The sequence below is a fragment of the Arvicanthis niloticus genome, chromosome 8 (genome assembly GCF_011762505.2).
Source record: "Arvicanthis niloticus isolate mArvNil1 chromosome 8, mArvNil1.pat.X, whole genome shotgun sequence".
Lineage (NCBI taxonomy): Eukaryota > Metazoa > Chordata > Mammalia > Rodentia > Muridae > Arvicanthis > Arvicanthis niloticus.
This window is the reverse complement of record NC_047665.1, coordinates 49,469,455-49,587,575: the sequence shown is the minus strand read 5'-3', so window position 1 is coordinate 49,587,575 and position 118,121 is coordinate 49,469,455. Positions and strand designations below refer to the sequence as shown.

General features: G+C 38.9%; 1 long non-coding RNA gene across 2 annotated transcripts; it reads right to left on the bottom strand.

The window, feature by feature from the left end:
• Positions 1 to 14,108: 14,108 nt before the first annotated feature.
• On the bottom strand, positions 14,109 to 116,144 carry LOC143443203 (uncharacterized). Of its 2 annotated transcripts, none has more exons than XR_013111968.1 (3): positions 115,917 to 116,144; positions 114,873 to 114,975; positions 14,109 to 14,434 (listed from the first exon to the last, which is right to left on the bottom strand). It is a non-coding gene; the product is annotated as an uncharacterized LOC143443203 (long non-coding RNA). The 2 variants fall into 2 exon arrangements; XR_013111969.1 differs by lacking the exon at positions 14,109 to 14,434 and adding an exon at positions 67,929 to 68,024.
• Between the last annotated feature and the right edge of the window lie 1,977 nt (positions 116,145 to 118,121).

Sequence of the window (118,121 nt, the reverse complement as noted above, 5' to 3'; positions counted from 1 at the left end):
AAACAATGCTTTGGCTATGATTTAGATTATTCTAGAAGCTGTTGTGTTACCAACTGCATGGGAAATATTGGTAGCCATTGATATAAATTCTATGTCAGAAGATAAATCAAACAACGCCCCCCCCCCATATTTTTACACTCTAATTCATCAAAGGACAAGGCCAAGATGTTATTTGTATCATCTCTAAGCCCTACATGCTATTTTCTATGAGCAATAGTATCAATAGTATCTGATGGGATGCTTGTCCCACTGCGGGAGCCCAGATGTTAATTTTTAATAAACATCAAACACATTTTATTATTAATGATATTTTACTTGACTTTTTAGACCCTTTACCTAAACCACATAAACATCATATGGTTTACAAAAACAAAATAGAGGACCATTTTAATGTCTGAAGGATTTAGACAGTATGGACAATGTTCTCTTTTCTCTCAGTCTGGAAAGATAGTGTGTTAAGAATCTCTCAGCGATCTTGCTCTGAGGATCAGGGGCCCAATAGCAATATGGCTCTTGATAATCAATTATGGCAGGTGCTAAGTCAGGCAATTCTCCCAGAACTTCTGAGGGCTCCACACCTACAGAGAGATATGAGGAAGGAGATTTTCAAGGAAGTTTATTTGAGTGCAGGTTACAGTGTGTAAATAAACACCTTTCTGTGTTATTACCTGGTGTAATCATTAACATGTAGACAGAAGCCTGCTGGTCTTCACACCTCGCTCTCACTATTTGGGAGTGTTGGCTTTCTCTTTTACCTACCAAGCTCTGCCAGAGTGATACCTGCTCTCTTGTGGTCCATGGTATTTGAATCTTCTTCTTCCTGGACTGTTTTCAGACAATAACAATGGTTCAACCACTTCCACCAATTGAAATTCAATTCAATCAAACATTCTGACAAATCTCTCTGTACTGTTGCTGCCTCGTCTGGCTTTCCTCTTCCTCTCTTCTTTCTTCCCCTCAAAAATTATTAACAAGAAGAGAACATATTCTTAACCCGGGGAATCCAGTCTCAACTTACCCCCTCATACTTTTGTTTCCAAGAACTAATTCTGATGTCTATTTCCCAGGCTTCACCTTTTAAAAGCTTCTTCTCTAGTGCATGACAAAGTGGTCTCTATCACTGGGGAGCAGATTGTGAGCAAAATGGCACTGATGGCTCATGTTTCTCTCCCCTCTGACATTCCTGGAAGCTCCTAGGTATTTTCTAGAGCTGGACCAATGCAGAGCCAGGAGATATTTGAAAGGGTTTGCTAAGGCAAGTTTGCTCTCTACTGCACTTTATAATATGAAATATAAACACAAAAATAAACCAAAATGCAAAGAAGCACATAGCTCCTTGAGCAATCATAGACCCTGTGAGCAAAGTGGGAGAGCTGGAAACACTCTGTCCCCATAGAGGGCATGACTGGGTACCGGCATTCCTTCTCAGCACAGCCTAGTGGCAACGGCCTACACACAGAGACTCATTACCAAATAAGTGGCTGTTACTTTAAAATCATTAAGTTTGGGGACAGTTTTTCTCTCTCAGATGAGATCACATCAGTTCCCTGGAGACACAATTTCCTTAGATTCTGTTCTCTGTCACCACATGTGCCTAGTTTGTGCCATTAGAAGTCCCTCTTTCTACCGGTGATTTAATGTTACCTTAGGTTACTATGGCAACAAATCAACTGTTGAGGTGGTGAGATGGCTCAGAAGGTAAAAGCCCCTACATCCAATCCTGACAAACCCAGTTCCATTCCCAGGACCCACATGGCACAAGGAGAGAACTGACTTCACAAAATTGTGCACTGACCTTCATAGGAATAGCATGGCATGTGTGCATTAGTACCCTCACATGAACACACTAAGTAAATAAATAAATAAATAAATAAATAAAATTTAAAATGCAATAACATTTTAAAAATTAAAAATGGGGGACCTAGAGGGAGTGCTCAGTGGTTTTAGGGTACTGACTGCCTGGCATTGTTGCACATAGGTTTAAAGTCAGCACTTAGGAGTTTGAGACAGGTAAATCAATATGAGTTCAAGGCCAGCCTGGTCTTCATAGCAAGCTCTAGGCTACCCAAGATTACAAAGTGAGACTTTGCTTCAACAGACAGACAGACTGTCTGACTGACAGACAGACTGACAGACATACAAATAGCACTAGCTGCTCTTTTAGAGATTTACTTTCCAGTACCCACCCACCTGGTGGCCCACACTGGGTGTAACTCTAGTCCCATGTGAACCAATGCCCACTTCGGAACTCTGTGTACCAGGCATGCATGTGGCACACAGACATACATTCAGACAAAACACCCACACATATAACATTTTTTTAAAGTTTTAAAAGTAAAAGAAATGGATCATTTAGCTGGGAAATTCCAGAGAACGGTCCTGACAAAAGTCCATGTCCTGGTCAATATTTATTATTGAATAAAACTTGCTTTGAATTTGCACCCCCACACACAATAAAGTAGGATATATTAATTTTATTGACACATCACTGATGTTAAAGGTCATAATGCTGGAATAAACTAAGAGGAACAGTTTCTTTTCTTTCTCATCTCTGCCACCTCTGTGGAGAAGTCTGAAGGATCTGTGCCCTTTAGATATTGAGAAACAATGGTACTTTGAATCCTGAGCCTGTGGTGAGAAGTGCTTGTCCTTACCATCATCCCTGTGTGAACTTTAGACTTTTTGTGCTCTCATGTGCAAGAAATCCAAAGGTTTCAATGTGTTGTCTGTGTAAATTATTGACAGTTCATGCATCCAGAAGGATATTTGGATTCTGATTTCTCACTTCTGCTTTGCATCGTCAGTTGCTAGTAAAGTGAGAAATGTAATCTAATCAAAGGTTATTTATGAAGCTGTGGTGAATCACTATGAAGCACATTGCATTTGTTACATGATTTTCTTTATGATTATTTAAGTGCAACAGTAAAGATCAGGGCTTTGAACATTGAATTATGATTTTGGGCCAACGTATACATGACCTGAAGAATATTTAATTAAATGAATTGCTTCAGTCCACTGAGAGTGTTGGGATACCTTTCTGGCTTTGCGAAAGTCAGGCTGCAGAATCAACTGCCATGTTAGTCAGCTTCCCTTTGCTATAGCAAAATACTTGTAGAAAATTATACAGATTTTTAAATCTATGCATGTATAATCTGTGTGTATGTTTTATATATGTAGTGTGTGTGTGTGCGTGTGCATGTGTGTGTGTATGTGTGTGTGTGTGTGTGTGTGCAGGTGTACATGTGCCAGACATCTGGGTATTGATCCTAACTTCCCACATATTTGAGATGAGATTTCATCCCCTTGGAATAGCTCAGTCCACCCAGCAGCTTCTGTGAGGCTTTTTTCTCTTCATTTCCCATCTTGCTGTAGAAGCACTGAGATTGCGGAAAGGCAATACCTGGTCTGGGTTTAACTGGGTTCTGAGGATCTGAATCCCACTGCTCAGGTTTGTGTGGCAAGAGCTTTTACCAACCGAATCATCTCCCCAGCCCTAAAGGTTCATTTTATTTTATAGTTCTTGAGGTTCCAGGGGATCAGAAAACCCACTGTTTGGGATTTCTAGCAAGGGCAGCATAGTGAAAGAGAATCATCAGAACTTGCATCAGAATACAGGAAACAATTGTCCGAGAAGGGTCCTGGATTTCCCAACCTTCTTTGAGGACAGACACTCAGTGACCTAAGGGCCTCCCATAAGGTCTCATTTTCTGAAATTCCACAGCTCTTTTCTGAGCTTGCCACCCTGATGACCAAGCCTCTTACATGAGCTGTTTGAGCACACTGTCTAAAGAAATTATTCTTGCATATCTTTAGCAATGCAGGTAAATGCCTTTATAAATACCAATTAGTATTTATTGCTGACAGTATTTTGTAGTTACTTTAGGATGCAGGAGCTCCACTCTTGGGCTTATCCACATGAAATATTCTGTGGTTCTTCTAAATATATCTTACTAAATACATCATGGTACTACTCCAATCATGTGCATTCTTAGTTCATCAAGCAATGCCAGAGTCCCTGAGATATCCCTCCAATAAGCATGGCAGAAGAATTATTTGCCAAATTACAGAACATAAAAACTCTAAGATTAGTAAGACTGATACTCATTCTGTTTTTTTTATTCTCTAATCTCTACCCACATGAATGGCAACAGAGACATTCAAATGAGAAATGTATTCAATTTTCCATGCTTTTTGTGTATTATGAGGGGCAGGGAAGCGTTTAAGGTAATTTTAAATGACTTGAATATGAACTTGTTGAGAGAGTGCTAGCTTGAGAATGTTCACAGTAAGTCAGGAATAATGCAAATGTGATCTGGTGTAAAGCATCTCCCAGCCAGCATTGGCAGGTGGGGACTACATCTCCTTACTACTTCTCTAGAATTTAACTTTCAAAGGCTTTTGCTGTTATTTACTAACAAAAGCAATCAAGAAGCAATTGAAACTTACCAACGACAAGATTTGAACTACTCACCCAAACAGGTTTACAACATCAGACATGACAAACGCAAGCTACTCCCCTCTTCAATCAGATTCTTAGTTGTCATGGTTGTGATTTTCTTCACTCTACAATTTTAATAAATAAATTAATTTCTACAACATTCTTTTTTGTAGATCTTTTTACTTTATCTGCTTGTTTGCTTAATTCAGTTTCGACTCAGAAAGAGTTGTAATTGACACTAGACATGAAGCTTGAATTAGATTATTTTATTTTTTTCTCTGTCTTTATATTTGTCATGGCTGAAATAACAGATAAAAACTGAACAAACAGTGTAAACTATGGTAGAAGTTTAATGTGAAACTCTGAATTGTAGAAGACACATGTGAAAAATTCCTATATTGGCTATGACATGAACCTATGTTAGAAACGACATCCAGCATTCTGATAAAAGCAAAGAGGGCTGAGTTAGTTAAAACTGTTTTATATCTCAAGATAAAGATGCCACCATACTGATATTATTAGGAAAGCCACAGAAACAGAATCTGAGTGATTGTGGATAAAAGTTCTCACATTTATATGTTTTAAAATTATTTTAAAATTAATGTTCTAATTTTAAAGTATGCATGGAAAGTATATCAAATTCCTAATATCACTTCTTTGTGTGTGTATGTGTGTGCTACAGGTGTGTGTGTGTGTGTGTGTGTGTGTGTGTGAATATGAACTTATGTGTATATTTTTCCCTGTGTGTGCATATGTTCAGGTGTGTGTGCATATGGAGGCTAGAGGTAAATTAAGATGTCTTTTTCCATGTTGATTTATTATTATTCTGTGTCTAGGGTATTTTGCTTGCAGGTATGTCTGTGTGCCATGTGCATGCAGGTGCTTCCAGAGGGCATAAGAGTGAATCTGATTCTCTAGAACTAGAGTTACAAACTATTATTAACCTCCATGTGGGTGCTGGGAATCAAACCTAGCTCATGTGGAAGAGCACAAGTGCGTATGCTTAGGTGTATATAGTATGTGTATGCTCGTGCACATGAAATGAGCTATCTCTTCAGTCCCTCCGGGTCTCTCCTTTCCCCTCACAAAACAATAAAAGCAAACATATTCATCTCCTAAAAATGTTTATTACCTGTTTGTTTCATCTTCAGCTGAGAATCCCAGCATGAAAGTTAGTTACAATACTGGGAAACTGGAAAGCAAGTTGAGAGCCTGAGATGCTGACACTTGCCTGGAGTTTCGCACTTCAGTCTAAACAGTGGTCATTCTAGAATTTAGATAAAGGTACATGGGTTGACCCCTTTGCTCTACCTTGCAGTGGTATAACACTGCTTATCTCCTATGTTTCTTAACTATTCAAAGAGTTGTGAGACACAAATGAGTCAACACGAAGGGGGTATGGACCAGTGCCTGCAGGGCAGGACCTCCTTCACTCCCTATCCTGTGAATCTGACTAGCTTTCTAGTGGTTTGAGATTAACTATTTTAAGTGACGCATTAGAAACAGCAGCTTATCAACAGCTGGTGTTAGAAATCTTCTTTCTTGAGGGAAAAACAGAAGTGGAGGGCTGCATGGCTGATGGGACCTCTGTTGGTTTCCATCAGACCACGCGGGGCTAAAATAGAATTACACCTCTATTAAATTGAAAAATGGCATTTCCTTGTGGGATCACAGGAAGGCTGAAAGCTTCAGCAACAGTTACACAGAGTACAGAAAGGAAGCCAACTTCTATAAACCAAACCTTGCACTACAAAGGACATGCTGCCTGCTTTTCCCCTTTGTCATTGGTGTGAGAGCAGAGAATGGTGTCAACTATGTATCTTGCTCTGTTACATAAAAGTCACTGGCTAGTTCAGCAGTTATGGAATGAGGCAGGCTTTCCATTAATTACAGGCCAAGGAGATCACTCTTCTAATTCAATTCTCACATGTAATTAAAGTGATATTATGACAGTTTGTAGCAGAAAGAACCTAGGCGAAGTTCTCATGAGAAAGCAGTATCTTTCCAACGTAAGAATGCCGCAGAAAACTAATCACTCTCTACCTTACTCCTGGGCCTTTCATTCCCACACATACACAGTACATTTGTTCTATATGGGAGTGAAGCATGTGGATCTGGTTGGCATTTAGACACATACACTGCGTTGTCAACGCTGACTGTAGAAATAGCTTCTGTCATCCAAGTGTGGAAGAAAGTGTCTCAGATTTAGTAAAATTCAGGTCAGCACTTTAGCTGAGTGAACAGGCATCAGCCATGATGTCCTGTTGCTCTGTCTTCCTCTTAACCACTGGGAGACATGTAGAATGCCCTCTAGCAGATCTACCAGAGCAGACTTACAGATCTTGCCAAGGCTCTGACAACCTGGTCTTTAGTGAAGCCATGAATCCTTGGTGTTTTCACCATGATCAAGAACTTAGCACTAAGTTTTCTTACTAGCTGTTGTTCTCAATTTCATTTCTGCATATGATTTTGGCTATGATCATTATGGAAGATATTTTTCATTGAACATTTTCTGTATCAATTTTCCTTAAAAATGTCTTAAAATGGCCCAAAGGGTATGGATTTTCTTCTCTGAGGCCACCTTTGAAATAACCACAGTTTTACCAACAAGAAATATTCCACCCATGTCCATGAGATGTCAGTCCTATTTTCAAACAGCAAAATTACGTTTTGAAATTTTTCATTTCCCATTGAGTTATACTTAGCTAGAGTGATAGATTTACACTTTGGGAAGAAATTTTTGACTCATAATTTTATCAATTGCAAATTGTTTTATAATAGATTATGGATTGTAGTGAATAATTCATTAGATTTTTTCCCCCTATGCTGTCAGTTATATTATGTGTTTTAAGGAACAGCATTTAGAACTGAGAGGAATAAATTTTCTCAGAAAACCCACTGAAACTAACCTTAGGAAAAATACATGTGGTATGGAGAGACGGTTCAGCGCTGAAGAGTGCATACTGCTTTTACAGAAGATCCCCGTTCAGTCCCATCACCCATTTTAGGAAGCTATTGGCTACCTATCATTGAAAGAGATGCAACACTTTGTTTTGTTCTCCATAGCCTTCTGCACTTATGCGCATTAAATACCCAACCCCCATCCCAATACACACCTTCACTTACATGCACTAAACACCTACACACACTATCCTGCACTTATGTGCACTAAATGCACACACACACACACACACACACACACACACACACACACACACACACATACACACACACAGAAGCACACAACATTATGAAAGTTTATAAAAACATTTAAGACTGCCTATCTCACAGGAAAAGTGAAATGTAAGCTATTTTTTTATATTAAAGCTTTATTTTATTATAATCTTATGGACAACCTTGGTATTAGTAGTCATAAGATTAGTATAATATGTTTCTCTTGACACTGCATGATTTGATAAAAAAAAAACTTATAGTTAATATTAAGGATAGAAATAGATTAACTTTTAGTTGTTTTCCTTTCTTCCATTTTACTGTGAGTTTTACTAGGGCTAAGCTTTCCAAAGCATAGCATGGTTGCCCAGATAAGGAAAAATAATTTGTGAGTATATTTATTCAGGAAAAGTCTTAAGCATATCATTTCTGTGTTGAGATAAATTATAGCCACAGAGAATTCTCTGAGTCCTGATGACTGAATTTTCATTGCATGTTGTTCTGATATCAACTATGTTGTTGGCAAGAAGCTTTAAGGCCTCTGATAACGCTATGCTGGTGACACGTCAACTACATAAAATGTACTTGAGCCCTGCAGTGCCTCTCCCACTCACCAGGGAGTCTGAGCACTGTTTATGCACTGTTAATGTCTGTGTCACAAGCCAGCATCTAAAGCATGGGACCAAAAGGCAGGAATCTGCGAGGTTTGTGTTCTGGTCTTATATCTGACCTTCAGACTGAGTAGTTTTTGGTTTTGGACTTCATAATTAAGGAGTCATTAATATCAAGACATCTACTGCCCTGTCATAAAACTCATTTGTGGAGCAAATATTTATTCTCAGCTTGAATTTTTCTTCTGTGTGGCCATTTCCCCACAGTTTGTATCCTTATCTGAGCTGAAATGCCAACTTCTGCTCTACTCAACCTGAGGGTGGGCAGCCCCAGTTGTGTGAGAATATCAAAGAGGTTTTATTGTTTCCTCTGCGTAGAAGTAAAGATGGTCTGCTCAACTCCTTATGTGTTCAGTTGTAAGCAAGTCATATTTTAAATATTTGGCAAAAATACTTAATGAAGTGTGAAACTTTACTTAATGAAAAAGACTTGTGAGCTCTTCATCTGGAAAAGTAATTTGTTCTAAATATCATGAAGTTTTAGGATAAGAAAATTAATATTTTTTCATTACTCCAAGGTCTGAAAAGATGCAGTGTAGAATATCAATTCTCTTTCTCTCCCCTTACCCCTTTCTGTATAACTCTGCCATGAGGTATTATATTATTTTAGCTAGAAGGAAACTGTCATACAAAGTGAAGAAATATTATTATAGTCTTGACTCTTATTACTGACAGCCTTGATATTTTACATCAGTCTTCTAATAATTAATTCTAATTCTACACTTCATCATAATTTCTAAGAACCTTAAAACTATTTTGTTGCATATGTATATGTGTGATGTACATATATACATATATATATGTATGTGTGTGTGTGGTGTACATGCATGTATATACATATATATGTATATATATATATATGTATGTGTGTGTGGTGTACATGCATGTATATACATATATATGTATATATATATATGTATGTATGTGTGTGTGGTGTACATGCATGTGTATATATATATGTGTATATATATACATATACATATATATATATGTTCACATGTAAGTAGGTTCATGTGTGTGTAGTTGTATGTGTGTATGGTGGTCTGAAGTTGACACTGGGTATTTTCCATAGTTACTCTCCACTCTATGCATTGAGGTAGGGTCTCTTACTAAATATGGAGCTATGGAGTTCATCTTTTCTACTAGTATAACTGGCCAATTTGCCTAGGGGATTCTGTCTTTTTACAATTGACTGGATTCTGAGTAGCTACCACAGCCACCTGGCTTTTAAGTGGTCTCTCATGCTCTGAACTCCAGAAAGTACTTTAATGGCTGAGCCTCAGAACAATATTTTGGTTCCTTTGATAATTACTCAAACACAATTTCTCCAGGGAATATTACATTACATTCCTTCTAAAGTTATAATAAACACTACTAATATAATATTATTGAGTGTGCTCAGCTTTACCTCTGTATAAACGTTTACAGTGTAAGTCTCAGTGTCCAAGGCATTAGGTACCTAACCATGTCAGTTCTTAGAAGATGAGCTATGAGCACTTTGGGTCTGACATACTGAGCTTGGCACTGTGCTGATGCTAACTGTATGGGAAGCCATTCTGTAGTCCATAGACAACTACGAACATGTCAGTCAGCTCTTGTTAGCATCCTTCATCCTGAGAAATGGTCAATTCAAATCCTAGCTTTTCTGGAATCTTCTCACTGTTGAGGCTCTCGTATTTTTTTGTTGTGTTGTCTCCATAGAACATATAACTCTGTCACCTATGGTTTAATTACTCATCTAACTTGTGAAATCCTAGAGGGCAAGGTTCAGTCTGGCTACATCCATAGCATGAAATGCAGGGTTTGCCATGGAATGAGCCTGCAATGATTGTTTATGGAAATGAGTAAACAGATCATTTTTATATTATGGCTTGTTTCTTAGGGAAGTAAAGGTGACAGTCCTTGAGCTGAAATTCACTTTAATTTTCTTTATTTCTACAGAGTCATTAGTTACATAACTTGTGTTGTCTGGTTTAAAAAATGATGTATGTGATCACTTTGAGTGAGGATATACTGAACGCTGGCTTGTAGGTACCCAAGTTAGGGCTTAGCTAGATAGTGGTGTGCCCCTTCCTATATTTATTCTTTGTTTGTTTGTTTGTTTGTTTTTCGAGACAGGGTTTCTCTGTGTAGTCCTGGCTATCCTGGAACTCACTCTGTAGACCAGGCTGGCCTCGAACTCAGAAATCCGCCTGCCTCTGCCTCCCAAATGCTGGGATTAAAGGCATGTGCCACCACTGCCTGGCCCTATCTTTATTCTTATAGAGACCAGTATGTAATGAGTAATTGCCAGACTCCATGGCTTCACTACACCCTTCATTAATATAGTCAAGTACATAAAAAATTCTTTTATTCAAAATCAAATAATTTATTAAGTAGTTATCTTGGGCTCTAACATATAAAAAACAATGGGCACACAATGGTTTTATACCAAACTTAGTGTCGTAGCCAGTGTTCTATTGCTGTGAGAGATACTGTGACTGCAGCAACTCTTCTGAAACAAAGCATTTGATTGGAGTTGCTCTAAGCTTCAGAGGCTCAGACTATTTTCACTATGGTGGGGAGCATGGTGGCACATAGGCAGCCATGATGCTGGAGAAATAGCTGAGAGTTTTACATTTAGATCTGCAGACAGAGGTAAGAAAGAGCCACTGGGCCTGGCTGGGGCTTTTGACATCTCAAAGTCCACCCCTAGTGACATACTTCCTCCAAGGCCAGACCAAGTCTAAGGCCATACCTCCTAATCCCTCTCTAACAGCCCCACTCCTTAATGGCTAAGCACTTAAATATATGAGCCTATGAGAGCCATTCTTATTCAAACCACCACACTCAGGAGGAATCAAAAATGAAGGTATATGCCAAAAATGAACATCTGACTTAAAAATAATGGCTTAGCTACTGATTTACCTGTGCATATTATACGCAGACACGGGAACACACACATGATTTTTAACTGCAAACTTAAATTGTATCCCAATAATTTCAACTGTAGTTTCACTAGGCTTGGAAGAGAGGAGGATAGACTTTTTCTCACAACTTAAAAGTTTACCAGATTTGTGTATCTAAGATTTCTAAGCCCTAGGCTGGAAAGATGGCTCAGTGGGTAAGAACACTTGATGTTCTATCATGAGGATCAAAGTTTCACTCTAAGTACTGATGCCAGGTATCACAAATACCTATAATTCCAGCCCTGAGCTCTCTGCTAGCCTGTCTGGATACCTGCACATATATGTATGTATACATTCAGATTGTTGCGCGCGCACACACACACACACACACACACACACACACACACCAAAAATATACTAAAAAAATCTTCAAAAGGTTAATTTTACTCAGTGTATATGGTAATTCCAAACAACTACCAAATTGTCTAACAAATCTCGGACAAATACAGAACTGACTTGTCATCCTGCACTATTGAGTAGCAATAGGCTTTATTGTGGACCTGATTTAAGCTTGATCTGTAAGAAAAAGTAATTTTAAATACCTTGTTATGTTGGGAGTGTAAAGTGTCCCCAACAGGCTCTGATGTTTGAATACTTGTTCTCCAGTTGGTGGTACTATTTGAGAAAGCTGTGGAATCTTTAGGAGTTGGAGCCTTGGTGGAGAATGTACATCACTACAGGTGAATCTTGAGGTTTTATAGCCTCATTGCTCTCCCTGATTCCTGATCGTGGATATAAATAATGTGATCCACAGACTCATGATTCTGCTGTCGCACTTGCTGCTTGCCCTGATGTGCTATATGAGCCACAATAACCCCTTTATGCCTGTGGTTTCTTTTTGTCAGTTGTTTTGATTACATTAACAAGAAAAGTGATCCATGCACACCCCAACTGAATCTAGGCTCTTCTTTGCTTCCTATCAAAGTGTGCAGAAGTCAGGTGACAACTTTGTGTGCCAGTTCTCAGGTACCTTCCTCTTTTTGTTTGAGATGAGGTCTCTCCTTGGCTTGGGACTTTACCAAGTGGGCTCAGCTGATTGGCCAGTGAGTCCTAGGATTTGCCTGTACTGGAATAACAAACATGTACCAGGACACCTAGCTTTTCTGCACAGGCTCTGGGAATCCAAACTCAGATCTTCACACTTGCAAGGTAAGTACTTTACCTCTAGGCCATCCTCTAGCATTTAACCTAATATTGCAGAGTTAAATAGTACCTTAAATATAATATCCTAAGACTGGAGATGTAGTGCAAAAGCAGAGTGCATGCCCTCTATGTAGTAGCCTTGAGTTCAATCGTTAACATAGCAGCAACAACAGCCAGCACCAAAGTAGAGCAAAAACAAAAATAAACCAAGGTTCTGTATGGCCAAATAAGTAAGTATTCTGAGAAGCTGGGAAGGCAGCCCTGGGAATTGGGTTCAGAATTTGGTCTTGGCTCCCTGTCTAGTTGTATTTTTATCAAGCTGATATCCTGACAGTCGAGATGAATGAAAGATCCCCAAAGTAAACATCATAGAAAGAAGAAGGCAGGAGGCTTGGCTTTGTGGAATACAGATACTTTGAGAGAGAAAAGTAAGTCAGAGGCAAATAATAAAAGCGCTATCCAGGGAGCTGCAAATGGAAGCTCTGAGTTACAGCTCATGGTCACTGAGGGACCAGGGCATCTATGATACTAGACAGAGCTCACGGGAAGGGTGGCAAGCAGGAGTCACTGGATTGGATAATGACAAACACTAGTTAATTGGAAAGCCAAGCATGAGTTCTAGAATCTGATATCTAATTGAAAGAGATCACTCTTGATCTCTTGCTCTTGCTCTCTTGATCCCTCTGTTCCCGACCCCTTCCCTTTCTCTCCACATGCTCATGGCCAGCCTCAACTCCTCTGCCTCTCTAGTCTGTCTCTCTACTCTCTTTCTCTCTTTCTGCCTCCACTACCCTCCTGGATCCCCTCCCCACACCCTGAATAAACTCTATTCTATACTGTAAAAAAAAATGATCATAAAGAATGAGAAAATAAAGTCACTATTTAAGATTTATTTGAAAGCCAGAAAGGCATTCATTAATTTATCCTTTGCAGAATAATCCAGTCATGGGGAGAAAGGAGCTTAGCTAGTGAGGGAATTCACATTAGCTAAATGTGGAGAATCCTAGAAACGGGTATGTCCAATCCTAGTGGGGAGGGACCTAACAAAGCACAAGTTAGTTTTAAATCAAGAGATAATTTAATTACTGACTATAGTGAGAATTTTGTTTTCTTTAAAAATAAACCCCAGTTATGTGATTATGTTTTTGTTTTAATCTTAGGTGTGGGATATGAGGCTACTTCAGACTGTCCACAGCCATTGTGACTTGTCTCATGCTTTAGGAGGGGTGTGATTTTTGCCAGCTGCAGATAGTTTACTCTTGGAATTCTGGAGACTCTTGAGATGTATAGAAGGGAGAATCCCAAGAGCCTGTGGCATTTGCTTTCCCTATGCTTCCCCCACCCCCACTGCTGCTGTTAGTCTCTGTTGCTGCTGGTTCCTGCTTTTGTATTTGCTGTTTTGCTGCTTTTGCTGAATATTTCATTTGCTAGATTGCTGGTTGGAGATATCCTGACAATAATTAAACTTACCTGTAGGAGATCGATGTCCCTAAACAGAAGGAGGTAATCTAAAGAGATCTATGCCCTCTTTTCACTCTAACCTTCTATCTTGCCTGTTGGGACGTTGAAAGGTATTGTGGTGGAGATGGGTGGTATATATAAGAACCCAATAAAGCATCCCCAAAAGTATAGCTACATTTGACCAAAGGAAAAGTGTCATATGTAAATGCTAAACTGGAAACGAAGCTAAGGAATGCTTCTTTAAAATGTTTATTGATTTCTTGGTGTGCTTGTATTACATAATGCCACCTGTAGAAAATGAGGTCATTTCAAGTTTTAATCCTTTGGAAAAGGGAGATTGTTTTTAGAAAGTGATGTCAATAGATGAGAATTAAAGAAACTGAGAGATACTATATTAGATAGAAAAGTGTTAGGTTGAAACCAACAGGATGGCTGACTCGGAGTCTTAGGCCATTTTGATTCCTCCAGTCACAAGTAGTGCAGAGCAAGATGTTCTAACACTAGATCAGTGCCTTGGTCACTTCTAAGTCCTGGCTCCATCTCTTTATTTTTTTTCTCCCACAGCATCCAGTGACCTCACTTCCATAGGGCAGGTACAGGAGCTGGAAGAGAGCAGCAGTACACAGAGATCACTTCATGTTGTTCCAAGTCATACCACCCCTCACCCCTGGCCATCTTTGCTTTCTAGCACAGTTATGTAAAACTGGGACACCAAATTTAGGACATAAGATTCAAGGCATTTCTGCCTCATGCCATAACGGAATGGTTGTTCTAGCAAAAGAGCAATGAGATATTTCAGGAGTAGCAAAGGTCTATGTGGCACCCATGTAATCAAAAACTAGCCATAGGCTAAAGTGCTGAATATACCACCATGTGCTCCAAGATGTCTGCAGAGAGAGTGGAGAAAAATGAGGTTGTGTAGAAGTCAGAAGAAATAAACCTATTTCATGTTAGCCTACTTGAAGGGAACACAGAAAGTTTTGATGTGACAAAACTTGAGGACAGACTTGAGGACAAGTATGGGGGTTTCTCTCATTTTTGTGATTTCCCTGGAATGAGTTATAGGGCCTGGTAAGAACACATTCTGGGAGCATGTGTTTTAAGTACAACTTAGATACCTTATACACAAACAAAGTAGAACTGTCTTGTATGACCTATGCCCATGAGGAGAACACGTTCAGTAAAGGGCAAACAAGATAAAGTATGGATGGAAGCTTATGTCACACAGAGATGAGAACAACCAAGGCATGATGCGGAATGTCCAAGAGAATATGTGTAGGCAGTCTCTGTGTGTGCATAGGACTAGAAATACATTCTGGATAACCCCCCTCACCCCCTCACACTAAAGAGATGGGTAACATAAGAAACATGAGGGAGAGAAATAATGTGAGGAAGAATGACCAACCTAGGGTATTCACATGGCTGGAGAGTGGGAGGCAGGAAAAGATCACATTTCTGATCAACACAGACTCGAAGGCTTGCTAGACCCACTCTGTGGATTACCCGGTGTTAAGTTCACTGGTCTCTACAGGTCTCAGCACTGATCCCTGGCCAGAAAGGATCCAGAAAAAGTTCATGCTGACTCTGCAGTCAACTCTCTGCTTCTGTCAATGTAGATCATTATCTTCATCAAGAATTTAGATCTAGGTCAGTTCACAAGGTTGGAGCAATGTCTAAACGAAGTGTAGGAGGGGTCGGGAAATATCCCATAGGGGAAAGTTCTGGCCAAACAGCTACAAATATATTTGGTAAATATGAAGTCACAGGAGAAAACAGTGGTTCTCACTTGCTGACATTACATTTTAGAATATTTAGCATACAAGGCATCTTGAGGAGAGATAAAAGTTTTTCAGCATACGGATTTAAAACCCCTTGTAAGGACAAAAATATACTGGAGAAAAGAGAACACAGGAATAAATTCACGAGCTGTTCATGTAAATATGAGCTTAAATTGATACCAGAATACACAGTGTGCTGTCCTCATCATAAGAGACGACAATAATGAAAACATTTTCGGGAATTAGAACTTACAGTTCAAAAGGTCCATGAATACCCTTTCTCTGGCAATGTCAGTGTAGTTGTGGCACACAGAATAATCAACAGTCTGGGTGTCTAATACTAGTTCATTGAGGCTTGTGAAGCAAGGGAAGGCACTGTAAGAAGGAGCAAGTGATCCAGGTTTTCAACAAAGTCAATCAGAAGCAGCAGAAAATTCCAGAAGGAATTAGAGCTTAGTGCAGCATTAATGGTTCATAATGCAATTCCTTGGCCATCAGAGTATAAATAGATGGACAGATAATCTAAACAACCTGGAACCTGTTTGTTTACTATGACCAGGAGATAGGTTAACTCTTGGAGAAAGGAAGACTTAGATTACTAGACAGCCAGGGGACAGAGAAAGACATAGTTCTGTGGACTTACTAGCATGTAAGAAAGCATATTACAGAACGAATTCACCCAAGAGGAATACAAGAACTTAAATGGTTGAGAGGGCTCTGCCATGCCTAAGTCAAGCTTGAAGCCATGTTGATTTGAGGACAAATAGGAGGAGGAGGTCAAATCACATTAATTAAACAGATTATATAATATTGTAATAAGAAATTTTATGAATCACTCAAACAATCCTGTGAAGTCAATTGGGTGAAAATTGTGCTTTTATTTTATTTTTAATCAGGTGTTTTCGCATTGGTTATACATACTTCATCTTAGAGTGACCAAAACTTGAGGATAATTAGAAATCAATGGAATATATTACCTTAAACTTTTAAAGTTAATTTTATGTCTACGTATGTAAGCATGCATGAATTTGTGTCTACCACATGCATGTAGTGCCCAGGGAGGCCAGAAGAAACCATTGGGTCCCCTGGAATCAGAGTCACAGGTAGTTGTGAGTTACTATGTAGATGCGGAGAAGCAAGCCTGCAAGAGCAGAGCTGCTGACTGCTGAGTTATCTCTCCACCCCTCAAATCTTATTATAACACAGTGGTTAGGTTTGATTCTCTCGTTGTTAAGTATTACCATTTACTTGTGCATTACATTATTGTCAGTGTTAATTGTCAGCTTGGCAGAGTCTAGAATCACCTGTGAGATGGGCCTCTGACCTGCCTGGGAGGGAGCCTCCTGACATGGAAAGACATACTGTGATTGTGAGGGGAGGGGGATTCCCTGAGTTCCTGGACTGTATAAACGGGCAGAATAAGCTAAGCACTAGGATAAACCTACTCACTGGTCTCTGTTCCTAATTATAGGGGCAATGAGAGCAGCTACCCCAGCCCCCCTGTGGCTGTGACTTCCCCACCATGGTGGACTATGACCTGGAAATGTGAGCTGAAATACCCCTTTCCCAACTTTAGTTGCTCTTGTTGGGACATTTTTTCACAGCAGCAGACTATTAACTAAGACACACCCCTTTATAAACTGTCTAATTTTCATGTTATATATATATATATATATATATATATATATATATATATATATATCAGAAAGAATCATAAACTATGACAAGAACTTATCAAAATTATGTAGACTGTGTGTCATATTCCCCAGTATACTACTCTGTTCCTGAGTCCAACATTGCATAAAATAGGCCAAAGAAAAAGCCCTTGAAAAGATGTCTTCAATCCTTCTCACAGACCCTGCAAATGGCTTATTTAGAAAATGATCTTCATGAGGCTAGCCTGGTCTACAGAGTGAGTTCCAGGACAGTCAGGGCTATACAGAGAAACCCTGTCTCAAAAAAGAAAGAAAGAAAGAAAAAGAAAAAAGAAAATGATCATTAGATTGAGTATTTGGGAAGAACATTCTGTCCAAGATTCTCTAGATAGGTCCTATATCAAATGACAGCTGTGTTAAGAGGAGACACAGAGAATGAACAACACAGAGTGACATAGAGGAAAGGTTCATGGCATCTAAGTGTGGTGCCTCATGCCTGTCATTACAATACTAGGAAATGGAGACAGAAGGAACATGAGTGTGACAACAGGAAGTCATTCTGTCCTAGTAAATGAAAACCAACCAGGTATTAACAGCAAAAGAGTGAGCAAAGAAAAAAATGATGGGAAATTAAGGAAGGAAGGGAGAAAGGGGAAGGGAGAAAGAGAAAGAGAGAGAGAGAGAGAGAGAGAGAGAGAGAGAGAGAGAGAGAGAGAGAGAGAGAGGAATACAAGCAAAACCGAAAGAATGTCCTTACAAGCACAGGCAGGCAGCTAGCAGCAAAGGGCTGATTCCCCCTGGAGTCTCTGGAGAGAGCATAGCCCACTCAATGCCTTGATATTGGACTTCTAATCTTCATTAACTGTGAAAGGATGAGTTTCTGCTGTCCTATGTGGTGTGGTTTATAATAATTTAGTCCATCACATCCTGGGAAATTGACATGTCTGTGACCTGAGTTGTGGAAAGACTAGTAGGTTGGAATCAAAGAATGAAAACAGCCAGTTAGAGGCCTGGAGGAAATGATCTAATTCCAACAGAATAAAGAATTGATAAAGACTGATAAACTAGCCCCAGTTTCAAATAAGAAGAAATTAAAATTGCTCACTCAGCACCAAGTGGAATATTTCCATATGTTCTTACTTTAATTTTAGAGCAACAATACAGGATCTGTGGCCTAGATCTCATTTTGCAGAAGCAGAAACTGAGGCTCAAGGAAGGGTTTACTAATGAGTAACGGACAGGGAATTCAAGCTTAATCTGTCTGCCTGTCTGCAAGAACTGTTCTTTTTACTATTCTGCACCCTGTCCTACAAAGGCCAAATAGAAGTTAGAGACTGGGGTGATGATATTTACCTGATGATGCTTGTAGTACAGTGTGTCTTACTTTTCCATTGCTGTGTTAAAAACACCTGACAGCAGCAAATTAAGGGAAGGGCAATTTATTTTGGCTCAATATTTGAAGGTAGATACATCACAGTCTGAAAATCATGATGGTATGGGTCTGAGGCAGTCCATCATGAGGGATCAGGGAGATATAAATGCTGATTCTCAGTCTGCTTTCTCCACATTCAGTTAAAGACTACAGCCCATGGGATCATGCTGCTCATAGGTAAGGCGGGACTTCTCACCTCAATTAACACTATGTAGGTAATCGATTATAGGCAGGATTGAAAGTTAACCTGATCTGTATTATACCTTAAAGAAATGCCTGGAATCTTGTCTTTCAGGTGATTCTAGACCTTGGCAAGTTAATAATAATATTAGCCATCACACCATACAATAATAAGGGTTGGGATCTAATATGTAGAACACATGCCATATATGTATGTGTATATGTATATACCATATCCTCATATATTCATGTAATATGTATACACACACATATATATCCTAATATATAAATAATAAAAGAAACATGAATTTGAGAATAAGCATGGGGATGGACAAAGTTTGGAAGAGAGACATGATGGTATGCACTTGTAGTCTTGGAGCTGGTGAGGAGAGACACCTAGCCTACATGGTGAGTTCAGGTCAGTGGTGGACTCTGTCAATCAAAACAAAACAAAATCAAGGTGAAAATTGTGGAATGACATGCAAGGATGACTTCTGATGAATACACATGTGCTTGTATGTATGCCTGCATATGTACACACAAACACACACACATACACACAGACTCACAGGCACACATACTGACAGGACTAAATCTGTATGAGCTCCACACAGTGTAGGTTTCAGGGGACTCTGCTAATTACGAAGGTAAATTGCTGCTGTCACAAATACCTACACATTAACTCTTATTCTCCCCTCACTTCTGCCTCTCTCTGTTCTACATTTCTTTTCCTCATCCTCTTCTTTCCACTCTCCTATCTTCCTCCTCAGCTGTTACACTATTCAAAGGAAACCCTAAACAATAACCATGTGCCACTTTAGTAGTTTCAATGCTGTTTGATAGAAGCCTACTTTATGGGTGCAGGCACAAAGAATTAGGCAGCAAGGTTCCTGGTTTACTTACTTCCCAAATACTCAAACGTGAGATGCTCAGATTCAGTTACATTTTAGGAACTGATGTCCAAGGAAGGTATGTAATTAGTCACATTTTATTGCTGTGATAAAACACCATGACTTTTGGATGATAGAGTTTAGTTTGGATTGTGACTTCCGAGGGAGATTCCATGATGAAGTCCATGAAGGCATAGAAGGAACCAAATAAGAAGCTAAGATCACAGCTTCATTCATAAGCAGGAGGCATAGAGAGTAAAGCAGGATTGAGGATAAGTTATAAACTCTTGATCTACTTTTCCAGTAAGACCCCTATCCTGAGCCTCATAACCTCCTAAACAGTATCACCAACTGGGGGCCAAGTGTTCAAATACAGGATCTTTCTCCTTTAAATCATAGAATGTAAACTACCTACGGAAAAATTGGCCTGATAATTACCTTTAGCCTCTTTAGTCAAACACTAAGAATTAACCCATCCACTCGATGTCAAAATATTTTATTTAAAAATGTTAAAACCTTTTCAACTTGAATCCCTTTCTTCTGGCTAAGAACCATGTGCCAGATTTCACCTATGGAGCTATGTCAGCCGCAAAGCATAGTATGACTTGCTGATTTTGCCAACTGAACCAAGGTGGGGGGGGGGAGAACATGACGGTAATCCTCAGCCCTATTTAGAGTGGAGGGAAGCTAAGATGTAGTTTCTCATGTGTTAAAATAAAACAATGATTGGTTGATTATAATGAAAAATATAGCAGCTATACATATTTACCAACTCAGCTAAAATTCTTCCAACATTTAATAATTAGATTTTGTCTAGAGGGTGCAATTTACATAAAGTCTTTGGAAAATAGACATTTTTTTTTGATTCCAAAGTGCTGCTCAATGGTCTATATAACAATCCCACAATAATAAATAGTCTTTAGGATATCTAGTGTACAAAAAAAAAAAAAATCTCCATGAGCTGAGGAAATGGCTCAGCAATTAAGAACCTGTACTGTCCTTGTGGAGATATGGAGACCTGTGTTTAGTGTCCAGGACTCATGTTGGAAAGGAATGGGCAGTCATCTTTTCCATCTCTATAGCCACTGCTGAGCTCCTCAGAAGCCAGTGCACTTACCACCCATGCTTACACAACCAACTCCAATTACACTCATTTACACACACACACACACACACACACACACACACACACACACAGAGAGAGAGAGAGAGAGAGAGAGAGAGAGAGAGAGAGAGAGAGAGAGAGAGAGAATTCATTGAGACCAGAATGGGAAGAAGAAAGAATGGCGGCACGGGGTGGATATAGTCAAAATACATTACATCAAAACTGAAAATTCTAAAGCATAAATTTAAAAATATTAAAATAGTTCTTCAAATAAATTTTTCAAATGGCCAAAAAATTAATTAAAAGACAAGGAAATAGGCTTCAGATATGAAAATGACTTTGGGCTAGGATAGGGAAGTAGGCTCAGATATTTTGGTCATCCTGATAAGCCCTTAGAAACAGTGATCATGGGAGTGTTCATGGAACTTTGTTTATTGCCTTGCTTGTTCTTTGACTATTTGTGTTTATTGTCTCGATTGTTCCTTGACTGTTTGCATCTATTGTGTTGCTAGAACCTCAACCTAGAACTGACCTTAATACTTGCATGTGATTAAAATGGTATAAAAGCAAAAAGGAGGAGGGGGGATGGGATGGGGGTTCTAGGGAGGGGAAATGGAGAAAGGTAAAGAAATGAAATGTAAATAAATAAATAAAAAAAGAAAGAAGAAAAGACATCAATAAGCAAAGAAGCATCCAAAAAGTCTTCCATGTATTCACACATGTGGGAAAAGGTTGTTCTACTCAGTCAATGGTTGTGGCACAGTTTAAGGTAGACCTGTTTAAGGTAGAGCCAGCCAGCAACAGGCCTCGATACCATCTGTGTGTTTGCCATCTTCAGTGACTACTTCATTTCCTCATGGTTTCTCTGGTGTCCCTTTCCTGCCAGCCCCCTATTGCCATCAAAAACACTGTTCTTGTTTCTCTCACTACATATTACTTTCACTTGTTCTAAATAAACATGAAAGTTGTCTCACAGTGTATGTTCTTTATTGTTTAACTTTCTCCACTCAACATTAAAATGAAGAATTTTGTACATACCTGTGATCTATTTAATTTTAAATAATTGTCCAAGTGATTTTAAAAGTCTTTAATCTACCAAAGGACTGTAAGAATAATTCAAAAATCCCGTGGCCTCTCCATGCTGCTTGGTAGAACTCAGCATTTTCTATTTGCGTTCTTTCTCTTATTGATCCTCTGAGGTGAGCTGTGGGCTTTGTGTTCAATGCTTAAAAAATGTCCTAGGTCATCGCTCCACCATATGCAGTCTCAGAAAGCACTGTGATTATGGCTCACTGTAGACCAAAGCATCTCAACACCTCACTGAAATCTCACCAGATGTCCCAATACTGCCCTTCATAGAATTTTTTCTTTTCTTCTTCTTTTTTTTTTTTTATGATGATGATAGAGGACTTTATTTTTTTATTTAATATTTTATTTACATTTAAGATGCCTTCCCCTTTCCCCATTTTTCCTCCCTAGAAAACCCCTGTCTCATGCCCCCCTTTCCTTTTTGCTTATATATATATATATATATATATATATATATATATATATATATATATATATTTAAATGTTAATCAAAGGATTTATAAGTTTGGTAATGCTCAATCAGAAGCATAACCCAATACCACCCAACCTAGATATAAAAACTATCTTTGACTGGTGGAGACCTGTGAACATGTGCCTCCATGCCTCCTCTCTCTTTCTCTCTCTCACCACCTAGCTTCTCCTCTCCTTCATCTTCTCTCCTTACTCCATCTCTTCCTCTCAATACTCCTTCCCACTTAGCTCCTCCTACATATCACTCTTCCTGTTAAAGTAAAACTTTTCTCTCAAAATACAGTTAGAGCATACTTATTCCTAATTGTACCAGTGAGGTACAAGATAGTCCTAATACCCAGTCCATCATTTAAATTTGATGGACCTTAAATTTGAAATCAAAGTAAGTTTTGTACCATTTAAGAAATTATAACTTCATCTTGATAATAATGATATAGATTTCTACAAATAGGTTATGGCTATGCAATAAGTCCTAGCTAATCCTCCCTGTTCCAACAAGACCACTACTTTTCCCTAGAAAGACAGACCATTATTAACCACATTAGTCCCCAAGCCCAGGGAATAGGGGCGCTGATTCTTCTTTAACTTCTTCAAGCTGACTATGGGCGTTGAGATATTAGAAGAGGGGTGGGGGGGAAGAGTAAATTGATAAGTCTCTGATGCTTTGTCTTCACTGAATCCAGATGGAATTCCAGGACATTAGAGGTTTGGGCAGGTCTGCTCAGTATGCTTGATGAGTAGATACACCAAGGCTGTGTATTCTGCAATATACAATTCTCAGAACAAGTTTTAGTATCAAGAAAAAAAAATTCCCCCCCCAGGGGGCTGACATTCTTTTTAAAGATGTTGGTTCTAACAACCTTTCTTTTTTTCCCCCTTTTGAAAATTGGTTGTAATATTTACACTTCAGATTTTATCCCCTAACCCCACTTCCTCCCATCACCCAGAAACCTCCCATCCCATCCCCCTCCTCATGTTTCTATGAGGCAGTGACCGCACCTACCCCCCCCCACTATCCCTTCCCCCCTCACATTTCCCCCCCCCCCCCACTCTGTGTTTATTTTTTATGGGACCAAGAAACTCCTCTTCCACCTATGCCCGACAAGGCCATCCTCCCCTCCATATACCGCTGGAGTCTTGGGTCCCTCCCTATGTGTTCCCTGGTTGGTGGTTTAGACCCTGGGGGACTCTGGTTGTTTGGTATTGTTGCTTTCCTCCTGGGGTCGAAAACCCTTTCTGCTCCTTCAGTCCTCTCTCTAAGTTCTCCATTGGGAAACCCTTGATCATATCAGTGGTTAACTGTGAGCATTGTCCTCTGAGTGTGTTAGTCTTTGACAGACCTCTAAGGAGACAGCTATATCATGTTCCTCAGATTATGTACTTCCAGCCATCCACAACAGTGTTTAGCCTAGGTGGCTGTACATGGGATGAATACCGAGGTGGAGTGGTCTCCTGATGGCCCCTCCTTCAGTTTCTGTCCAATGTTTTGTTTCCATATTTGCTCCTTTGAGCATTTTTGTTACTTGTTCTAAGTAGAACTGAGGCATCCCCTCTTGGTCTTCCTTCTTCATGAGATTCTTGTGGTCTGCTGGTTGAGTCTTCCCTAATCCTAGCTTTGGGGCTAACATCCGCTTAACAGTGAGTAAGTACCCTGTGTGTTCTTTTGGGATTGGGTTAACTCACTCAAGATGATAATTTCTAGATCCATCCATTTTCCTAAAAATTTCTCGAATTCATTATTTTTAATAACTGAGTAATACTCCATTGTGTAGATGTACCACATTTTTTGTATCCATTCCTCTGTTGAGGGACTTCTTGGTTCTTTCCAGCTTCTGGCTATTATGAATAAGGCTGCTATGAACATAGTGGAGCATATGTCTTTATTATATGTTGGAGCATCTTCTGGGTATATGCCCAAGAGTGCTATAGCTGGATCCTCAGGTAATGCTATGTCCAGTTTTCTGAGGACCCGCCAGACTGATTTCCAGAGTGGTTGTACCAGCTTGCAATCCCACCAACAATGGAGGAGTGTTCCTCTTTCTCCGCATCCTCGCCAGCATCTACTATCACCTGAGTTTTTGATCTTATCCATTCTGATTGGTGTGAGGTGGTATCTCAGTGTTGTTTTGATTTGCATTTCCCTGATGACTAAGGATGTGGACCATTTCTTAAGGTGTTTCTCAGTCATTCGAGTTTCCTCTGTTGAGAATTCTTTGTTTAGCTCTGTACCCCATTTTTAATAGGGTTATATGGTTGTCTGGAGTATAATTTCTTGAGTTCTTTGTATATCTTGGATATTAGCCCTCTATCGGATGTAGGATTGGTTAGGATCTTTTCCCAATCTGTTGGTTGCCGATTTGTCTTATTGACTATGTCCTTTGCCTTACAGAAGCTTTGCAATTTTATGAGGTCCCATTTGTCTCTTGTTGATCTTAGAGCATAAGCCATTGATGTTCTATTCAGGCACTTTCCCCCTGTGCCTAGGTATTCGAGGGTCTTCCCCACCTTCTCTTCTATTAGTTTCAGTGTATCTGGTTTTATGTGAAGGTCCTTTATCCACTTGGAGTTGAGCTTTGTACAAGGGGATAAGAATAGATTGATTTGCATTCTTCTACATGCTGACCTCCAATTGAACCAGCACCATTTGCTGAAAATGCTGTCTGTTTTCCACTGGATGGTTTTAGCTCCTTTGTCAAAATCAAGTGACCATAGGTATGTGGGCTCATTTCTGGATCTTCAGTTCTATTCCATTGATCTTCATGCCTATCTCTGTACCAATACCATGCAGTTTTTATTACTATTGCCCTGTAGTATAGGTTGAGGTCAGGGATGGTGATTCCCCCAGAAGTTCTTTTGTTGGTGAGAATAGTTCTCGCTATCCTGGATTTTTTGTTGTTCCAAATAAATTTGCAAATTGTTCTTTCTATCTCTATGAAGAATTGATTTGGAATTTTGATGGGGATTGCATTGAATCTATAGATTGCTTTTGGCAAGATGGCCATTTTTACTATATTAATCTTGCCAATCTAGGAGCATGGGAGATTTTTCCATCTTCTGAGATCTTCTTCGATTTCTTTCTTCAGTGACTTGAAGTTCTTGTCATACAGATCCTTCACTTGCTTAGTTAGATTCACTCCAAGATATTTTATTTTATTTGTAACTATTGTGAAGGGTGTCATTCCATAATTTCTTTCTCAGCCTGTTTATCTTTTGAGTATAGGAAGGCTACTGATTTGTTTGAGTTGATTTTATATCCAGCCACTTTACTGAAGTTGTTTATCAGGTTTAGGAGTTCTCTGGTGGAAGTTTTAGGGTCACTTAAGTATACAATCATATCATCTGCAAATAGTGAAATTTTGACTTCTTCCTTTCCAATTTGTATGCCTTTGACTTCCTTTTGTTGTCTAATTGCTCTAGCTAGGACTTCCAGTACTATATTGAATAGGTAGGGTGAGAGTGGGCAGCCTTGTCTGGTCCCTGATCTTAGTGGGATTGCTTCAAGTTTCTCTCCATTTAGTTTGATGTTGGCTACTGGCTTGCTGTATATTGCTTTTACTATGTTTAGGTATGGACCTTGAATTCCTAATCTTTCCAAGACTTTTAACATGAAGGGATGTTGTATTTTGTCAAATGCTTTCTCAGCATCTAGTGAGATGATCATGTGTTTTTTTTTTTTTTTTTAGTTTATTTATGTAGTGGATTACATTGATGGATTTCCAAATATTGAACCATCCCTGCATTCCTGGGATAAAGCCTACTTGATCATGATGGATGATTGCTTTGATGTGTTGTTGGATTCGGTTTGTGAGAATTTTATTGAGTATTTTTGCATCAATATTCATAAGAGAGATTGGTCTGTAGTTCTCCTTCTTTGTTGGGTCTTTGTGAGGCTTAGGTATGAGCGTAATTGTAGCTTCATAGAATGAATTGGGTAGTGTTCCTTCTGTTTCTATTCTGTGGAATAGTTTGAAGAGAATTGGTATTAGGTCTTCCTGGAAGGTCTGATAGAATTCTGCACTAAAACCATTTGGTCCCGGACTTTTTTTGGTGGGGAGGTTTTTAATGACTGCTTCTATTTCTTTAGGGGTTATGCGACTGTTTAGATGATTTATCTGCTCCTTGTTTAACTTTGGTACCTGGTATCTATCTAGAAAAATGTCCATTTCATCCAGATTTTCCAATTTTGTTGAGTATAGGCCTTTGTAGTAGGATCTGATGATTTTTTAAAATTTCCTCTGTTTCTGTTGTTATGTCTCCCTTTTCAGTTCTGATTTTATTAATTTGAGTACTGTCTCTGCGCCCTTTGGTTAGTCTGGCTAAGGGTTTGTCTATCTTGTTGATTTTCTCAAAGAACCAGCTCCTGGTTTTGTTGATATTTTGTATAGTTCTTTTTGTTTCAACTTGGTTGATTTCAGCCCTGAGTTTAATTATTTCCTGCCGTCTACTCCTCTTGGGTATATTAGCTTCTTTTTGTTCTAACTCTTTCAGGTGTGCTGTCAATTTATTAATGTACGTTCTTTCCATTTTCTTTTTGAAGGAACTTAGAGCTATGATTTTTCCACTTAGTACTGCTTTCATCGAGTCCCACAAATTTTGATATGATGTGTCCTCATTTTCATTTAAATCTAAAAAGTCTTTCATTTCTTTTTTTATTTCTTCCTTGACCAAGTTATCATTGAGTAGAGCATTGTTCAGTTTCCACGTGTATGTGGGCTTTCTGTTGTTTTTGTCCAAGTCAAAGACAAGTCTAAGTCCATGGTGGTCTGATAGGGTACAAGGGATTATTTCAATCTTTTTGTATCTGTTGAGGCCTGTTTTGTGACCAATTATATGGTCTATTTTGGAGAAGGTACCATGAGGTGCTGAGAAAAAGGTATATTCTTTTGTTTTAGGATGAAATGTTCTATAGATGTCAGTTAAGTCCAATTGGTCCATAACTTCTGTTAGTTTCATTGTGTCTCGGTTTAGTTTCTGTTTCCAAGATCTGTCCATAGCTGAGAGTGGGGTGTTGAAATCTCCCACTATTATTGAGTGAGGTGCAATGTATGCTTTAAGCTTTAGTAAAGTTTCTTTTATGTATGTGGGTGCCCTTGCATTTGGAGCATAGATGTTCAGAATTGCAAGTTCCTCTTGGTGCACTTTTCCTTTGATAAATATGAAGTGTCCTTCTTTATCTTTTTTGATTACTTTTGGTTGAAAAACTAGTTTATTTGATACTAGAATTGCTACTCCAGCTTGTTTCTTGGGGCCATTTGCTTGGAAGATTGTTTTCCAACCTTTTACTCTGAGGTAGTGTCTGTCTTTTTCAGAAAGGTGCATTTCCTGTATGCAGCAAAATGTTGGGTCCTGTTTATGTATCCAATCTGATAGTCTATGTCTTTTTATTGGAGAATTGAGTCCATTGATATTAAGAGATATTAAGGAAAATGAATGTTGTTTCCTGTTATTTTTGTTATTGGCGGTTGTGTTATGTTTGTATAGCTACCTTCTTTTAGGGTTGTTAGAAGATTACTTTCTTGCTTTTTCTAGGTTGTAGTTTCCCTCCTTGTTTTGGAGTTTTCCACCAATTATCCTTTGAAGGGCTGGATTTGTGGTAAGATATTGTGTAAATTTTGATTTGTCATGGAATATTTTGGTTTCTCCATCAATATTGATTGAGAGTTTTGATGGGTAAAGTAGTCTGGGCTGGCATTTGTGTTCTCTTAGGGCCTGTATGATATCAGTCCAGGATCTTCTGGCTTTTATAGTCTCTTGTGAGAAGTCTGGTGTAATTCTTATAGGTCTGCCTTTATATGTTACTTCACCTTTTTCCCTTACTGCTTTTAGTATTTTTTCTTTGTTTTGCATATTTGATGTTTTGATTATTATGTGACGAGAGGTATTTCTTTTCTGGTCTAGTCTATTTGGAGTTCTGTAGTCTTCTTGTATATTTATGGACATCTCTTTCTTTAGGTTAGGGAAGTTTTCCTCTATAATTTTGTTGAAGATATTTACTGGCCCTTTAAGTTGGGAGTCTTCACCCTCATCAATACCTATTATCCTTAGGTTTGGTCTTCTCATTGTGTCCTGGATATCTTGGATGTTTTGGGTTAGGAGCTTTTTGCATTTTGCATTTTCTTTGACAGTTGTGTCAATGTTTTCCATGGTGTCTTCTGCACATGAGATTCTCTCTTCTATCTCTAGTATTCTGTTGGTAATGCTTGCATCTATGACCTCTGGTCTTTTTCTTAGGTTTTCTATCTCCAGAGTAGTCTCCTTTTGAGATTTCTTTATTGCTTCTACTTCCATTTTTAGATCCTGGACAGTTTTGTTTAATTCCTTCATCTGTTTGGTTGAGTTTTCTTGCATTTCTTTAAGGGCTTCTACCTGTTTACCTGTGTTCTCCTCAAATTCTTTGAGAGTGTTATTTATGACCTTTTTAAAGTCCTCTAACATCATCATGAGAAGTGATTTTAATTCTGGGTCCTGCTTTTCTGGTGTGATGTGGTGATCAGGACTTGTTATGGTGGGGGAACTGGGTTCTGGTGATGCCAAGTAGCTTTGGTTTCTGTTGTTTACATTCCCGCGCTTGCCTTTTGCCATTTGGTTAGCTGTAGTTCTACTCGCACTCACTGGTTCTGACTGGAGTCTGCCTTTTCAGTTATCTTGGTTGTATCAGAACTCCTCAGGGTATGGATGACTCTATGATCCTGAGCTCCAGCTGCTCTGGGTTCAGTGGCTCTTCTAGGATATTTCAGGATATGGAGTCTCCACAGTGGTAGACCAGCTAGGTGTTTGCTATTCTGAATGTAGTTGCTCCTCTATGATGCTTCGAGATATGGTGTTCCCTGCTCTATTGCTCTGAGGGCCGTGTCCTCACTAGGATACCTGCAGCTCTAGGGTCTTTGACCTCTCTTGGGTGTCTCTGCAGCTCTGAGGTCTGTGCCTTCCCTAGGGTGCCTCTGAACTCAGTTTCCAGAGGGGAGCAGATTGGCTGGGAGACTGCTTGATCTGGGCCAGAGGCGGAAGGGGAGTGGTTCTCTGCAGGGGCAGGGTTTGGCTGCCAGGTGCCCTCTGGGGGGCTCTCAACTGCCAGATGTGCTTCTAAGGCCTAGGGCTGTGGGCGGGTTCTCCTACCTTCTGCTCTGCGATCCGTGCCCTCCCTAGGGTACCTCCGAACTCAGTTTCCAGAGGGGAGCAGATCAGCTGGGAGACTGCTTGAGCCACTGGTATCAAGGCCAGAGCGAATTTTTTCTTTTTAATTAAATTTTCTAAGTTTAATTATTGCCTTTAAGTTTATTATATATATTGAGAGATCACATAATCAGAAACAATTAGTCTTCCTCCTTTGTTTTGAAGACTACAGGCACCTTCTTATGTTCTTTATTTTGAGTTTATTTGCTATTTCATCAGTATCAGATTCAGAAAATGCATTTGGGAAAATAAAGAAAAAAACCTAAGGGAATTGAAAAACAAAACAGTTACATACATAATATTTATTGATACCACTAAACAAATACATTTATTGGTATCATTAAATAAATGTCTTGATAACCTTTTATGCTTTCATAGATGGTATGTAGAGGGTATTAAAGAGAGGGATTGTTAGAGAAGATGAGGAGAACCATGAGAATGGGAAGAGGAATAGAAACACCCTGTGATGTGATTATAGTCAAAGTACAGTATATACATGTATGAAAATATTATAGTATATAATGATCAAGTGAATATATACAGTTGCATTGGATATCTTTGTAGTAATAGCTACCATACTCATTACTGTTTTCTATTAATTACTTCTGTTATTTATTTAGACACTTCCCCATCGTGTGTATGTTTTAGGTTTATGCATGCTCATGTGTGTGAAGTGTGCATGCTTGTGTGTAGGTGTGTGCTCATATGTGTGTATGCACAGGGAGACCAGAGATCAACCACCTCAAATGTATTTCTTCAGGAACTACATTTGCATTGTTCCTATTCTTTACTTTTATTCTTTATCTTCTCCATTGTGTGTGTGTTTGTTTGTTTGTAGGTGTGTGTCTCTGTGTGTGTGTAGCTGTATTGGAGTTTCTGTCAGTGGCCTAGAGCTGGGCAATTAGACTAGACTAGCTGGCAAGCAAGCCCCAGGGATCCAGCCTCCTGGACTGAGCAGCAATCAGTTTCACAGCCTCTCCAGTGTGAGACAGCTATTGTTGGACTACATAGACAGCATTGGTTAAGTCTATCTAACAAACTGCTTCCTAACATGAATTCCCAGAATTGGTCCTATTACTCTGAGAACACTGACTAATGCAGCCTCTTCTGAGCTGTCCCTGGGCTCAGAATGTCACTTGCAGGTTTGTCTTTACTCTTGGGTGGATTAGAGTAACAGAGGGGAGTTTGACTCTTGTCTCCATAAGGAAAGCTGCATCTGGCTGGAGATGTATAATTCCTTTTCCTAGCTCAGGCAAATACCGATAAAGTACCGCTGAGGAGATCTGGTTAACTTTTTTTCCTGAGGGTAAATGTAGTTCGAGAACACTGCATTCTGGTGTCACTAATGAACCCTTTTCCCTTCACCTACTGGAGGTAGGAGGGGGTTCCCCTCCCCTTCTCCCTTATTCACTGTATGAACCAGTCTGAGCTGCTGGACCTAAAATTCTTTACAGTACAGTCCAAGACTCTCTAGTGTAGCCATGACTGAGGCCTCCCTCCTCCAAACTCTCAAGCTGGCTCTTGAGGATTTTATCCATCAGTTATAATTCAAATCCTCTTGATGCTGTCTCCTGTCTCTCAGAGGTTCAGCTCAGGTGTTCTAACAGGAAGATGAGACTCTGTGTAGTCTCCCTTTTCTCTGATTTCCAGAATGGTGGTTTTGCTCCTTATGTCTGTAATGAATCTACGAAGAGGCATTTGATTGCTTTGATTTTGCTCAACTCTTCCCCTTGCCATGAAGGCATCTAAGCTTCTTTCATGTTGACATTTTTAGATGAAGGGTTTTATTTTTTCTATTAATGTTTAAATACTTTGATGATTAAATAGAGACTATGTATATTGTACCTGATGAACTTCTTGAGTATAGTAGGCACTAAAAATGATCATAGTTCTTACTCACTTTCCCTGTCAATCAACATCTCTGTGATTACTCTGTGTCCTCTTGTAACAAACACAAAATACCTTGTGGTCACACAAAATATTCCCATGATCTTTTGGCAGTCTGGGCTTCTCATCACCACCCCAACCAGACAGCACATGCTGTAATTTTGATTGACTTTCAAAATCCTACTTGCTTTTAGATGTATTCCTAATCTTGCCAATAGACAGGAGAGCAACTCCCTGACTTTAAGGACCATGTTTTCACTTTTTTCTTTTTGAAGTGAGGATTTTTTGAAGTCTTTATTTCAATAATTTATATATAGTACATAGTAAGTCTTTGATGTGTCATTTCACTATTTGGTATGACAATAAAAGACAACCCCAAACACCCTGCTCTGATCATCAAAGTGTTTGTATTTGAATGGGTAACTTGCACAGGTAAACTTCAAACATGTACTAATTATAACAGTAGACACATGGCCAGAGTTCACAATGGGCATTATGGAGCCAACAGAGGGTATTGGTAAGATTTCTTGAACTGCTGTGTAGTGTCTTCCAGAGTGTCTGCTAGGAGCTGAGCCAGAAAAGGCAGGCTAGCAACAACAGAGAGTCAATGAAATACCCAAGCAATGAGTACAGGACTGAGTAGGAGGTAGACTGGCAGTAAAGAAGCAACAAACATCTAGACATTCTAGATATCCTAGAGATGTTTGTGTGTCTATGATTGCTTTAAGCATGCCCCTAAGGTATCTCATGGCCAAGCTCAAAACACATGAACCTCTGGGAAGTTTTGCATAGTTGATATTAAATACGTTTAATTTTAGAATGGCTAAGTTTAAAGAAGACAATTCTATAACAGTATCAGAAACTCTTAATTTGAACAATTGTGAATAAGGCATAGTTACTCATTTCTATTTGATTATAGTCGAAGATAGAAAAGGCAAACTAGCTAGGGAAGAGGTAAAGACAAACAGTTGAAAATGGAATTTTATTGGCATCTTTGATGGAAGATGCTTTTTAGATGTATCTCTTTAGACACTGAAGTTACTGATATCATTGACTAATAAAGGCAATATTATGGCTATAGGGTGCTAGAGTATAGTGATATTTGTTTACCAGAAAAACCTACATACAGAAAAATGAAGTTGTATAGAACTGTTGACAGGACAAAATTTGGAGCAGAATATAACTTCATGCGAGATACAGGACAATTCCCAGAGTTGTGGTTGGCCTGGAATTGACTTATAGGACTTCAGTGAGCACAAGTAATTGACGTAAGACCTGTAAGAGAGGATCATCTTTTTGCATTTATTGAGTACTTTTCATTTCAGAAAAGGGTTTCTGCAACAGGAGGATGCTGGGAAATGCCTCCATAGAGGATTTTGATGGATACAGGTTTGCTTGTCTAACTCGGGCACAGCCACACACATAGATTCAACTTTGATGCTGAGCTCTGGGACTCAGCTGGACCTTGCCTGCAGAGACAATAGATGAGGAAGACAAAGAAACCATACCAAGATCCACAGCATCACTCCTTATGACAGGACCATCACAAAAGCTCCAATCCCATTCTTTACTTATCCCTACAGTGGGAAGGATTCAACGGCGACCATGCAAGAAGGAAAGAACAGGAGGTAAAGATGTTCAGGCAGAAGGGAAGCACAGTGCTATGGATGGGGATGGAACCAGTCCTCTGCTTTGACACATATTTACTCAAAGGAAGCTAACTTTTAAACTAAAAGTGAGAATAATACCTGGAAATGTTAGCATTTTAGAATTCTTGGCCCAAGGAAGCCAAGTTCGTTTCCAATCAAAGTTTTGTTTTTAAACTCTTCTTTCTGAAAATAAAAATTGATTCATTATCTAATACCATAGCTGTTAGCAGCTAACAGTTAACAGCTGAGCAGTGCACTGATATTAAGGATGCTCCCCAGGGGAGCAGAGTGTATTTATTCCTGTGACTGAGGAATAAAAATAGCTATACATAAAGATTAGCATTAGACATTATTTTGCCATTGCCAACTGCCGTATAGCCAAATGAAGGTGGACTGTGTGCATGGTTCCTGTCTGAGTAAACTATTTGGAAATAATGTGACTTGTGAAGCCCAGATCCATGATTATTCTGTTTCCTCATGCTACCTACTAAAGTAATTTCTTCTGTATCATAGCTCTCAAGGCATAGTTCAGAGACTTTCTGTATCAGAGTCACTTGGAATATTTTATTAAACAATTAGACATTGCCTTGCCTCTGATTTACTGGATCAAAGCACTTGGGAGTAAAGCCTAGGAGAATATCATTCTCACCATGTCTCATGGTAATAGTCTCTGAAATAGGAGTGCTACTTTAAATCATGTTGCCTGTATGGTGCTAATGCGGCAAAGAGTTGCGTTTAAACAGCTTAAGTGGCAGCAAATCCGAGTTTTGATTTTGCTAATTAAAGACATATTTGGGAATTGTTCCCTTCCTTAAATATGTACTGCTATGGGTGAAGTTTGAATGTTGGTACCAGATCAAAGCATCATAATCTTGGAGATTCTTGTGGTATTAATATGAATTGTACCAACAAGGTTGTGTGCTTAAACATTTAGTTCTCCTGCTGGTGGTAGTGGTATTTGGAAAGATTATAGGGCCTTTATGAAGTGGACTCTTACTGGAAAGAGTTGGCTATTGCGGGGAGGGCCTGGTCCCACTTCTTGTTCAATTTATGCTTCCTGATTGTGGAAACAACATGACCAAATTTCTCCTGCTGACATGTCTCCTCTGCTGTGATAGACTGTACCCCATGGAACTGTAAGTTCAAATAAGCCCTTCCTTACTTTTCCTCTCTCTCTCTCTTTCTCTCTCTCTTTCTCTATCCCTCTCTTTCTCTCTCTCTCTCTCCCTTCTTTCCATCCCTTCTTTTGTAGCATATGCACATGTTTATGTTTGTGTAGGTGTATGCACCTGTGCTTATACATGTAAGAGTTTCTGTGTGCCTTCTTCTGAAAGTCAGAGATTAATGTCAGGACTCTTTCTCAATCACTCACTACCTTGCTTTTTGGAGACAGGGTCTCTTACTGAACCTGGAGCTCAATAATTTGGTTACACTTGACTAGCCAATGAACTCCAGGAATCTATTTTATTCACCTAATGTTGAGATTACAGACAACATCTCAAGTACCTAGAGATTCAAACTCAGGTCTTCATACATGGACAGAAGACACTTGTGCAGAAGGTGCCTCTCCCCAGCCCCTGAAATTGCTTTCTGTCAGATATTTTGGACACAACAATGAGGAAAGTGGCTAACACACATATGTAGAAACAAAAACTTGTTTCTGAAATTTTTCAGAAAATCTCCTTTAAAAGAGTACAAGAGTGTCTTATGTACTGCCTTAGTTAAGGTTTTACTGCTGTGAACAGTCACCATGACGAAGGCAACTCTTGTAAGGACAATATTTAATTGGGGCTGGCTAACAGGTTCAGAGGTTCAGTCCAGTATCATCAGTGTGGGAACATGGCAGCGTCTAGGCAGCCATAGTGCAGGAGGAGCTGAGAGTTCTACATCTTCATCTGAAGGCTGCTACCAGAATACTGACTTCCTGGCAGCTAGGATGAGGGTCTTATAGCCCACAACCATAGTGATACACCCACTCTCACAGGGCCACACCTTCTAATGGTGCCACTCCCTGAGTGGAGCATATACAAACCATCACATTCCACTCCCTGGCCCCTATAGGCTTCTGCAAACATATGAGTCTATGGGGACCATACCTAAACATAGTATAATGCAAAATACAGTTAGCCCAACTTCAAAAGTCCCATTACTTTATAGCAGTCTTAACAATGTTAAAAGTCCAAAGTTCTTAGAGGCGAGTATATTTAGTAGAAGTTCTGGGCTAAGAGACAAATAAGAAGAAAGGGTTACAGGTAAAACAGGAGAAAATCTCAAAACTAGACTGTTAGGACCCTACCCATGAGATACAAGAAAGGGGCTTTAAAAACACATCCATATCACTTATCTTACTGTAACCATAAGGGCAAATAGAGAGGAGAAACATTCTGTGTGAAAACTCAAAAAAAAAAAAAAAAAAAAAGTCCAAAGTTCAAAGTCTCTTCTGAGATTCATCCAATTACTTAACAATCCCCAAAGCAAGACAAGAAACCAGCTGGGCAAACTCCAAGCTCTGCATCTCCAAAGCTGATGTCAAAACAGTCTTTAGATCTCCAACTCCTTTTTAATCTTTGTTGGCAGTAACAAACTTCTTTTTCCTGGGCTGGTTCCACTCCATGTTAGCAGCTTTCCTCATCAGATAGCCTAAGGCATCTTGAACACCTTGGAGTCTTGAAGACAACTTCAATGTTACAGCTTCTTGTTTCAATGTCAGATCCACACATGATCTTCTGGGCTCCTCCAATGGGCAGGAGTCCACCCTCTGTAGCACTAAGTTCAGGTTGATACACTTCACTTCTGCTGCTGCTCTTGGTGATCATCCCATGGCACTGGCATCTCCAATACACTGGGGTCTTCTGCTGCAACTGAACTTCATCAATGGCTTCTCATAGGCTCCCTTCATGGTGCCAAGCCTCCACTCCTTTGTATAACCTCTGCAATCCTGGACCATCAATTGCTACTGATGTTGCACCTTCACCAATGCCTTCCATGGTGATACCTAGTATGAACATCTTAGGGAGTTGAGGGTGTACCCTTGAAGGTGATTGTGGGTCCCTGGTCCCCCTTTCCTCGTTTTTAGCTTCTGGTTACAAGGCAAGCAGATTACTCTCCTTGCAGTCCTATATACGGCTGTCTCACATGCTAACAGAGGTAAAAGCCATGGGTCTTCTTGAGGTAGATAGAAACTGTTAAAACTGTGAGCTAAAATAAAACTGTTCTGTTTATAAGTCAGTTAACTAACTTGGTAGAGTAATTAAAAACTAATATATAAGCATTAAAAAACACCAGAGAACAACTTTCAGGGTTGTTGGACTTTTTCCTATTGTAAAATGCTTATAGTATGAATTTGACCATATAGGCTGAACTCTTCATAACACAGAATACTCTGGATCTCTCTTCCTCCATTAGACAATGAAAACTATGTTGCTTCTCCTTAGTTTCTTTTTCTACTGATCATCTGTAATGCTGAAAAAAGAAAAAAAATTTTCATGGTTGACTTGAATCAATTTTTAAATGTCTTTTCATTTGTTACATAAGCAAAAAGCCTAAATGCCTTAAGAAAATAAAAGAAAGGGGTGCTATAAGCTACAAAACATTACTAATAAGAAAAATAACATAGTGATTTTTCAGACTTGCATAAGGTGAGGTATTCTCCAGTGTTTGAAAAGAGGTAAATCTAAAAAATGAATGCTGAGAGAGACAAAGACTTAGTTCTTGAAACATATGGACTCCTTATATTTTCCTTAAACTCTTTATTGATTTTATGGATCTGGATTCTATAAAGCTATCCCCAAGTTTAGCTACCTGCAGAGATACCCCAGATAAAAATTTCCTGAGATTCTGAGGAAGCAGCTGGAGACTGAATGCTTCTATCTGCTCAGCTTCTTCTACTAACTTTGCCTCAAGGCACCTGGGTGCCTTCCTGAGAAGTAGGTTAGTTGTCATTTCCATCCATATGTGCATTTCCACTTTTCCCATTTGTCTGCTCCCATGGCATTTCAATGTTGCCCCTCTCCATCATTATCTCACTACTTTATGAAAAACCTCGGGTGTACCTCTCCTGATCTGAGAGTTTCTAAACCTAGTCCAACTAAAACATCCAAAGCCTATGCTGGTGTCAAGATATGATAGCCAAGGCATTTTTCTTAAGAGGCCTCAGAATGGTTTTCTTTCATTTAATCTCATAGGGATAAGATGATGGTGATGATGATGATGATGATGAGGATGATCATGATGGTAATAATAATAATAATAATAATAATAATAATAATAATAGTGTTCATTGCCAATATGCATTCTGCCAAATTAACCTAAGCAAAAATTACCTGAAAATAACAAGAGAAGAAAATAACAGAATAAGAGAAGCATCTTCTACTTCAAGTCCTTGATTAAACATCTTCCTCTCAGCAAGACCTGCGACTTCTGTATTCCAAAACACAATTCCTCTTTAACCTAGCTTCATCCTTTCATCCTTCCCTGCTCTGATTTCTCCATAGCATAAATCCCCCTAACATATTATGTGATGCTTGTGCTTGTTCTGTTTATTGCTTGTCTCTTCTCATTATGGTGAGAGTTCTAACTTAGACATTTCTAGTGGGGATGTAAATTGGTTTACCCACTATGAAAATCAGTATGGAGGTTTCTCCTCATCATCATCATCAACAACAACAATGACAAACTAAAACTAAAGATATGGTATAATTTAGCTGTGGCAGTTTTGGGTGTGCACCCAACAAACTCCAAGTTAGCATGTACTAATGATACCTGTGATGCCTGCACGGTCATCTTTGCCACAATAGTTTTCATAGGAGTGAGTTCATAAAACCATCCTAGCAGCCCACAACAAATAAGTGGAGACATGTGGTATATAGACACATGAAGTTTTGGCTTTTTTCATAAAGCAGAATGAAATTATGTCACCTTGTTGAAACAAAGGGATGAAACTTTAAGAACATTATTTTAAGTAAAATAAGTCAGAAGCAGGAAGACAATTATTGTATGTTTTTCTATCATTTGTAGGTCCTGGAATTCTTTATTTTATATATTGTATATGTATATACTCACAACAATATGATATGAATGAAGAAAGAATACTAGCAAGGGAGGAAAGAAAAAGTGGGCAGGGTGTGAGTGTAAACAGAATCAAAATTCATAATATTAATGAAGAAGATTTTGTATATGAATCCCAATACTAAGTACAATGAATACATGCCAGGGAAAATAGACAGGAGGTTACACTACTGAAAGCCTGAATGCATTTCATGAGATTGTTTCATCCTTAGTGCTCTGAAAAGCATCTAACCAGACTCACAATAATAGACACACAATAGCTGTATGCTTATTAAATATTAGTGAACAATAAGCAAGTGAACGTGTGTTTTGTTCCCTGAGAGTTGATAACAGCCTCAGAGTTTGCTCAGCACTTATCAGTCAACATATCCTACTGTGTGAACTATATTTGGTAGAGTTTATCTTTCATGTCTTTTGTTGCTAACATGAAAGAGATATTCATTTGTTCCCCAGACTGAGTGGTAGGCTGATGTAGATTTCTTCACTTCTTAGATTGGGTGAGTTGTAGCTTAGTATGTGTTTTCTTTTATACCACAATCACAAGATTACAGTGATTTCTTCTGATTGTAGCATATATTTCCTATTGGTCAGCCCTCTGCCAGTGCTCATTCAAAACCTTTTTTACAACATGTTTGGAATTTTGGGTGCACTTGGTTTTGTGAAATACTATGCAGCCTGTCTAGAATCTTCCCCAGCTTTCTGCACCATACAATTGCATTCAGAATCCAGTTAGTTATCATATGGGAGATTGCTGTGCATAAACTGTTGGGGTCAGAAATTCTTGGCAAGCTTCAGAACTTTCTAATCTAATGTCCATAGAGTCAGCCTTCAGTTGGGGCATTGTATTGATCCAACTGAAAGTGAAAAAGAAGGACGTATATCTGCAAGCTGCAATTGAGCAAAAACTGCTTAGGCAAGACCAGAATTGTGTCAGAAGCTCTGCTCTCCTCTGTTTGATGTTAACTAGAAATCCAGGAGTGGAGGGTGTGTCATTTTTCACTCCTCATAAGTCAGACCCATGATTACCTCCCTCCAGATAGTCTGATGAGAATAAATAAGGGCACCTGAGTGAGTTCTTATGCCCTGTGTTTTCTTTACTTCATTCATGCTTCTTGCCTGGAATACCAAGCTCTAATGTCATTGGTGTAAGTCCTTGCCTTCTTCTTGTTAAGAATCACACTCTGGGTGGGTGTTTTTCATGTCATCCAATCAGAAGTTATTTTCCCCTGTCTTGTCCCTCTACATTCATATTGTATAATACTTTTAGGATCTGAAGACACAGTATTTATGCATAAAACTTAGTTTCCATAACATATGTGAAGACCTTGAGGTCTGGAATTATGTTTATAATTGTGTCTTACTGTCTGAGAGTGGATATCTTATACACAACGCACACTTCAAAATAATCAAATATAGAGAACAATGAAAAAGAAAGGCCACAGTTCAAAAGTAGCATCAACAAAGCCCACAAAGGAAAGATTCATTGTAGACATAAGACACGAAATCCAACTTTATATTTACTTCTGCCAGATGTTCACATGCCACTTATAGCAGAAGAATTGGAGAAGAGAAAGTGAGTTTCATTAACAAGAATTAATTAATTATTATCATTTGGCTTTGGTGAAATATTGGGCTTTTTATGGGATAACTTTTATCACTAGAATAGCTTAGGGAATAGATATATGCTATAATGGATGGTCAATAAGTATATATAGTGACTGTATCTCCAAGATAAACTACCCATCTTACAAAAGAAATTATTCAAAAAATATGAAAAGGCTTCATCTGGTAGAAATTAACATCTAAAAAAAGATTATTCTCAAAAAATTTCTCTTTTTGTCATTCTCGAGAAAGTAAAAAGACAACTTAAAATAAATAAAATGTCATCCAATTTCCCCTCCAGCAGGCAGAGCAGTTAAAAAAAATAATCTAAGGACAAATATATGTCTTGCTGGAGCCAAGCAGAATGCTGTCTTCCCACTAGACCTCTTGGGATGGTTTCACAATAGAATGTTGGCACAGTCTTTGGCATAGCAAAAGTCTAGAAGGTATTATGCAAACCAGCAGTACATGCAGGGGTTAGAAGATGCTTTTACATTATTGTCACCAAACACCTAATAGAAACAGGGAGGGAGGTATCCTTTATATCAGAGTTTCAGACATGCCAATATAGCAGGATGAGGAGAAGGTGGCAAAGCAGAGTGGTATACACATTGTGGGCAGAAGGAAATAGAAAGCATGGGCATGACTCAGTTTCTCTCCATCCCCACTTATTATTGTGAGGATCCTGCCATGAGACACTGCCACCTACACTCAGACTAAATCCCTTCTTATTGGTTAATCCTCTGGAAACACATTTACAGACATCACCAAGGGCTGTACCTTAATGTCCTAGGGATTCTTAATCCAGTCAAGTTACCAGCGGAGATTAAGCACTGCAAGACAGACACATGCAGAGGAATGTATCAGGAGAGGTGGTAATAACTGCCAGGCTTCTGCCATCTCTTTTGTTCATATGGAAATCCAGCATGAATTTCTCCAATAAACCCACAGGACTGCTTTGCTGGGATCAGCCAGGTGGAAATTATGCAGCTCTTGGATGTAAGGGGAAAGGAATGATCCTGGCAGGGTGCTTTCTTTAACTGATCAAGGCCTCAGTTGGGAGATCTACTACATGTAGGCTAGGCATGTGCCTCCTCTTATGTAAGCTCACCTTTGTTCGCCTTCCTGATGTTCTCTGATAAGGTTTTCTTTCCTGACTTGGCAGCTGTTTGCATGACCTTGGTTAATTGGTTCACATAATGCTGATATCTGACCTGGTATGTATTCACTAGGAACACAGAATTGGAAAATCAAGTCTTCAATGATGAACCCAAGTGTAGTAACATAAAGGTTCAAGGACACTGGTAAGTTGAATTAATTTATTCAAAAGGAAAAATGTGCTTGGATTTTATGAAGATATAGTCATTTGCATATTTCCTTCTACAAGAATGATCTAAATAGAAGCAAAAGAGACATAATAAATCCAAACAAAAATCTCAGGTAATTTCAAACCACTTTCTTCACTATTCTTTTTAGATTTTTGTTGTTTTGTTTTTACAAAAACAAACTCATTACCTATATGGTTAAGAGGATTTACTTGACTCATTATGTGTTAAGAATAATTTTAATCAAATTTATAAGTGATAATTGCCACCATTAACAGAACACAAAGTGTAGTATTGATTTGTAATAAAAGGATAAAATTATATGCTTTATTTAAGGAAAATTTTAATATTATGCACAAACAGCTGATTGTAAGGAAAGGAAAATATAGTCCTTAGCTAAGTGTGGACACATGATTGATACTAATTCTCCTGACATTGCTGTCTGGCTTTGGTTTTCCTTTTACTTTAACATATAAAGTATGGTTTTAGAAACAGAAACTAAAGTTTGTCCCTGGAAAGATTTAGTCAAAATCTATAGCATGCTTCATAATTCAAGTAAATACATGAATTCATACATGTGGAAGGGTGTTGCTTCTCAAGTTGGTGTTGTATAATGAAAGTTAGTCAAATGAATAAATCATAAAGCATAATTTAATTATAACCTCTACAACACAAAGGTCCAAAATCTAATAGAACTGCATTTAACCACTAATTATTCTACTGGCAGCTTATTTAAAAAATCATATTCAAAGTCAATATTTCACAAATGCTCTTCTAGAAATAACTGTATTGGGTGAGCAAGGCACCAATCACATAAAATTTTTTTTAAGATTTATTTTCTTTTTAATCATGCATATGCACTTGAATGTGTGTATATGCTTGAGTGTGAGGACCTACAGAGCCCAGAGAAGACATCCAATTCCCTAGAGCTGGATTTACAGGTGGTTGAGAACCTCATGGATATGGGTGTTAGGAACCAAACTCAGGTCCTCTACAACAGCAGCAAGTGTTCTTAATAGCTGAGCCATTAGGTCCCGATTATTTATATTTAAAAGATCTCTTCTTCCCCTGGTGTAGCATTAGAAAAAAGAAACAAGTATATTTACAACATGTTAAATTTATTCTTTGATAATTTTGTGCACACACACAGATTTTTGATTATACCCATACCTTAAAACCAGTTACTTTTCCCCATTCCTGTCTTTTATTTTATTTTGTGACCTATTGAGCTTTAACAGGTCATATGTGTGGCCATGAGTTTGGAAGAGCCTCTTGGAACATATTTTTTTGTAAATATAGAAAACCAAATATTTAATGGAAAATATATTTTAATGTTTTTGTTTGTTGGCTAAAATGTTACCAATAGTGAGTTTTATTTATTCTTGCTATAAAGAGTCTCATGTCTATTTTGACCAGTTCTCTACCACTGAGTCACACTCAGTGGCCTAATAGTGTATTTTAGATGACTCAATGCCTTGGGCACGAGAAAGTCCTGTTTTACACTTAACATTAAAACTATTTTGATTTTCTTCTGTAGTCACGATCTTGGTCTACATTCTTAGTTCCCCAAGTTTCCTCTCAGTAATAAGGATTTCTCATCAGACCACAACCCCACTGATCATGGCCAATTGCGTCAACTAGGTATGTTTTTGTGAGCAAGGTCTGACATTCCACAGAGCTCATGATTCCTACTGAAGCACTCTGATTTTTTCAGAGCCCATCTCACCTCCTATCCATAGGTTTGTCCTCAGTTATCCACACATTTCATTGCTCTGTTAGAGTTCTTTATGCCAGACAGAGCACAGTGGGGCAGTGCGGTCTTTTGCTATGCAGATAACTCAAGGGTTCACCATGTTTGCCTCTCTCACCTGGTCAGTTCACTGGCTACGAAGTCAAGAGTGCACAGCTTCCTAGCTTGTACTTACTTAGGCAGATTAAGTTGAGTCAAAGCAGTGTTTTTGCTGGAAATATCAAAATCATTGGCTTAAATCTATACTTTACCAATGGGAAGCAGGTTTCCAGGCAGCAAGTAGGCATTCAGATTTCAACTTAAACTCTTATTAGAAGCAGCTTCTATTATGATATCATACTTTCTTTACAAGAATCTAACAACATGTGCTTCTAATAGAAATAAGTAAAGTGTCTTGAGAACCTGTGAATAGTTGCAAAGTTGTGTGACATTCATAGGCTATCCCTGGAACTCAGGCAGTCAACCTCTATGATTGCTGTTGGTTGAGTTCCCAGGACTATAGATGAAATTGGACTCTTGGGTTCAGGAAAACTATGTCCATCCCATTTTCTTGAGGCAACAGTGGATTTTCTGTTCAAATGTCCATCTAAGAGGGATTGAAAATGGGATGTTGCATCTATGGAGGTGTCTTTCTCTTTTCAAACTGCCAAGAGATTCCTAGGATTGGCTCAGCTCATTTTATCAAACTGTGTGATGTGTGGGCTGAGCACTGCTCTGGGGGTTCCTGCTAAGCTTAAGTCAGGGATGTGTGTTAGTAGGAACAGAGACTTGCACTGTACCTGCACTTGTGGGAGTGTAGAGAATGGGTGTTCTTAGAAAGGTGTTCTGTAGAAAACAGTCAAAGAGTCATTTCTAGAATACAGAGCCCTGTGAGTCAGCCAGGTGGATAATTTGATTCTGTTGCTGAAATCTCAGAGGTGTGTCTACTTTTTGAAATGATCACAATAAAAACAAACGATAGATATCAAACATTATCTTGAATAAGTGCAGGGTTGTAATAACTAACTGCAAAGTTAATAATATTTGCCATATGCAAATATCTTGAGAGTAACTATCATTTCCAGGTACTAATGCTTAGAACATTGCAGTGAGTAGGGCAGATAATATGCAACAGAGTGAGCTTGGAGAGGGAGGGGATGTGATATGAGACAATACATGCACTTTATGAAGGACTAAGTTTTACAGCAGTGAGAATAGAGAGGAAAACTAAAACTTGATAATGGACAGAGATGCTGAAGGGTACTATTTACATGAGACAGGATCCGAGAAGCATTTGACTGTCTATCTGTGAGAAGAGTGAGCTAGACGGAAGTGAAAGGCCCTGAGCTAGGACAGTGTCACCAAGTGTCCTTCAGGGATTCAAGGGAAGCCTTTATAGTGGGAGACTGTGGATCTGGCAGGATTGAATATTCATGGTAGAGTTGAGGTAAGAGAGTACAAGGTAAGTTTCAAGATCTTGTAGGCAATGGTGAACACTTAAACTTTTGTCCTCTGTAATTTTAGGAGCTCCAAAGAGTGAGTGACATTAGGTCTCAGTTTTAGAAGAGACCCTTAGTCTTCTGGCTGCAATATGGATAGTACTAGAAATGTAAAGACTATTTAAGAAACTACCATGGTGTGCGTGGGGTTGACCTTAACTGAGGCAGTGTTGGGAAAAAATGAGAAATCTCTGGAACTAGGGGTGATTTCAATGAGAGTGTTTCTGGACTTTGTGATTATTTGGGTTTTGGACATGAACTCGAGAGTGACTCCCAGCATGGCAGACTAAGTGGATTGGGGTGCAGTGGTACCATTTACTGAAAATGATGAAAGATGAAAGAGAACCAGAGTGCCAGGATGCTATGTGTAGGGAAGCAAGGATTTAGGTTTACATTAGCCTAAATTTTATTAAAGCAATTATTGTGTGCACATATAAAGAAGACAGTTTGGTGTCTAACTGGCATTGCAGGGAGAGAACAAATTGGAGAACCCATGAGAGGGTGTTAGGTTTGGAATACCAAATGCCTCCTGTACTCTGTGTGTTTGACACTTCGTTCCAAGATGACAGTGCTGTTTTGAAAGGATATGGGGTTTCAGGATGGAGAGGCATTAGACACAAGAGACAGGCTTTGGCAGTTGACACCTAGCCCAGCTTCCAGTCCTTTTCTGCTATCCTCCACAATGTGAAAGGGATGTGCCATAAGCTCCTGCTGTAGGGAACATCCTGTTCCAGTTTCATAATTTCCCTGCATAATGACAATGTGGACTCTGGATCTAAGAGCATGGATGAGCAGCTTTTGTCATGTATTTGATTGCAGCAGTGACTAACAATACAGAGAGAATCTGTGTGGTGAAGTTGAGACACATGTGGATGACTTGCATGTAGAAACATTGCGTGGAGTATATAATCAAAGTAATTCTTCATCCGTGGATTAAAGTTCATCTCATTCTTTCTGGTGTTAGACTTATCACCCCCTGCTCATGACTGCTGGTGTGTTAGTGTTGCCTGAACTTCTTTATGTTGCACTCTCTGCCAAACTAGGATTCCATGTCTATCAATGTCTTTAAAATGAACTTGGCAGTTACTTCTCACATTATTTTCAAGCGGTGCAAACTCATCCATTTTCTCTGTACATATCTCCAACTGCATTTCTTTTAAGATCTCATAGGAATATTTTACACTTGATTGGATAATATGTGAACAATGGCTATATGATAAGCATTGTTGCCATGTTGCTTTATAATTTTGCTTTTTAGTGTGTGTGTCTGTGTGTGTGGCTTGTGCATATGTATACATGTATGAGAGAAAGATAGATAGATAGATAGATGTTAGATAGATAGATGGTAGATAGATAGATAGATAGATAGATAGATAGAACTTGTCGAAGCCAGAGTTAAACACTGAGATATCTCCATCAGTCTCTCTCTACCTTTCTTTTGAGACAAAATCTCTTACTGAACCAGGACCTCACTGATTGGCCAGACTGGCTGGCCAGTGAGCCCAGTGTTCCTCCTGTGCTCCCCTCCCAACACTGGGGATTATTGACACATACCATCATATCTAGCTTTATACATGGGTCGAGGGATTAGAACTCAGGTGCTCCTACTTGCACAATGAGCATTTATCCCTCTGAACCACCTCTCTGGCTATTGATTCTTCTTATATTAACCACAATGTTTGGTGCAATGTCATGGTAATAATTATCACACTGCTGGTAATCCATATGGATATAATGATAATAACAGTCCATACCGTTTAACAGAGTGCCACTGTTTGCAAAAGGTGCTCACCTAAATTATCTCACTTTGGCTTCCTGGTAAACTCGGAGGGGGAATATTTGGATTCTTCCCCTTTTACAAGGGTTTCTAATCAATTGCCATTCTGGCACCTGATCAAAGAAACAGATATGTAGAGACACCTAGTCCATTGACTTATAATTTGAAATAATATTTACATTTAATTAGGTAGCAGATGAGAACAGACCAAAGGTACATATGCGCAGTAATCAAAGGGGCACTGGCCTGTTCTATAAGAGCAAACACTGTTAACTGTGGGCCAAGAAAGAAGAATTCTAGCCACTTTTTATACTCCAGTTGTGGTTGTTTGCTGGTGTATTGGAGTTACGTGGTGAGGAAATTTTTCTCTTTTTAAGATTATTGGGTGTTTTGCTTACATGTATGTCTGTGCACCACATGTGTGCCTGTTGCCTGTGGAGGGGAGAAAAGGAAGTTAGATCCTCTGGAACTTCAATTACAGACAATTGTGAGGTACCACATGGGTGCTGGGAATTGAAGTTGGGTCCTCTAGAACTACAGCCAATGCTCTTAACCCCTGATCTATTTCTTTGGCCCTTGCTACCATTCATATAGAAAAGATTTACACTTCACTTAAACACAGAAATATCCCTGCTGTTTAAGATGGCTAGGATTGTTAAGGAGTCAAAGAAAGTAAATGAACTTTTGTATCCTTTTCATAGAAAATATTCCCTGGCAAAGATGGAAAGGATTCATAAAACTCTGAACCACTGAGATTCCCCGCCCTGTTTTCTCCTTCTCATGGAGTGTGCCCTTGTGTCTGCTTCCAGCACGGATTATTTGTCAACTCAGAAAGTTCCTTCCTCATTAAGAGAAATCACAGGAAGGAAAGGGGCCTGAGAGAATTCCTTCATTGTCCACATTAAGAAATTATTTTTAACATTCTTTAATGTTCCATGACCAGAAATTGCTGCTTTTGTTTATGGCAAGTTTTCTTAGACTAACATATTTTCTCTTTATTTTGATGAGCGACAGGAAACAAGCTGTGAGGCTTTAAATAAATCATTGAATTCCTCAGCGCTTAATTGCTCTGCTATGAAGGGATGTAGTTGAACTGTGTGATCTCTGTTCTCCTAATTTAAAACTTCTGAATCTATGACATGCATAATAGTTTAAATATAACTCTCTACTTGTCCTGTCATATATGGCATTCCTTTGCAAACTCACTTCTTCCTCCTCTCCCTTATGTCCAAGATCAATGTCTCTGATATAGTCCTACAAGATTAATTACTGCTAAAATATTGATTATTCTCAAATGTAAATCAACAGCTCATCATTCTCTGGACTGTTTCTGGAATATAGATACAACTCATCTAAATACAGCTCTACTGATAGTGAGGATGGAAGTCCCCTTACTCCACCCATCCGTGTAAAGAATAAAGGACGTATTCTACACATCATAAGTACTTTGGAGAGTCTTATAATTAAGAAAACTGCTTCTAGTAGTATTTCAAGGGATCACTGGGCACCAACATGGTCTTTGTGTAGCTATGACCCCTTGAATTATTCATAGGCACTATACATACATCTCCTTGTTCTTGAATAATCCATATTGAGTTAGGGTCCTTTTTCTAGTTGTGCATGTTCCAGTGGAAGACTAACTACTAATATTTCTCTTTTCCAACTCACATACACATTCTTCCATTCATATTTATTCTTAGCAGTTATATTTTTGTATTAGAGGTCAAAAAAATTAAGTGATTCATATATGAATAATTGCTGAACCTAGACCAATAAGAAAAGGAATTAGGAATTAAGAGAAAAGAAAACCTCAGGGTGCACAGTTCAGTTTACAAAAATACTGTAATATTTATGCTTTCCATTCTACATCTGTGGAAATCATCGACAGAATATTTAACTGTGGGATGCAAAAAAAAAATATTCTGGGGATGTAAAATCATTTGAAGACCAAATATTACAGATGTGATTTGAAATTTGTGATTGTGTTCCTGAAATTGCAAAGATTCCTCCCAGCCCTTAGCAGGAAGTACTTCAAATGATGCCATTTTATGAATCCAAGTACACAGAATAAACTTCCTTACAACCAGCCCTTCCAGAGAATAATAAAACTGTCTGTAAATATTAGAATAAAGTGGGTGAAGACTCTCATTTTCTGTGTGCATGTTTAGGACTAATTGGACACAGACAGCTGCCTTGACTTCTTTGCTCATCTGTGAGCTGGATTATTAAACAAGGTCATTCTTATCGCTTGTCACAAACCCAGCTTACCTTAGTTAATTGTTAATAGCCCAGACCTGTGGCTTTCAGTAACTGAGTTATCAGGTCAGTACCATGTGGGACAGTTATTTAAAGTGAAACTCATTCCCCACTTGATTTATTCTAAGCATTAAACAAATGGCCTTTGATGGGCAAAGATGTAATGCTTAAATTGCATGTCAAGGGAATATGCTTTCTCTTATGAAGATAAGAGCAGTAATTTAAGCAAATGAGCCTGGCTGCTCAGACCTTGTTCACAACTGAAACTCTCCATTCCATCCTGTATCAAACAGCTTAGTCTTACCTCCAGAATTCAGTTTTAAAGAAAAGAACTAGTTGTTTCACTAAGGCTTCAGTGACACCCAAATCATGTTATGGTGTGAATTTTCTACAAGGAGTAAGATTTAGAAAGACAAGGGAATGTCAGTACAGATTCATATGCCAAAATGAGATACTTAAAACATTTTATCATTTTAAAACATAATCTCAATCTTTTCAGCTAACAAGAACAAAGAAAAGTTTGCCAGTCCAAGGTGATGTGGACATAGAAAATTAATGACTAACTGCCATCAAGTCAATAAAATACAATAGAAAAGAAAGTCAAGTATATCGTAGCTGCCAAGCCAAAAAAATGTCTACTTTTTGAGTAGAATACTTGAAGACTGGGAAATTTGTAAAAAGCAGAGACCCATTTCTTCCAGCTTTGAAGACAGTGATGCACAAGACCATGGGGCAGGTGTGTCTTGAGAACCTTCCTGCTCGGTCACAACATACTGGAAGATGGCCTACAGTGGGTGGCAAAATTAGTGACACAGAGAAATTGGGTCACACTACTCTTTTATCAGAAGCCCACTCCCATTACTCCCAGTTAATGGTCTTAATTTATTCATGAGCGTATTGCCTGATGACCTCATAGTCTTTTAAAGTTCCCTGCTACACTTCTACAATGAGGATTCAATTTCAACCTGGGCTTTAGGAGGGACACTCAATCCATCACAACCGCATAGCACCACTTCATTTCCTGTCTCCAGACACATGCCAGCCAGATGATCCCTTTCAGGAAACAGCATGGGAACTCATAGATGTTAATTTTTTTGCATTGTTTGTTGTCCATTATACAAGGGTAGAATTATCTATACAGAGATGTATGGATCCTTTTCACTAAAAATAAATTTATAAAATCAGCAGACATCTCTTTGGAAGTAAGAACACAAACTACATAAAAAGTGGGTATTATTTTAACACAAAATTCATCCTAGGTTTTGAACATTTTTAATTCATTCTTTTTTGAGCCCCCTATATGGATCTTCCAGGTGATGATACACAGGCTTCACACTTGACAGAGATTCACCAATACCAAGTGCTCATTAGCAGTTTTTTCTGGTCGATTCTGGAGATAAATTGGATCTCTAGATTTCTTTTACCAGAGTGTCAATTGTTCTTATTGTAATAATATGAAAAAAACTCTCTAAAGTTTAGCCAAGAGAATTTAGAAATTTGGGTATGAGTTCCTGCCCAGGCATGGAAAGTGCTGGAGTTAAAAAACAAAACAAAACAAAACATGCAAGGTTACAAAGGACCAAAAATAGGGCCATTTAAGGCTTTTCCATTCATTCCCTAAAACTCATGCAACATGATGGAGATCTTACAGTCTGTAAACATGGGGAGTTTAGTCTCATTAAAATCCAAGTACAGTGCCTGGAAATCTCCAATTTTGAGATATTCAATTCAAAAGATTTATTTTGGATTTAAAAACATTTCAATGGTACCCCCTCTTGTCTTTCTTTCATCTCTTATACATTTGAAATCCAAGTTCAATATAGATGGTATGATTTTGTTTTCTCCATGAATACTTGCCACCAGATTCTATTAAATATCCTTCTTGATCTTTTCATGAAATATTGGAAAGGATTTTAAATAAAGTTTTAGTTATTGTATTAGCTGATATTCTGTCATTATAACAAAGTATCTGAGTAAATTACTTATAAAGATAAAAATATCTTGGCTCATGGTTAGGGAGGTTCCAATCTATGATCCACTGCTCTGTTGTACTGGGTACAACACATAGAGAGAAACACATGAAGGTGAGAGTGCGTAGCAGAGCTGATTGTACCATGATCCATGAAGCAGGGCCAGATAGGTAGAAGACAAGACAAGGTCTCATTTCCAATGACCTAAGGACCATGCATAAAACATTACTTCCTGAAGTTTCCACTATTTCCCAATAGCACTACCCAGGGGAACAAGCTGTAAACACATAGACTGGTACCAGACCCACTCATAGCATGACAGTCATACATGCATGTGTGGGGAGGAGTCTTTCTGTCAGATATGGAGCTATGCAATACTTCTTTAGACTTTGTTTTGAGTAGGCAAGTTTTGGGATTAATATACTTTGTCACTTAAAGATTTATTTTATGTGTGTGAGTGTTTTGCATATATATATATATATATATATATATATATATATATATATATATATTACATTTCTAGAGAAGAAAACTTAATAGTTATGACCTGGTTTAAAGAGCAAAGGGCTTAGCACTTACTTTAACATTGCTTGTAATTCCCTGTATTCCCGATGTGTTGGCTTCTTTTTAGATTATGTTTTTATTGGAGGTTGGTAGTAATGCAACTTGTATATAGATTAAGAAAATGGGAGAAAGTATTCTTGAATTTCTTTAGGCCTTTCTCAGAAAGAAGCCATTCAGTTGTCGGTACATAATGGACTAAGGAAGACCTGAATCTAGAATGACTACTGCTGGCTGCTGTTTGTATGCTGCTCTGAGTTCTATTTTGGGAGGGACCATTAGGCACCATTATGTTAACATTGGCTCCATAAGCTGCCCAAACCCATTGTGTGGACAGGCTTGTTCTGGCGTGTAGGTAACTTGAATAAAATCATAGATGCCATATTCCCCTTATAAACAAAATTTATGGAGCCTTATTCTATTAACTTGAGTATTGTGGGTAGCATAGAGGAATTCACATATTTGTTTTTTGCTCAATTGATGTATGTGATTTTGGGAGCTCAAATGTTACACTCTCCAACTCAAGGCTAGGAAGTATCTTTCCATATTCTTTATTATCTGGTGCACTTGTAGGGATGTATATTCACCAAAAACATAAAACAAAACAAAGCAAAATCCCTCAAAACAAAAAACAATAATAACAAAACCCATAAAACAACAACAAAAAAAACAAAATCAAAACCATGCAACAACAAAAACACACCAAACAAACCCAAACAAAAACAAAAACTAACCAAACAAAAAACAAAACAACTACCCTATTAATAACCAAAGTTTCATACGCATTTAGGACCTGTGTGCATTAAAATTACATATTATTCCCACCACACACACAATTCAATAGCTATGTTTGACTGAAGATTTTTTTCTGGATAGTTTTCACTGTCAACTTGACACTAGAACACCACCCCCCCCCCAAAGGAGTCTTAAAAATTGTTACCTGGATTAGATTGACTGTGAGCATGTCTGGGGGGGATTTTCTTGATTATTAATTTGTGTAGAAGAGTCCAGCCCCACTTGGGGAAGCACTGTTTCTTTGACAGGTAGTCATGGACTGGATAAGAAAGCTATCAAACTGTTCCTCCATAGTTTCTGCTAGTGACTATTGTTCACTGTGTGTTGTTGGTAAGACATGGTGATACATGCCTTACACAGGTGAAAGTTGAATTGATTTCTGATCATAATGGATTTACTATTGACACTCCATGATGTAAACCGAGAACCTTATGTGTTCTAACTCTGTCTTTTCTGAGACATATTGGGCCATGATCATCATATTCCCGGACTGTGATAATTAAAGCAACTCTACTGTTCACACACTAATGTAAGTGGAGAGATAACTGAAGGTCCAAAGGGCAGGGCAAGGGTGAGGTCCAAGTTGAATAGAAATGTCACCCCTCCTTTGTTATGGTTTACTAGCAACCCTGAGAACACAATACCAACACAGAGGCATGGCAGGATGTTGATAGGAATCATACATTATTCCCTTGAGCAATGGTCTCACATGGCCTTGAGAGGAATAAGCACAGTGCCTCCACCACTTCACTTGTTTGTGTAAATGTTTGAAGACAGCATGTACTGTTCTTTGGGGACAGTAACATGGAGACGTCTATCTAGTAAGGGAAAAAAAAAATCTCTCCTCCATGTTCTCAAATGAACCAGAGGCCTGATGGATTAGTGAAATGGAGTAAATAGCTCACAAACAGGATTCTGGTCATGAGGTGGATGGCTGGTCGGTAGTCAAAAACTTGAGTGTGTCTTCTGTTAACCCTTGGGGTAAAATTAACCGCAAATTCTAATGTCAGCATTGCATGGTACTCCACCCGTATGTGATCCTAAGAAGGATTGCAAGGCAGTAGGAGTGAGTGCTTTACCTAGGTGCCTCTCTTCAGTAGGTGACTCATTATGGAATCCTGAGAAACCAAAGCCATGGGTACTGGAACCCCTCCTTGGGCATTTGGGTGAATAGATGTAGGAGAGCAGATGAGGTAGGATTAGAGAATCCTCTCCTTCACCTTAGGAGAGACTAGGAGACCACGTGTTTATCTCAGCCAGCTGATCTTACCTGGGGTTGATAGTGGAGTTGGACAGAGAAGATGATGTAGATTAAAATCAAACTAACAGTAGTATGTAGGGGCCTCCTGTTTCCAATTTTTATAGAATTTACTTTATGGGGGTGAACTATCCATGTGTAATTCCACTGCCTGTACTAGAGCTAAACCTGTTTTCTTTGTGGGTTTTGTTCCTCGGCTCTCACCACAGTCCTCATGTTCTCTTCTAAAAAAGATGTGGTATATATGATATCAGGCAGAGTGAGTTCTACCCATAGAAAAAGAAATAGCAGCTATCTAAAAGAACAAAGAAATATAAGGGAAGTAAACTTTAGACAGGGTGGTACCCAAAGCTGAGTTACCATAAGAAATGCCTTGAGGAGATTTTCATCCATTGGATATTAATCACACCACAGGCTTTCTCCCCAGAGGTGCTCAAAAAGAATACCTTTGGTTTTGGTTCAAATCAGCAAGTTTTGTTCCAAGAGGGGAGGAATGCGAACGTGGGTGGAGACTCTTGAGCGCCCTCTAGAGCTAGGAGCTTGCTTTTAATGCTTTCTCTCTTTTTTAAGTCCTGTGGGTTTTCTCCTGTGACTTCCCCACACCATGATCTCTTTTTCTTTATATATTGAATACTGTTGCATATATATTCATGTAAATATAAAAATACAACCTGTTATGTCTGTTTAGGGCTGCTTGTGAACAGTTGGTATTGGATAACCAATCAGGGAAGCTGTTCTGGACAAGGCTAATTCTCTTCCTGGTAGTGGCCTATAGCTCTTTCCTGAGGTATGCAGCCCCCCCTTTTTTTTAATATACCATTGAAAGTTACTCTTAATCTTGTGTTTGTTTTGATTTTCTTTAAATCAAAAGATAGCAATAACACGTCACCAGTTCTTCTGGATTCTCCTTCAATAAGGACAGAATTTGACCACTGTTTGTGAAAAAAAAAAAAACATGAAAATACATTGTGATGAATTTTTGGAAAAGCCTCAGCTATAAAAAATTACTTGAAATATCAGATAAATGTATGACTCACAAAGCAGAACTCCGATTAGCAGTGCATCATGCAGTAGGTTGTAGAATTGGGGATTAGTAGACTACATTATATGAAACAAAAGTTTTGATAATAAATGTAATCACCTAGTGCCTCTCTCTTAAGAACTAGGACAGTAGTTTAACTTTTTAGATACTTTGTCTCTGCTGAAACTTGAAACAAATGTGTTGGACTATGTTATTTTAGAGGTGTTTCAATTTTGTATGTCATACAATAAAGAGATGTAAATATGTGTCCAAACTCTGAGTATTTGCAATAATTATTTGGAAAACAAACTTTTAGATATCTATAGAAAGGGATGAAAATTTTTGCCATATAAATACTTTCAACATTTTAACACTCTCAAGTTTTAAAATTAGTTCATATTTATTATTGTTATTACAGTATATCTGTGTTTCTCTGTGTATGTGTGTGAGAGAGAGGGTGTGTATGTGTCAGTGTGTTTGTGTGTATCTGAGTGTGTTTGTGTATGTGTGAGTGTATGTCTGTGAGTGTGTGTGTGTGTGTGTGTGTGTGTGTGTGTGTGTGTGTGTGTGTGCATATGTGCAAGTACAGGCACCTATATGCCAAGCTGCACATGAAGAGGTCAGAGGACAATGTTCTGGTGTTGTTCCCTCCTTCCATCTTGTTGGCAGCATGCTCTCTCTTGTTTCTGCTTTAATGTTTGCTCTGAGAGTTGGCTCATGCTGACTTTCCTGTTTCTCTCTCCCATCTTGCTGTAGGAGTGCTGGAATTACATAGGTATACCATTGCAGCTGGCTTTCAAAGTGGGTTCTGGAGATCTGAGTCAGGTCCTCTGGTTTGTGCAGCAGAAAATTTTCCCCTTTCAACATTTTCTACCCCTCTGTCTTCAATATCAAAATTAAGCCCACATATTCATTTGGACAATAATCAGCAAGTTGTCTTAAACAGCACTGTATTGGTTAAGAGTAAACATTACATAAGAGAAGCATGACTTTAAATTTTTTTTAATTTTTATAAAAGCAGTTATATTTAATAAAATATACAGAATTGCACAGCAATTTAGCTAAAAGGCTTTTGGCTTTAAATAACTAAGTTATCTTCCTCCCTTTGGCGAGTTGTCAGAGATGATTGGAAGCAAATTCATTCCTGGGCTTTAACGTTGGATTTCTTACTTCGAAGCAGTTCTGCATCTCACTCAGCTTTCTTTGTCAGAGGGAGCACCCACTTATGCTGGGGCACAGAATGTGTCCTGACCCTGAATTACATAGTTATATACTATTAGGATGACCACCTACACAACACCATACAGAAATGGAATGACAGTGTCTTGCATCTATCACTCACAGAAAACTTACATTAGGGACTGGTGAGTGTCTCACTGCACACTGTCACTTGCAGCCAAGCTTGATGACTCAAATTCTGTCCTAGAACCTACATAGCAGAAGAAAACATTTGCTACAGGCACAGTGATTTTCACCTCCACCCGAGCATGGCTGCACTTACACATAGACAAAATAAATGTAAGAAGTTTGAATTATGTCATTAGAATATACCCATCATTAAGAAAAAGAGGAAGGCTTGGAAATGTTAAAGGTAAAACAAGATAATTACAAGGTAGTACTTAGGGAAACCTGTGAAAACTAAATTATGCTATAAGAAATCATGAGTTGTTTTAGATAGCAAGAGCAGAATGGACAAAGCGCTTGGTTAAGGCTTGTATCCTGCCTATGAAAGCATTAGAGCCTCATTGTTTTTCCGTGTCTGTATTGTGGAAGCCTGTGGGAACAGACATTAAAAGGCCATTGCCGGGGACAGTGATAAAGTCAATAGGACATCAAGAATAGGGATCTGAGGGCAGATGGTAAAGTGGCCCTGGAGTACAGGGAGTGTCAAGCTGGGCTTGATGATTCAGGAGTCACCTGTACAGAGGAGGTAGTTATCACTTCCTGGAAGGAAAGTCCCTTAGGGAGGGAAGACCCAAGAAAATGTAAGGTATAAAGAATTGTTTCCTAGTGACATCAGGAGAAAAATTGATCAATCAATTGATGGATCAACAGGGTAGAGAAGTTTTATAGAATGCTAGTGGGTATATCAAGGAAAGGATAAATCTATACAAAAGACTGGGATGGGGAAGAGGTGCTGCGTACAAGATTTGGAGATTGGGATCTACTATTGATTGGTGAGCTACAATTCAGTGGGCAGAATATATATATATATATATATATATATATATATATATATATACATACATACATATATATACATGTATACATATATATGTGTGTGTGTACGTATATGTATGTATATATGTGTGTATATATATTATATGTGTATATATGTATATACCATATATGTGATGCATATATGTAATGATATATGTATGTATATATTTGTGTGTGTTTGTGTGTATATATATACACACACATATATCTATATCTATGTATATATATATATATATATATATATATATATATGGTTTAAATACACCACATTTTTATCTCTTAACATTTATTTCCTAACAGTTCACTAGAGCAGGAAAGGGTTAAGCTATTTCATAGGAATGCATCATTTGACATTCTTTAGTACTCCAGGCACCATGGAAAATCTTGCTCTTTGTGTCTGAGTTAACCACCCCTAAAATATGAAGGTTAAGTCAAGACAATGAGAGTGAGAGTAAACTTCAACCCCAGGCTTCACACAGCAGTTGTGTCCTAAGTTCCTGGGCAAAGGCAAGGAGAGACATGTTCAGTGGAGAAACGCTCTCAACTCCTGTTTTAAAGCAAGACAGGCTTTCAGGTCTTTCTGTTTCATTATAGAATGAAAGTATGTTCCTGGACAACAAACATCCTTTCCCACTCTGTTAAAAATCATAATGTATAAACAAACAAAAATCTAACCTCATATGAAACCAAAGATTAAAAATACGAGGAAATAAAAACAGAATGTCCAGGTGCATTCCCTCCAGGACGGACCCTTATTTGCCATAAGCATTTGCTACGCTGCAAACAAACACGTTAAAAGCTGCTGCACTCCCCTCACGCAGAGTTCTTTGTTCTCTACTGTAAATATGGTAATTGTTCATCTGTTTGATCAAGGTCTCAGGGCCCACAGAGCACCAGAGGCATTTGAGCTATTGATTCACGAGGAGATACAGAATCATCTCTAGTTCAGAGTAGGTTCAGGTCAGTGTGAGAGTGTACCTATTATAATCTTTCCTTAAGTGGTGGCTTTTCTAAACAATTTTTTTTCTAATATGAAACATGTCTTTGTGAAATTTATGGCTTTTAAAGAGACAGTATAAATATACCTCCCTAAACAGGTAAGGAATTTAGTGAAGAGACTTGTTGAATCAAAGAGGCCTTGTTCTAAGTATGGTGTTGGAATGTTTCTGGAGTTAACAATGGAGCTGAGTTTTGTGGCACTAATGTTCTAAGCCCCAAGATTCTGCATGTAACAGAAATAAGAAAAACTATTCACATTGAATGCAGAAAGGACGTTTTTATTATTTTTTACATGTGTGTGTGTCAGTGAGTGTGTGTGTGTGTGTGTGTGCACATTTGTGGGTTTCCATGTAAGAGAAGGAGATTAATATTAAAAAAGTACTGCGATATTGAGCAAGAAGAATCAAAAATTAATTTTCTAATCATAATATAGTTCAAACACCAAAAGTTTAGGACTACAGAGATTCAGTGCTTAAGAGTATTTGCTGTTCTTGCAGAGGACCTGGATTTAGCTTTGAGCCCCATGTGAGGCAGGCCATAACAGCCTGTAACAGCAGCTCCAGGGGGCCACATGCCCGCTCTGCCCTCTCGGGCCTCCATGGCTACCACACTCATATATGGGCAGACCCATACACAGACCCACAAATAAAAATACAAATAAATTAAAAAACAACAATAACTGAACCAAAAGGTAAATACCCTACAACATTAAACACATTTTGTTTTTAAACTACTGGCATCAACCCAGTGTTGAGTATCTTTGATTTGAGCTGGGATTGGCTTTCTTTTGTTACTTAGCAACTGTATATATTTATTAAGTATCTTGTTACTGAAGATCCAAGCACATGTATACAGATTTAACGGGAGTCATTAGATTGTTCACTTGTTCTGTTTGATTGATGGTGAACAAAATCTAAATCAATTTGTGGTTTGGTTATAGGAATATATGGTTTATTTAGTACATTTTCTTTAATTTAACCATGCTCAGTGATGTTAATTCTTCATAGCTTTGTCATCTGAGACGAGAATTCAATATTAATTCACATTAGTTCTAGATTGAAGCAATCCTTTTTAATATTAATTATTTTATTTGTGTGCGAATGTGTGAGTGTGTGGAAATCAGAGGGCAGCTTGGTATGATATCTGTCATTTTTTATGTCCAACTTGATTTTCCTTTTGCTTTCTGCATCTTACTTTTATATTAATATTATTATTATTATAAGATACAGTCTTTTTTATTAGCTTAGAACTCTTTATTTCTAGTCAGAATGATTAGTGAGTGACTCACAGGGATCAGTCTATCTCTTCTTCCCAAACTCTGGGGTTGCAGATGCACACCATCACAGCATACTTTTAAATTTATGTCTGGGAGTCTTTCAAAGCATTTCTGAAGCAAATGAACAAATACTAACAGTTTTTCACAAGATACACAAAATCACTAAGGTGCCTCCACTTGCTTTGATGGAGGTTCCAAGTTTCTAACTAGTTTTCTTCATAAACCAGTTTTTTCTTTTAAGAAAAAAAAATCAGGTTTCTACTGAGAAGTTAGTGCAGAGTGAATATAATGAATAGAATAAACAACCCCAAGAAATTAGAAGTACCCTGGCCCTGGGTGTTAGAAAGAATAGAGAATTCCACATGACATTTGAATCATCAGCCAGTAACACATCAGCCAAGTACTTCTGTGGCATTAGTAACTGAGCCACAGACACAGACATTCTGCTGAATAAATGAAGCAGTTAGGGTTCTTGAGGACTAAAGGGTAAAGATGGCTTTGTTATTGCGTGTGCCCAAACACTAAATTTATAGTTTTCCTTTTACATATGTTTTATGATGGTGCACAGAGTGAAGACCCCAGTGTGTCTAACACTTTCCTTGTGTTTTTTTTGGGGGGGAGAGGGGACTGGGATGACTGAAAGTAGAACTCATACCTGTAGTTTACATATTAACCACTGATTTACTAGGAGAAGTTTGGAAGGTCAAAAGGGAGCTGGAAAATGATGCCAGGGATGCTTTACTCAGTGATATGACAACTGTGTGCCAAAATTAAAGCATTCTCTCTCATCTGTCTGTCTGTCTATCTGTCTGTCTGTCTGCCTGCCTGTTTGTCTGTATATCTACCCACCTATCCATATTCTTTCATCCATCCATCCACCATCTTTTTTCTTTCTACTATCTACCACCTATCATATTTTTATCATTTAACACCTATCAAATTATCTTGTATTAGAGATCAATCATCCTATCATCTAACTGAAGAAGTATCATCTTTTTATCATGTATCAATGTATCTGTCACCTATTTATCAATTTATCTTTTATTATCTATTATGTAGAAAGTATCTTCAATCTACCTATTACCTGTCATTTATTATCTATTAATCAAACAATCTATGTATCATCTACCATTTATCTATCATCTATCTATCATCTATCTATCATCTATTATCTACATGTCTATCTATCTACCATCGATCCATTACTTTTTAATCATCTCTCATCTATCACTCATTTATTTATCTATCCATCTATCTTCTTAGTATCCACTGTCATAACCTCTTCACCAATCTATGTGTATCAAACTGTCATTTATCTACCAGTTAGTCTCTATTTTGATCATAATGAATAAAGAATTGAAATTTTGTTTTTATACATTTAAAAAACACTACATCTATAGAAAGCCATATACTTCTCTTTAACAATGTTTCCTCCTTAATTTCAGCATTCAAGTAATCTCTGGCAAGTTTCTGGATTTCAGTGTTTTAAGCCTTCTGTTGTTTATTTTTTAAACAACGTTGATTGTTCAAATGTCTCATACTTTATTCTTTTAGGGTAATGTATGGTAAAAATATCTATACATTATATAATTTTACTAGCCATTAAAATGTAAAGCAGTAAACAGCAGGTAGTAAAAGATAAGTTTTCCAATTTTACCTAATTTCCTCCTAGTGTTCCTGTTCACAGCCCTGATGAATGTACTGCAATCAGTGTAGCTATAGAAATAAAGGCTTGAAATCGTGATAAAAATCTAGCATTTCCATGTCATTCTAAGTCAAAATGTTCATAGTTATTAGGCTCAATTAAAGTTGGAACTGTTAACTATAAAATTAGATAGGATAGCCTGCAATCCCCATAATAAAGATGGAGTTCAGCTACGGGAAACAAAAGGTAAGTAAAAAATGTTTATAGAAAAATAATTTTAGTCCTGGAAAAAGGGCTCAAAGGGCAAAATACCTGCTGTGGAGCATGAGGACCTGAGACTTGTTCCCAGGCACCCTGTAAAAATCTTGTTGCAATTCCACACATTCACAATCCTATTACTTTGGTGAGGGTGGGGAGGGCAGAGACAGACAGATCTCTTTAGTTCACTGGCCGTTAGCCTAGTCGATCAGTGAGCAGCTGGTTCAGGAAGAGACATTGTTTCAAAAGGTAAAGTGGAGTACTAGTAAGTAGTAAGAAAGACACCTGAAGTAAACCACCCGCCTCTGTGCACAGGTGCACATGTATGCCCTTCCACAAGACAGCATGGGTTTGTTTGTATTTTATTCGGTTCTGCATGGCACATAGTCCAGAGAGAGGTCTGCTGGGTTTTCTGGAGACTTTCTGGGGGTTTATCCTCAGTTGACTCTTGTCTCTCTGCTCGGAACCTCACATCACTTCTGATAAGGTTGGTGGAGATGAGGTAAACAGAGCAGAAGCACACCTGAGTGGAACTGTGCTACTTTAAAGGAAAATTTCCAGAAGCCCCTGAGGTGTTGACATAGTGTTGCTAGCCAGTTTGCAGTTACTTCCAAGGACAAATCTATTAAGTTGTCATACTTACAGAACAGTTATCTCTAAACAGATGGGAGAGTTTGTGGTGAGAGATAAGAAAAGCAGATCCTGGGGTGTTGATAGTAATATCCATGCCAAGATCACCGCTTCTCCCGTCACAGTGGGCTCCTAAATACTACAGCATTCTTTTAACTTTTAAATCTTATTTTTATGTTTTTAATTGTGAACTCCATTGTCAGTAGCAGGCATTGAACATCATATGTATTGAGTATGAGAAATAAAATAATTAATCTCATGTGGTATCATCCTGAAATGCCTGTAGTAAGATCTCTGTTGAAAAGGGATCCATTATATAATGACACAATCTTCTTTTTAAAGCACATTTGAACAGTTTGAAATGGGTCACTTTTATTTTCTGATACATCTTCACATTATGTATGTCTGGAGTTGGCAAAATAAAGGATATTATGAAGATAATATTTCCTTACCAATATAAATGAAATTTAATTAATAGGTTTGTTTCCAATTTGAAAACTGAAATTTTCAAGGTGGATCTGGGGTGCAGGACTATATTTCCAGCTCCTCAAGAGACCTAAGAAGAAGTTCACAAAGCCAAGACTTAGTTGGGTTGTAGAAAGTCCAAGGCCAGCCTGTGCAACTTGGTGAGAACATTTACCTAAAGGAGGGTTGGGGGTTGGGTCTACTGTGTAATACTTCCCAGCAGTGCAAGGCCCTCGATGAAATCCCCAGTACAAAACAAAAACCACAAAACCAAAAAAAAAAAAAAAAAAAAAAACCCAAAATAAATAAAAAACTAACAAAACAAAACGAGAAAGAAAAAGCTAAGTTTTCTACCAATAACAATATTATGTTACTGCCTGGAATTTTCCCCAAGACATAATAGGTGTCGGTGTAAAAGAACTCATCATGACTTTGTAAACTTTCCCATGCTGTGTGAAGCTGGACAGCAAAACCATAATTTTATGACTCAACTTTTTATATATTCCCTGAGCCAAAATTCAATTTTGTCTCCTCATTTCCCTACTGCTAATCACACCTCTAAGAAAAAGAAGACTAGTGCTGTGGCCATAACAGCACAAATTCAATTATCTTTTGAAACTACATTTCACTCTTGCAAATTGGATTAGTTATAGAGTTATCATTTGTGAAAGGTAATGAAGTTGTTTATAAAGGAAAAGATGGCTTTTATTTTGTTTCAGAGAGTTTCTCTGTGTGTTCTACTTTTATACTTTGATGAGATGGGTGGGAATGAGTTGTATTTACTTTGCAGTTTCTTGCATTCTCAAACTTTAGGTTTCTTTCCCTTTAACTGCTCCAGAACAATGGTCTTGTTTAATCTTTCATTTGTCTCTGGTGTTTATAACTTGGCTGTAGGCACCTGGAGTTTTCTTTAACTTCAGAGAATATTCAAGTCCCAGCTCAGTGCTTTTTCAACATTGCACCTTGCCCCAGGCTAGTTGTGCTTGTCACTACTACAATTTGACAATTTTAGATTCTGAAACAGTGGGAAAGCTTATCCCTGTCCATATAGGCTGCTAAAGTATTTGACTACATTTTTGCATTGTGGTGTGTGTGTGTGTCTGCTGTGTACATCTGTCTGTCTGCATGTGTGTGTCTGTCTCTCTGTGTATATGTGTATCTGTGTCTGTGTCTGTATGTGTGCCTGTGCACATGGCTATATGGGGGCCAGAAGTCAATATTGCCTTTCTCAATTTTTCACCATCTTACCTTTCAAGACAGGAGCACTCACTGAACCCAGCACTTACCAATTGCCTAGACTGGTTGGCCATTGTACTCAGGAAATCTTGTGTTTGCCTACCTGTGCTAGGATTACAGATGTCAACAACTTTACTAGGCTTTGTTTTACCTATGTGCTAAGTATCCAAACTCAGCTCTGCATGCAGGAACAGCAGGTCCTTAATTAACTGAGCCTCTCTCCATCTTTCATTAGCGAGTCCTGGAAAATCTATGCAGGAGTCCTTCTAAGATAGTTTCATCTCTGTGATTTCTTGAGCAGGAGTCTGCCCAATAATACTGTTAATGCGGGCATCATAAAAAACAGAAATTCTACACAACAGCATTTTAGTTATAACACATGGAGTCTAACTGCCCTTTATATATCTCTAGTTAATTGTGATGCAACCTCACCTGACCAGAGAAAACACCTCCATGGCATCTTGATACTGTTTTTATCTGCATATATATATTTTTATTTTCTTAGACCTATTCATTGATGGATTTGTTGCCTTTCTCATTGCTGTGATCCATACTTGAGAAGAAGTGACTTGAACGAGGAAAGCTTTATTTTACCTTAAAGTTTGAGGGATTTGGTAAGTTGTGGTCTAAAAAACATGGTAGCAAGAGAGGAGCTCCCTGGTGGCTAGGGTTTGTGTAACTGGGGTTCCTCACTGCCTTGAATCTCTTCTGCATAGGAAGAAGGGAACAAGCATGGAGTCTGATTATAAACCTCATGGCTCAACCACTTCCTCTATCAAGGTCCAACCTTCTCAAAGTTCCACACTGAAATCTTCTGGCCCAAACCACACAAACGAGTAATGTGTAGGCTTAACCCAATGGTATAGGTCTGAACATGAAATTCAGAGTGCACAAGAGGCATGGAGAGATGCTTCAGTGGTCAGGAATGTTGCTGCTCTCCCAGAGGACCCGCATCTGGTTTCCAGCACCCACATCTGTGGCTGACAGTGGCCTACAACCCCAATCTCAGAGCAAAAGTTCTCTTTTAACCTCCCTAGGCACTGCATACACGTGGAGCATGGCACATGTGTACACACGCATGAACACAGTCACATATAAGAATAAGTAGATAAATGAGTCTCTGTGCGTATCAATGGAGGACACCAGAGAACAAAAAGATGAGATGGGAATTGAAAAGGAAGTTTTAAGGATGAAATGATTCTGATATTTTTTTAGACCAGAGCAAAGAGTCAAAAAGAGAAGATGGAGAGTTTCAGAAGGGAAATGGGCATAGCCTGCAAAATTTGGAAAAATAGGGGCAAGCAAAATGGCTGAGTGGGTAAAAATACTTGCTGCCATGTCTGTCAACCTGAGTTCAAATCCTTGAACCCATGTAGAGGAAGGAGAGAGCTGATTCCTGTAAGTTTCCCTCTGACCCTTTGACTGCGACATGTGTGCTGTGGCACACATGTACACACACTCATAGACACACATGTTCACACACATACACAAGTATTTTAAAATGATGTCAGAGAAATTCAGAACATAGACTATCTAGCAGCCTGAATAAGGAGAGTGAGGTAGCACAAGCTGAGGCCACAGGGCCAGGTCACTGGGTACACATGAGCACACAGGGAGGGGAGCATGAAACTGCTGGAATCCTCCACCATGGCAGGTGTTTCTTTTACGAAACAGAATGGTAGTTATGCAAAGCATCAGGATGGTCCCTCAAGGGTAGAAGCCCTAATAAGATGGATTAAAATTTAGTAAATGAACATTATGGGAAATGAAACAAGTCTGATTAATGTCACATGTGAAACTTTGTTCTACACTGGGATCAAGGTAGCTCCCAGCCAGCATTCCTTTTTGGATTTTGTCTCTTACAACCATCTTAGAAAATAGATATGAATATGTTTTAAAAGAGGAAGTTAGAAGAAGAAAGAAAAGCTAAGGAAGCAAAGACTGCAACTTACCAGGGCTACAATTTTCTTGATTGGGAAAACAATGGTGTATATTTATTGCTCAGCAGTATGACAAAATGAGCCAAGATGGAGGATGTAGGATGTGTAGCTTTAGGGGCAGTCTGTAAATTCACTGGTACTCAGACACAACATGGGGAAGTTATTAGCCTTACAATGTTTTAATACCATAAATTGTTTATATAAATGATGGAGGACCTGCCAGGCTAAATGCAAACAGTAAGATGACTCAGAGTTTAGTTACAGTGTGAAGCTACTACCATATGGAGACTGGAGTGAACAAAGAGGTTTGGTTAACCTGAGCATAGGAGCCATGGGAGATGGGAAATTGCAGAGCACAGCCATATGCTTATGGAGCCATATGGAATGTGGTTTAAAAGGTTCTAGAGGGATGGCAATGAGGACCCTATCCTGTGTGAGCTGGTACTCTGCAAAGATTACAAAAAGGTAGGGGATAGGCAGAGCGGGAGTGATACTCTATCCCTGGACCTTTTTCTTCCCCCAGTCCTGTTTCCTATGATTGAAATTCCTCACAAGCCAAAGGATAAAGGACCATGTCTAAGGGAAATTCTCTTCTGAAATACAATGTAACAGGGGATAGTAAGAGAAAGATCTGAGAGCAAAGTATTATATCCTGAAATTCATAGATGAAAGAAAGGTTCACAGTCACTGGAATGGTCAGAACTCACTCTGTTATCAGCAGAGGGTCATTGTTTCCGAGGTCTCTCCATCTAGTCATACAGACAGATACTATTTCAAACTGACTAGGAGAAATCTCAATCATAAGAAAGCACCAAACAGAGTCCCATGGCTGCAGACTCCTCAGAGATCTTCAAACCACAGAACTTAGTTCCACAATATTGGAATGGAATTCAAGAAGATATTCAGTGACCATCTTGAGGATGAGGTCAGTCCATCATGTGAATCCTCCTCAGCATCAGCATAAGCATCTTTCTGTAACCTCATCATTTCATAACACTACAGACTGTTTCTCTCTGTCTCCTTGAGACATTTAATCTTATTATGTCCTTGACTCTGCTAAACCTAGTGTAAATTTGCATGTCAGATTGTTCTGACTATGGATGGTGCCAGTTAAAGGTAGTTGGAATTCATGGTTGTAACTAACTTTAGATTTTTTTTTGATACATGCATATTCTTTTCTTTTTCATTGGTGTGATAAAACAGCCTGAAACAAAATTATCTTACAGGAGAAAGTGGTTATTCTAGCTCACAATTCCAGGATACAGTCCATCAGAATGAGGAAGCCAAGGCAAGAACTTGAGGCAGCCCATCATTTCAAACCTACAGTCAAAAGTGGAGAGAAATAAATGCATGCATGTGTAGTACTCAGTTCACTTTCTCTACCCTTATACAGTCAAGGACCCAAATGCAGGGAATGGTAACACCTACAATGTGCTGTGTTCTCTCACACCAATTAATGTTGTTAAGACAGTTGCTCAAAAAATGTACCTAGGTCAACTTGAGCTAGACAGTCTTTCAGTCTCTTATTCAGATTCTAAGGTGATTTTGGCTTATGTCAAGTTTACAATTAAAATTAACCAGCATACCATATTAGCAGAAAAAACATTCAACATGTGGTTCCCTGTTCAATTGTTTTCTCAACCAGATGTGTCTATCTCTGGCTCCATACTCAGCATAAAGAAGCTACATGCTGTCTCCACAGAGGCCAAAGGTGACCAGTTCCATGCCCACATATATGTGGGTTGCATTGTGATCCCCATGATCACCATCTATGTTCTATAAATAGGTACACAGCACTTCCAGGTGTCACTCTTGTCTTTCTGCTGGATCATTAGTTCTTTGAGGAAACAAACCCTAGCTAAGAGATGACTGTTGATTGACTATTCATGTTGGCTTATATTCATGTTGGCAAAATGACAGGTAAGAAACTATAGACTATTTAGTGACTGTGTCAGTGCAGACAAGAGATGAGAGCTGCAGGCAATAGGAGAAGCTGAGAAGCAGCCTTGGGTTCATAATGTAAGTCTTTAAACCACAAGAAAATGGCACAGGAGACTTCCTCACCCATTGTGTTAGATCAAAGTCCTAAACTGACTTCAGTGTAGCCCGACTTGACTAAAGAAAGACTATATAAAAAAAGTTTTAAAAAGATTATGTCTGTGCAAATGTCTCAATGCTTCTTCCTTTTATTCCCAAGGAACAAAATACAGCCTCTTTTGAGTGAGACTGGTGTATTGTTTTTGACTTGTTTAACAGAGACTCAAATCCGAATGTCTTTTGAGCGTGGCAGGGCAGGTCAAACAGCAAACTAAGAGTGGAACAGAGGTCAGCACGGCTGGCAGCAGCCAAGGAAGGCCTGGATCATTGCTATTTACAAATATAAGGAAAGCAGACAGCCCAGAGTTTGAAAAGGAATGAGAAAATGAAATGCTCGTGCTGAAAAATAGTATAGCATAAGCTGTCCAAAACAATTCCCCTTTCCCTAAATCAGCTGGGGAAACCAGACAAGAGAATTATTGTATATTACTTTTGTCCTTCCCATTCATCTTCCCTGTCCCTTTCCTAATTTTAACTTTATCCCATTTCTCAGAGTATAGCTTTTCATGTCAGTAAATGTTTCCCATGCTAGCTATCTACCTCAGAATACAGGAAGGTACATGTATATTTTTTCCTTTACTTGTTTCTTAATTTTGTGATTTCTATGGATATCTTCATTGTGGGCTTTTAGAACTAACTGTTTTGGATGCCCGGGAAAGAATGAGGAGCAAAGAACTGCCTTAATGAATTTTGGAATGACTCCAGTGTATTAGACTTTATAAAGAGAAAAGTTGTATAGAAAGACTTATTACAGAAGGTTAACGGGCATTACTTCTGCAGCAGGACCACAGATCCCCAACATGATCCTTTGCAGCAGCACTGACCAAGGCCATTAGTATCACCTCAGGTGACAGTACTGAGAGTTTGACCATGATCCAGTGAGATTATGGGCAACAGAATTTAGACTTGTTCCTCCTCCCACTCCCACTCCCACTCCCCCTGCCCTCCCCTCCCCTCCCCCTCCCCTTCTTCTTCTTCTTCTTCTTCTTCTTCTTCTTCTTCTTCTTCTTCTTCTTCTTCTTCTTCTTCTTCTTCTTCTTCTTCTTCTCCTCCTCCTCCTCCTCCTCCTCCTCCTCCTCCCCTCCTCCTCCTCCTCCTCCTCCTCCTCCTCCTCCTCCTCCTCCTCCTCCTCCTCCTCCTCCTCCTCCTCTTCTTCTTCTTCTTCTTCTTCTTCTTCTTCTTCTTCTTCTTCTTCTTCTTCTTCGTCCTGCTCCTCCTTCTTCTAGGGGAAGGGATCATAAGGTTTGTGGGGTGGACCTGGGAGGACCAGGAAGTAAGTATGATTGGGATGCATGATATGAAATTCATAATCAATAAAAATATTTTGTTGAGGAAAACAGAGGCATTGCCTAGCAAGATATTTGACTCAAGACCTGCTACAGCCAAGTAGATAATAATGTTCCTGTCAGGGGGAGAGCAGGAGCCAAGGATTTTTGCCATGTTGAATAATCATGAGGACTGGACAGTAGATCCAAGTGAAAGGGAGGAAGAAGTTGGTATAATGGGTTTTCAGTGCAGCAAATCATCCTAAGAGACCTCCATAAAGTTTAGGATACCTGCTTCTACTTTGACTAAGATGAAGGCTTGAAGAAGTAGGATGGCTTTAGTGCCTACATTGAGAGCAGGCTGAAGAGAACTGGGTCAATAGCTTGGAGAGAGCTGGGAAGCTTCAAGAACCCAGGGAAGAGCTGAAACAGGTGCCGGGGTTATAAAGGAGGTGGAAGTGGGAAGCATGTGGGTTTGGGCTGAGTCTGAGGAGGTCAGAGGGTCAGCTAATGGACTGGTTGCATTAGACAGTCAGAAGTGACTCCAGGGGATTCTGCCTGAACAGCCTGGAGGTCCAGAATTACCCAACTAAGATGTGAAAAGCTGTCGGGAAAAGATGTGGGAGCAGGGAAGACTCAGGGTTCATATCAGGACAGGCAAAGGCTGGGTTGCTTATTAAGCATGCAATTTGAAATCCTGAGGGGGCAGATAGACCCACAAGGCTATGGCTCAGGGAGAAAACTGCTGAAGACATAAATGTGGGGTTTGGCAACACATAGACAATTTTCAGAGCTACAGAACCGGAAAAGAAAGCAAAAAAGCTGAAAAATGAACATAATTAAAAATATCCAAAGAATTCAGCACTAGATTATTGAACATGGGAATCACAATCTGTGCCCCAAGCCAAGTTCAAGTCACCCAATCTTAAAAAGCCAACTAAAAAACCCAAATTGGTAGTGAAGGGCAAAACAAAACAGAACAAAACAAGACAAAAAAATCCAGCCCCACCGCTACACACAGAAGTCCTTCTTCCGATGTCCTGAAGTTTAAATATAGGGCCAATGGAATTCACATTTCCAGAGTCCCAACAAAGTGGTGTCCTGTCCACTATGGGTTCATCATTGTCTGGGATTCAGGCTTACCCTGTAAGGTGGTCTGACAAATTGTTAGTACTGTGCTAAATCTCTTTCCTGGAGATAAGTTTTCCCTCTGGCTGGTGCCTTTTTCCTTCTCTCAGCATGAGATTCCTGGGGGAAATTCCCATGTCTTTGGGGTCCATTGTTTCAATAGTCTGATAGGCAGACTGGGAGACACAAATGTCTCATATAGAATATCTTCATTTCTTCCAGCAAGTTACAATTTGTGGAAAAGGTGGTTGTACTTAGAAACATGACTCTACAGGTGTCTTTTATTGGGAGGTAAGAACTGGAGCCAATGGTGAGGGCAAAGTTCACAAGTGCTGTCCCATCAGGTAGGCAAGCAAAAAGTATCTCAGGGAAGAAGAGTCACAGTGTCTGCCAAGCAGGACTGAATGTTCCAACAGGATGTCTGAGGCAGCACCCTTCCCAGCCAACCATAATCTATCAGACCCCAGTAGGCAAAACTGTATAGCTCAGTGACTGGAATAGTACAAGAGAAGCTCAGAGGGAGTGAGCAGCCCATCTGGGGATACTGAATAGACAGTAGAGGGACCCTTGATAGGGCTAGGCACAGACTGAAAACTCAAGTTAAAAGGCTTCAGAAAAACAATGATGTAACTCTCAATCCAGGTTACAAATCCTAAGAACCCCAGGGAAGAGGATGGGATAAGTCTTGGAGTCCAATGGCCAAGACTTTAAGTTCTCATATCAAAGAGAGAAGAAAAGTCATCTATCTCAATTCTCAGAGGAGAAGTATACCTTCTACACTCCTACTAAGTCCGTCTCCCTAACAACTCCTCACAGGATGTGCAAACCCCTCTTACCCAGCCCACATTCTCACAGACACACACACCTAACCAATGCTTTCCTCAGGGTTTCCATATCGGTTTTTATTTTTGTTTTTTTCATTAATAAATAAATAATTTATTTATTCATTTTACATCACAATCACAACCTCCCTCCCGCCTGTCCTCCCAATTCCTCCCTTTCCCTTCCTCCATTTCTCAGAGGAGAAAGCCCTTCCTCCCTCCCTGCTACCAACATGTACCGGCATATCATGTCTCATTAGGTCTAAGCACATCCTCTCTCACTGAGAATTGCAAATCACAACTACCCTGAGACTTTTATCTTAAACCCCTCAGAATGGCTAAGTTCAAAACCCCAAGTGCCAGCACATGTTGGTGAAGGATGTGGAGCAGAGGGAACACTCCTCCATTGCTGGTGCGAGGGTAACATTGTACAACCACTTTGGAAATCAATCTGGCAGATTCTTAGAAAATTGGAACTATTTCTACCTCAATACCCAATTATACTGTTCCTGAGCATATACCCAAAAGATGCTCCATTATACCACAGGATACTTGCTCATCATATGTTCACAGCAGCTTTATTCATAATAGCAAAAAAAAAAAAAACAAAAAAAAAAAAAACTAGAAACAATCCAGACACTCCTTAACCAAAGAATGGATAAAGAAAATGTGGTACACTTATACAGTGGAATACTACTTAGCTATTAAAAACAAGGACATCATAAAATTTGCAGACAAATGAACGGAACTAGAAAATATCATCCTGAGTGAAGTAACCTAGACCCAGAAAGACATGCATGGTATGTACTGACTTATAAGTAGATATTAGCCATAAAGTATCGATAACCATGCTCAAAATCCACAAACTTAATCTAAGTAACAAGGAGGGTAAGGGAGGATGTGTGAATCTCAGAAGGATTCCATGTCTTAACCTACCTACACATCAACAACAAAACTTAATCAGCACACTATATTTTATGGTTTTATCATTTATTTATTTATAGACTTTCTTATAAAAGAATGTTACAATACTCACTACTTATTGTTAGTACTTTTATCTTCAATAGTCAGTTATTATTTATGAGCGTGTCATGACAGAGAAACTCTTGAATTTACTCCGAGGGACTCCACCTGTTGCTCTTCATTCAAGGATTAAGGAGAACTCCTGTGAGCACCACTTTCCTTTCTCTTATAGAATCTCTCCCATCTGTTTACTAGCCTATTCTGATACTGCTCAGTTCTATTCTCTTGCTTTGGAAAAGTTTCTATTGTACTTTTGACATTACACTATGAATTTGGTTGAACCTAACAGAATATTAAACAATATTTTCTTCTAATTCCTTTAAGATTTTGCTTCACTGTCTTCCAATTTTCAATGTTTCTAAGAACAGATATGTAGCTATCAACATTTTTTGTCAGTACCAATATCTTTGCTCCATTTTATGTGTGATTTGCTTTTGATATTATCTGATTGAAGATACTCTTTTCATGTTTAATTTTAAGTAATTTGGATTAGTCAATCTTTCTGTTTCTTTCTTTCTCTATGTCTTTCCTTGCATATGTATTTCTCCCTCTCTTGTATGTATACTTCTGTTTCTCTGTCTACTGTGTTTCACCCCTTCTTATTATCATCTATCTGTCTCTCTATCTATGTATCTATCCATCCATTCATCCATCCATCTCCATCTCTCTTCCTCTATAATATTTTTGTATAAATGCTGTTTGAAAACAGAAAAATGAAAATAAGAAAAGATGAAGACTGAAGATTTTACAGAGGAATGAAAGAAAAGACATGTGCTTATCAGTTATGTCCCAGTTAGCTTTGATTGTCTCCAGGGAATGACCATATCAGATTGGCCTGTGGACAAGTCTGTAAGGGTTTGTCTTGATTGTTATTTGATATAGGAGTGCCATTTTGAGTGGCACCATCTCCTATGCAAGTGGTCTTTAGCTGTTATGTGATAGTTAGCAAAATATGAGCCTAAGAATGATCTAGCAAGAAGTGTTCCTCCATGGTTTCTTCTTTGAGTTCCTGATCTGACTAACTTCAATGATAGACTGTGACCTATAAACTGAAACAAACCTGTTCCTTCTCAAGTTGTTTTATCACAGTAAACAGGATCAACTAGGACAGGTGGCTGGTAAGACAAAGACAAGGCAATAAACTATGTTTAGCTTAAGATAGAAAGACAGTAGAAGATGGTGAATTTATTTAGGGCACTTGTGTATACATAGCTCATCCCATGTTTGCTAACTGAGTAAATTAATTCATATACATGTATACTCGAATCAATTATATTTTGTTTTCTTTACTTCACTAAATGAAATATTGGAAAAGATCAAGCTTTCAAACTGGGTACTTACATTGTATCCTACACAGAGAGTAAATACAAATAGAGACATCTTTGTGGTGAAATAAAGGGCAATAAAAAAGTTAACATCAGATGCCCTTGTTTTACCTATACATGAATATTCTGCCAGCATATATGTGGAATCTGAGAGCAAGGAGGTTTTATATAAATTTTGGTGTGGAAAGGTAAGAGGACTGATGAAATAAATCATATTTGTTGAATATATTGTTAATATTTTCAAATGGTGTCTATATTGTCATCTCTAGGCAATGAAGCATAAAAATTATAATTATTCTATAGTCTGTGCTACAAGATCAAATTTTAAAAAAATCCAGTACTTGGGTGTTTTTACTAAGGGATTAATATAATGTTATGAAAGAAAAAGGCAAATGAGAACATTAGTAAAAGCTTCAGGGAAGACCTGGTATTTCAGTACTGCCTCCAAAGTGGTTATAATTCACCAGTTATTAGCACCCAAAGAGAACGTTGCATAATAATAAAAATACTAGCAAATGCCCTTAGAGTGGTCCTGTGTGCCAGGTACTTACTTCTGTAGATAATTGTTGTTATCTTTGTTCATAGAAAATTAAAGTTTAGAGAAGGCAAGTAATTTGTACACATTTTCACAGCTAATAAGTAATGAAACAGACCTTAAAACTCTGAGCAGAAAATAAAATCAATAAATTTTTCTGATACTTTTGAAGGCGAAGTTCTCAAGAAACTCACAATCCAAATCCCAAGAAAGGACACTTGAAGTTTGGTGGATGTCCTCAGTTTCAGACTAGATAATCTGACACAAGAATCAGAAGTCAATATTTCTGGTCTTGAGTCAAGTGTTTATTCTGTCTTATTTGAATATTGACTATGTACCTCTCTATAATCATTTGTTTGTCCAGCAAATATTTATCTGGCATTGATCATGCCTCTGTTTTTCTAGAAACTGGGATCCAAAGGAGGAACAAGTTTGCTCGTTAGTAAACCCATACAACGAGTAAACAGAGTGTATACAAATGTGAACTAAATGAGCCATTGTGGCAATTGGGATATGAAAATAATACAGGGTGGCAGTGAATGGTTCGGGTCTCTGGAGGATACAATGACTACAGAGGAGGGAAGCTGTGAGCCAAGAAACCATGGGTGAAGCCAAAGTATATGACTATGAACCCGTGCTGCAGAGACAACATTAGATATGCAAAGCAAAGGGCAAGAAGCAAACCACTGTCCTAGAACTGGAAAGGGAGGGACAGGATCAGAAGAGGAAGGGAGGATGTGAGTCATCTCTCAGGTCATGTATGGAGCCTGTGCAAATCTATTTTTTAGTTCAGGTTGGAAAGCTCTGGAAATTCTCTAGGTAATATGTGGTTATTGATTCATAATTCCATGCTGTGTGTGTCTATGTGTGTACATACACACAAGAGGTCAGAAGACAATTTGGGGGACTTACTTTTCTCCTCCTATCATGTAGGCTCTGGGGATTGAACTCAGGGTTTCAGGCTCAGTCACAAGAACATTTACCCACTGAGCTCTCTTGCTTAGGCTTCTTCCTATGCTAAGAACTTTTTGTAAACTATTTCCTATGATTGGAATTTTATTTTATTTTATTTTTTCCTTTTTTCCCTTTTTTCTGGTGGTTGGAATTTTAAAATTTAATTATTTGTAATCAAGGAAGGGGTAAGCATGTGTGTACATTTGTGTATGCAGAGGCCAGAGGAGGCTGTCTATCCTTTTCGGCTTTAATTTTTACAGAAACTGTAGTTCTCTGGTTTGGGGCTAAGGTAGCCACCAGCAAGCACCAATGAATTATCTTCCTTCCTCTGACTGAGTCCTACCACAGATCTGGGGTTACAGGCACACAGGCCATGCCTGGCTTCCATGTGCATGCTGGGGCTTTGAACTTAGGTCCTTATGCTTGTCCACTAGGTTTTCTTACCTAATGAGCCATTCTACAAATTTCCACAGGGCTGAACTTTTTGTGGATTTTAAAAAATAAATATGTAGAAAATTAAAAAGTTTATAATTAAATTATAATGTGATTATCTATGTGATTATAATCAGCACATAGATCAGAAAATAAAGGTTGGAGGCCTTTTTTAGGTGGTGGCCTGTGGCCCACATACAGCTCAAGATATATGGGCCATAGCACGTCATAAACTTACTTAAAACATCATGAGTTACTTTTTGCTAGCTTTTGTAACTAAAATGTGAGGTTTGGAGGTGTGGAATTTGCAGGTGACAGTGTGTTCTATAGAATTCAAAAGTTTAGACACACTTATTAGGGTTTTGTGAATACTGGAAAAGAAAATCTGTCAGAGACGCTAGCCTAGCATGCTTGTGTGATGAATAACGGCTCACTTTTGTAGCTGGAGCTGGACACCGGGCATATTGCATGTGCCTAGATTCATGATTGCATACCGCGGGGGGCACACCGTGGGGGCAAGAACGAGCCTTCACAATCCTTTCATTTAATAAATGAAAAGATTGGCACTCTGCCAAGTTACTCACTTGTCCAGGGTCATAAAACTCATTACAGAGAGTCAGAATGAAATTATTCCTGTAAGTGAGATGCTGAGGAAGGAAAATGGGACAATCTCTCCTCTTGATTCATTGCCATTGCCAAAGCATTTGTCTCTGTGCTTGAGTAATTCATTGAGATTGAACCTGTGATTATGTGTATCTGATGAACACTCCTCCCGACAGAATACATTTTTGGTCTCTCAGGAACAGAAACACTTTTCAGACATCTTGAAATGAGCAATTTCTGTGTTCTGGGTTAGCATCTTTTACCTGCTCTTGCATATGTATGTGGTAATGTTGTGTGCACATGTGTATGTGTGTATGGAGGCCAGAGGTTGGAGCTGTGGTTCTCCCTCCACTATGTTCCATCTTATTTTTTGAGGAGGCATCTTCCACTAAGTCTGGAGCTTCCTGACTTGCCTCGGCTGTCTAGCCAATGAGCTTTAAGGAGCCACCTGTCTCTGCCCCATAGTCAGTGGTCATCAATGGCTACTGCCACACCTAGCTTAGTCCTGCTCATTAGGGATCCAAGGTGAAGTTCTCACTCTTGCCCTTCAGGCACTTTACTGACTGAGCCATCTCTCTAGCCCCTCATACTCCTTTAAAACCTGTTTTGTACAGCTACAACAGCATGAATATAATCTGAAATATCATTTATGGATCAACTGTATTGCAGTCAGGATTCCTCTACTTTCTCTAACTACTCTGAGCTTAGGTGAACTGGGTGCTAAGAGCAAAACTTGACCAATGTCAGATTGATGAAGAAAACATCATAACTCATAACCCAGTGGTTAAGGTTGGTTGGGAAGCCATTTCTATGCTCTGCAAAGGATACCTCTGATGTCCATACCAATGATTTCAATACCATGCTCTCAAAGCAGCACCCACACTTTTTAAGCTTTGTAGTCCCTTCATTTTGTCCCTTGAAATTACTTTGTCACTCAAACCATGATGTCCTGCCTCCTGTCTCATGAATTTATGAGAACTTATACCAACACTGAACCCACTTATTCACATGATATCCCACCACTAAGTGAGCATTTGTGTACTCCTACCCAGTCGTTAGGACCCAAAACATGGTTCTTTAAGATATTTGCTGAATCAGCACAATCAGGGAAGCCATGGTGAACTATGGTCTCTGCCTTGATTGAATTTTAGTTATATTTGGTAATATATGATTCACAGCATGAGTCAACATGTATAAAAAGATTACAATGATAGAAGTATTAAACTGGAAAAATTGATGTTTAGAAATCAGGAAATGGTCATTGAAATGGGCTTTGCAGATTGTCACGATGTCTAGTAAGTGCTTAAGTGCATTTTCTTTAATGAAGAAAGATGAGACACACAAAAGACAGTATTCATGCTGTAATCCTTCATTAACTTGTACAAAGAAAAGTGTCTGTTATTAAGTGTCTTTAGGGATGAAAGCTTCTTGCTTAGAGGTGAAGCATAGTCTTCCAGCTCAAGGTAGAACTCAACTCAGAAATAGACTGAAGATGGGCAAAGATCAATTATCACCTGCATTTAGCTCCTCTGAATACATAAACCATGGATCAGGGGAGAAGAGTTTCCAACTTGGACACAGGAGGGACTGACCACACCATTGTCTCCTCTAGAGTCAGGGTTTTGAATGTCCCAAGGGATAAATATAATAATCATGTGTATTCCTTTTTACTTAATAAGTGCCTAATCAAATCTGTTATGATTTCTTTGGTGGGTAATAAATCAATAAACAGGCTGTATTGTAGTACTTAATAAATATATTATCATTTTAAATGTGGTTTACAGATTTTAGTCAATGATTGAGTTCTTTCATTAAGAAAAAACAAAAATCATGCCACGTATAATTTAATATCCTAAGCATTGGAGCTAGAAAGATGAACTTTAATTAAGCATCAAGTCATGGAAGACAGAGCCCAGCAAACAAAAATTCATAATTCTATTAAATCTTCATGAGGAAATTGAAGCCCTGAAAAAGAAAATTTGACCTTTGGAGGAAGAATCCTTGACCAAAGGTTACAAAGTTTCAAACAAAAAGCTTTAGCAAGCTTTTCATGGGATGGCATTTATAATTAATAATACAATGTGCTGGATATTTCAAAACTGCTAAAAGATTGGATTTGAAATGTTACTGCTGAATGAAGTGATAAATTTGAGTGGTGATGGATTTATTAATTACCTTACTTAGTCATCCACATTATGTGCATATATTTTACATTGTATACCATATAAACACAGAATTATAGATCAATTGAAGACAAATGCAGAAATATTGTTGGTAGAAGAGAGAAAGTGGGAGGGAGGGAGAAAGAGAGAAAGAGAGAGAATTTCATGGGAATGAGAAATATAAACAAGTCTAAGGACATTTGAGGTAGCTAGTTTGACTGGATATTCAACTTTGAAGAAAGGTGAGATGTGAAGCCAGAGAGGTGGGTAAAACCAAGGTAAAATGAAAGGTACTAGAGATTCAGATAGTGGAGGAGGAAAAAGAAAAGAAATATAAAAGTCATACTCCATATGCAATAATAAGTTCATTGTAGCACATATAATGGGGAGATGGAAAGTAATGGACAGATTCTGAAAGAGCATGTCATCTTGATGAAAGCTCACACTTCAGGGGCTGAGGAGATGGCTTAGTGCATCAAGAAGAGAGAACCTGAGCTCTATCCTCAGAACCCACATAGTAGAAGGCGAGAGCTAAATCACTCCAGAAAGGTGTCATTTCTACATGCATGCTGCAGCACGCATGCTCACACAACTACACACACACACACACACACACACACACACACACACACACATTGAAAACCTAAACCATCCACCTCAGTTTTAAGATTACCTCTCCTCTGTCTATTCAGTGGATGAAGCTGAGAGGGGTGGTGTTTTAACCTCTGTCAGAACAGCTTTCATACATTTTCAGAGAGAGAAGAGGGGTGAAAGGCTTAAATGGAGCTGAGAAGTGAGGCAGATACAGGGCTCAGTTACAGAATGTTAGTAGGGATGATGGAAATTCAGTAAGTATCACATGGTAAGCCCAGGTGACAGAGAGAAGATAACATCATCCCTACAGTTTATAAGCTTGTATTTTCACCTGATATCAGCACAGCTACTTAGGAAATGTGATACACAGAAAAAGAATGGATAATATAAATGAAGAATTTCAGCCCTCAAATGGAACTTCTTGAATAGTATTGATAGATTCAGGTGCAAATCAATTTTTATCTTGTGAATATAATTGCATTTGCAAATATTGCTAGGTGTACCTTGTGACCATCATCCACATCAGATCACAACACAGAATTTATTAGAATTTATTTATTGTTTACCTAAAGTGCATCATAGCATCTCAGTTGCTTTCTGGATATAATCATAAAGTCTTGTATGTGTGTGTCCCTGTCAGTATATAGGTACATGTATATTTACAGATACATGTGTGTGCATGCCCATGTACAAATGGAGGCCACTGGCCAACTTCAAGTGTCATTCTTCAAATGTTATCCACCTCTGATTTTGAAACAGGATCTCTGCATTGGCCTAGAGCTTGCTGATTAGGGTAGGCTGGCTAGCTAGCACATCTTAAATCTTAATGCATGTCTGCATGCTTGCACAGGCATGTGCTTTACAAACTGTACAATCTTCCTCAGGTACAATTTTCATCTCTTCTGTAAAGTTAGGTTCCAGTAACTAATTCTCAAGAATATGAATGCCTGATTAAAGTCATAGTTACACAAAACAATCTTCATACATTAACGTCAAAACCTCAAAACCATAGTCAATTCATAACAAGTAATGAGAACCCTTTTCTGAAACTTCAGATGAAGTTCCTCATTGATGGTGAACATGCTGATCGCTTTGTTCATAATCTTGCATGTTATTCTTTTGAAAATTAAGGTTTTGTCTTTCTATGAATCAGTGTTCCACTAGAGAATGAGAATCAACAAGAGACAGGTGCACACACATACAAACACACCCATGAATACATACGCCCACAAATGCACACATATACACAAACACAAGCGGACATACAAATTACGAGTACACAATAATAAACACACAAAAATATACAAATGCAAATACACACATATATACACAAATATACAGAACTATACACAAATACGCATACATACAAATGCACACAAATATATATACACACACGTGCACACATGCACAAATATACACAACCATACAAATATATTCGCACATACAATATATAAACAAGCACAAGTACAGAAACATAGAGACATAAGCATACACACACAGAAACATACACATAAATACACATAGACACACACAGAAGAACATATACAAACAAATACACACATATGCACACAAACACCCACAGAGGTAGAGATTTATTTCAAGGACTTAGCTGTGCAGTTGGGAGATGTGATTATTATACTCTAACATCCCTGATGTGTATCCAGCATGATGTGTTCACACCTTGGCAGACACATGCTCAGTCAATGCCTAGACTTCCTCATTCTAAAACCCTGAGAGCCCAATGAATCTTTGCTTTACTCGAAGCTTATTATTTTAAGTATTTGATCTAGAACAATGAGTTCTTTTCTTGCTGAAAGCTCAGCTAGAATATTGTTGGATCTCTCTCTCTCTCTCTCTCTCTCTCTCTCTCTCTCTCTCTCTCTCCCTCTCTCCTTCCCTCCCCCCTTCCTCCCCCCTCTGTGTGTGTGTGTGTGTGTGTGTGTGTGTAATGTGTGTGTAGAGTGGCTTACAGGCTGTCATCTAGATAGTCTAACAATGCCTGCCTCTTTGATGTAAAGACCAAATACCTAGCAATTGCTTAGTGCACAAGACTGTATGTCTCAGCAATCAAAATCTGGGCCTGGAATGTGGGAGGATTCCGGGAGAGCTGCTGATCTTCAGTCTTTGTTAGAATCCTGAAGAAGTGGGTTTTAATATCAGAAATTAATATCAGAAATTTAATATTAGAATGTCATGCCTCAACAATGGGACAGATGAACTTACCAGCAACAGGGTGAGCAAGCAGGCAAAAAAGCAAAACCTTCCTTCTTACTTTTCATTTTATGTGGGTTGCTACTAAAAGGTATGTGGCCCAGATTTAGGGTGAGTGTTCCCATCATAACTAATCTAATCCAGAAAATTCCTCACAGGTATGACCAGCTTCTTGGGTTTTAGTTGATTCCAAATATAGTCAAGTTGACATACCAAGATTAACTGTCACAGATGAAAGAGAGTATAGCTTTTTCTATGATGATGGCAAAGGGTGTCCAGCAAAATCATTATGTTTGATGACTGCCTATGGAGAGAGTACACTGCAGATGCTATCCTCTTCTGGTCACAGACTCGGAAGACATTATCTGTATACAAGTAGGAGCATTTCTGAAACTGAAGCTAGCTCTGGAAGTTGCTCCATTGTGAGCCTGGAGCACATGGTAAGCTGTCCTTTCATATTATCTAAGGAGAGAAAATAGAAGCATCAAAGGCCAGGAGCAGAGGCCTCTTGAGCACTCTGCAGCCTGCAGAGCTTCTCAGCTGCAGGCCCAACCACTCAAAAAGTGAGCCGTTCTGGTTTTGCAAACAAGCTGTGTCAAACCAGTTACTGCTAATCTGAGCCTTTTAATGAGTGGCCCTTTAGTGTATTGGCTTTGCTGATAGTGATTGACATGGCTAACTTCGCTCTGGCTAGCACTGCAGAGTGATACAGACTGGGTGCTCAAACAATGGACATTTGTCTTCCTACAAATCTTCAGGCTACAAGTCAAATATTAAGAAGGGAACAGGGATGGCTTCTGAAGAGATCTCTTTTTTTTTTTTTTCATTAGTTTTGGCTTGTGGACAACTGCTCTCTTGTACATCTTCTCACAGTCTCTCTTTCCTGTGTCCGTAGGAAGAGCTCCAGTGTGATTCTCTTCTTCTAAGGACACCACCCTGATAGGATTAGTGCTTACCACAGTGATAATTTTGAGTTACTCTCAGTTACTCCCCTACTCCCCAAGAACTTGTCTTCAAATACAGCTTCATTAAAGCTAACAGTTCAACCTATGAGGTAGACAGAGGACCACAGTTTAACCCATTAATAGAGCATCTTGGGGTATCTTTCTGAAGACACCACTAGTCATACTCCACTGTTTCAGGCAGAGAAAAGTGATTAGGATATCAAATGTTATAAAGTAAAACTATCTGAATATTTCCTTCTTCAGATAGTACAGGCTAATAACTAAGATACGCCACCTCATGCCTAGTTTTTAAATCTGAAAAATTAATGTAATAGCATATATTCCTTAAATAGTATTATATATTTTATAGTGGTTTGAATCAGAAAGATCTCCCAATGGCTCAGACATTTGAACTCTTGGTTTTCTGTTGTGGTTTGAGGGAGGTTATGAAACTTTAAGGAGGTACAGCCTTGCTGGAGGAAGTGTGTTACCCTATTGGGGGTGGATTTTGAGAACTAGATATTCTCTGTATGTCACCTTATTGGGGGTGGGCTTTGAGAACTGTAAGTCTCATCTGTCTTGCTTTCAGGTAGTTTGTGAGGCTTCCTTTGTGTGGCTGAAATATCACTCAGTTTCCTGACCACCCTAGCTGTCATGCCATCCTACCACTGTGGAATATCCCTCTGGAATCTTAAGCCAAATTAAACTCTTCTGTCCATAAGGTTTTGGTCATGTTGTTTTATAACAGCAACAAAATAATAAATTGTGCATGTACACATTGTGTGTGTGTGTCTGTGTGTGTGTCTGTGTGTGTGTCTGTGTGTGTGTGTGTGTATTAATAGCAGCTTTGAGCATGTATCTCACAGGTCTCTAAACACTCGCGGCATCATTGATCAAGGATCCCAGAGGCTATGCTCTGAAGTACTTCACTGAGGTGCACCCCAACCCTCATTTTCTGCTATAAAGTATTCCTCCAAATAATGTCCTTGCATATTTAGCTCTGACACCAGGACTACAGAGCATACCCAGACTAACAGAAATGATGGCAATACTGGGTCCAGGAACAGTTGCAGGAAAGAAACTGTAAAGGTTGAGAATAAACAGAAATGAAAACATCACCTAACTGAATACTCAGAGTATAAAGTACAATGAGAAGGTTCTGATCTGTATGTCAAGAGACCAGTGACATGTGACAACACACCAGTGACATATATTCTATTCATATGCTTAGTAGTCTTGCCTGTCTTCATGACCTTCCTGAGTCCAGGTGGAGATTAGGTCAATTTGGAAATTCATGGCTACCTTGAGGTTACAACGAGGGGTAATTCTCTGAGAATGCCAAGATTATGGAAATAGTTTTCACAGCAGGAACCAATCCAGATTGACAGAACTTTTGTCAATATGTCAATTTTCTAGAAGTAGCATATAATCAATAGTGTAAAAGTATTAGCTTTGGCAGCTCACATGCTGATTATCTATTTTAATAATAGAACAAGGAGATCGTTATGTTTCTGTCTCTGTGAACACAGTACCTGGCAGAGACAACATATGAGTAGAAACTTTTACTGGCTCATAGTTTTGGAGGGTTTTTGTCCATCGTGGTGGGAAGATGCAAGCCCAGGTCACGGCTGCAGGAGTGTGACAGAGTCCATCACTTCATAGTGAGTCAAGAGGCAGAGGCTACATTCTCTATGTAGATCCCATCTCATAAAGCATCCAAATGCTCCTCAAATAGCAGCACCCTTAAGAACACCCTATTTGATGTTCCAGTTTTTGAGGCCTTCCGTCTCTCTCTCTCTCTCCCTCCTTCCTTCCCTCCCTCTTTCTTTCTCTTTCTTTTTTCTTTCTTATAGCTCAAGATATTCAGTGAATTTAGATTGGAACACAGAATCAAAAAAATGTGGTGCAATTTCAAGATTTTTCTTACAGAACTCAGGTTATTATATTCAATTAACCTGTAGATTTGCCCAAACACAAAACCAGTGTTTGGAAGGCCTGAGAGAGGAGGAAGGGGATGAAGCATCTTTCCTCTTAGCCTGATAATCTGAGTTGGATCCCCATGAAACCTACATGGTGGAAAGAAGGAACTAGCTCTTTGGTTTGTCCCCTAACCTCCATGCAGGAAAACACACAGTAAATAAACAAACAAAAACCTGTGAGTGTGTGCATGTGCGTGTGCATCTGTGTGTGCGTGTGCGTGTGCATGTGTGTGTGTGTTTTAAAAATCTCTGGTTATAGGATAGTTTCTAGTTAGAATTCCACTCTGCAGGATGTGCAGGAAGACTATAGAATCTTACTGCCTCTCTGAGGGTGGCTTGCTTTCTTTTTAGCTGAATCCAGTTCAAGTTTGGAGGCCTGGTGAATAATTCTGAGCAGATGTCAAGCTGACTTAAGTGACTCAGACACAGAGTATCAAAAGGACTTAAGACAAAAAGTAGCTAAATTTTAATGAAGGAAGACATCCAGGGGGGATTTGCAGACTGCAACATTTTTTTCACTACTGTGGCCAAATAAACTGTTGCTGCTATAAGCCTCTAGCAAATATGTTACCATGTTGACACGCATTAGGTTAAAGCTTGGGGATTCCGTTTCCAAATCCCTAACATGGTTTTCTTATAAAACAGGTAAATCCAAAATCTCATTGTTGTTTTTACTAATGGAGGAATTGTATACTGATGCCAAAAGAACATTTAACATTAGATATGGGAAGCTGAAGATAAACAGTAGTTATATGAAGGTCATTTCATTGGTGTTCAGGTGACCTTGAAATAGGTCACCTGAGCATTGTCTGATCTATGCCCTGGTCAGTTAGCTTACACAGACATAGCCTGTATTATATGAAGGCTTTCCTAAAGAAAAGAAATAACAAATAAGTTTACATTAAAGAACAAAATACAAACAAGATAAAATACAGATAAAATAACATGAATAAATCTTAAAAATTAAAAAAAAAATGAACAAAGGATAACAACATCAAAAGCAAACCGCTATCTTTTGGGCTGAAGGAATGGCTCAGAAGTTCAGAGAATGTGACACTCTTGCTGAGATCCCCTGTGCTTCCTAGTACACAAGTCAGGTGGTTCACAATCACCAGTAATTCAAGCTCCAGGGTCTGGGGCCTTTTTCTAGTTGTTAAAGTTGCCCACACACATGTATCATATCATATCCATATGCACTCACAAATGCACACAAGCACACATGCAAAGCCACATATGAGCACACAGATTTTAAATACTCAAAGATTCAGAAAAGACATGTATAATCATTACATATGAATACTACACACACACAGACACACACACACACACACACACACTGAGAGGGAGGATGAATTTCATGAATAAGGATTAAAAGTGCTTAAATAAAATCAGGAAAACATTGTATCTTGTTTTGCTACCTTTTTTTCCTATTCTCTGAAGCATAAAGTCAGATTATATAATTTTTAAGAAATGGGTTTTCTTAAATATTAAATGGATTTTACCTGAACCTTTTTTAAAAAGTGGATTTATCAAAAAACAGCTAAGGAAAAGCAAAAACTTCCAGGCTGCATGATCCTCTGAAAATGTGTACACACATACCCATGTTAAACATGTTTTAACATGTTTAGAACTGAAGGATTCCATCTTGATATCAGGAGATGCTTTCATTCCTTTTGGGTTTTTAAAAAGAGTAATATGACTTTTCTGTTTATTTTTGGTTTTTTTCTATGCATATTGTATGTGTGTGTGTGAATGTATGCTACAGATGTGCAAGTAACCTCAGAGGCCTAAGGAGGCTGTCAAATCCCCTGGAGCTGAAGTTACAGGAGGTCATGAGCTGTCCAGTGTGGGTGCTGAGAATGGAAAGATTCTTCTACAAGAAAATCTTAATGGATGAGCCATCTCTCCAGACCCCTTACTTTGGAAAAAGTCACTGTTTCTGACAATGGCAATGCATCTCCCTATTCCAAAGAACATTACAGTCTCCTGAGAAGGGATGAGGCCTCTGTTGTGTGTTGCTTCTTGCAGAATTTTCCAAAACTGTCTTACTCGTAGATGCCAGGGCATGGTTAGGCTGAGCTCCTACGCTGCTCACTGTTCCCTCAACCTAGTGTGTGAGCACCTTCTTCAGCATCCCCTACTCCACCTTGATAGACATAGTGACTATTCACTAATTCACTCTTCTCCAAAAAAACCCATTTTGTAAAGATTATATAATCAGACTTTATGATTCAGAGAATAGAAAAGAAAACATCAAAACAAGATGCATTATTTTCTGACTCTATTCAGACACTTTCTAAGCTAATTTTTCTAGATTTTAGCTGAGACTCATAGATTATGTAATGAGTCCATATATTTTATGATAGTTTATATACAGTGCAAATTTAGATGAAAATTAAAGGAAGCTTAAAATATTGGAGATAGTTTATAGAGGGAAAGGGAGAAAATAAAGAGAAACTTTAAATCTATCATTTTTTAAGTTTTGTGTATTTTCTTTCAATATTTTACCATCCACAACGTACCTTGTATAATTTTGCAAAGTTAGGTAAAATTTATATTAAATTTAGAATTTAAATATTATTCATTTTTGTAAAAAATTCACTTTGGGTTGGTTCATAATGATACTAATAAAAATTTTATAATATGTCTAAAGAAAACTATTTGCAAAGACTGTAATAGAATCTAAGAAATACAAATATTTTAATGTCTACTTAATAACCAAAGTACAAATTAATTTAAAAATAGTATCATGAAATATAAATGAGTATTCTTATAACTTGAAACTATTCCCAGATGCTCAGAGGTAATAACAAGAATAATGAATGAAGATAAAATGACTTAGTTGCAAAAATTTATGTTGAAGAAAGTAAATAGAGTTACTAAAGGAAGGGGGAATAGTTTCTAGGTTTTTTGTTTTTTAAAACAAACAGCTCTGAAAAATAATGGTGGGAAGATGGGCAAGAACATAATCAAGTATTTCAAGGATAACTACAAATCCAACATAAGACAAATAAATGAGTGCATATTGAACATCTATAAACATAAAATATTAAGTGGTATTTTTAAATTTAAAAATTTTACATTAATCACAGCATTTTAAGTGCTTTTATCTTTATGTGTTTGTGTGTTCTCAGGAGACTTTATGTGCATTGTGTGCATGCAGGAGTTCACAGAAACCAGAGAAAAGCATGCGACCCACTGGAACTAAAGTTGCAGACGGCTGTGAGCTACCATGTGGGTACTGGAAAACATACCCATGTTCTCTGCAAGAGCAGCAAGTGCTCTAACTGCTGAGCAATCTGTCTGTCAAACTGTTTTAAAAGTCTTGAAGTCTTGCCATGACACAGTCTGTCTGTTAAGATTCCCCACACAGTATCTAGCTGAACCTAGCGCCTCAGACTGGTCATTTAATAGGTCTATGACCCAGTTTCCCCACTGGCAAAATGGAGGAAATACTGATTAATTTGTTATTTTTTTCCCTTAGGGGCTAACTAGGCATCAAATCCCCTGGTGAGTTGAGCACACAATAGGCATTTGCATATCCCCCATGAATATGTTCCATTTTATCTCTGATAGTGATAAATATTGGAGAGATTTCCCAGTCTGTATTGGTAGAGAGGAAGGAAACATGACTTTGGTACGAAACTTGGAGCCTTTCTTTGAGCAGCAATTGTGAAGATTATATGTTTTCACCATATATGTACGTTTGTGGAAAGACAAACCTGTAAGTTCCCCAGGGTGATCATTAGCCCCTCGTTTGCACTAGAATAAAAGCTGGAAAATCATTGAAGATGTAACTATAGGAACTGATTGCATCTTTTCAGGAATCTATGAAACTTCATTTGGTGGTTGGGAAGCAGGGGTCTGTGCATGCACTCCAGCAAGACGTATACACGGCATAGGGAAGAGAAGTTGCAGAAGTGATCATTTAGCATATTGATCCTTAACTGCAAGGTTTATAGGTGATTGGTAAAGATGTGACAAAACATGTCGAAGAAAAGACCAGAACATTCTTAATGGCCTTTGTGTGTCATGGCATTGAAGAGGTGGGGGAGAACTTCACTTTCACTTTGTATACTTCTACTCGTTGATAATTATGTAGTTCATGAGATTAACATTTTTCTAATAAAATTATTAATTGAAAACATGAATATCATATGAAGAAATTAATTGTGTCCCAGGCACCTAAGGGAAGAGAGCAACCTAAGTCGGGTAACTCAGCCAGCCACCAGTCTGTCTTCTGCTCTCTTTCCTTCTTTTGTATTTCTTGGGGCACATAGAGGATTTATCAGCAGGTTGTTGAGTGCAGTGGTTTGCATGAGAAATGAATGTGTGCCTTCACAGAGTGTTCTGAACCCACACGAACGGGTGTCTTCCTTCTGCATTCCAGCACATTTCCACCCTGGAAACTAGATGCAGACATTCGGTATGAGGAGAGCCACTGTAGAGAAAAGAGCTTGAGCTCTGTCTTCATCTTGTATCTGAGCGCTCACACTCCTGACTCCGAGTGGGAGCCTGCTCATACATGGAGCTCCTACGTCTGTAGGTTTAAAATGAGCACAGATGGAATCTGGTATCTCCACCCTCCTGGAAAGCAGCACATCATCATCTAGCAGTTTGTAAGACATCAAGCCTCAATATATAATAATTCTTTTTTTCTAAACAGCAACAAAAATAACCAGTTATCTGTTTTTAAAGATTTTGTTTGAGGAACCGCCAGTCTGATTTCCAGAGTGGTTGTATGCTTAGTGCCTCCCATAATTTCAGTTAACTCAGTCATTGTAGATTTCTGATGGGGTTGAAGACTTATAGTCTCATAGCCAATCCTGGCTATTTACTTTGAGAGAAAAGATCTGAGTGGATGGTTTTCAGCTGACATTCATTCATTCTAAGGCCAAGAAAAAAAGCCAGGTTCAAAACTAAGTGTTTTAGTTAGGAGAGATGACAGAGGTTCTGGTTAGTCAACAAAATCATGAACTGGGTATTAGGACTATCTTGTACCTCACTGGTACAATTAGGAATAATTATGCTCTAATTGTATTTTGAGAGAAAAGTTTCATTTTAACAGGAAGGGTGATATGTAGGAGGAGCTAAGGGGGAAGGAGTACTGAGAGGAAGTGATGGAGTAAGGAGAGAAGATGAAGGAGAGGAGAAGCTAGGTGATGAGAGACAAAGAAGGGGAAGACAGGGAGGCAGATGTTCACATGTCTCGACCAGTCAAAGATAGTTGATATATCTAGGTTGGGTATTGAGTTACACTTCTGATTGAGCATTACCAAACTTATAAAGCCTTTGAATAACATTTAAAAAAAATTGTATAAAAGCAAAAAGAAAAAGGGGGCATGGGATAGGGGTTTTCTAGGGAGGGGAAATGGGGAAAGGGGATGGCATCTGAAATGTAAATAAAATATAAAATAATAAAAATAAAAAGATTTTGTTTATATCTATATATCTATATCTATATCTATATCTATGGGCATGGGCATGTAATACACACACACACACACACACACACACACACACACACACATCCAGAAGATAACATCAGATCTCCTGGAGCTGGAGTTACAGGGAGTTGTGAGCTGCTGGCTATGGGTTCTGAGAATCAAACTCAGATTCTCTGGAAGAGCAGCAAGTTTTCTTAATGGTAGATCCATCTTTCCAGCCTCAATAAGTTCTTTTCATTGTGCACACATTCTATTATAGCAATTACTGAGTGGTTTTGGGTAAAGCAATTTTCAACATAAATAATCACAAACTGCTCGTACCCTTTAACTGATGTTGAAAATTTATTAAGCAAGTATTTAAATGACACACAATAACTAGATGTGGCACATGTATATTGCAAATGCATACAAGAATATTAACTGTATTATCTATATTACTATGGTTGGGGAAGGGATTTGTTTGCTTAACACTTAAGAAAGCATTCCTATGCAAAAGTATAAGCATGTTATTGGATCTGGTAACATTGCAGGGAAAATGTTCTGACTATGTCAAATAAGATAGATTGATCAAAGTTCAAAAGTTCAGTAGCACTTTTAAGCTCTGAAAAAGTGAGCAAGAGGTTTAATTTGCATTTTCAGCTTAATAAATAGTAAATTAACTGTAGCTGATGTTGAATTTTAAGATGTAACTTAAGCTTTATTTTAAATATCTGTGTATGTATGTGTGTTTGTGTGGGAATATATGCATATGTGAAAATAAAAACAATTGCTGATGGAGGCCAGACAATGGTGGCAGATCTACTGGAGCTGGAGTTACAGAAGGTTGTGAGGCACCTCACCTAGATGCTGGAACCAAACTCAGGTCCTCTGCAAGAGCAGCAAGCACATTTAACCTCTGACCTACCTTTCTACAGCTAAGATGTTGTATTTTAATGTGTCCAACGATGATGATGATGATGATGATATAATTATTACTACTTGCACTGAGAAAATATCCTCTCCTCTTACTACAGAAAGTTTTTTTTAAATACAAACATCCTGCATATTATACATAGTATTCTTTGATATTAAGTAATGCTACTAGAATGATTTGATTTGGTTTTAAATAGAAAAAAAAAAGGCAAACTTTCATGTTATAACACTCCTCCCCGAAGAACACATTTCATTTCAAGAACTACTTTTTAATTTCTCTCTTTTCTCATACAATATAATTTAAATAGTTTCCCTCCCTTTATGCCTCCTAGCTCCTCCCCACCTCCTCATCCCTCTCCTTTTCTGTTTCTTATTATAAAAAAGGCTTCCAAGAGATAACAACAAAACAACAAAATAAAACATAATGCAATAAAACCAAAACCCATCATATTGAAGTTGGACAAGGCAAGCCAACCAAAAATGAGAGACCTTCAAGAGAAGGCACAAGGATCAGAGACCCACTCGCTAACACATTTAGGAGTTCCATTTAAGTCTCTATCTCTGTCTCTCCCTCTGTCTGTCTGTCTGTCTGTGTGTATGTGTGTATGTGTGTGTGCATGTGTGTGGTATGTGCATGTGTATAATATCTGGCCTCTCTCTGTCTCTCTCTGTCTCTCTCTGTCTCTGTCTCTCTCTGTCTCTGTCTCTCTCTCTCTCTCTCTCTCTCTCTCTCTCTCTCTGTGCACATGTGTGATGTGTGCATGTGTATAACATGTGGCTGTGGTCTCTGTATCTAGTCCCATCTGCTGCAGGAGGAGGCCTTTCTGATAATGGCTGACTAAGGCACTGACTGATCTGTAAGTAGAGCAGAGTAGCACTGGGAGTCATTGTGTTGTTGCTCCATATTTATCTTTCTGACTCCAGGTTTCCTGCACTCAATGTGATTTTTTTTTTAAGTTCCATTCATTTGCCTGCAAATTTCATGACGTTATTTTTCTTAATGGCTGAGTAATACTCCAGTGTATAAATGTACAAAGTTTTCTTTATCCATTCTTCTGTTGAGAAGCATCTAGGCCTCTTCCCATTTCTGGTTATTGTAAAACAGCAGCAAGGAACATAGTTGAGCAAGTGTCTTTGTGATAACATGAAGTGTCCTTTGGGTAGATGCTCAAAATGGTATAGTTGGATCTTGAGGTAGATCGATTCCCACTGTTCTGATGAACTGCCATACTAATTGCCAATAGTGGCAGTAGAAATTTACTTTTTAAACTGCGCCAGTGTGGCAAAGGTACCCAGTGACTGTTTCATTCCCATTACACTAGTGGTCAATGGAATTAAGAAGGCCACTCTCACACTCTGGCCTGGAAAAAATGACACACGTTGGGTTGTTTGGAATGAAGAAATGGATCTTGCTCCTTCATTACACAGAAAGTTGAATCATATCTGCAACATGGTGGGAAGTATAAGAACATGAAGGAGTTGAAACTAGAGAAAAACTAGCTTCATAGCCTTCTTCATGGCTCTTGTAACCTTGGGCCTGCACTCTGTCTGTGATCATCACTTAAAATAACCCTCTTATGGTTCCTTTTCTAAATTTTTAGACTTTAACCACACTTACAAACACAGACTAGGGTCTGTATATGAGGAAGAAAAGCACTTTTATATCCTAAGCTTCGGTCGTGTCGCTTATTATTATACACTCTAGGTCCATCCATTGCAATTTTTCTATAAATTTCAGTTTTCCTTACAGCTTAATAGTATTTCTTTGTATGTATGTACCTGACTTTCATTATCTGCTTACCTGTCGATGGACATCTAGGCCAATTGTATTTCCTGGCTCTCATAAAGAAAGCAGCAATAAAAAAAAAAAAACTGGTGTGCAATAGAAATAGTTTCTGAAAGTAGATGCAGAGTGTTCGAATTCCAAGAGGAAGTTTAGGATTCCTGAGCCCTGATTTAAATGCTTTATAATCCCTTCCCCTGAAGAGAGGGCAAAGCATCTGAACATGGACAGTCTTCCTCTCTGTCCTCAATGAAAAGAACAGCACATCAGTTTATTTTAACAGACTGGACAGAATGAGATCACCAAATTAAAAAACAAAAACCACCTCTCCTTGTTGAGGTAGTGACCTCATGGCCAGGACCCCAGATCAGATCTGAAGAGCTGAGTGATTCTGAGTCAGCAGGTGGCAGGCAAAGGAGAAACAGTTTTCAGTTCTGGCAAAGGAGTGTGAGTCTGCTGGAAGGAACCGGATTCTCACCTTGATTTCAGTTTGGTGAGAGTGAACTGCACAGCACTTGTCCACGCCTTACCATCCCTACAGATTGCAGAATAATACACTCAGTACTGTGGGAAGGAGCATGTTCTGTATCCTGAGGGGTGTGCCACAGTCTCACTCTTTGAAGGTCTGACAGGGTCATTGTGCTTAGGCTTATGAATAATTTGTTAGTGGCTTTTAGATATTTATTACAAAACGTTAGCTCTGCTAAGCCAAATCCTTCCTATGATTCATATATCAAACTATTTTTATTAAAATCGTCACTTGTATGCAAGGGATTTTTTCTTAAGTATTAAGATTCTTTTTTTCCTAAATCGACTGCTGTTTGTTTGTTTGTTTGTTTTTAACTTGGGAATGGAAATGGAGAAACAATTAGCAAACATATTTCCAGTTGACTGAATGTGGGAAATATCTGGTAAAGTAAGTGACACATCAGAGTTGGCTGAAGCTTGTTTGGAATATTAGACGCAGAATGAAAATATTGCTCATGTATCATTTTTCTAAAAACATCTCAACCCCAAACATGATGTAACTCACAAGGGTCCATAAGACTTCTACATCCTACCTCAAGAAATAGGATGGACCATAAGGACTTTCACACAGTGTATTGTAAGCAGAAAGAGAAAAGGTTTATGTTACAGTGAGTTGGCTTCAACTCCAAAACTCTATCTTGCACTGAGCACAAGTTTTCTCAATGAACATATGGGCTAAATTTTCGATGAGGAATTGACCTACTTTGAGTTGTCTGAACATTTTCCCCTGTGGATTTCAAGGTCACACTCCCTAGATCTCGTATTTCTATACATGGATCAATTCTTGACATGCTTAGTTCTCCTCTTTTGAAGCCTCAGCCATACATCCAATCAGCTTCTTTGATATATGAATTGAATTTTACAATATTCTATGAGTTTTCCAAGTCTTCAGTAATTTTTGAAACATGTAAACTGTCACTTCCTGTCCTCTACACACACACACACACACACACACACACACACACAGAGAGAGAGAGAGAGAGAGAGAGAGAGAGAGAGAGAGAGAGAGAGAGATTCTAAAGCTAGAATTACAGAATTTATGAGGCACATAACACAGGTGCTGGGATCTGATGTCAGTGGATCCCCAGTTAAGAGCAGCAACTGTTCCATCTCTCCAGCCACCAGAATATAACATTTATACTACACATCTATTCTTAGAAGTAAGCCACATTGAAGGAAAGGGGCAAATGTCCACTGGTGTGCATGTAGCCCTTTGAAGTGTTGAACTTTTGGGGGGAACCCTCTTTTCTCAACCAAGATTATAATCCATGGTGCTCACATAGATGAGACACCTGAAACCTCTCTGCTACCTGTTCATAATTCCTGTTCAGCTAACAGGCCAGGTTCTTGCCATATGTGTATATTAGAGTCCATCCCAAATCTCCAAGCTTTAAAAATAAAAGCAGGATACACAGACTATACACCCTAAAACTCCATCTGGGAGGTGGAGTTCATATTATTTCTGAAGACCATTCCCTACAGGGAAAGGTTACCTAAAGGATGTGCCAATGAGCCATATGGTTCTTTGAAATTGTCAGCACAGAGAGAAGATGAAAAGAATTTCAGAAACGATACTTTTGATGTCTATCCACTACCCAGAAGCATGGCAAAACCTCTCAAGTAATCCTATTACATCACTAGTGGCCAGAGGGGTAATTTTAAAAAATTGCCTTTCATACATTTATTTTTAAAAAGTGAGGTGTGTGCTAACTTTAACAACATCCCTTCCCTCAGAAAGGTTTTAAGAGGTTGATTATTGGGTGTAGTTAATTTGATAATGGACATGCTGCTCCTATGGTTGATCTAATCGACTGTCCTGTCGGCAGCAGGGCACAGATTTATTTCAAGTGCAGGAAATAAAAGGACAGGTACAATATGATGAAATTTACTTTTAGAAAAAATGGCCTATACCTTGGATCGTATGCTTTACTTTTCAGTTTGGGTGCCAGAGAACTTAGAAAATAAGGTTCTTGCTTTGAATGTAAATAAGTGATAAGATAGAATCCTTACAAACTGCTTAACAGTTCTTTCAGGGTTACTTTCTTTGTTTTTTTCCTCTTTCCTTCTCCCTCTTGCTCCGGCTCTGCTCATTCCAGCCCCCACTAGGCCCCTGCTCACTCCAGGTCCCGCATGATCCAGCCCCTGCTCGCTCCAGCCAAAGTACATTGTTGCTGTCTTCAGACACTCATATGAGGGCATCAGATGTCATTACTTTACAGATGGTTGTGAGTCACCATGTGGTTGCTAGGATTTGAACTCATGACCTCCTGAAGAGCAGTCGGTACTGAGCCATCTCACCAGCTCTTCTCAGGGGTATTTTAATTGTCAACTTGATACAGCCTAAGATCACTTGAAAAGAGAGTCTCACTTGAGAGAATTTGTGAGGTCAGACTAGTTGGTGGCCATGGCTACGGAGATTGTCTGGATTATTAATTATTGTGGAAGGACCTATCCCTACCCCTAGGCAGGAGATCCTAGAGTCTATAGGAAAGCTAGCAGAGCATGAGCCTATGAGCTAGCGAGCAAGCAGCGACTTTCACGATTTCTGCTCAGGTTCCTGCCCTATTTCCTGCTCAGGTTGCCTCTTCTATTTCCATGAGGTGGTGGTGGTGGTTGTCGTTGCTGCTGTTGCTGCTGCTGCTGTTTTCCCACAGTGTTTTATCACAGCAACAAGAAAGAAGGCTATTTCACTCCCAAACTGCATTTTGCCTTGATCCAACCAGTTCCCCCCCAGGAAAATAATTAACTTAAAACAATGTAAAAGGGAACTGAATCTTAGACTGAATCTATGGATTTGGTTAAAGCCTAAACTCCAAGCATCTAGATTAATGGGTGGATTATAATAAATCATCAGAGAAGTGGAATTGCTATATGACAGAGAGAATGTAAAATAACTGAAAAGTTGAATTGGAGTTGACCTGACCTGGCTGCAGAGGAAGGCATTCCGTGTGTGGAGGAGATGAGAAAATCACTGTATGTGAGCAAGCACTTCTGATATACTGGAGTGCTGGTTTTCCAGAATGTACATTGAGGTCTAGAAAGCCCATTTTGACTTACTTTTATGTTATTATGCAATGAATAATACCTAGTACATAATAATGTACTGAAGTTATTAAAAGCTAAAGTTGTTAAAAGTTTTGATGGTTATTGGGTAGCTCTAGGTTTTGTAGTATATAGGCATACTATATACATATATGCATATATACATATATACATACATACATACATATATACATATATACATATATACATATATACATATATACATATATACATATATACATATATACATATATACATATATACATATATACATATATACATATATACATATATACATATATACATATATACATATATACATATATACATATATACATATATACATATATACATATATACATATATACATATATACATACATACATATATACATATATACATACATACATACATACATATATACATACATACATATATACATATATACATATATACATATATACATATATACATATATACATATATACATATATACATATATACATATATACATATATACATATATACATATATACATATATACATATATACATATATACATATATACATATATACATACATACATACATACATACATATATACATATATACATATATACATATATACATACATACATACATACATATATACATACATACATATATACATACATACATATATACATATATACATATATACATATATACATACATACATATATGGGTGTATGTATATTTTCTTTTGTTACTAGTTTTTATTAATATACTTTGTATTTTGATGCTGCATTGTCATTTGGGCATGTTTAAAGTAATTCAACGTGAATCGTAGAATAAGCTTGTCAATGTTAAAACATAAAGTTATTCAGAATACTTACTTGCCTAGTATATCTAAAGCCTAGGGCTGAATCCTAGCACTGAAAGAAAATCACTAGCTAAATACAACACAAGGCCTCTAGTAGGATTTTGATGGACTTGTGGTAAGACTACAGCCATTTCGAGTAGAATGCTCACATTAGAATCGTTGATGCTTTTGGCTACAAATCCATTCAGCTGTCTATGTGTGCACTGTTGTATAGCTTCCACTGAAAAGGCCTCACACAACTCCTGTCAGACTTAGAGCCCTAGGTATGATCAGCAACGTGTTTAACAGTTTTAATTTCTTGTTTGTGGCTAATAGTTAACAAAAAATACATTTATTGTTGGTATCCTGAGCCTGTGTCTTACATCCTCAATTTCTGATGTTTTAGGCTCCCGTACCATGACCACCATTTTCAAGTTTAAACACACAAACGTCAGAAGTAATCTTCAGTTCTTGTAGGTAGCTGCAGCGGAATGTGAGCTTAGTGCAGGAGAATGCAGCACACCCCTCTCTCCTGTCATTCTCTCCTGGATGCTGACACACCCCTATTGTTTGCTTCAGTACCTCAGTATCTCCCTGAGCAATCGGTGGCATTTCTTCTGAGGAAGGGACAGAAGTGCTTCCGTACCTCCTGGACCGGGTGGGCTTGTGACCTCCAATCCTTTATCTCCGTGTTTCCTTTATAAACTACTCCAGGATGAACATGTTACAAGAGTCATTAAAACGTTTTTCTTTTTATCATTTTCTTTTGGGTCATTCAACTATCCTCTAAGCCAAGATTTGTATTCTTATACTACAGAGATGTTCTCTATATGAAAACCATTAAACTTTGGTTCTTATTGTTTTATTTTTAAGGTTACATACAGACAAATGGGATTCATTATGTCATTTAAATATTTTTCCTATGATTCTTCTCTCTGCCCCACCTTCACCTGAATGTCTTTCTGGTCCCTTTGGAGAATTCTATTCCTCCCCCAATAGACCCCAGTTCTACTTTCATGTCACATACATTCTACTGCCCTCTCCATTCCCACCTATCACTTTACTGGGATCTTTTTCTCACAGTCTTCTACTTTGAGGACTCCCACACATGCATATATACAGATGTGCATCCACACAAGCATATGCACAGATGTGCATCCACACAAGCATATGCACAGATGTGCACCCACACATGCATATGCACAGATGTGCACCCACACATGCATATGCACAGATGTGCACACACATGCACAGATGTGTACCCATACCTGCATATGCACAGATGTGTACCCATACCTGCATATGCACAGATGTGCACCCACACATGCATATGCACAGATGTGCACCCACACATGCATATGCACAGATGTGCACCCACACATGCATATGCACAGATGTGCACACACATGCATATGCACAGATGTGCACCCACACATGCATATGCACAGATGTGCACACACATGCATATGCACAGATGTGTACCCATACCTGCATATGCACAGATGTGCACCCACACCTGCATATGCACAAATGTGTGCCCATGACTGCATATGCACAGATGTGTATACACACCTACATGCACATACATATATAATCTTAATTGTGAATTCTGCACATAAGGAGTCACTGTCTTTCTAAATCTAAATCTGTCTTATTTCATGGTAGTTTAAAAATACTTTATTCTCCCACTTATTTCTCCAAACCTACCCATGATCTTGGACAAATGTTGTCATATTTTTATTTTATTTTTTACTTAAGCAAGTTCTCACTAGGTAGCTCTGGCTGATTAGAACTATCTATATAAACCAGGCTATCCTTGAACTCACAGAAATTTGTGTGCCTCTGTCCCCCAAGTACTGGATTAAAAGTGTGTGCCACAGCACCATGCCTGTGATGGATAAACAAGTCATACCTCCCACTCCTGCTCATTACCATTTTATAGTAAGCCATTTTCTTGTTAAAAGGTCATGAGTTTTAAACTACTTAATGTACATTTGTAATGCATTCTAAAATAAAAAAAACAACTTAAAATAAATGATAAAAAACTTTTAAAAGAGTTTAAGTTGCTTCATCAAGCTAAAAAAAGCAAACACTGGAGGGCAAAGAGCTACAAATAAGAATTTATCTTTTACTTCGTGTGAGGCCAATTTTCATGACACAGCATTTTTCTCCACAGGCTTCTTTTTCCGCTGAAATTTCTGCAGAGAGCACAGTTGTTTATATGGTTTGCTCTGATCAATAAACAAACGAGCAAACAAATAAACAAACAAATGAAATTACTTAGAAAGATGAAAAAAGCTGGTTGTGGTGTTGTGTACCTATCTTCTAGTACCAGCGCTTGGGATGCTGAAGCATGAAGAAATTGGTTTCAAACCACTGTGGGCTACACAGTGAGACGCTGTGCAGAAGATTATTTAAAAAAAAAAAAAAAAGAGGACAGTGGAAGAGGAGGAAGAAGGGAAAAGAGAGGGGGAAGATGGAAGAGGAGGGAGAGGAGAAAGAAGAGGAAACAGGAGAAGGGGGCAGAAGGAGGAGGACGATGTATCACCCGAGGCCTTTATAGATCTGGTTGCGATTTAATTCGGGAACAGAGTAAAAGGAAACTGCTGACTGTGGTCAGTCTCAAAACCAGGCTTCCTTTCCTCCCCACAAGCCTTGATGCAATCTCTCTCAGTGCCACTGTCAAATTCCGTGCTCGATTGGAACATTGACTCTGTCCACTTGGCTAGTAATTTCTTCACGTGCTCCGCCGGCTGAGATCGCATCTCACTCGTGGCGTGGCTGTTTCCTCTGAAACAGCAGCAGGCATTGCAATGAATTATGCATGGGGAGAAGCTGACCTCCATTAAGGAAGGAAGAGTGGAACCTCAGATCTCTGAATGTCACTTCAAGGGGGAGATCTCTACTAATGCTGATTAAAGTCTCTTCAGAAGACTGGAAGCTTTTAAGGAAATTATAAATATTTCTTCTCGGCCCTGCCGAGACCAGACACAAGATGCTCTCGTTCTTATCCTGTTAGCAATGAGTGGTGAATAAGCTTTATCTAGTTTCCGTTGCGGCAGTAGTTATAGCCAGAAATTCTAGGCCTCCAAGCAAGAAAAATGGCTTGAAAATAATAGCACATCTTCCATTGAACTAATAAGAAAAATATTCAGAATTCATCTGGTTCAAATTTGGCTGTCCTCTTAGCTGTGAGTGCTTGCCGTTGATCAGCACCTTTGTTGAAGTTAATGATACCATTAGCAAAAATGAGTCTCAAACGGCCTTGTTTAAAAGCCAGTTGTTGGGTTGGAGAGTTGGCTCAGCGGTTAAGAGCACTGACTGCTCTTCCAGAAGTCCTGAGTTCAATTCCCAGCAACCACATGGTGGCTCCCAACCATCTGTAATGGGATCTGATGCCCCCTTCTGGTGTGTCTGAAGTCAGCCACAGTACTCATATACATTTAAATCTGTTGTTGAGGGTACTTAAAAATCATGGTAGAAATACTAGATCGTCCAGTACACTGTCCAGTAGACTCTCACATAATGGAGAACAGAATTTGAGGGCGATTTGGCCCACTTTTAGGAGGTGCTATTTCCTAACTATATGGTGGATTTGCATGGCTTTTACCTCTCTGTTCAGTCTTGAAGCTGGAATTGCCTGGGTGAAAGCTTTCAATTTGTCCAACAGGCCTTAAATGGCAATCCACCAACGTCCAGTTGTATAAACACTGAAAGGTATTTTTATGTCACAGAAAACTTGATACAAACAAAAAGAAAAATTCTGAAAAATATAATTATGAAGAATATGTAAATAAGTCTTTCCAAAGGAGGTGTGCTTATATTTTAAAGGGAATATAAATAAGAAACAGCAAGGCATAGAGAGTACTTTCTAGATCACTTCACAAAATAACCTGGACTACAATAGCATACCTGCTTTCAGAAAATAAACACTCAGGTGTGCTAGCAATAGCCACATAGGTGTGGTAGTTATGAGCAGACAAGTTGCTCGCCAGGAACTAGGTCAAAAGTATAAATGAATAAAATGTTTGGCTATTACACACAGCAGGCTTTATTCAGATGACCATTGTATGTCCGGTGACAGACAGCTAAGAAGTTTGAAAAGATTGACTGGCTCTCATAGGTTGTGAGTGCCTAGTGTACACTTGGCCCAAAGAGCCAACTAAGGTCATGAGAAAATGTATCTTTCTCAACTATAGATGGATAATGAAGGCATTTCCTCATTGAGTAGCATGGTGCAGTGTCTTCAAATGAAGGCAATGCTTAGCTCCACAGCCAGGGTGGAGAAAATAGACTTCTCAGAGTCAAAGATGCAAAGATGCATAAAACACATGAGAACTTCCTGAAAGTCTTTGCACAGTGTATTCCTCCACTATTTATGCAAATAGTGTGAAGATCGAGTATACAACGTAACAAATCATTCAAAAGAAGGATGACAATTTAAATTGGAGGTGGAAGAGATAAGAAAGAAAAACAAAAGGAAACAAGTCCCACCTCTCCCCCAAGATAAAATAAAACATTAAAAACTTCAGTATGAAGAGCTTATGAGAAATTGCATCAGGGTGGCCCAGCAAAGCTTCCTGGCCCTCATGACTGTGGTCTGTATTTTGAAATCTTTCCTCATGAGCAATAGGTATATATTTTTCTTATAAGGTACTATTTTTCTTTGAGAGTACATCGATGTTAATTTTCTATATGATGCTAGTATTTCTTGGCCTTGTGTTTTGTGTGTGTGTGTGTGTGTGTGTGTGATTCACTATACATGGCCATGAACATCTCCTATTCAGTTTTCACATTATATACTGTGGTGCTTTGGATAAGTGAAATTCATCATGCCTTCACTTACATGGGGGCCAAGAGTTTGTCAGAAACAGTACTGATAATCAGTCACACACAATCATCTTCTTAAAAACAGAAGTTTATATTTTCCCGTGTGTACATGTCTGTGTGCATGCACATGCATGCATATATGCAGCCCTGTGGCTGAATGTATGAGTATGGGTTTATTATATGTTTGTGTATGTATGATGTGTAATGCGTGTGCGTGTGTATATGTATGTTTAGAAGCCAGAGGTCAAACCTTGGTGTCATTTCTCAGGAGCCAAGCACCTTTAAAGTGGTTTTTTTTTTTTTTTTTTTTTTTTTTTTTTTTTTTATGTGCATGTGTCTCTGCGTGTCACCATGCATATGTGTCTGCATGAACTCAATGAGGCCAGAAGAGGGGGGTCAGATTTCCTGAAGCCAGAGTTCCAGGGATCTGTTAATGTCCTGATGTGGGTGCTGTGAACTGAACTCCTGACTTCTGTGAGTACAATCAGGGCTCTTAGTCCTTGAGACACCGTTCCAGCTCAGTCCTAGCCTGATTTTGTTTTAGATCTCCCACTGAGATCCTAGGTTCATGGACTAGGCAAGGGTGTCTGGCTAGCAAAACTCCAGGGACTTTCTGTCTTTACAGCCCTAGAAGTGTTTGTTGCAATACCTGGCTTTGTATTATAGCTCTGGTAATCAAATTCAAGTCCCCATATGGGCACAACAGTCTTCCCCTCAGCATCTATATGAGTATCTTCTTACTTGACGGAATAATTAAACTCAAAACAGCCAGTATTTGAAACTGAGGTTTTCATCATTGCCACATGCATGGCTCTTCTACTCATCTGAATTTTCGAACAAATGAATTGAGGTAAATGGAGAAGTAAAGTCATTAGTTGACAGCACCCTGAAATTCACTTTTTTTTTTTTTTTTTTTTTTTTTTTTGCCAAGACAGGGTTGTGCTGTGTAACTGCAGTTGCCCTGAAACTCACTCTGTAGACCAGTCTAGCCTTGAACTCACAGAGGTCCACCTGCCTCTGCCTCCCATGTGCTAGGATTAAAGGTGCAGGCTGCAACCATCCTGCTGAAATTCACTTCCGAAACATTGTTCATGGCTAATTCCAAATCCCCCACTGTGGTTTGGAGAGTCTATCATAATGAATACTCTTCAGCAAAGTGTGCCAAATAATTCAGCTATGCTTGTGTTTTCCAGAATTTTCATACCCAACTTTGTGTGAATTTCAAATACAATTTCTATGTTTGTGTGTGTGTGTGTGTGTGTGTGTGTTGTGCACATTCTTGCTAGTGTCACCTCTTAGCAAGCTGGGTTTTTATTTTTAACCTAAGATTTTGTGGTCAATATTAACTGTGTGTGTATCCTTTGACAGGGAAATCATAGCCTCGCTATGATCATTATTTAGGAGTTCTGTCATATTGGCTGGAACTTTGTGCCCGCAAACTTCTCAGCTTATAAGGTCATTCAACTTGTATCTTGCTTCTCCAATGAAAGGCATTCTTTAAAGCAAGCAGTCCATGAGCAGACGATTTGACAGGGGCAATTTCTTGCATTGTTGCCTACATTCACACTTCTATGGCTTTGTAAATACATGTTGAACTTTCTTGTGGAGAGGGATGAAGGTCAAAAATTGGCAGATGTACCCTTTCCGTTTTAAAACCAACAATGACAATGTCGTGATTTTCCTGTTTTAATGTATAAAGGTTTACCTTTCACCAGGAAGTAACCTTGAGTGGCTAGCATAGCATACATCACTCTCCAGGAGAGGAATTTCAGATTGGTTTCTGTTGTTTGCAAAGCAATCAGGAAGACTTGCTAGCTTCCCCAGGATTAAATCTGAGTTGGTTGTAGAGCTGGCAGAGGCCCTAGCATAGTAGAATTATCAGGGGAGCTGGCTCACATGGTTTTGTTGAATGCAAAGTCCCAAGACAGGTCATCTGGAAATCTGGAAATGTCCTGGTATGGTTTAGTGGACACGTGGAGGCCCCAGAACAGAAAAGCTGAGGGTACAATTGGAGGCCAAGGTTAAAAACCCAAGGTCCTGGGAGCCATAAAAAGCATAGGAGTGCAAAAGCTGGTGAAGATGGATCTCTCATCTGAAGGCAGCAGAAGAAAATTCTGCCCTGGTTCTAGACCAGAAGCCAGCAGCTGCTACTTTATTTTTTCTCTCTCCTTGGTCTCTTCTCTTCTCTCTTCTCTCTTCTCTCTTCTCTCTTCTCTCTTCTCTCTTCTCATCTTCTCTCTTCTCTCTTCTCTTCTCTTCTCTTCTCTTCTCTTCTCTTCTCTTCTCTTCTCTTCTCTTCTCCTCTCCTCTCCTCTCCTCTCCTCTCTTCTCTTCTCTTCTCTTCTCTTCTCTTCTCTTCTCGTCCCTCCCCTCCCCTCCCCTCCCCTCCCCTCCCCTCCCCTCCCCTCCCCTCCCCTCTCCTCTCCTCTCTTCTCCTCTCATCTTCTTTCTTCCCCTCCTGGCTGAGTAGGCATTTCTAGCTATGTTGAGCTGGATAATCATCACCTTGTCCATCAAAATTGTACACAAATGCTGGGAGATCGATCAGAATTTAAGATAACTTTATGTGCTGGTATGAGGACTTGAATTGAGATCCTCAGAACCTACGGGAAAAAAAAAACCCATAACCAGAAACACACACACAGACACACACACACATACTGAGATTGGTAATGTGATAGCCTGTGACTGGGGTGGGGTGGGGCAGAGGGAAGGGCTTGCTGACTGCCATCCAAGCTCTATGTTCACTAAGAGTTCCTGTCTTGAGGGAATAAGATAGATCCTGATTGAGCAGAACACCCTACATCCTTCTCTGCCTTGTGTCTAGACTCAAAGGTGAAGCCACTGTCACATTTACATATACCAAACACCACACAAACAAAACTGCACAAGAATTCTATGAGAGTTACAGTTACTACTGCTCGGTTAGTTTTCTAAAGACTGTTCTGCTCAATAGAGTATAGTATGCTGCGCCCAAGTAAAGACACATCAATCCCTTCCCCAGAAATTGCCTTTCTATTTCTTGAATATAGATATCTTTTAAAGTGGGGGTTGCATATGGGCTTTGGGCTTTCAGGATTATGGTATTTGGCGCTATATCCACAGAATTGTGGTCAGCCCCTAGGCAGGGCTACATTCTGGTCTTCCTGGCCTACTCAGGGCAGGGCAGTAGCCTGAAGACACATTTTTCATTCTATGCAGGGATGCTAACCATGCTTGTGGTATTCTTTATAAGCCTAGGTGGAAGTATGACCTGCACAGGTCGTCTCTGTCATCCCTGGGAGCTCTATCTTATCCTTATAGCTTGAACTTCAAGGTGCTTCCTGTACAGAGTCCAGTTAGATTGTGTGGCTATGCTTCTGTTGTTATCTATGCCTCCAATGATCAGTAACTGTTTTTCTTTATGGCACAAAAGGCTTAGTAGATGGTATGCTTCCCATGCTCAGCGATGCGCCCCCCCACCCCCTCCCCGGGCTAGGAATCACCACAGCTTCCACCAGCAGCACTGAATCCAATGAGGGGTACAACATAAACCTGCTTGTTTATGGGAAATTATACATAGCTAACTTGACAAGTACACTTACTAGTGACTGAGAACAGAGCCCCCCAACCCCCGCTCCCTTTCTTGTCTTTGTTTTTTTTTTTTTCTTTTAAATGTAATATCTTTTGTTTTCTGTCCTTCCCTAAAACAAACCAAGAAATCTTTGGTCTGAAATAGGTTAGGAAAATTATACACCTTAATTTCTGGAATCTAGATACCTCTCCTGAATCTTTCTTCCTTAATGAATGAGGGGTCCTTGCTAAAGATTGTTGAAATTTCTGTCAGTGCCCCACTGCCTTGGAAGCCACCTGTGGCAACAGTGGTACTTCCTGGCATCTCCCTGAGTTATTCAATGAGCTCTTCCATCAGCTTCTCCAACTTTTATAGATGAATCCAGTGTACAAACACCTTTGTTCTGCCAAACATAACAACCCGGGCCTGATCAGTAGCTCATTGGTGAGACTGAATTTGGGAATTAATCTGTGGGATGGATTTCCCTGTAATCCTGGTTCATCCTCTGCCATGCTAGGGGTTAAGACTATTCTGATCCCTACAAATCTATTGGGAGTTTGTAATGCTATTATCTTTTTAATTCTTCTCCTGTCACTAATAGTGTGTCAAAGGCAGGAAATTTAGTGACAAGGACCAACCAAACCATATGTTTCCTTCATAGACCACATCCTACCAGCCTTTTTAGTCTTGAGAGTCTGAACAATCTGATTCCAGCAACTGGCTCAAAGTCATCACGTGAGACCCAGCTCCCCTTTTCTTAGCTTTTATATCAGAATAAATAACAGGGGCTCAATGGTTATCTATAGAACTGTCCATATTGGGGGATATATGTAGAGGATATCTGGGGCTTCAGACATACCAGAAACTAAGATGGTAGCCTCTGTGTCACTCAGCTTGGGACACTATGACAGAATTTCACAGGGTAGATCACTTTAGCAACAAGTAATTGTTCCTCAGTGTTCTGAAGGCTGAAGTCTGAGATCAAGGTCTGGGTACCACTAGTTGTCTCCATGCCATTTCTGTTTGGCTCATAGATGTCACCTTCTTCCTGTGTTCTCATGGGCTCAGCACTCTCCTTTTGTCAGATTGAACCATAGCCACCCTGACAACCTCAGTTTTGTTTCATTGCCTATTTAAATCTTGCCTCCACATAAAGTCACATTCTGTGAGACAGGGATAACATAGGAAGGAGGGCTTGAGCATATTTAGAGACTAACAGGTGAACAGGCCCTAGTAGTAGCACTTCTGAAAACTTAGCCTGTGTGCCTGGTTGAACCTGCATGTGAAGAAGGAGTCTGGGGTCCCTGGGGAGGGTAGAGAGTAATGGTTCAGACGGTGAGATTTGGCTGAAGAATTGTTACTAAGAGATTGACTGTGTGACTACAATGAATCAGATCAAATTTCCCTTCTCATGTTTATATCTTGCTCATCCTATTTTGCCCCATTGTCACCTTCCCCTCTGTAGGACATGAATTGTATCAGCCACTTAAGGCTGACTGTGAGGATCTCGTACTAGTCAGTGTGGTGCCCAGGAATCCTCTCCCTTTTAAGAAGGTCTTTTCTTCCTTTCTACTGTGTACATTGGATACAAAAGTTACTACTTCACCAGTCTCCATTTGAACTAAAGATAAAATGGCATGGGACAGTGCATTGGTTACTTCTCTCCTTGCTGTGACAAAATGCTTGATAAAAACAGTCTAAGAGAAGAATGGCTTGCTTTGGCTTGTGGTTTGAGGGGTAAGGTCCAGTGTGACACAGAAGTCACACTGCTGCAACATGCAGACGCTGCTCACACTGTGGTCACAGAGCAGGGGAAAGAAATGCTAGTCGCTAGTTTTCCTTCTCACTCAATCCAATATCCCACTCTCTTGGACGGACTGCCCATATGCAGGTGACATTCCCTCCTTATTTAAATCTCTCTGCAGATGCCTGGATGCCATCACAGACAATCAGAGCTTTGTTTTCTAGGTGGTCCTATATTAGTCAAGTGGACATGAGGATTCACCATCATAGACATGATTCACCATCATAAACAGGATCTTTCCTTGGGTCAAACAAAACCCATGATCTGCCCATTTATACCCAGTTGCCTCTAATTAATAACAGAATCTAGTTTTGTTACTGAATATGTTAAAATTCTGCTTATATTATAATCACTTTTAAGATTCTTTTTTCACTTGCAAGTTAAAACCCTAAGGGCATACAGGCTCATATACAATATGTAACTTTTGATATGGGCATACTATGTAATATTTATTGCAAAACCACTCATTTTAAACTGTCTACCCTTGTTTCATATAAGTGAATAGTAGACTCATTAAACAACTTTATGACTCATTTTATTCTTGCTAAAAGCATGTTGCCAGTGCACATTTTAAGTTACTAATGAATGTCAGTGGGGCTGGAAAGGTGGCTAACAGATAAGAGCACTTAATTCTATTGGAGAAGGCCTGGGTTCAGTTCCCAGCTCCCACAGGAGAATGGGGGCATGACTCAAAACCTCTTTTAATTTAAGTTCTTGGGGATTGGTAGTTTGAATGAGAATTGTCCTCATGGGCTCATGTATTTGAATGTTTGGTTACCAGTTGGTGGACTGGTTAGACAGAATTAGGAATACTACCTTCTGAAACTATAAACAAGCCCCCAATTAAATGCTTTTTGTATAAGTTGTCTTGATCATGGTGTCTCTTCATGTAATAGAACAGTACCTAAGACACATAAATACATTCAAAGAATAAATGATACATACATGCAAAGAGTAAATAACTCTTTAAAAATAATTGATGACTCTCCCGTGGGATGGGTCTCAAATTGGGCCAGTCATTGGTTGGCCATTACCTCAATTTCTGCTTCATTTTTGTCCTTGAATATCTTGTATGCTGGACAGATCCATATACTCTGCTGCTAGGAGTCTCAGCTAGGGTCACTCCCATAAACTCTCAGGAGCCTTCCACATCCCAGATCTTTCTGTATTTCCGTTGTCTCTCTCAGTCAAACCCTACTCTCCTCATACCTAATCCCTACCCATGTTTCCCTCCCCACCCCCTCTCCCACACAGTTCTCTCCCTCCTTCCACTTCTGAAGTCTATGGTGTCTATTTTGTTTCTTCTGAGATTCAAAAATCCTCCCTTAGATTCTCCTTGTTACCTGAAAGCCAGCTCCTGATATATTCTCTCTCTCTCTCTCTCTCTCTCTCTCTCTCTCTCTCTCTCTCTCTCTTTCCATCCCAAATGCTGCCCTCTCCTCTTGTCCTCTGAGGGTGTGGGATCCCCCAGAATATTTACCCACCCTGACACATCTAGTCTCTGCAGAATTAGGTGTGTTCACTTCCACAAGGCAGCCCTGTTGGGCAAAAGATTCCACAATCAGGCTACAGCTTTAGGGACGTTATTTGACCCAGTTGTTGGGGATCCACATGGAGACTGAGTTGCATGTCTGCTACATATATACTATTGTCTCCTTCCAAACTCTGTATGCTCTTTGGTCAGTGACTCAGTCTCTGAGAGCTCCCCAGGGTCCAGGTTAGTTGATTCTGTTGGTTTTTTTTTGTGGAGTTCTGTGCTCCTTCAGGGGCCTTCAATCCTTCCCCCAACTCATCTATAAGAGTCCTCTGTCCAGTGTTTGGCTGTGGATATTTGTATCTGTTTCAGTCAGTTGCTGGGTAGAGCCTTTCAGAGGACAGTTATGCTAGGCTTCTGTCTACAAGCATAGTAAAAGATCATTAATAGTGTCAGGGATTTGTGCTTGCCCACGGATGGGTCTCAAGTTGGGATGGTTACTGGTTGGCTATTCCTTCAGTCTCTGATCCAGACAGGAGCCTAGCATAACTGTTTTCTGAGAGGCTTCATCTAGCAGCTGATGGAATAGGATGCAGAGACCTACAGTCAAACAATAGGTAGAGCTTGGGGAGTCTTGTGGAAAAGTGGGGGCGGGAATTGAGGGAGCTGGAGAGATCAAGGACTCCACAAGAAGACCTACAAAGTAAACTAATCTGGGTCCATGGGAGCTCACATAGTCTGAACCACTAACCAAAATGTATGCATGGGCTAGACCTAGGTCCCCTACACATACATAGCAGACATGCAGCTTGGTCTTCATATGGGTCCCCTAACAAGTGGAGCAGGGACTCTGTATCTTTATCTCTGACTCTGTAGCCTGCCTTTGAACCCCCTTTACCTAGCTGGGCTGCCTTGTTTTAGCTTCAGTGGGAGAGGTTGCACTTAGTCCTGTTACAACTTGATAAAGTAGGCGGGTTGGTACACATATTGGGGGCTTGCCCCTTCTCTAAAGAGAAGAAGGGGGAATCAGGAGAGTGAGGTGTGAGGGTAGGACTGGGAGGAGAGGAGGGAAGAAGATATAAAGTGAACAACTAAATAAATGAAAAATATAACTGATGCTTGGGATACATTACAAAAGGCAGAATACATTTCTACTTGGGAAAAGAACTGCAAAGCTTCAGAAGACAGGAAAAATACCATAGGTACTTAAGGGCACCAAATAGCACATCTTAGGAGATCTACCCATATATAATGTTCTTTCTGAATTTCAAGTTTCCAACAACTGCCAGTGCTGACCATCTGGGGCACACTTATAAGAGTTTGTTTCTTTCCTCTGGCTTTCTACCATCCTGAGAATAATGTAAATGAGCTAATAACTCCTACTGATCAAACGGTTATGCATATGGTTGGGCAAGATGGTTATACAAATAAAGCTTGACATGAATAAATCTGTTGTCAACTTGGTGTGAGGGGAACATCTGCCAGTGGTGAAGTCTATCAGTGGAATATATTTCTAATGATGGGCTCACTTAGAGCCCTGGTAGAGCTGTGACAGACCCAGAGCCTTAGGCAAGTGGCTTAAATTTGTCTCACAATGACAATTAACCACTGTAGAATTTTTTTCTGTGACTATTAACATTTGCTTTGTGCTAACTTAAAATCCTCTATTGCATGCTGTTAGATTGACATTTTCAAGGTTTTAAAATAGAGTAACCATCTTCCAAAACTTTTAGCATCACAGTCATGTCAGAGCTACTGGCACAGTAATACTCTGTGTATTTATGTGGGAAATACAAACAGAGCTGGAGATTGCCACCTTCCTTTTTTTAAAGAAAAGACCCAGGAATCAGTGACATAGGATAGAAAGAAGAATTGAAGTATAGATGGTGATATAGGAAAATGACAACATCTTTGCAAAGATATTGAACATTGTAAGGCAGACCACCATTGTTAATGAGAATTAATAGATAATTTAGATTGTATAATTCAATAGACACATATAAAATGAAATAGTGAGGCAATAAAATCTTGGTCTGATCGAGAAAAAAAGAACTAATAATGATATTCTTAGTATCTTAATATGATGAAGTAAGTGTAGTCACATATCTCCTCACCTAGTTAGGCATTCATATCAGATATAAAGTGATAGCAAATCTTAATTTTTGATATTATTTATTTTGGCAGAGGCAAATATTGTTTTATAAGCTATTAAATTTAATAAGCTAGAAAACTTAAGTTGCTTTCTCAGTGTTGTCCATAGAATGCCGGGACATATGTGACTTAGGAAGGGTTTATTTTGGCTCACAGTTTGAGGATGCAGTCTATTATGGCAGAGAAGGTTCATGGGAATTAGAAGAATGAAGAGATGACTGGTAATATTGTATCCAGGTGACTGGTAACATTGTAATTCAGTGACTGGTAACATTTTATTCAGGTGACTGGTAATACTGTATTCAAGTCAAGAGCCCACAGAGATTTATCCTTGTCCTCAGCTACCTCTCTCCTTTCTATACAATCCTGGACAGCAGTCCACGGAGTGCTGCTGGCCATGTTTAGAGTGTACATGTTCAGAAAAATCCCTCGTGTACATGTTCAGAAGATTGTTTTTTTTTCTGTGATCCTAGATTCTACGACATAGACAATCAATATTAATCTTTGCAAACACCATTTGATGTCCTAAGATTATGCACTTATAGCAAAGACACAAAACTTGTTATAACCTCAAAATCTAGTTGTAATGCCACTGTGCAATTATTTCTACTAAAAGTAGATTGGTTGGAGATGTAGAAATTGCTCGGTGATTAAGTGAACATATTGCTCTCTCAGAAGACCTCAGTTTGGTTTCCGAAATTCAAACCAGACAGTTCACAACTTCCTGTAATTCTAGCCCAAAAGAGATCTAGTGTCTGTGGCCTCCTAAGGTAACTGCACACACATGCACAGGACCACTCCCCCACCACATATACACATAATTAAAATATTTTTAAACACATGTTTTTAAGGGGGTCTAGATATAACAGTCATTTGCCACGAGATTTCAAGTACGTTAAACCTTTCCTTTGTACTTTTCACATGGCCGCATTTATTTTAACTGATAGTAAAGATAAGGACCCCTAGAATTACCTTCAGAATCCATTCTATTCTATCTCAGTCTTTATGGCGCCTGATGTTGTTCACCGGAACTATATAGAGAAAATACTGCACAGTCCTGTGTTTTATTGTAGAATTTCCAAAAATAAAATACAAAATAAAACAGAGAAACGTCTTAGTCTTAGTGGTGTATGCAGAGAGCCAGGCGCCCAGGAATCACAACTGCAAGGTCACCAACTGTCAGCATCTTTTCATTAGGGTAGTGGATCTTAACTTTTCTTATGCTGCAACCCTTTAATATAATCCCTTATGGTGTAGTGCCCCCCCCCCCCCGCAACCATAAAATCATTTCATTGCTACTTCTTTTTTTATTGGATATTATATTTACATTTCAGATTTTATCCTCTTACCCCATTCCCCCCAACCCAGGAACCTCCTATCCTATACCCTTTTCCTTCTGCTTCTATGAGGATGTGTTCCCACCAACCCCCCCCACTCCCAACTCCCCACCCTCGAATTCCCCTACACTTGGTGTTCAGCCTTCATGGGACCAAGGATCTCCTCTCCCACCTGTGCCCAAACAGGGCCATCCTCCCCTAGATATATAGATGAAGTCATGGGTCCCTCCCTATGTGCTCCCAGGCTGGTGGTTTAGACCCTGGGAGCTCTGGTTGGTTGGTATTGTTGCTCTCCTCATGGGGCCGCAAACCCTTTCAGCTCCTTCAGTTTTCTCTCTAACTTCTCCATTGGGAAACCCTTGATAAGATCAGTGGTTAGCTGTGAGCATCTGCCTCTGAATATGTCAGACTCTGACAGACCTCTAAGAAGGCAGCTATATCAGGCTCTTGTTAGCATCCACTTCCTGACATCCACATCAGCATCTACCTTTGGTGACTGCACATAGGATGGATACCCAGGTGGAATGGTCTCATCGATACTTCTTGACTCTAATTTTGCTACTGTTATCAATTGTAATGTAAATATCTGATATGCAGGTTATCTGATATGTGAACCCTTCCCAAAAGGGGTTGCAACCCACGTGTTGACAACCACTGCATAAAACAAATCTCTCCCACTGGTAATTCTGTACCAAACAGGTCTCTCAAATTAAAACTCAGTATGTTTTTGCATATCTAATAATTCTCGATAGACACACTCAACATAGACATTTAAAGTAAAAAGAAACTTTCAGAAATGTCACAAGGAACTTTTTTAGACAGGGTCAGAAGCAAATACTTTAGAGTTCTCATCTGAATTTTTTAAAACAAAAATAAACATTATAAGCAGTGGTTACAATGTATAATTTGTACTGTCCAACAATATTACAATATACATGCAAGAAATAAAAGAAGCACTATGAAGTGACATGAAGATGAATTATTTGAAGCATTCATGTTGAGGGTGTAGAAAACATTAAAAGTCTTGCTTTGCATATGTTAATATACATTTGAAAATCACTGCGTTCCCTAGAAATTTTCTGCATTTAAGCATTATTTTGATTTTTGAATGTACAACCATAGAGACTTTGAAAAGAAATGTGAAAAATGTGCTTAGGTGTTTATCCTGAGGGAAGGGACCACCCGTGACTCCTCCTTTCTTTCTCCACTCAGTCTCATGCATGTACTTCCCACTGCTGTGTGAAATTAAACATCAAGTGGCTGAGTGACCTTTCTACAGACCAAAAGTCATGTATGAAGGAGACAGCCAAGACATCCCTCTTTCAACTTAAGGCAGTAAACTAATCTTCCTTTCCAATGGTCAATTCCTATTCAGGAAAAACCCCCAATGGCCAGAAAAATGTCAGAGAAATCAGCTATAGAAAAACACAGGAATTTTTGCTTCCCTGTAAGTCACCTGCGTAGCGATGGAATCTTACACTCAAGTAGTCTTTCATCATCCATGATGAAAAATGTTTTCTCCTAAGACTTGATGGTACTTGGCTCTTTATCTAATCAGCATTCACTGTACCAGTCCCATAAAAGGAAATACTGGGATTGATGTTGGTGACCACATTCAAGTAACTCTGCCAGGTTTATTTTATTTTAATGCCAAAGCTTGCTGTGTTTATGTGCAGGCTATTCACCTCGAATGAGGCAGCCTTTGTTTCTTTGTTAGTTTTTTTTTTTTTTCTTTTTTCTATTGGCTATGGTACTCTGACCACAGTCACATGAATCGGCCTCTGCCCTTGTTCAGAGACTCTGATAAAGTTAATCTCTTATACTAACTGGAAGCAAGCCAGTGTTTTTGAGGCACTGCGGCAGAGAAGCTGTGAAGACAAAGTACACAGCAGTATATACAGCTAATTGATCACAAAGCATATAGATATGATTCCCCCTTATAAGGACTTTATAAACACAAGAGGGTGCTGTTTGGGGGTATCTGACATGAGATCAATAGTGTTCTTTTCAATAGTTTATAGTTTCTACTGCAGTTGGTATTAATCAAGTATTTCAAGACTCAATGAACTGGGGCAATATATAAGTGCTGTTAGAGATACTTGGTTAGCGGATTCCAGAGAGATCATTCAGTAGTTATGAGCACTTGTTGCTCTTCCAAAGAAGCCATGTTTGGTTCCTAGCACCCATGTCAGGTGCCTCACAAATGACTGTAATTCCTGTTCTAGGGGATTTGATGTATTTTTCTGAACTCTACGGGGACTTGTATAAGTGTGTGTGTGTGTGTGTGTGTGTGTGTGTGTGTGTGTGTCTGTGTGTGTGTGCAAACACGCGCATACACACAGAGAGAGAAAGAGAGAGAGAGACTCACATAAATAAAAACATAATAATTTTTTTTTAAAATACTGGATATATAAAGAAGAATTGCGTGTTCTAAAACCTCCTAAAGCAATCTATAGTACAGCCAATAATGTCAGCACTTAAATCCACATGTTCATCTTGTATGATCCTGTAATGTTTCTTCTTATTTCTCAATGGATTCTGATGACAGTTCAAGTATATAGACTGTCACATGCCCTGTATTAAATTATAATATTTTTGTACCATTATATTAAGTCATCCAGCTCTTAAAAATCACTACTTCAAATAGATTTAGTAAATAAAGAAACAAAATAACTGAACGTGTTACTTTTTTTGTTGTTAGCTTTAACCTTTTCATTTAATTTCTTAGTTAGCACCCGCTGCACAAGGTCACCCTCTGGTATTTTCAAACAAGTTATTACACTGATTCCTTCTCATAGCCCTTCTCTAACCAGCCTCTTGTTTATGTTCAGGTCATGGTCACATGCGTCCTGCAGCTCCTAACTAACCATGACAACTGCTCTCCCTCTGCTGCAGTCTCCACTCATTTCAGAACATCTCCCTCACAGGGTGGTTTACCACTGTCCCACAGTGCTTAGATGTATCTCTGGGAACTGTGTTTGCATGGTCACTATGGGTAGAAATGCTTGTGGTAGATGTCCGTTGTTAAATCTGTCTGTGTTAAATCACCAGTGAAAATACAATGTATTCAGTAAAAATGCTGAGTATTATGGAATATGTAAGCCCTTCCGGAGGTGAAACACTAGAATTACCACCATAAAATGATAAAAAATAAAAATAATCCTATTGTGTCTGCATGGCAATTTATTAAAAATTTTTAGCATCTGTAAAGATGACTCAGCAGTTAAGAACACATATTGCTGTAGCAGAAGAACTGGGTTCCATCTCCAGCACCACATCAGATGGCTCAAAACACCCGTAAATCCAGCTCCAGGGAGTCCATAGGTGCTCTTCTTTCTTCCAAGTGCACCTTGTACTCATGTGAATGTAATGGTCCTCCACTACAGTCACATAATCAACAATAAAAATAAATATCTTAAAAGATTATTTCATTTGTACTTATGTGCATTTCTGTACCTACGTATGTGCTCAGGAATGCATGTGTCCCCAAAAGCTATAAGAGGGTGACAGACCCCTCTCCTGGAGCTGGATTTACAGGCGGTCTTGAGCACCTATTAATGTGTGCTTGGAATGGTTTGAAATTCTGTGAAACATCAGTCAATGCCAGTCATCACTGAGCCATCTCTTCTGGCCCATAAAAACTATTATGTTATTTTCATTTTGTGTGTATGCATGTATGTATGCATGTATGTAGGCATGTATGTATGCATGTGTGCATGCTACTTCTTATGCAGCTCCGTCTGTACATGTGTGTATATAGGTGCCATGAAAATGTGTATGGGAACAGAAGGTAACCTCAGATGTTATCCTGAGGGGCATTGTCTATCACTTTTGTGACAAGGTTTCAAATTGGCTTTGAGTTTACAAGTCAGAAGACTGTCTGACCACTGAGCCTCAGGGATCATCCTGTGTTTCTCTTCTTAGTGCTGGGATTAGAGGTATGCAGTGTCTCACTAGAAACTTTTACATAGTTTCTGAAGATCAAACTCAAGTCCTCATGCTTGTAAAGGAAACACTTTGTACCAAGTCATCCCCCAATCCTTAAAGAGCATTTTTACTGGTGTTGCTATTAGCAACCTAATTTTCAGTGGGTATATTACCTTCTGGCTTGAAGAATATGATTCATTCTTTCAGATTTATTTTAAAAATCTAGATGGATGAAATCAGCAAGGCTATTGTATGGATTATGTGTAGATTTGTTTTTTGGGATATATAAAAATTATTCTTCGGATTTATTGGGACTTTAGAGTACAGAGAAGCTGCTCAAAGTAGCTTGTCAACTGTTGGGGAACTCTAATGACTACTTACATCATTTTATTATTTAAAATGACAATCTCTGGTGTCTGCTTGTAGATTTCAGTGCTCTATTTAATTTAGGACTCTTCATGTTTGGAAGAATAACTTGAATGGAGCATCATGACACATACCATTTAGCTGGCTTGGTGGTACATTGCTTTAATCTCAGCACTAGGAAGGCAGAAGTAGGCAGATCTCTGAATCCCAGATGAGGCAGGACTACACAATGGGACCCTGTCTCAAACAAAATAAAACATGACAAAACCCATGTAGCTTAAAACCTGTCAGTGGTGTTTCAAAATTCTTTGATAATACATGCTCAACATGTATGTGGGACTTAAATCTTGTGCCCAAAATTGTCCATCTCTTCTGTAGCCCTGTAGTTTATTCTGTCCCACTGTAATATTCATGAATATTGGACAACCTGGGGCATGAAGAGATGGTCCAGTCATTTAGGGGATTTGATGTTCTTAGAGAAGATGGAAGTCTAATACCAGCACATATACAGGGCATCTCACCACATGCTATAAATCCAGCCCCAGAGAATTAAATGCATCTGGCTTCCATATGTCCTAGTATGCATGTGCCCACAGCTCCACAACACACACATACATATAATTAGAAAAATACACCTTTGAAAAAATAGACATTTATATTTAAATATTAATACCAGTGGTCAAACAGCAGGACTGAAAGATAGCTTTAAATTTCAACACCAGTGAACTTTCAGTGTGAGTAAAAATGAATAGCATTATGGGAAAATAAAAGGTGAGCTGAAATATAGCTCACTGGCTGTTCATTTGGTGGACCCAGGTTCAGTTCCCAGCACATAGAGCAGGTGGTTCCCAACTTCCTGTGACTCAGTCTTGGGAGGTCTGATGCCTTCTCTGGCTTACATGGACATGGACACACACATACACACATACACACACACACATGCACACACACACATGCACACACACACACACACACACACACACACACACACACAGAGTAAGTAAATACATGTTAAAAAAAATATGCTTGCTGAAAAGGAGAGGTCCAGGCAGAGACATGATACTGAATCTGGAGCCTGGCATTTCTATGCAATGCATTTGGCTGCTCCAGGCTCCCAAGTTACAGGGTACCTTTTATTATTGGTAATGAAATTGAAATCACTGTCTCAGTGGACTCACCTAAGTCGGACAGAGGGTATGTAGTTCCTGTCCATCTACTGCCCGGTATCCTTCACTGTCCCAACAACTTGGAATGCTGGTGGATGAGCAGAGCTACAGAATCATACTGAAAACTCACAACATGCAAGGCTATGATTTCAGGAGTGAGTTTCAGAGTCTTCAGGACTGGCACATTCCACACCAGATGCCAACAGCAGATTGGCTTTTGATTGTGGTGAGCATAAGCAACTCACTCCTATCATTCTGCTGCAGTGGAACAAAGCGATACTTTCTTAGCCAGCTGGAGATGATATTGATCGAATCCTCTCTCTCTCTCTCTCTCTCTCTCTCTCTCTCTCTCTCTCTATCTCTCTCTTTTGTGTCACCAGTTTTAGCTCTTTTTTTTTACTTTAAAAAATGTGACTTATTATTATTAACATCAATCACACGCAAAAGTGTTAAATGCAAGTAAAATATAATGTTCAGAAAGGGGATAAAGAACAGATAAATGTTATCATATTACATAATAAGAAAGGATGGAATGAAGGCAAAAAGACACATGAGGGAAGATATTAAGCTGATCTTTTCCTAGCTTTAACTTTCTGGAGAAAGGCTTTTCATGTCTTCTTTTTGTACGTGAGCAGCTAAATCTGACCTCGGTTGCTGCATGAGCATAGGAGAGAGATTATCTAGTGGAGCACAGGAAACGTATCAGTGGTTATATTACTAAGAAAATGACAGCCCCACAGCCACCATTACATTTCAATGATTTATTAAGAGAGGGTTGAGATTCATAGGTTCCTCCACAAAAACTCCCGGCTCCACACCACAAACTCCCCCAGTTCACAATAAAATGTTGATGTGCCCTATCTTGTGTGGTTCTTGTGCAGTTCAGCATAGCTGCATAGAGTTTGTGAGTGTAAGGCCATATTATGAAAGCAGAAGTGCATGCTGGGAAGAAGAAGGGGTCAGGTCATGAAAGCAAGAGGTACATGCTGGGAAGAAGGGGTTTCAGTGGTAGAAGGAAGTGAGAGGGAATAAAAAAATAAAAGTAATTAAATTCATTGTATGTAAGCATGAAATTATCAAAGAATAAAAAAACTGAAAACTATACATGTGCGTGTGCGTGTGCGTGTGTGTGTGTGTGTGTGTGTGTGTGTGTAGGTCATAGGTCATCCTAGGTGTATTTCTTCAAGACCTATCTACCTGCTTTCTGTTTGTCTTAATTTTAAAAACTTTAAATATATTTACTTTATTTTATGGGTATGCGTGTTTTACCTAAATGAGTGTATATATACTATGTGCCTAGTGCCTGCTGAGTTCTGAAGAGGGCATAGGATCCCCTAGAATTGGAGTGATGAGTCACTGTATGGGTTTTGGGAGCTGCCTCTAGATCCTTTCCAAGAGCAATAAGTGCTTGAACCATTGAGCCATGTCTCCAGTCCCTATCTATTTTACTTTATATTTTAGGTTGAGACTTTCAAATTAGCCTTGAGCTGGGACAGTAATGTTGACTGGCTTGTCAGTGAGCTCCAAGGTCTCACCTCCACATTCTACCTTCCAAGTACTACAATTACAAAAGAGAAAAAAATGGACCTTTTAATATTTAAGTCTTAAACTGTGATCTTGACTTGATTTTTAAGGTGCCTTTATCCAATTGATGATAGAGCTTTTCCAGGTAGTGATAATGTCAAGTTCATTGTGTCTAAATGAAATCTGTGCTCTGTTCCCCGAATCTCCTAGCTTGTTGAAATCGCCATATTGCTTTCTTTCCCCTGACATCTACCTCTACCAAGCCTTAGACACACTTTAGAAATATATCTCCAGTCTGTCTTCTTACCACTTCCTGACCAGCATCGGTCACCCAGCTCATGGCTGCATCTTTGAACCAGGTGGTCCCTTTGTGTAATCTCTCACACTGAGATCTACAATGTTTCCAGCACCTTCAGAAACACAACAAAGGAGAGTGGCAGGATTTCTTCAAACCTGGAGCTTCTGCTCTTGAGTTTAATGAAAAAGAATAACAAGGAACTTAAGATTCTGCAAAATAATTGTAATTACTGCTATTTAGTATTGGAATGAGCTTTTTAACCATTCGTTTCTTTTTTATTTTACAATGGTTATATTCTTCATCTGTACTTCACCCTTTTAAACATGCATGGGATACTTCCTTATGCAAAAGGTACAATTCCAAAAGCTAGTGGTTAAAATTCAAATAAAATAGAA